The 144,179-nt window shown below is 39.7% G+C and overlaps 1 protein-coding gene across 1 annotated transcript; it reads left to right on the plus strand.

Annotated features, from left to right (window-relative positions):
* Positions 1-8,481: 8,481 nt before the first annotated feature.
* Positions 8,482-90,679, plus strand: MINDY4 (MINDY lysine 48 deubiquitinase 4). Its single transcript, XM_050891948.1, has 18 exons — positions 8,482-8,610; positions 10,652-10,771; positions 11,939-12,147; positions 15,787-16,045; positions 17,104-17,522; positions 33,951-34,009; positions 34,363-34,472; positions 35,606-35,722; positions 39,239-39,327; positions 43,921-44,022; positions 45,021-45,084; positions 46,464-46,529; positions 46,792-46,859; positions 64,484-64,547; positions 66,479-66,640; positions 80,576-80,756; positions 85,605-85,677; positions 90,604-90,679. Exons 1-18 carry the CDS (start codon positions 8,548-8,550, stop codon positions 90,650-90,652), a joined length of 2,274 nt encoding a protein of 757 aa, XP_050747905.1. The 5' UTR covers positions 8,482-8,547; the 3' UTR covers positions 90,653-90,679.
* Positions 90,680-144,179: the final 53,500 nt, after the last annotated feature.

Below are 144,179 nucleotides of genomic sequence, written 5' to 3' on the forward strand. Positions count from 1 at the left end.
CAGGGAAGAGCTTTACAGGATTGTTCAGAACCTACTAGAGATGTTTAGGGAAGGAACCAAAGGCAGGGGAAGGTAGGGATCAAGGTGATTCAGGAAAGATTAGATGCATGAAAATAGAAAGGTACGGAGTTAGAAGGGGCTGGATGTGTGTTAGCCAGGGCTGGTCAGTACGTTTGTCTTTCTGCACCTGGTCAGCACAGTCTGTCCTGTTTCCTCATTAAACTTTATTTCTAACTACTGTCCTGGCTAAGTGTCTCTCTATTCTATGGCTATGTGTGTATACGGAGGTCTGAGTCATCTGTTTCTTTCTCATGCTTTTAACTCATATTTTCCCCACACCTCTGATTGAGCTAAGGGCTGAAAAAAAGACAGGCAACAGAAAAAGAAAAAACAATGGACCTAAAAAATGCTTTGGCAACAAGGAGCTCAACCAGCTTCCTTGTTTAGCACCCCAAATACCAGTCAAGTCCTTTCCTGTACAAATCAGTCACTCTCCAAAACCCTTATTTATAAAAATGCCTTTTGTTCACAAGAAGTTTATGCATTTCACATTTAGAAAATCTTCATACATTTCACTTTCTCCTTTAACATGCAATGAAATGTTCTGCATTTTTCCAAAAAACACAGGAACATTAACTAGACAAATTCAGGTAATTTTAAACAGCATATAAAACATCAGGCTTAAGTGAAATTATGTTCTTCACAGCAGAGCAGAGAACAAGGGGAGTCAACAAACTGCAGCACATACATAATTTTGTGCAATTATACAAGCAATACATAACTTGTTCTAATTACTCTGCATTGACATCAGACTATTGTATTCCAAATTCTGTATCAAAAAGATGTCAGCCAACTCCAGGTGCCTTTTAAAAGCCAGATCTATTCTACTCATTGTGCATTACTCACTCTGGAAAATAACAGTACTTACAGACACCACAATGTTCAACGAATATTTTAAGAAGTCTTTCCAGATCTCACATTTGCTGGATTGCTGGAACTGTCACTCACATTACTGACAGTATTTCCCTCAACCCCTGACCAGAAGAATGTTTCTAGATCGCATACATTCAGTCGATAGCGGTGCTGAACTAGCCAAGTTAAACTACACGCCATGCTACCCAGCTGCTATGTGAACAGGCGGTGAGATCAAAGTGTCTACCATGATTGTCACCGACTGGGATCCTGAAGCTGAGATAGTGATATTTGTGAGTTCGATGACTAATTAAAAACAGAAGCCTGTCAGGCAGCCCCAGTTACTGTTGATTAACAGACCTACGCAGACAGGAGTGCCATTTCCCCAGAGTGTGGCCACTCAGCAGCCCTTTGCTCAGACAGAGATTAAGGATATGCGGGAAATTTGCAGTTAACAGCCTCAGGAATCCCTCTGCAGCAGCTGTGGAGAGGCCAGGAAACTGGAGCACGTGGGATGCACCTGATGGCTTAAGAAAGAAGTAGTTAAGTGCACAGGGGGAAAGGTCAGAGCCAGTTAAACCACGGGTTACACAGCATCCTGCTGCCAAATTGCACTTCCATTAGGCGGGGCTGCCACTGACCTGGCAGCTGATGATGATAATCAAGTTTATGGGACTACACGGATGAGGTGGCCAGGCACCCCTGTGCCTCAACAGCATCATACCTTGGCAGACATGGTCGCTCAATGCAACCAAAAATCATTCTGAAGACCTTGGGGAAAGGGAGTCTCAAGGAACAGGAATCTCAGCTCCAAGAAGCCATGCAGTTAGTTAACACAAAGCCTGTAGTCCACCATAGTAGCTCTGCAGAAAATCAAACACCCCAGATTCAACTAGGTCATACACTACCAGCCAGCCCTGGGTGTGCTTGGACCAAGAGCTGAGGCTGCATCTCTCCATCTGCAGCAGCAGAAACCCCTAAGGAGGGAGTCCCTACAACCTGAGGACCAAGATTTACCTACTGCGTGGCACATGACGACAATCAAATTAATACCTTTACAGGTAACAAATAGAATGGAGTACCAATAAAGTTATGCTGATACAGAAGGGAAAATGCTGGTGGTGAAATGCCTACACTGTAATGAATTGACATTGTTTACCACCCCCTTTGGTTTCACATGTAGCCTCAGAGCTGCCGGGCTTATCAACCTAGGGATATATCCCATAATGGTGTTGCTCTTTGCCTGTATATAGCTTACTTTCCTGCACTTTGCTAGCATAGCCCTTTGGTTGCACAAGTTACGGCAAATGATTCAAACTGTTAGGATGATAATCTCCACAATCTAGTCTTCAGTACGTAGTTCACAGGGGGAGGGATGGAGTTTGTAATGTTGTAGGCTGTAAGAAACGGTGGGCCACAACAGTGACCTGTGGGGGAGGACAGCACAAACCACCTTGTGTCAGGCAAAATCACTTCCAGGCTGCCCTAAGACAAATGAAACAACAGTGGAAAAAACCCACTGTGTGCCAAAACTTAATCAAATCAGAGAAGTACTTGAGCTTAAATATATTTAACAAAACATCTGGAACTGTTTAGGGAACTCTCAAGGGGAAAGAATACACCATGCCAGGTCAGGTATGCTAGTGAGAGGACTCCAGCCTATGGCGGACACCATGCTGGAGCAGGAACCACCATGCTTATTGCCTCAGACTCCCACACTGCCCATCTATTCATCAGAGGAATTTTTATGGACTCCATGTATCATTTGATGAAAATGAGAGAATATGAGACTGGGAAAGGGGAAGCCAGAAGTGTTTCTCTACTTGTTTTCTCTTTTTTTGTTCCCCTCAGTGCTCAAATCATGGTCAAAGAGTCGTGGAAAATTAACTAGCTCAAGTAAAGCACCCCAGCTATAGACTGCTTCTCCTGCAACACTGTTTCTCAAACCTGAGGAGCACTGGCCATGCAGAGCTCCAAACTCTGTTTTCTGATCAAACTGGACTGTAGAGCACACCATGAGTAGGGGTGACACAAGATACTACACTGGTAACACTAGGGATGACTCAGCTTGTCTTGCTGTTGCAGAGAAACATCTTGGCATTATTACTACTACTGACCATAACCAGAATATGCAGTTACGGAGATCCAGAAGACTGTGGCTACTGTACCGCAGACTTGGCAGTAAGTCTGGAGAAACACAGTAAAAATAGTCTAGCCAATGCTTCTAAGTAATTCTTCTTTGTTAATATAGCATTTGGTAACAGGACTTCCCAATGTCTGGACTACCTGTCTATAAATAGTACATTTTCCAGATAGATCTGCCCTGCTCGGGCAATGTGGGACTGCACTCTTGCTGGTGATGTCACCACCCCTTACCTGTGCTGTGGTAAGCCGTGACACCCAGCTCACCTTCCTCTGCAGAGCAGATCTGCTCTTGCTGCTCTCTGACATTGGGAAAATGGGTGACATCATCAGAGGCACGTTCTCTCAACTGTGCTCATGCTGAGCATAAGAGAGACATCCCCAGCAGGTGCCCTCCAACTCCTATCGCTGCTGATCAAGAGGAAGCCAAAAGACAGAGTGAGGGCTTGACAGCCAGCGTCCCTTGTCCCTCCATGCTGCACAGAAGTGATCCTGCCCAGACAACTTGAACATACAGGTTTTGGTGCTTCTGAGTATGTGGGTAACAAGGTTACTAGCAGAAAAAGAATGTACAGCAAGAAAGATTTTGCATAATAAAAAAATCCCCTTCCATAGGATTCCACATCAAATTTTCTTACATTAATTTTCTACAGAAATAGCACATCCCCTTTCCCACTGCCTGACGCAAGCTTATTCAGCTGAGGGACCCCAGGGGTGCTTGCCTTGGCCTGCAGGGAGGTGGAGCATGTCATTGGCACCTAATTTTGCAGTGGGGCTATGTTGGGAGATACGTCACATGCCAATGAGGCAAATACTTTAGACCTAACTTAGCCTGCTGAGTAATTCTTAATACAGGTGGATACTGGAGAGACACTGTCCCATGCGCTCAAGAACTAGCCAGTCTGTGTAACAGTTATATGTTCACTGTATACTATAATCACTGCAGTGGACACACTAAGAATGAGACACTTCACGTAAATTAGTTAGTGATAAAACTCATAAAATCAGTATTATAAGAAGGTTGTTACAGAAACTCTGTTTCAGAAGCCCACTATTCTTTGGCATAGCTTAATAGTAAACCTTCACCAGCTTTGAAATGCAGTTTCCTGATTTCTTTCTCTTTGTATCCCATCTGAGATTGCTCTTTTTGTCTTTGCAAGACCTTGCATCACAGCGCATGTGAATACCCACTGTTAGGAGTACCCTAAGAGCTACTTCAGGGAAAATCAATCCCTGCATCACCACTTCATGTAATCTCTTTGTCAGATTATAATCAACCTACTTTTAATAGTAAGCGTTAAATGAAACCTTGAGAACACTATCACTGCAATGGACAGTAACAGCAACAACCAGATGGTACAGAGGGTACCAAAGTCACCCTCTCTGTACTGAAGTCGGTAGCTGCATCAAGAGCTTTTCTCGGGGCTGCAATACTGACCTATGGGCGCCAGAGGGAATTCCTGGCACTTACATTTCAGCCTGGGAAAATGAACTTCTAAGAGCCGTTACCTCTGTTGTAAGGAAACAGAGGTATCAAAAGCTGGCTACAGGTAAACAGTGCTGTACTTTTTGTAAATGCATAACAGCATCCATCTTTTCTAAGGGAAATGGAGGGTAAAAGACTGGAAGACGTTCAGAAGTAAAAGCTCTTAAGACCTGAGCTTTGTCATTGTATTTTATTACACTATCTTTGCATTTCACTATCCGCAATAGATTCTCCCCCCCCCGCCACGCCACCTAGGCTCTTGATATAACTTTCTCCACACGCCTCCTGTGGCTTCCCACTGCACTAACACCTGCAGGACCTCCTTCTGCGCTCTGTTACTCTCATCTGATCAATACTGCCTTCCTACTCCTCCTTCCCCCCCCCCCAGGAATTAGGGCGTTCTTCCTGCTCTACAAAACCAGGTCCATGTGGAATCAGCCTGTGAGCAGAAATTCTGCCATTTTTGCAGAAAACATTTAATTCCAAGTAGCTGAAAATACTGTGCACTATGTCTTTAAACAGTGCTACGCTCTTCACAGCCAGAGCCGTGCTGCAGTCACTGAGCAGTGGTTACATTACACTATTGCCATTCCTTCAGACATTTCAGTGATCAGTGTATTGGGTTTCCGTGGCAAGGTGTTGGTAGCAGGAGGGCAGAGAGCGGCTGCAGGGGTGGCCTCTGGGAGAAGAGATCAGGGGCTGCCCCCATGCTGGACAGTGCTGGTTCCAGACGGCTCCACAACGGGCTGACTGCAGGACACAGCCGAGCCCATCAGCGAAGCTGGTGGTGCCTCTGTGAAAGCATATTTAAGAAAGGGAAAATTGTGGTGCAGCAGAGTGCGAGGGGTAAGGAAAAAAAGTGTGAGAAACAACCTTCCAGACACCAAGGTCAGTGAAGAAGGAGGGGTAGGAGGTGCTCCAGGCACCAGAGTAGAGGTTCCCCTCCAGCCCATGGAGGAGAGCACAGTGAAGCAGGCATTCCCTGCAGTCCATGGAGAGGACCACACCAGAGCAGATACCCACACTGTTGCCCACGGAGGACCCCATGCCGGAGCAGGGGAAAAGTGGGAAGAGGAAGGAGCAGCAGAGAGAAGCTGTTATGGACTGACTGCAATCCCCATTCCCCATCCCCGCTGCGTCACTCGGTGGAGGGGTCTTAGAAGAGTCAGAACTTCAATGAAGAAGTGAAGTTGAGCCTCGGAAGATGGAGGGTCGGGGAGAACGTTTTCATGTTTCATGTCCGATTAACTGAATGGATGGCAAATTACCTCCCCTGATATCCTAAAGGTGATAGTTCAGTTCCACCGCAAGGCAATCTTCTTTTCCCTAGATGTCCCCCAAAAATATACGGAGAAACTAACCAAAACTTTTGCAAAATGCCATTTCCTCAAGCTCTCCAAGAGCCTGTCAGAGTCCAATACCTTCTGACCAGGTTCTTTTAGATATTCCACACATGGAGGGTATAATGTTTAATATCAGATTTACTTATTTGAAGATATTTCATGTTACATGGGATTTCTGATTTAGCAGAGTGGCATAAAATATACCAACACCACAATACAAATGTATTAGCAAAATATTGCAATTGCAATTGCAATATATAATTCAATCACAATACCAGTATGATCCCCATTACTGGTCTCTATAATATATTCATTGTTACGATGCTGGGCAACCCTGGTAACTGGGAAGAAATATGTGAGTTGAAGCCAGGTCAAGCCCATTGCTCTCTTCAAAATGCTTTTGCTCGTTTTTTTTAGCTTTTATACTCTCTGTTTGGCTGAGCCATGCATACACTCCCCCCATGCTGGTCTGGCTAACTCAGGGAGACACTCACACTCTTTTAACCAACTCAGGGAGAAACATTTACACCACCAGCTGATCCACTCAACTGTTGATAGCTGTTTATCTGAAACAAAGTCCACCCTCCAGTCCCCTTTGTGTTGAGATAAAGACTGCTTCTTTGCATTATTCTCTGAGCTTCATGGGCACATCACCCTTGCCCATCTCCACTGACCATTATTCCATTGTAGGGGTTTATTCAGCGAGTCACATTCCACCCTTTGTCAGTCACAGAGCTGACATGCATGGGTGGCAGACTTAAGGCTGAGAGTTCAGCCGATGTCCTACCAAGCAATATTATAGAAAACCAGCGACCTGTTCTTGCAGATATACCATTTGATACCTCTGGACACAAAGCTAACCCGTAAGTAAGCAAAACACCAGGTCTGGAAGCAGCTAAAAATAGCTCACCTGTCTGGACGGATATAGGATTTCAAGAAAAGAGAAGTGGGGAAGAGCGGGGAGAACTGCGCTGTATGCAAAGCAGCAGCCTGAATGCAGAGATCTACTAGGCAACAAATGGTGGGCCAGTCAACAGCTTAAGGGTCAGGACCAAAAGGAAGGTCAACAAAAGAGCCATTGCTGTGGGGATCTGCCACAGTCTGTTCCATCGAGAAAAAATGATGACTTCTTCAGAGAACTGGAAGAAGCTTCACCATCACCAGGTCCTGCTTCTCATGGAGGATTTTAAGCACCTCAATGCCTCATGGAAGAGAAACGTGGCCTGGCACAACCAACCCAAGAGACTTCTGGAGTGTGTTGACAATAACGTTTGATGTTGTGCTGGACAGACAAGTTGATGAAGAGGGGTGCTCTGCTTGATCTGCCACACATGCATATGGAAAAACTGTTGGGTGATGTGAAGGTCAAAGGCAAAGTCCTGCAATATGAATGAAATAAACCCACTCAAAAATATAGCCTGAGCGTTAGTTATGCAAGAAAGCAACTTTGCAGAAAAGGATCTTGGAGAGCAGGCAGACAAGCTGAAAATGAGTCAGTAGGATGCACCTGCAGCAAAGGCACCTAACCACATACTGGAATGCACCAGTAAAAGCACAAATGCCCCTCTGTGAAGCACTACTGAGGTCACATAGGGAATACCATGTTTTATTTTCCTTCCCCCACTACTCAGTTTAGAATAGTGATGAATGAAGTGAACCAAGTACAGCAAGGCTTCAGTAAGGCAATTAAGGGGCTGAAGCACACAAGACGCAAGGGGCAACTGAGAGGGCAGTGTGTGCTCAGCCTAAAGAGAAAAAGACCGGGTGAGGGTCTAGATGCTATATACAACTATTGAATGCGGGTTAAAGAAAAGCTAGAGCCAGACTCGTCTCAGAGGGCATGGTTAAAGGGGTAAGACAAAACAGTCAGAAGCTGTAGCAAGGGAAATTTTAACTAGCCAAGGAATATAGTTTACCCACCCAAGAGTGGTCAAATTCTGGAAGAGGTTGCCCAGGCTGCGGAAACTCCATCCTGGGGCAATACCCTGCTTTGAGCAGGGTACCCTGCTATATAACCTCTCCAACCTAAATCAGACCCCCAAGCCCAGAGTGTTACTCTCCACAATCCCTCTCGTTAGCACGTTGCATTACTGGCTAACGTAGGTGCAATCTGAAAGGAAAGATTCAGTTGATGAATGCTCCCACCCTACATGCTGCCAGTATGAGAGATTAAGCTTAATTTAGCAGCTGCATTTTTTGTTTGTTTTATACAAGATTGCAATTTTACTAAAGAAACATATATGGTTAAAAGTTGCATTAGCACAGCAGGAATAGGTTGCAAATAACTATGTATGCTTCTTAAAAAAAAAAATCAGAAAACTGTCCCCTCTCTCAGATTTGAACATTCCTTTCTCAATTTTATTATTTAAAGCAATGACTGAGATGCCTGCTGCAGTGTTACACCATGAGCTCTTTCAATTTTAAGTCTATCATTGGCTTCCTTCCCAGGGGGAGGAGTTCTCCCTGCTTCCGATGACATGGTCGCCACAGCAACATACCTCCAGCAACTGGACTGCACACAGCCCTGCCGCTGCCATCCAGCCCGCCGCTGCTTCAGGACTGCAGTGGTTAAAAGCCGCACCGAAGAGCTGCAATGCCGGCAGACTTGAATGATTTGTTAGATGAAGTAAAGAATACGCCCCCTAAGCACACTTTGGGCTAAAAATGGACAACTCCTTTGTGGAAGAAGTGGCTGCATCACTGGTGAGAGAGTTTCTCAGTAGAAAGGTAACTTGTCTCGATTTTCTCCACCTAGTACAAATGAGAATGACACATGAAAAATGTTAAGTGCTAAAAGATTAAGGAATACTGGGAGGGGGGACTTCTTCCAGCCTTAAAGCAGCTAAAGCTGAACGGTAACAAGCCTGTCGGGTAAGTATCTGCACTACATTTCCCACAATGCCTTTTTATTGCTGAATATGGAAGCCAGCTTCCTCCTTGTTTGAAAAAGCCCGATTCTTACCCACACGCGCCTGCAAAACCCAAGATTAAATCAAGAAACCCAGTTTTAGGTTTTTTTCTTGTTAATTACCTATCTTGCTATTGTCCTTGCATTTACAAGAGGCATACACAACTTCCCAGGACAAATAACTTAAAAAAAAAAAAAAGGCAAAAGGTGGCGGTGCTAGAGGAACCGGTAACATGTTTTCTTTCCAGTTTTCAGTAATAGCTTGGCAGACAGCAGATTTATCTGGGGGGAAAGGGACAGGGAGAAGGGGAGGAAAGAGGCCATTGTACTTTTCAAAAACTTAATGCTGTAAAGGAAACTTTGTACTGAACGTAGGTGTGGCGAGTGTGGGATCAAGCAGAAGGCACCTTCACATTTCCAGGTGAAAGTACCGACCACCTTGTATTTATGTTCAATCCTAAGGAAATATTGCTGATGTCCAGCCCAGACAGTCCCTCAGTGTCAGGAATGAGTTAGCTTGTATCAGAAATTAAACAGCCACTGTCTTATTAAGTGCTACACAAACCTCAATTTTCTTCATCTGGTTTGCATCCTGTCTCCAAACGCACATTTTCAATGTCTGTGAACAAAGCTGAAACATTCCCCAGCAGAATTTCAGATGCAGAATTCATTATTTGCCATCTACTGCCAGAAGTATGAGAGGCTCAAGTCTGTCTGTTCAATTGACTGCTAAGATTTTTCAAATGAAAGACATTTATATTTGAGTTCGCTGTCTTTAAAGGTAGAATTGAATAAAAGCATAAAAGGAAAGGGAATGCCCTGCTGGTAAAACTGGCCATACAGCTTACAATAGTTACTTATACTTGAATTGCCACAACTATTTCATACTATATATTCTGGAGTCAAAAACAAGGGGCACTGATAATCCTTTATGCTTCTGCACACGTGTTCCCCTGCTTCCCCCAAATCTTTAATACACATCAGAGCCAACTTTGCGAACCATCCTCTATTTGGCACAACTTGTCCATAGTTCCCTAAATCTGAACCAGACAAACCATCTGCAGAAAAAGAAATCCTTTCTTGTAACAACAGCCCTTCAGAGAAGAAATCAGCATTTTCTCTCTCAAAATGGTGGTCTCCTGTTGTACCACTTAATTAGTTCGGGATCTGACTTGAACATTTCACAATAAATCAGTCTCTCCCTCCAGAAAGTGAGATGCCCATACATTTTGTCTCTGAAGTAGCCATGTATGCTGACAACAGACACAAAGTAGTTGAGGAAGTTTGAAGACCCCAAACCAGCTGATGCCATGGAGATGTGACTGATTTCCAACCCGAGACTGATCGGAATAACCTCAAGTCATGGCAAAGGTTCTGAAACCTGTTCTGAACCCACCAAGAGACAGCGTACACCTGATGTTCAGACTTTGTAACTATCTGAGTCAGAATCACATTTATGAAAAGCTGTATCGCATCTTGATGGAAAAAGCAAACTCAGTATTTCTGGAACTGTTTGTACCAGAAGCCCAGGTACTAGCAGGGGCCTTCATACAGACCAGTCAGTCTTATGAGGCTGTTCAGCAGCTGAAGTCACCTGCATGGAGGTCTTTTTTTTTTTCATGTTCAATAATTTCCACCTCACAGACAATACTGCCAACTTAAATTACTTTCACATCTGTGGCCTGCAGTAATGCAATATTGTACCATTAAAGTACAGGTTCTAAGTGTTAGCTTGTTATCAATTACTGCCGTTTTAATGTATCCAGAAGTTTCATATCACATCCAAAAAAATCAAGAATAAAAGCTTCGGTAAGTTGTACTGTCTCAAGCACTCTGAAATCTGACACTTCTCCTTCTCAGGGTTTGAAGAAAACCATCACTACCATGGACCAAGAGCTTCCACGTTCTGCCCTTAGCATCAATAACAGGAATGAACTTCGAAATGTCCTACATCTGCACTCCTTATACAAACAGAACAAGGTAAGGAAACAGATCGTGCTCCCCAAAATGCGGTATCAGGTACCATGAAAGTAGGCCAACCAGATCAAGGCCGTAGTGTATGTCCAAACTGCAGAGAACTCAAGCTCGTGTCTGGTACTGCATTGCTGTAGACACACTGACAGTTCTCTGAGGAATGGAGAGCTTAACATCTACGTGAGATCGCAGCTCACGGGACAAAGCTGGGAACCTGGCAGTTCATGAACCCTCATTACAAACTGCAACCTCCAATAAACCAGGAGCAGTTATTCACTTTTACATCTTTTCCATCATTATGGCTAGATTATTCAGTTTTGGAAGTACCCTTACATGCTCATTTCTATTTGCAACTTTATATAAGACCTGACAGATAAAATTACACTTCTAGCACTTACTATTCTTTGAAATGTAATACAGACAGCAATACTTGATGACAGGGACATCAATGGATAATCTCAATTTGCAGTTCACTCATGACTTAAGGCACCATGATGCATGAAGCTATCCTTTAATAAGTCACTTCAAAAAAAATCTCCCAGTGTAGTTGCATCACTATAGCAGACATTGTAGCATATTTTACTTAAACCCTAAACTTCTGTTGTTTTTTTTTTTTTTTTTAAATGAAATACTCATGTACACAGGACACATTTTCCAGAGCACTGTTGAGAAACAGTATAACAAGTGGGGCAGGGTGTTGCCCCATACTTAAGTTGTCCCAAGCACATGAATAGAGTTCTAGAGCCCATGCTTCTCACCAAGTTCCGATCAAATAAACCACAAATACTGAGTCAGGTACTAAAAGTACTTGCAGTTCATTCTACATTCTTCTGAAGTTGACCAGGTAACATTAGAAAAAGTGTATTCTAGCACAGTTACCATACTTTGCAATGTTCAGCTAAAATGAGAATAAGGAATGACCGTTAACAGCTTGTTTGTTCAGTATCATGCTAACTTCATTTAACACAGCAACACCTTCCCTAGCTGACATCTTCGACCTTCCTGTATTGTTTCCAGTCACATCTAGGGTGAACCCACAAGCAGCTACCTCTAGAAACCAGTTAACATGTTCAGCTACTGTACAGTGTAAAAAGAATATGCTATCTTAGGCTGCAGCAAGACTAACAAAGAGTTTCAATAGTCACCAAGAACGTTATTTTTCTTTTTGGATAGGCAAAGGAGAACCCACTGAAAACACTTCTTGAAATTATTACTAATTACTTCCTTGAGCACCGTGGGACTTCCAGAAGCATCAGTTCAAGTTCTGCTCTGTCAGCTCCTCAAAGTAAGAGCTCAAAATCTCATCCACCCGACTTCTCAGATGAAGATCATGTGCGTGGGAGTGCCACTATGCTCGGCGAAAGCAAAACTCAAGCCTACAGGTACAGTCTTCCTCCTCTTTGTCCTGTCTAGTCACTGGTTTTTAATTAAATACGGGAAATTGTGTTAAAAGTTTTATCATTTATACCTTCAGCTACACTACCTTTTATTAGTTATCCTGATAATACAAAGTTTAAAATTTCCAGATTAAAATGTCCTATGCAAGCCACCCTTCATAAATGCTTTTATGTTCCCTATCAATTATGAAGATTGATAATCTCGGTTACATCTTTCAGTCACTGAAGCATATAGAAATCTGAGCTTTTATGCCTTGTAAATTGGAAATCCTCAACTTGAAGCATATTCTGATGAGAAACTAACCACCTGCACTCAAACTACAGGTATAGTCATGCCTTACATAGTCAAAAGCAAGGCCTACTGTCTTAAATTCAGTATTGTTACAAGCAGTATACGTTATTTCCATCTTGCAAAATACCTTAGAACAGCATGTAACCAAGTCTTTCAATTGCATTTATTAGTGCCTCAAGGTGGAGTAACAGCCTTGTGCTTCAATAGAAAGCCTTTAAAATGGGCACAAAAGAGTAATTCACCTTCCCAGCCTTGACTCTCTGAGAATTAATCTTATTCCTCATCCTAAACACAGCATGCTCAAGTAGCTAAGTCTGAGCATCAGTGCCTGCAAAACCGCAGCAAGTCATTCCACACAGGGTAAGAAAGCCAACATTTTTCAAGTTGATGCTACCAGCTGAGAAGCAACACTGGAAAAGGAGGCAGCACAGAAGAATTAGCTGCTTCTCTTTTTCAGATACACGAGCTTTTAGCATGTTGTCAGTGATCTTCTCTCCCTCTGTCTGATACTATCCCACCTCACGCTGCCTCGGAGCTCGTATCTGCCTCATTTTCTCCCCTTGCCCTAGGCACTGCAAGTTCTCCCATTGCCCCTGTGAGCCTCTCCTGTGCCTGCAGACCTTTCTTACTACAGCAAAAAAGCTTTCTCCTACAGAGGAATCCACTTACACCCCCCGATGGCACCGAATAGCGGCACCCAGCACAGTTAGCCGACCACAACCACTGCCCACACACCGCAACAAAATGGCGACCCCCGCGCCCCCCTCCCGCAGCTACTTATAGCCCGCTGTGCGCATGCGTATTGCCAGCCGAGCGCCTCCCTCCCCCGCCCGCCGCGCGAGGCAGGGGCGGGGGGGGGGTGACGGCAAAGCGAGTGCTCGGCTGCTGGCCCAGAGTGGCCATCATTGCTCAGGAAGTGGTGCGTTACGGGGCCGCTCTGCTTTATGCTGGAGGGCACTCTATGGTTTTATTCCTCCATTGGCGGGAAAGACATGCGCGGTGTGGTGGTTGAGTGAAACGCCCCCCCCCCCCCCCCCGCCCCCCCATCCCCACACATACACCGGCACACACGTACACGCTCGTTATACACACATACATGAACATGCAAATGCAAAGAGGCAATGTAAAGCTACACACGCAGAAGCAACATGTTCAGCGATGTGGGGGGGGGGGGTGTATTGCTGTGAGAAAGGGCCCAGCATGGCGCGGGCACCGTCCCTCAAAGGGTGAATTATTCCCCTTTGCTGCCCCAGCCAGCAGGGCAGGGGGGAGCCAAAAATAGCAGATTAAAGGAAAATCGGAAAGCAAAAACCAGAAATGCCCAACCTTCTGTGTGTACAAGCTTGGAAACGCTACCCAGCCGCACACTGAAAGCTACCAGCTCCGGAGAGGGCAAAATTCTGTATGGACTTGCAGGTTTCCGTCTAAATCCTGTGTGATTTTGTGCCGATTTTCATGCCTTCCTACGCACCAACCTCATCGGTTATGCCTTCCTGAGGTGGGGAGGCCGAAGTTGGCTGGAGGTGCGAGGAAGTAAAAACGAGCCGAGCGGCTGTGACAGGGGAATGTGGGTTTCGGGGCCTGTCCTGATACCAATCAGTATTTATAACTGATTTTTCTTTCGAAACCAGCTGAGAATCTGACCCTCGGTCACCCGTAGGCACTCCTGGACAGGTGGCTCCATTTTTCCCTCGGATCAGGTCTTGTCCCAGCCATGCAGCTCGGCTGCGTTTCCGCGGCATGGCCGTAGGAGGAGGCTGTAAAGCTGCCATAACGAGGACTGTCGTGGGCAGGTTGGCGGGTTGGCTCAGCCACGTCCTATTTCAGCCCACAAAACGAACCGGTGAGAGAAACACCATGGCAAAGCACAGCTCTGTGATCCTCCTGGCCATTTCCATCCCCTCCGGCCGAGGAAAAATCAGGCATTACCAGGTCAACCAGCCAGTGCCTGAAATTAGTTTTAATTTCAACTACCTGGATAATTTTTAACAATGCTTTCAGGAGTGGAGAGTACAATTAGACAGGTACTCTTCACTGGTTCCTTATTAAAGAGTCTTCTTTCCTTTTAACTTAACTCTTGAAGTTTTTTTGAATGTCTGTAACTGTTAAAACAGTCTCTAAGCTGACACACTGTGCCCTTCAGCAATGAAGGGTTACGTGGTCCTAGGGCAGGAGTAACAGTCCTCAGATTTTCTACTGCTCCCAGAGACTGATCATGCTCCCTTCAGTTTACACATGCAGCATGTCTTCACAACACAAGACATACTACTTCAAAAACCAATTTGAATGAAAACAAGGAATGTTTTTGTGGTACAAGATGCTTCAACTCATGGAATTGCTTTACTATGAAATAGGATGGAGAAAAAAATCCTAGAGTGAAAAACAAGTTCAAGGACAGTTATCGTAAAGAAGGCTAGCATTTTCAGGTTACACAGCATATTAATTTATCAACTGACACAAAAGAAGTCTCAGTGAAGTAGGAACTACTCAATAAAAGAACTTCCATTTAACAGTGATCTAATATTATGCAGACAGTGAAACTGATCCTGATGAAGAAAATCAGACTTGTCATGATAGACTCAAATGATGACTTTTTTTTTAGTGAGAACATGATTTGTTAAAAGATATTTTTAAGCAAGAAATGCATATAGTGTTGTACAAAAGGAGTCACAGATCCAGGTGAATCTCGCTTGCATTTCAGAAGAGTTTGTTTATAGCATTATATATGTGTACGAAACAGTGAACTACACCTTGTGTTGCTACCTGGAGGACCAGGCTGAAGAATATGGAAGAAGTCAAATGACAGCAGTGTAGCAACCTATTATCAAGGAGAAGCCCAAATACTAAAGTACCTTTCTTTTTCAACTAAAATAAGCGTTCTACATTTGAATAAAGAGTGAAAGGGGTCAGTAGAGTCAGTCTAAGTTATATGATAACAGAGGATGTTAGCAAAAGTGTTAACAAATTTTCAAACTGCCAACCAAGCAGATGGAGAAGAAATGGGAACTGCTGGTGGTAGCTTAGGACCTGTCTGGTATGATATGTATAGTTTGCTTTCTGTTATGATGTGGTACATATCAGAATAAGTAAGGGTAAGATTAAAGTGTTACACATATTGTAACCAGTTGTGACACATAATAATGATATTGAAATAATCTCCTGAAGGCCTACATATAAATGTTTAAGTGAAAAGTGGTAATATTTGAGTACTGTTCCTAGATAATAAGTAACTTAATTTGACAGCAGTGCTTTAATTAGCCAAGCAGATGTTTTCATTGACTTCATTGTGCATTATTTTGCTGTTTGAAGTTTTGCCTTTTTCTTCCATGTAGATATGATGTTGAGAATCCACTAGATAAAATCCTTCCATCCAGAAAACATCAGCACAAAGGTGAAAAATGCCACGCAGGGACAATACACAACAGCCACTTACCCTCTGATGGGGATAAGAAGTTAAAAGATAGTCGAGAAGATTTAAAAGCAGCAACGATTTCTGAGGAGCTGAAACCCACAGTGAAGGAGAAGCCAAGGCCCAGGTCTGGTCTCATTGTCAGAGGAATGATGGCTGGACCAGTAGCAAGTTCACCAGAGGTGATTTCCAACACTTACAAAACTTTTGGCTTGGCCACGGATTTTATATCTAACCTTCTGCAATATAGTCATTTGCAAATAATATTAAAATGACTTCTGCATGCTAATCCATTAAATCTGCAGTCTGAAAATATGTGGTAAGTTAGGCAAGTGGTTCTGGTTAATTCAGAAATTCAACTCTTTCAGATATAACCACTAGATGCAACTACCCCCTGCATGTCTGTGATCTTAGGTTACAGAGTATCTTTGTAAATCTTTTCCATTCTTGATAACTCTTGACAGATGGGATTTTCCATTTGCCTAGGAAAAGTGCTTTTTTACCTTAGCAGTATCTACAGCTTTCAAAGTTTTCTTAGCCATGGGTATCTGTTTTACTGCAGGTTTTTCCGAAATTCCACATTTAATCGGTAGCAGTTTGGAATTGAAAATTACTTTCAGTTAGAAATATGTTTCTAAATTGGTCCAATCACACCATATTCCATCAGTAAGTGTTTTCAAAACACAGGTCTAAAATTCTTGCCTCTTTTTTTTCCTTCATGCTGCTTTTATATAGACAGGAACTTTCCCTGTGTAAAATTAGGCTTGTAATAATACGAAATTGAAATATTTTAAACATATCATTTAGATAATACTGAAGAGAATATGGAAGTTAAATGAATTAGTTGGATTTTTCTAAATATCTCTGATTTGGAAATAAAGACTAGATACCTGTAGTGGGCAGTCTTTCCAGTAAAATATCTTATATGTCTTGGTTTCTTCTGAGTTGGGTACAACCCCAAAATCAAGCTTTTAGGAGGTATTTTGTTGATGATCTTGGGTAAAAGAAAGCAGTTTTTTAAAGGTATACAGCATCTTTAATACTGTTCAAATTTTAAGTAAAAGTGTATGTTCTTATTTATTATCAATTTTTTAAAAATCTGATTTACTGTTAAATCTGATTCCTGATAATGAAGCCATTGCTTAGCCCAGAAATTAGTGATAGACCATTCCTTTGCTTTTCAGGTTTATTTAAAGATGCTCAAATTTTAATCTATAGTTTTAATGGCACTTATTTCTAGGATCTGCAGAAAATGAGGCTTTCAAAACGATCCACTAGCATAAGCAGCACAGCACAGTTCAAGGGTGAAGAACATGAAGAAAATGATCTGAGTTTCCCAAGTGCTGGTTTTCAAGAAAGTAAACGATCTTCAGCACAAGTAAATACGGAGTTTGCATCAAAGACTATGTCAAGCTCACACACAAGTTCAGCCTCTGAAAAACTAAGAAACGTCCCCAAAGATACAGATGACTCTTTTGCCAAACTGCTGTCTGAAAGAGAGAGGACCAAGACAGAAGAAAGAAAATCAGTTCCAAGCTTTGGTACAGACAGCAATGAAAAAAGCCTTAAAGTGAGTGCCCCTCACAGACATTCAGGGGCTGGAAGAGAGAAGAGAGAAAGATCCCTCAAGAAAAATGAGAGTCGGTTGTCAGGCCACAGGTAAGAATATCTGTAAGAATGTTATACTAAAACGTTGGGGAAATCTGATGGAGGACTAGGAGTGACTGAGATACGCCTGCTGATTTCATTGAGGGGAAGTAGCTGGAAGAGGTGAAGACACTGAAAGGCAGAGCAGTTTTAAACTTACTAACTTTTGACATCCTAAACCGCTCAAGACTCCTTTCTTGGTCACTGGAGAGACCCTAGAGGTGCTGGTTTCTCTTTACTGCTTCAAAAGGGAGCTAGTTACTAGTTCAGACTTAGACATCTACGCAGTACAGGTGACTCCCACCTGTGGAGGTCATCTACAGCAGATGGAGACGTTGCTTGCTCCTTAGGAAATAGTGTTGATTGCCTCTAAATATTGCAGTAGTACATCCAGAAAACCTTAGTGGATAAAATTAAGGAATACCAGCCAAATGCATACATATGTCCACATGGTTCAGTGCAGTGCTGTGTTGAGATATCCCAGCCATGCCCAAACAGGCTGGTTTAGCTACCAGCACGGTACAGTGCTGTACCGTGTAGAGACACTGCGGTGTGTCTTTGAACCCCCACGCACCATGATGCTGCAGCCACACAACTTCTGTGTCTCAAAGTATTTTACTCAAAAGTTAGCTCAGATTTTCTTTTTTATTGTGCTGCATTGCTTCACATTGATATAAAAGGTTTAGAAGAGCCTCCTTCTGTGAGCTCCAAATATGTATTGTTGGCCTTTCCCTGTCTTATACTCTTAATTGATCTTTTTTTTGATGTTTTTTTTTCCTATGCAGAATTTGAGAAAAGTGGGAGGCATGGATTTTGTGTATTTGGGGGTTACTAAAGTAGTAGGACCCAGACTGCCACATCTCAAAGCTGGCTTCGTAGTAGGGCTGTGACTTGGGTTGGATTTTGAAATGCTTCAGGTTGAGTCATCCATCAGAGTTTAACCAGTCTGGAATTCTGAACCGCTGAACATGCTCTAGGTTTGAGCAGTGCAGGGCAACTGTTCCCTGTCTGTGAATATATAAAAACTGCATAATAAAAACTGCTGCCCCATTATCTAGCACTTCTTGTCAGCAGCTCTTGAACAAATTTAAGCAGGGGGTGAATATCACTCTGCCCATACTACAGATGGGAAAACTGAAGCAGGTAGAGGGAAACCTGCATGCTACAGGTCGCACAGCATGGTAATAGTGAAGTCATGCGTAGCGCTCAGACACCCTGAGTGTTGGTCTTGTGGTGCACTCCCAGTGCTAGAGGTGAGTGTGTGTTATAATTGGTAGAAATATTTTCGAGTTTATATCACCTGCTGCTCCATAAACTAAGGCACATTCCATTATCCCCTTCTGTGGGCCATAAAGTAGTATTTGTGTTTTACTAATTTTAACAACAGCCAGGTTTGTTGCTTTTTTTTAAGTGCTGAAAAAACTCATTAATATGCTAAAACTGCAACCACAGTTTTTTTTAAATTATTATTACTATTTTGTTGTCCTATTTAATTTCTTACAAATCTTGAGACACAGTGTGTTGAGGCCCTGTTGAGATCATGAGGAAGCAATGATATATTAGGTCTCTCCACATTTATATAAAGGGCTGTGGGAGTTAAGAAACTGGGGATCTACTGGAGCTGCAGATGGGCCAGGAGTGGCACTTGCTTCCTGTCTGGAACCGAAAAGCAACTGAAAATAGCCACCAGCATTACGCAGTTATTTACCTGTGTTAGCTAACTTCATTTGTAAAAGGTTATTGAGTAACAGGCCAAAGTACTACAGTCTTAAGTCTTAAAATCCACAAGAGGTTAGTTCTCCATTATGTACTGTACTGGAAAGCTGAGCTATGTCAGATAAAGGCTGAACCCAGGCAATATAAGTCCAACTGTTGCTGAACTGGAACTGGTGCCTGCAGATCCACCTTTGATATTCTGCTTCCAGAAGGATTTATTAAGTCTTGCATGAATCCGTGTGAATGCAGAGAGCCAGCTCGTAAGTCACTGTGGAAGCAGAAGCAACGGGGTCTGACTCCAGACAGCTCTTGTTTCATATAGCTTGACAGAGTATATAAGGTTGGGCTGACCCATCACTTGAACAGGTTGCCCAGAGAAGTTGTGGATGCCCCCTCCCTGGAAGTGTTCAAGGCCAGGTTGGATGGGGCTTTGAGCAACCTGGTCTAGTAGAAGGTGTCCCTGCCCATGGCAGGGGGGTTGGAACTAGATGATCTTGAAGGTCCTTTCCAGCCCAAACTGTTCTATGATTCTATGATCCTTTCCGGTTTCAGGATGGTTTATTACTTCATGCTCAGCATTAATTGAGGTAGAGAATACAGCTTCAGTGGGCTTTTGACAGCTCCCCAACAAAGCTGAGAATAGTAAGTGTACTCCTGGTATTTGATAATCAATGAATATATAGTACATTATTTATGAGTGTCAGAGGCATATTGGACTGGATAAAATTCTTTGGGAAGACTGTCTGACCAAGAAATCTCTTGTACTAACTTCACTCAGCTGTAGTTGGACGTGCTGACACTTCCTAACCTTATGCAGTAATTGTGGGGTGAGCAGAAAAGGAGAAGCTGGACTGAAAGGGGACTGCCCCAGTGCACCATTTTGTGCAGTGTACTGCGGTACTGTGCTCCATTGCTGTATTAAGTGGTTTGAAATAGTTTGCTTCCTTCAGAGGACTGGTTTGGTTTCAGGAAGAACAGAAGAGGGAGCTATTTCCTAAGCAGAGTCCGTATAATCTGTTTCCAAAGCAAAACGGGGACATTCCTGCCAGATGATTTGAGTTAAAGCCAGTAAAGCATTTGAATTCATGCTGAGCTCTGAGCTCCTGAAAACTCTCGCTGAAATCAGCAGGACTGCTGATACTCCTGAAGTTAAGTGGAAGTAACAGAGAGTGGAAGTGAGACTCCAAATAAACATCGACCATTACAATATAAGGCCTGGCTCTTGCAAGACTTTTATATCCCTTTGGCCAAACCCTGCGATGTTTGAGAGCCTTTCAGGATTTGGCCAGAGTGCTTGAACATTTTGAGGCATGAAAAATTACAATGTAGGAGCAGATGTTTGTCTGGATCCTCTTCCATTCTCTGTTACTGCTACCTGATGCCTGACATAAATGCTAATCTAAGTATTTAGATGTCTAGCTGAAAATCTATATAGGATTAACCACAGCTAGTTCATTCACAGGCATCTGCAATTCTGTTTTTGTTTCCCGTAGAAAACTAAAGACATACAAATCTTTTTTTTCCTTCCATTTGGTGTACTTTTTCATTCTCTTTTCTCATATGCAAAAAATGCTGTTGCTGCATACAGGCTGCAGGCATCCATTGTCTACATATGAGAAAAAAATGAAGCAAAACCACTGCCATGCTTCAAAAGACAAGCTGAATGTTATCGAATAAATGCTTACAAACTGAGTGGGCAGAAATACCTAGCTATAAAAATATCCTGGGGAAATGCAGATCCACAGTATTTTGACTCATATGTTTTAATGAAAGAAATGATCGTGCTTTTTTTCATCAACTATCTAATTCTTAGCTACTGCATGAAGTCTGTGCAGCGGGGTAACTGTGTCAAGAGGCCAGATTTGTGACTTGATATTTCAATCTTATAGTATCAACATGAAGTTAGACCTCTGAGTACCATATTTCACATAAAATTTGTCCTCATTAAGAATAGGAGGTTCTGTCTTTGTTCAAATAGATACCATTCTGCTATCTTGACAGTGAGGAGACATTTGGATTTCTGTGATGACCCAAATTAAATGCTTACCTGCAGAGGGCTGTATAATTCAAGAGTGAGCACTAAGTTTTCCAAAATGACAGACCAACACACCCACCACAGATGGGAAAGAAAAATGCAAATTCATTTATTTGCATTGCTATTGCTGCAATTCCTTGTTTCTTTTTAGGAAAATGGAATCAAGTTAGTGAATCAATCAAATGGAGACTAATGATACAGATGTAGTCTTTGCTTGTTTGTTGAACTGCTACTGCTGAGAGCATCTACTTTCAAATTCAGGTAACTCCAGTGATGGTTTAAAAGGCCAGTGCTTAACTGCAGTTATTACCTAATTGCTCATAACTGTAATAAAATACTGACTTTTAATACAAAACTGCTTGTTATTTTTTCAATATACTCCAGACCTAGTGTTGATCCCCTTGCAGACATATTGTCATTACTTAATGAGTGCACTGCATTCCTTTAATCACAAAAAGATAGAGGTGAAGAACAATTTGTTCACCTGCATCTTCATTTATCTACATAGTACCTGGCAATACGATGTCTGAATTCTTCCCTAGAAAAGGGAGTACAATGATTGCAAAGAATTAGAACAAAAGGATTATTTTCTTCCTTGTGTTACAGGGGGAACAGAAATTTTTGTTCTCTTGGGTCAATGATAGCTCTCTATGTCATGATGATATTCTCTTCCATGTCACTAGGAGTTATTCCATAAAGAAAGTATAATATGCTGTAGAGTTCACATACCTACTCAGATGTAATTGTGAATGCAATCTATATGCCTTTTTTTTTAGAATTCCTTTATTTTTAATTAATCCAGAAAAAAAGCAATATATAGGTGGTAACAGATCTTCATGTATCCTCAGCTGTAAACAAACAGCAGCTAATTTAATTTCTCGGTTCATAGAATCATAGAATGCCAGGTTGGAAGGGACCTCAAGGATCATCTGGTCCAACCTTTCTTGGCAAAAGCACAGTCTAGACAAGATGGCCCAGCACCCTGTCCAGCTGAATCTTAAAAGTGTCCAGTGTTGAGGAATCCACCACTTCCCTGGGGAGATTATTCCAATGGCTGATTGTTCTCATTGTGAAAAATTTTCCTCTTGTGTCCAATTGGAATCTCCCCAGGATTAACTTGTACTCATTACTCCTCGTCTTTACTGTGTGACTCCTTGTAAAAAGGGAGTCTCCATCTTCTTTGTAGCCACCCTTTAAATACTGGAACATGGTGACAAGGTCTCCCCGAAGCCTTCTTTCTCAAGGCTGAAGCAACTCAGTTCTCTCAGCCTTTCCTCATATGGCAGGTTTCCCAGTCCTTTGATCACCTTTGTGGCCCTTCTCTGGACCCTCTCCAGCCTGTCCACATCTTTTTTGTATAGCAGGGACCATGCAGTATTCCAGGTGTTGACAAGCGCTGAGTAGAGTGGGATAATGACTTCTTTATCTCTGCTGGCGATGCCCTTGCTGATGCAACCCCCCATCCTGTTGGCTTTCTTTGCCGCAGCAGCACACTGCTCACTCATATTGAGCTTGTTGTCCACCAGGACCCCCAGGTCCTTTTCCACAGAGCTGCTCCCAAGCCAGGTAGATCCCAGCCTGTGCTGCACTCCTGGGTTATGTTTTCCCAGGTGCAAGACCTTACATTTGTCTTTGTTGAACTTCTTAAGGTTCTTGTTAGCCCAGTCATCCAGCCTATCCAGGTCTTCCTGCAGGATGGCTCTCCCTTCCAAAGTGCCTGCTTCCCCACTCAGTTTGGTATATCAGCAAACTTCATCAGGATACGCTTGATCCCATCCTCCAGATCACTTAAGAAGATATTAAACAGTGTTGGACCCAATATCGATCCCTGGGGGACCCCATTTGTGACAGATGGCCAGTTTGAAAAGGAGCTATTTACCACCACCCTCTATATGTGGCATCTTGTTTTGTTTATTGTGCTGTATATGTTGTGGTGTTGGTAATGGTAACCGTGCTGGTCCCTGGAAGCTGTAGGTACAGGAGGTTATTATAAGGACAGTTTTTCAATCTGAGTTTTAAACTTACTTTTCTCAGGAGTTAGATGTCTGACTTTTCATATTCCATGGCTTTAGCTTTTAATAGTTTACATATAATGCTTCAGTGGCCACAGTACATTTCTTTTCTGCCTAAACTATGTAATAGCAGTACAATCGTGAATATATGAAGTAAATAAGAAGTAAATATTGCTTTGACAGAGCAATTATGCAGCAGAAGTGATTAACAGTGAATCAGCTTGTGATACTTTCCTACGTGACTTTATCATGCAAAGGTAGATTGTTGATGGGTTTTCTTGTTGTATAATCTAATACAATGTATACAGCACTCCTATTATTTTTCTGCAGAATCTTCCGTTTTAAGGAAATGAAAAATGTTTCTCCAAGAACATACGGAGACAAATACATAATCCAGTATTTGTATATTGATACCAAACTACACACACACGTGTATACAGAATTATGTCAGTAATTCCTCCATGCTCCTTCATAGTAATTTTCTTTAACTTAAATTAAAAATTACATTTATGACTCAGTGCCACTTCAGTGGAGAATTTGAAACCTTATCTATCCTTTCAGGTGATTTTGATGCTGTTGTTTATCGTTCATTCTCAAAGGAGTATTTCTCACTGTTCTCCTTTTTTGTTGAGTCCTTGTTCCTCTCAGTAGTGTTAGTTGTGTGCAAGGCACAAGCAAAATGTGGATGACTCACTACTTTTAATTTTTTTTTATTTTGACATTTTCAAGGGAATAAAAAATTATGTTTAAAAATACACAATTCAAGTGAACGATCCAAGATTCCAACTAAAAAGTTGCTGTATCTGTAGTTACAATTTTGTTAAAATGCTGGAAGTTCCAGAGGAACTTTGGAGAGATGATGTTGAAGGAACATATTCAGATCAAAGGTAGCAAACTATTAAAGACTTTCCCGAGTCTTTTAACCTAGGCAGAGCCTTGAATGGCAGTGAGGAAAGGTTCTCTGCCACCTTTAATATCTTGAGGTGGGGTCAACCCTCCCTTGAGCAAGGGGGTTGGACCAGATGACCTCCAGAGGTCCCTTCCAACCTCAACCATTCTGTGATTCTCCTTAATGCTGAATCCCCTACAAGAAGGAAGTATTTATCACTAAACTGAGCACACAGAATAAAGAATGAGGGTCTAGAGTGGAATGGAATTCATGATCTTTAGGAACTGTAAAAAAATAAATAGCTGTTGAAGTTGATGCCTGACCTTGGATTAAAATCTTTCTATTGCTTTTCCAGAAAAACCATAATAATGGTGAATAATGAGTTATTTGGGAAGGCTAAATGGTGTTAGAAAGTCACGATTTCCCCATGTTTCACGGCTTGAGGAAACAAAATTGGGGAAAAGCAAGAAAAACCACTTCACAGCAGTTGTGAAACAGTTCTTTTGTCTCAGCTACAGAGACATGCTACAGTTGTTGCTTATGCAGCCTCTGAAGTTGAAGTGCTTTCCTAATTTTCCATGCCCCTTAATTCTATCAATATAAGGTGTGGTAGTGATGTGGAAACCCTCCAGTTCTCAACTGAATAGTTTCTAAATGAGTAAATCTGAACTGGCCAGCTGCATTCTGACTGGGCAGTTCTGCAGTGTAGTGGAACCACCTTATGCTGAGTTATATGGGCAAATATTATCTGTAGACCTCAGTTTCATTTCTGGTAGTTAAGAAGAAGAACATATTGCGGTGTTTGAACTTCTAGTTTTCATGTATAAAGCCAACCATCCTCCCTCCCCCAATTCCAAGGAAAAAAGCATAGAAACTAAAATCAGGGCAATGAAAGAAGAAAAAAGTGTAAAACTGGAATCAAAGACCCAAGGGAACAAAAGGACTTAGCAATCAGGACCTGAAGTTAAGGATACCTTGCCAATTTCATAGAAACTAGAAGGGAATGGCTATCAGAAAGGCAAAAAGAAATGGGAATATTGTTACATCAGAACAAAAATTTCCTCCTGCCATTAGTGAGCAAAAGGATACAGCGCTGGACCCCATTGCCCAAAGGAGAGATCTATAATACAGTTTCAGGAGCAAGGAAGATAACTGATTCTCCACTCATCCTTTCATTGTGAACAATCACCCTACTTATCCGGTTCTTGTAATTGTGTCTGCCATACCCTCCTTTGCCTTGCCATCAGTCTTGGCTACAAACTGAATGTGAGCTAGTGGTTTCCTTTCAGAAGTCTGCCAGTACAGATGGATATTTCAGACAGTAGGGACTGTTTTATGACTGTGTAGCTTGGCTTCATATGCCTTTTCCAACCAAAACCTAAGTATCTCTGATGCACTTCATCTCCACCACCAGGAAAGCAAGTGCCAGTGAGTTCAGAGCCAAAATTTCTCTTCCTGCAATAGTCTCTCAAGTGAGTTCGCCTTAACTGGGCACTCTTTAGTGGTTCCCAAAATATCACTCATTATTTGGTAATAAGCCTTTTTCTAGCAGTGCTCTGTATTCTAACACAAATAGGGTAGGGTTAGTGAATTGCCATAGATACCAGGTTCCTTAGTGGAACATTACTCATATTTCATAGAATCTTAGAAATTACAGATGGAAAAGACCTTTTAAGGTCATTTGTTTCTGTGGCAGATTATTCATTACTCTATATATATTTGCTGTAATACTTTTTCCAGGTTTTTTTCTAGTCCAGTCTTAAATGACTCAAGTGACACCTCTCCCCTGAGGTTATATTCCAGTGTCTAGCAGTCCTTAGTCTTAGGAATTTTTCCCTTATATTCATCTTGCATTTGCTTTTTTCTGCCCTGTTATCCATAGCTGAAGTTGATTTTTGGCTGATCTTTCTGTTCCTTGCTACATACTCGCCTCTGTTAAAATACTTCTAAATACTTTTCATGTTCCTTTAGGCATTTTTTGTCTAAAGCTTGTATTATCTGCTTGTATTTTTATCTTTCCTGTTCTGAAATTTTGCTGCTGTTTTTCTGTTAGGTTTTATTGATTCGTTTTATATTTCTTCCATGTATTTAAGGACTGCTCTAACTTTGTCCCACTGTGACTCTCACTAATACAGGGTAAGAACAGTCACCTGCTGCTCATGGCATAATTCTCAGCATGATAAAATGACATTAGCACATTTGTCACTGCGGTTGATCACAGGCATATGCCTTCTTACTTTCAGTTTCAAGCACATTGACTGCAAAATATCTCCTCAGCGTTTTAGTGTGTTTTCCTCCAAAATGGCCTTTATAGTATAATTATGAAGTCAGTCTAATCTTTTATGGTAAGGCAATGTGTGTTCCTATAGAAAAGATACCTCCCCTTCAACTCCCTGCATTTCTATGTAAGACTGACGAGAAGTGAATGGCTTTGCTTTCTGAACCATCTATGGCTTTCTTCATCCTGAATGGAGACCAGTATAGATGAACCCATTGTGTTACTGAAAATTCCTGCCTTTTCCCTTTCATATGTTCCAACAAAAAGTGCCTGAAAATTCCCTTTTATGGAGCTAGGAGATCCTTAGATGAAAACAAAATACTGATGTTCTTCAAAGAAATCCTTTAAGTTCCTTAAAAATATATGCAGGTTTTTTGTATTCTTTTAGATATCTGGGACTTTCAAAATAATATTTTAAAAGTGTTACGGTCCTTAAAGGATTAATATTCATGCTTTCTATTATTAACAGGAATAAATGAGCTTATTTTCTATGTGAGGACCAAGCTTATACCTGTCAGTTATACATGTTTGAATACCTAAAACTGCCAAGATCCTCTCACACGTTTTTATCCTGCATCATTCCTGGACACAAGCTGTGCCGATTTGCATTAGAACATTGGCAGAGAACGTTGGCCATGAGTTTCTGAGCAAGTCCAGAGCAGGATTTGACATTCTCTCCATCAGCATAAGCAACAAAGCAGAGAACAAGCAATCCAGGGGGTTTCTGGACTGCACTGATGATAACTTCCTGACGCAGGTGATCGAGGAATTTTTTCCTGTGACGGTAGATGGAACAGGTTGCTTAGAGAGTTTGCGGTGTCTCCATCCTTGGAGATACTCAAAACATGACTGGACATGGCCTTGAGCAACTTGCTCTAGTTGAACCTGCTCTGAGCAGGGGGTTGGACTAGGTGAGCTCCAGAGGTCCCTTCCAACCTCAGCTATTCTGTGATTCTGAACTCATGACAGAAATAAGAGAGCTGAAGCAGCTGCCCTCTTTTAAATATGGGCTATCACTGAAACAGGAAAATACAGTGCCTAATGAAGGTTATATGAATGTCAGATTTCATAAAGAGTACTAATCAACATTCCAGTTTTAATTGTATTTTTTAAATAAAATTGGATTTCCAACTCAAAGAAAAAATAGTTCCAGCAAAGTTATGTAATGTACATTATTTACCCAACAGTTATGACTGGCCCCAGTCTTTTCTACTATGCATTTTGGTGTGAAAATAGGTTTTCTAGGAATAGTGAATTCTGTACTGTTTGCCCAGTGGGCTGTAATATTTCACTGTTATGTACAAAATGGGTATGTCAGATGAGCTTGCTTTGTCTAAAATAATATCTGGCATTTTGGTAAGTAATGAAGTTTGGACCCTGTGAGATGTGGAGCAGTTCCTAAAAGTACTCATCACCTTGATAGCCTATTCTGTGAAATGAGGTCTGAGCTCAGATGGCCATATTGTTATGAACTAGACCCTGTTTAAAATCAGTCAGAAAACCCCAACTGATTTCAGTATATGCCAGCATACTCAGTGACATGCAGTGTGTATGAGCAATGTGTGAGGAATTCATTAAATTTTTCCCACTATGAGAGGAAGAGGATGTGCTGGGCAATGATGGCATTTCTAGGAAACAGGCGTTTAGTCAGAGTGCAACATTTCAGATAAAAGAACGGAAAGGAATGCAGAGTTGGAGCAGCCTAATAGTAAATTACCTTTGCATGTTTCCTTCCATCTTTGTCCGTTTGCGATCTGTGTGTAGCACCATGCATTGTCCTTAAGCCGCATGAAGAAGCACGTGGCATCATATCAAGCTTTCGTCAATGCTTCGGTGTGGCTTTGTAGACAGGAAGCACAGTAAGAATAGTGCAGTCGTCACCTTCCCTGAGAGACTAACCAAACTGTCCTGGAGTGTGCTCAGCTGCCGGCCAGGGAATAAGTCTTTATTTGACACTTGCAATTGGCAATTAGAAGAATGGCTGTCAAACAAAACGAGGTCATCTTTGGGGAATATGGATTTAACTAGACCATATACAAAAAGAGAGAGAGACTGTAATTGCCAAATCACTCAGCAGTGAAAACCTTTAAGTATCTGGAGTTGCGTAACACCTTTTATAACATAATGCTTGGACCGGAAAAAAGAACCTAAAATAAAAGTAACTATTGTGACTTTTGTTTTGTGCCAATGGATTTATGGCATCAGAGCCTTTGACATAACATCTGTGTGTGCTGCCATTTGCCCTTTTAGTATTTTTCCAGCACTCCATAGGAAGAAGCACTTTGCAATTACTGGAAATGGCAAATGGCTTCTGTATCATTTCTTTATTTTTGGAAAGGATGTAAAACTGGAAAGGTCCAGCCCATTGCCTAAAATGCATTCAGTCAATTGAGAATTTGCCTTGTTCATGCAAACACAGAGGGACTCTAGATCTTCTCAAATGTAAAGCAAGGTCAGACAGTATATATCCTATTTTGCTGGTAGAGCTTCACACCATTTTCTTTCACTGTGTCTACATACGAGCATTGGGGGGAGCACAGTAGGAAGCAGCATAAGAAATTACCTGCTCCTTAAAAACAATCAGTTGTTTGCAGGTAGCACAAGGAATTTTTGTCCCCCTATGTGTTACTTTCCCTAAGATTACTTTACCAGGAGGTAAAATCTCTCTCTGCAGTACGTGTGCTCACCAATAGGCTGTTATCTGTATTCACCTTTTTTTATAATAAAACGAAATAAGAGAATGTCGTGGTTCAACCCCAGCCGGCAGCTAAGCACCACACAGCTGCTCGCTCACTGCCCCCCACCCCTGGGATGGGGGAGAGAATGAGGAAAAAAACCTCGTGAGTTGAGATAAAGACAGTTTAATAGGACAGAAAGGAATGAAAAACAATGATAATGATAATGATAATGTTAATAATAATATGACAATAGTAATACTAAAAGAATTAAACTATACAAAGCAAGTGGTGCACAATGCAATTGCTCACCACTCGTTGACCGATGCCCAGTCAGTTCCCGAGCCGCGATACCCCCTCCCAGCCAGCTCCCCCAGTTTATATACTGGGCATGACGTCGTATGGTATGGAATAGCTCTTTGGCCAGTTTGGGTCAGCTGTCCTGGCTGTGTCCCCTCCCAGCTTCTTGTGCCCCTCCAGCCTTCTTGCTGGCTGGGCATGAGAAGCTGAAAAATCCTTGACTTAGTATAGACACTAATTAGCTACAACTAAAAACATCAGTGTGTTATCAACATTATTTTCCTACTAAATCCAAAACACAGCACTATACCAGCTACTAGGAAGAAAATTAACTCTGTCCTAGCTGAAACCAGGACAGAGAACTACCCCACTCCTCAGTGTAAGCTTTTGTCTTCTTCCAATTTAACACTTGATATAAACTTACAGGAAGATAATTTATTTTGCTAAATTCTGTCAGGTTACAGTGGTTTGGAATGTTAAAAATCTGAGGTTTCTGACAGGAAATGTAAGGCCACGAAAATTCCACATCCTTAAAAATAAATGGCCTGAAAGTTGAAGGCCAAAACCAGACAGAGTGGGTACTTTATGTATGACAAACAGAACGGAGGGTTGTATATACCTCCACTGATGTGAATTGATTGAGTGTTGAAGTCTGGGAACTCTTCTCAATGCTTTATGTAGAGTCTCTTAGCTGGTGTCTTTTAAGCATCTTTATTTAATGGAATTTTAGCTCTCATTTATTTTACTGATACTTGTTTATTTTGCTGGCAGCTGTTTTGAGTTGCTGAATGTAATGGTCAGTTCACACAAGTGCTACTGTGCTCCTTGAAAATTCCAGTGTGGGGGTGTTGCACCGAAAAATCTTTGATAGAGTACAGTATGAATAAAGGAGCTACACTTTTATTATAGTAGGTCTGGTTTTATAGCTGGGGATGAATATTCATTGCCTATGAGAGAGCATTCTGTTCAGGTAAGCCCAACTCATCATGCAGTTCAAACCATCTTGTAGCTCAACCTGTGATTATCATCATATTTTCTTCATATACAAACCTCAGCAAAGATGTAGTTTTCTCCTGAATTGTCACTACAGTTAATAAAATTCAGCAGAACAAATGCAGATTTTTGTGTGAGCTTAATAGAAATGACTCTTTCAATGACAAGTTTTTCATTTACTTCTTTTATATCTGTCAATGAACCATCTGTTCATGAATTAATTTTTCATACTGCTAATGCGCCAGTCAAATCAGATACAGGTCTTAACTAAAAAGGAAGTTTGGAGAAATAAAGTGTATGAGCTGTTACCTTTGTCAACCAGACTTGCAAGCATGGCAGAATTTATATTAAATCTTCTTGACAAGGTCTTTTCCCATAGAAATATATTGCCTGGTATTGATTATGATCATTTCCTTTGCATCTTTACAATTGCTTTTAATAATTCTTTTTGTATAATTTTGCCCCAAAGCAGCAAGCTGCATCACGTGTAATGGCCTTGTTTACCCTTTTGCAAATAGTAACAGAGTCTAATTTTTTTCTTACCTACTCTCCAGATCTTACTCACTCTACTGAGAATGTCGTGTATGTCTGTATATGGCATAACAGCACAAGACCAGAGGATTGCATTGTGACTTCTAGGCATCCTTCTGACACTAAATTATTATGCAGAAAAGATATATATCCAGTAGAAAAGCTGTTGTAATCAGGCAGTGAAAATAAGTTTTACCAACACAGTCATGTTAAAGCCACTGATGACCAGTGTTTATTTTTTAAGCCCCTTTGTTTATTTGACCTCTTGTGTATGGTAGTATAAATAGGAAATAGTGCAATGTACATGAATTATTGTGCCAAGAAGTGCTTTCTCTGTGAGTTCAGCTATTCTGCATAAATTCAGTTGTCTGCAATGCATGAAGATCAGATAGGAATGTTCAAATATTTAGAGAAAGTACTGTATAGTATGTTTATAATGAAACATATTTTCTTCCTGTCCCATTTTTCTGCCATGATGGACGACTTCCCCCTTCCTAAGTATTCTAACTGTATGGTTTTACGTGGACAATAATTTTCCTGGAACAGTAACCATCTGCTGAAATGGAAATTGCAATAAATGTCCTGACAGTGTTTTGAGAAACACAAGTTCCCCTTAAGGAGGGAACCTACACCTGCAAACCACCCCACTTAACCAGAAAACACCCTACATCAATCTTTGATGTCAGAACTTTCCTCAGTTTGATGGGAATTCTCAGCCTTGAGAATTCAAAGCACTTTGCATCCCGGGCTTGGTTCTTCCTGGAATGGGTGTAGAACCAAAATCTTTCAGAGTTTCCAGAAAGCAATAATGTTACAAAAACTGGTGCCAGGTGAGCTATATATGAATTGTACCATAGTTGACTTTATTTTCATTTATAGCTCTTTTCAGATGAAATACTACTGAGGAGAAGTGTTTGGGACAACAATTAATCAAGAGTGCTAATTTTATGTAGGGAGTGATCTACGTGCCTAAACATAGGCATATAGTGCTATTTGAGACTCTAAGGTATCCAAGACATCTAATGAAGCTAGGAGATATGATACAGTACCTATAGGAGTCCCAAGCCCTTCTGAAGCAGCAACTGAGGCTGAATAGGATGCTGTAACCTGTAGTGCTGCATTCTTAAGTGTTAAGAGCTCTGTTTTTGCAAAACTAGATCAAAATGGGTTGACCTAGGAAAAAACACATTATTCTCAAGGAAACAAGAGGCAGTAGTGTGCAATCTCAGACAAAACAAAAATGTGGATTGTGGTTATGTCTAAGTGCAGTTAAGTGACATGGGTACTTGGCTGAAAAATATTTTATCAGCAAATTTAGTGTCATTGAGACTTTTTCCCTGACCAGGAGAGATGAAAATACTAGCAAGTAGCCAGCAGAAAGAAATCTCAGCTGAAATTCAGTATTAGCAAAAAACAAGCGGAGATCTGATTGTATTTTAAAATATACCACAGTCAACTATATTAAACTCTATATCACATTAAAAGTACTGTTATATTCAGTGAGAGCTCAGTACTACTTATGCTACTATAGAAATCTGCTCTCAGTCTTCTTATTTATATTGACCTGCTGGGCATCCTATTTATTTTTACCTCAAGTCCCTAGTAACATGGGTGATTCATTTCCATTCTATCTTTTCTGAATTGTGGCCATCCACATTTCATTGCATAAATCCTTTAACTTGTTTATAGAGAAAGAAAGAAGTGTTTCTTTTCTTATAGTATCAAAGACTATCAGTGAGAAACATGCCAGAATGCTTTTAATCTGGAAAAGTCCTGAGTGTGCTATGTCTGTGTATTGTTTTTATTCATCTTTCACACACTGAAAAAGGAAATTAACTTAATGGAAAGTATGTAATATGACAGCAGTTGTTGCTATAATAATATCGTGCATACAAAGAATGTTGCTGAGGAAATTATTCCATACTATTTTTGAAAAGACTGTCAGTGCAATACCTTTTTTCCAAAGCAAAGGCCAATGATGCCATATTGCTCTTTTGGGGGAAAAAAAAAAAAAAAACACCATCTTTTTACAGTAGTTATTTGAAACTTTTCCTTGGTTTTGAATTAATTTTGGTACAAATTCAACAGGAACAATAAACCCATCTCATCTCCAAAAATCTAACATTCTGTTTAAGTTCTGACTTCACAACCAAGTTCAAATGCTTAGTCCTTTTAGTAGTTGTTTATATAATTTTTTAACCTGTTATTTATGTAATATACAATTAAATCACAAGGGCAGTTGAACAACTGCTACCTATTAGTGGATTAAAAAATTACCCTGGTAAAGGAAGCCAGTCTAACACCTATTCCCACTTATATTATTTGGATAGTTCAAGTAGTTTAATGACTAACTTGAATCTCATCCTGTTGCCTGTCAGGGATGTAAATTTTATTTTATGTCCTGATCCTTCGAACTCCCGATCCTGCCGACTCAGAGGCAGTCACATATATGTGAATATCTGCACTTGAAATTCAGGGCAGTATAAAATCTGCCCCTGTATATGAGCTTGCAGGACCTGACATATGCTGAAATCACACAGATGAAATGAAACTGATGTTGAAAAAGGACTGAAATCCTGAATCAATTGCAGTGTATTGCTCTGCTGCTTTTCCTGATGCTGGCTGCTTTTCCTGATGAACTCCTGAAGTTCAGCTTTCTTCCATTGAAAAAGTTTTTGCTCTAACTCCATTTATTTCTTTGGACAAAAATGTTAGTGAGACTGAGCTCCTTTGTATAGAACATTTTAAAAGCCAAAGGTGAAAGCCATTGAATATGTTTTTATCTATCTGCATCTTTTATTTTCTCTCTCTCTCTCAAAACATACATCCACACCCACACCCACACCCCCCTCTGTACATATATATACACACACACACATATATATATACACACATAAAAAATTATATCTTTGTGTGGGCATAGTCCATATTTCTTCTTGTTTATTCAAACAACTTTTCTCATTAAAAGTGAACATTTGGTCATTCATTTTTTTTGATTAATTTTAATTTAGGAAGCCTCCAACATCCACTTGCTATAAAGAAGACCAGATGAAAGATGTCCTAGAGTTAGGTAAGTTATGTCAAGCTTCAGTTTGGCTTTTGCCATCGTATTCTGCAGAGCAGCTGTAACCAAATACATATGAGTCACTTCTTTTGTAACTCTTAGTTGATTCAGAGTAACTGCATTTGCTGTTAACTTCTTGGGTAAGACTGTGTAAAGAAGTCATTAAGAAGTAATCAAACAAAGGCTTGGCTCACGTATTTTTTATCTGTCCTTTTTGGCTAAAACTGTATATTCTTTTTTATAAAGACAGATGACAAGAAATTGTTAATTGTCATATTGATGACCCCCTGGCACTGAGTCTGCTGGGGGAAGCAATTTTTTTCATCCAACACATTATATGACTTTTTTTTTTCTTTCAGTTGATGTTGAGGATGAAGAAACAATGGGAGAAGTTAGTAAGAACCCGGATCTTTCAACACTGTATATGCTTCAAGTAGTATCAAAGGCAATTGATATTTCTCTTGCAAAAGTAAGACTAACTATGATGGTAAATACAAATAGATGTGTGAGAATGTTATTTCACTTAAGTTAGACAAAGCTGCAATGGATTGCTCTGTGTTGCCTGTTTGTGTGTGATTTAACACATGCTGTATTCATTCCTGAGTATATTCCTTATTTGGTATTCAGGTGAAAAAGTAATGTAGAGATGCCTGTCCAAAATTCAGAAAAATACCAGAAGAGCATGCCAGAATGCATCAGCCCACTTGAAGCACAGATAATAGCTTTAATTAATGAAGCTTGTATTATTTTATTAATGCCTCTAGTCAGTTATTCATGTGCTTATTCTCCAGTCCTTTAAATTGACAGTGGTTCAGAACAAGTTTATTACTCCCCTATCACTGTTTCTCCCTTGCTTATCTTTCTTATTTTGAGCAGAGATGGAACCATTAAATACTTTTAATATTTTCCTTCCTATTCAGATAGAAGGAAAAAAAAAAAACCAGAGACAAGATAATGAGGGTGTCTTCCAAATTCATTTCTAGATCAGAGGTCCGAGTAACTATACAAACACTGAGCAGTCTGTTCTTATTTACTCAGCTTTACTTTAGCATGAATGCAATTTCTTCAGTTTAGCTATTCCTGAATAGTAGTAGTCTGCAGTTGTTCAGGGCTAAGATCTGAATTCGGCATACGCTGATATACCATCCGACATACAGCAGTCAAACATTTGAGTAATGTTTCTCTCATACCAGCAACTTTGACAGGCAAAACAGGCTGCCTTTTCTCCATACTGTGTCCAGCAGGGTCCTTTTCTCCCTAATGTAACCATTAGTAGGTGTTGCTCTTCTAGCTGTTAAGGCAATATTCTGTAATGCTTTCATGGGAAACTCTGCCCCAGACGATCTGCATAACAGTTTCCTATGCTGAGCAGCACACAGCATTATGAGTTGAAGGAATATAGCAGGAAAAGGAAAAAATTGCTCCTTTTCATTTGAGTGTTGCTATTTACAGTATGTATAAAACAGAAAAGGGTGGTTATAGTGAGTTAGTCATTACCCTTCCACACTCCTCCTTTCTTTTCTACAAATTACTGCAAGAAAACGTACCCGTGTTTTGGATTTGTTTTTAAAATGAGAACTTTTTCTTTTTTTTTTTTAATAGGAATTAAAAAATCTTTTGTTTGGCTCTAGTCTTTGTTGCTTCAGTGAAGAATGGAAAATACAGAGTTTTACATTTAATAACATACCACAGTTAAAATACGGCATTGTGCAAAAAAAGGTACAGTAAATTACTTCCTTAAAGTGATCTTTGCTTTTTACACTGAGTTTACAAAGGCTATGTGTTTCAACAGTAAAAAAAAGTCTTCTAAAGACTCTTCTCTTTCTTTAACTTCTCTGGTTACCACTGGATGATGTCACCTTGTCAAGCCTTGTTAGGAGACTTGAGATGGATGGAATATTTCTGAGGGAAACAAAGTAGCTACAGAAAGTGTGCATATGTGTGTGTGTGATGGGGAGTTATTTGTAGGGAGGAAGACAAGCCACTTCAACTGAAAGCTAGTGGTGGTAAAAGAATAAAAGAGCATAAATCAAGGGTGGAGTTTAAGAGAAAAAGGAATTGTGGGGGCTGAGTTTAACAAGTTTAAGATGGAGCTTGATCTGTCTCAAAATGCGACTACATAGCAAGAATTGCCTGCAGTGCCTGGGAAATCACAAGGAGATTTTTGCCTTTTAAAGAAATGGGGGTCACATGATGAGTCTTGTTCCTAAAGTAAAGGGGAACAAATGCCCCTGCAGTGTCACTGGAACTGGGATACTGGGACGGCTGGTGGGACCACCTCTTTTGCAGCCGTGTTTCTGTAGTTCTGGACTGCAGCCACAAGATGCCAGCTCCTCCCTAAACCAAGGTTTTCATCAATTCCTAGGCATCATCTACCAAGTGGCCGTTTCTAAAATCCCCAGCAGGTCCCTGTGGTGACCAGAGCTGGTAAAACCACCATCCCATGACTCGGGTCAGCCTGGAAAGCATGTACCCAATCCGTAGAAATTTTTGGTGCTAACAAAGATCTCTCTGGTCTAGGGCATTCAGTGGGAGACTCACTCATCTGGTATCTATCTTGTCAGCCTTGCCTGGGCACCTGACTCTTACAGACTGAGACTGCAATGCTTCAGACTGTCCTGCTCTGTATGCTGGATGCAGTTGGTCAGCCTGGTTTCTCAGCTGGCCAATGCATAGACTCAGACCAGGGACCACGCGCAGGGCACAGGATATGTAGCTGCCTCCAAAATCAAACAGATCCATTGTAAAAATGCATCCTCCTCAGCTGCAGCTTAATGCTTTTGTCTCTGCCCTGTGACTCTGCAGATATGCTTCTGGGATATCCATGCACCAGGTCTCTTCTCTTAAGAGCAAGGATATGAGGACTTCAGTAAAGACTAGGGAAGGAGTAGACTCCTCTTTACAAAACACTCATCAAGCTTCTGCGCTGATGCAGAAAATCTTTATCTGGCCTGAGAGAAGTAGACCATTATGTACTATACAGAAATGAGAGGAAGAGAGGCTTTGGGGCAAGGACAATGGCTAATAAACATGTCATTAAGATGTTTAATTAACTTACCTTGTGTAGTTAAATATTTCATTAGGCTGATGATCTCAGAAGAAAGCTGCTTATGTTTAAATAAAACCTAGCGGAAAAAAAGATATTAAATGTTAATTTAAACTCCAAAAGGAACCATGCCAGTAATGTTCACTGGTCCACAGTAAATGTTACTTTGGTGTTTCCAGACCCTGCTGCTCGATGTCTTATCACTTCTAGCAACTCACTGGCCATTAAATTCCCTACCGTAAATTCCACAACAGGAACAGTAAACCAGAGTGTTTTGCTTAGATGTGTTTATTTCAGATAGTTAATATATTCCTCCTCACTTCCAAATTCATTTCAGCTGAACAATTGTTTGATTCTCTCCTACATTAAGTTTCTGTGGTGCTATAAGAAGATATTTAGAATGGTTCTATAATTTTTTTGACTGGGAGACTTTTCGTGGTGGACTGAAACAAACCTTGCTTTTTTCCTTAATATATTTCAGACAATTCACTCATTAGTTATGTAAGTAATTATAGAGAGGTAGCGTGTGTGTAATATAAATGGGAAAATGGAAGCTATGAATATCTAAGCTATTTTCTGGTTACAGGACCTTCCTTTTCTAGGTTGCGTACTGTGCATACTGCATGTACCTGCAGGTCCCGTTCCCTTACACTTGATGCTGTACTTAGGACAATCTGAGAATTAAAATGATCACTTTGATCACATTGCTATTTGAAAATAGCAGTGCTGGCTGCACTTTTCATTCTCCTCCAGGGTTTTGAGAGGAGTTTGACAGATCCTAAACTGATTCATCACAGCCTGCTCGTGAGTTACAGAGATCAGAGGTGCAACTGTAGCATATGACAGCAGTGCGATCCTGGGTTAATCTCATGCTATGGAGAGTAACAACACTGTAGACTTTGGCATGAGTTAGAATCAGAACACAGACTCTCCAGAAAACCTGCTGGGTGGTCCATACTTTCTTACCCTCATTGTTTTTCTTACTTTACCTGGGTAGACAAAGCTAGCACTGATACGTCAGCCTATATGGGATGTTGGTTTAAGGAGGACCTGTGTTAAAGTAATGGACTTCCTAATGTTAAGAATGAACCCATTTCTGAGAATGGCAGCATGTGCTGGCAGACACATGGGACAACATCTGTGGGATTTAATATGCTGAATCCTCTGTTAAGTTGCAGTAATTCCCAGTACTACCAATGTGATGTGTCATATTGTGGTATCTGTGATGTTAGTCTTGTGTCCTGCATAGCCTGCTCTGTTCATGCGTAGATGTTCCAGACAAATGATGGCTTTTCTGTCTCTTCAGCAAACTACTTGAGTAAATAATATGATACAAGGCACCTGGAAGAGAATTGAGTGACAAGGGAAGGAGAGTTATGCTGGATGAGGTTTTCTAGACAAGAAGAGGGCATACCATTTGCTTCTCTGGACAACTTGTGCAGCTGTCTCTGCCATATAGTTAACCCATAGGAACAGGTCTTGGTCGTGTGATGGAGTCAAATGGGCTAGGTGGCAGGGAATAAGCAAGGAGAAGGAAATACATTGCTACCCCATCCCACAGTCTTTCAAAACAGCTATAAATCTATTTTCCATAAAGTTTAAAGTTAATATGGCATTTGTTGGTATTGTGTTTTTTTCCCAACATTAATAATTTGAAAGGTTCAAACTTCCTTCATTTTCTTTCTGTTCCCCAGTAAGATAGCTGCCTGGTGCAGAGGGCTATACATGAAACTGAAATCTTTGTTTAGTGATGTAAGTGGGAACTTGAGGGGAGGCATAGTGCTCAGAGGAGGTAAAAGAGCAAGGCTTATTTTCACCCTTTGGAAAACAGCCAGATTTGGTTTCTCTCTGGAAGTTAAGGTAGACTGTGGCTCAATAGGGATCAGGAGATCTTTCATTTGTTCGCATAATCACAGAACAGATTTTTAAAAAACTTTCCTTTGACATTATAGATGTCTAGGCATTTTCAGGAAAAATAGGTGGGAAACACAATACCAGTTAGTAAAACTGATTTTCATTGACTTGCAAAAAAAGTAGAGCAACAGAGAGCACTACAAAGTCATGGATGGAAAGAGGGAGATGAAAGAATGGCTTAATCCTGAATGGAAGCACATGGCTTGCAAAAGTTTTCACCAGCATCAAACAGCGTAAATTGTTTTGCTCATGGAGTGTCCCATTATTCCTCTCAGGGTGGCCCATGTGGAGTACTGGCTGCAGTTCAAGCTTGTGTCCTACAACAGCTTATCTTTGCAGACAGTAACAGGAATAAAGACACTCGGTAAGTCAGCAATTGACATCAGAAATATTTTCCATGCAGAAGTAAAACATCTTTTTGTCTGCTGCAGCCATTCAGGAGCCTTTTGAGTTTGAACTTACTGAACTTCTCTTTGTCTCTGAGAAAGAAAGTAGCATATGATTTACTTGTATTTACATCCCTTTCAACTGTAGGAATTTAAAGGTTGGTGTTTTATTTGTATAATTACTTGCTTGTGATTAACCCAAGAACCTCTAAAAAAATCCAACAGCTTGAATTAAGGCCAATGAAAATTATTTAACCTTGAGATTCCATGGAGATATGATTTCAAAGAAAATGTAATCAAGATTTCAAAGACCATGAAATTCATGCAATTTTTGACACTAAGAATCTCAAGGAGGGTGAAAAATTAAAGTTATAGCTATAATTTTTTTTCTTGCTACCGTGTTTGATCTCTTACAGTTAAACTCCTCAGTAGAATTTAAATTTAAATTCTGTGTGTGTATTTTCTACTTGAAAGGAATATTGTTAAGTATTGCTAGTGTCAAGGAAAATGGCTTGGACTGCTATAATATTAATGTACTTGTCACTTTGCTAAAGGAACAGAGCTTATTCAGTGAAATGCTGGAAAATAATGTCTAAAAAAATTACTTTATTACCAGACTTCTTGTATTCACCTTTTCTTTTCAATAAGAAATTAAATCCATTACAAAAGGAAAATTTCACGAAGCTTTCCTGTGCTTTATAAGTACAGTTCATTGAATAGGGACAGCAGTATTTTACTGGTTTACGCTGCCACCACCTTGTGTTATTTGTGGGTGATACACTCACCCCGATTTAGTCAGAAGAAAAGCTTTCATGCTGAGATTTTTCTTGAACTTCATTACCTTACAATGTAAAAATGTTCATCATGTCTAAAAATTTGGCCCTAAATATACACTTTTCTGCTTGGAACTTTTTAGGAAAGTGACAGGGTCTCTATTGATTTTCCTTAGTTTTATCTGACTGGCACTTAATGTAAATTCATTGTATGGGCTGTTTTCAGCAATAATGAAAAGAAACAGGCACCTGTAGAACATCATTATTTGTCTTCAGCACCCAGGATGGGAGGTGACAGTTAATCAAAGGGTTACCAGGTCCTAGGGGGTCCACACTGGTGCCCAGGTCCAGGAGTACTAGTGGGTAGGCAGTCCTGATACGAGACACCTAGTAAGCCATTAGAAATGTTGAAAACCAGGCTTAGAGTCTAAATGCAATACTGAAAGATCTACCGTTACTACTACTATTGATGCTAGTTATTATTGGCACTGATTGCTTGTGGACCCCAAGACAAGGGCCAAATAAACAAGATGCTATGAATTCATCACTTGAAAATTGCCTGTTCCTGGAAGTCACTTAAAGGCAATTAGCATGGACTGATAAAGAGATAGGGTCAGTGGTATAATATATGTGCAGACTGTAATGTCAAGTTGATTCTACATTATGCAGTTTAGTTTTTGTCTTCTTCTATTCAGTTCTTTCAGTACATCACATCTGTAATTCATATCAAGAGCCTGCTGTTCAGAGCACACTTTTTAAAAGTGCAAAAATTAGCTAGCAAAACTTTATTATTCTAATTCAGATCATAATGAGACTAGACTTTTCAAGGCAGAATGAGGCTCTCGTCCACATAAAAGAAAAAAACCAGAAAATTCCATCCAAGAAAATCAGTACATATTTAGATTTTATGACCAGGAATCTCCACAGAATTCACCGAAGAATTATTTCTGGTTGTGAAACCCAAGAATTTGTTACAGCTTGGAGGACAGCCTTTGATCATCTGCTCCTTGGTCCTTTTGAGTCTCAGGTCATCCTTAGTAAAAATAGACATGTTAACCTTTTCCTCTTTCAACATGGTTCAGTGATTGTAAATGTCATAAAACGATGTGGCACCCAAATAAGTGGATTGAGGCCAGATTGTTTAAACTATAAGTGTCCCAACTCATGCCAGCTACAACCTATCCTGTTTACTTGGCAATAATTGCCTCTCCTATATTTCCCCTCCTATTATCCACATGGTTTTAAAAGATTTTGTTTTTACATATTTTGTATATGAAAAATGCTGCTGAAGTATGCAGAAAGTCTCCAAGGAATTTCAGGTTAGCAGGTGAGCTCTTTGTCTTTATGCATAGAAATGCTAAAAGCCTCCAGGCTCCTAAAAATGAATAGCAAGATGGACTGTTTTATTTATGAGATAAACATATTTTTCTTATGTTGTGTTTGCCATGGGCAGAAGCTCTTAGTCAGACAGAAAGAAAGGGAAGTCTCAGAGCTTGAAATTTTCAAATTATTAGCCATTTCACAGTAAGTGTTTGACTTTAGGCTTCTTCGACGTTCAAGAAATAATCATCATGTCTCCTCCTTACTCTGCTACCTCTCTCAGACACATATATCAGTTGCTATGCTTCCCATAAATTCCTGAGTGTCTGTATTAGAACACAGGCAGAGATAAGAGAAAGTTGTGATTATACTTTTTTTACTTGAAAACTCTCACCAATTATTTCCCATATCTCACATCCTTCACAGAGGGAAACATTCTCTAAATGAACATTATATTCAAGGCAGACATTGACCTTGAAAATCTGTTTAATTTTTTCATGTTTGGTGTTTCTTGTTTAGTCTTTTGAATTATTAGATATTTTACTCAAATGCTGGGAACAGATTTTGACATCATCTCCCATGCTGGTAACACTCTTAAGACTGATAATATCTGAATTTCAAAGACTGCCATTCTTGAAGCCACGAGAGAAACTTCCCATTCTGTTCTTCCCAGGAGCATGGATCTGTTGTCCACTTCTTCAGGCTCATGGATGTTGGGTTTTATTCTTAAATTTGCCAGTTTTCCATTATGTGACTTTTGGCCTCCTGGTCCTTTATTTCTGCATTCACATCTTGGAAGTCAGAATAACAGGAGGTATTAGAAAACCTCACAAAACACAGTTTATAGGAAATGTGTTGACAGCGTTGCTTACATGTTTGGGATCAACAGACTACTGTAAACATTCTGTAGTTTTGCACATCATTGTGTAAGTTCTGAGCCAAGCATCTAAGTGAAAATATTTCAGAAACAGTGGGGCTCCACAGACCAATACTGGGTCAGTTACCATTATGTTTTAGGTCACCACTTTGGGGCATACCTTATTGAAAAAATGCAAGCAGAGAGTTTATTGCAGATGGTACTTTAGATAAAGTTTAGTAGTAGGTAAGAACATTATGGTGTAGATTTGTTGACAAGATTTAAGAAATAAAAACTTAAGAAAGAAATTAAGTATGAAGGCCTTTATAAACTAAGAATCATATTTCATATATAAAACAATCCTGTTACAGAATATTAAAACAATTTTATTACGGATTTAAAGAGGAATTAGCTTCTCTTGTCTATTATTTGCCAATACACTATTGTTCCCTAAAGCACATTTACCTGTTTTTTTGTCCAACCAATTATAAATATGTATTCTGAAAGAGTATCCATTATTTGTTTCAGAAGATTAGTTTTCAGGGTATGATTATAGTTCTGTGTGTAATCAGTTCCTGTTGTTGATCATACCTTATTTAGTCTTCTCTTGATTTTGGTCTATTGCTCTTAATAATAGTTTTGTTTTAATCATTCCTTATAAATCAGACACCATCTTTAGTATTAATCTCCTAGAAGTAGAGATTGTGCATTTCATCTCTTAGATTCACCTGTATTACAAGGGTATTGTCATAGCATATATAGACATAGGCTAGCAAGCTTACAATTGCTTATCTTAAGCACCCATAACAGCAGTCTAACCATCATTATGAGCAACATAAGCTCATCCAGATCCCCCAAATGCAACACCCTGCTGTTAACACTAGACCTAGGTGAATTAACTTCCCTCAAATTTCTGGTTTGCTTCTGACTTCAGAAAAGACCTACCCACTGTGCACATTTTTTTTTACTAGCAATCTAAAGAGGAAGTTGTTCTAGATACAGCTCTATTCACTGGTTGTGATTATCTTCAGTAAGATCCAAGGTACCTTCTTCAATGCCTAAAATGAGATTTAAGGTGGTTCACCTCAAAGAATGGTTCCAGAAAGCCCATATTCCAGTGGTGTCTTCAGTTGCATCTCCCTCTTTAGAGTTCTTTAGGTGCTGAACAGCAGCACCACATCCTCCTATTACCTGTTCAGTCCAGTGCTGAGAAGTCTTCATACTGTGTGCACAATGAGTGCTCTCATGGCATTTCATTCAGATGCTTAATCCTCAGAGAAAGGTTGGATTCAACTGTACCTTTACACCTGGTATGTCTTCTCAGTAACAATACTAGCTCCCTGTTCAACTCACAGGATTTTTTTGAGTTGACCATCCAAGTTGTCTCTTTCTTGATTATAGAAGGAACTGAGATACCTAAATGATAATTTTCTGAGGCAGCTAGCCTCATTATTAGGCATTACAACAGCTAAACAGTCTCCAAAAAAATACTTCTGTTCTTTTAGCTACAAACCTGCTATGAATCTGTATATATTGTGATTGGGGCAGTTTGCCCTCTAATGAGGAAGCTTCCCAATACACTTTTTGGTACTTGTCTGTTTCTTGCATTTCCTGGACTGCAGTTGTCTCCAGCCTTCAGAAGTTCACAGGACCAAATGCCTCACCGTAGCTATTGCAGACATATTGTGGCGTGCAGGAGGCAATGAAAAAGCAGTTGTGGCACTGTAAGTAGGAGAAGCAGTTTTAGTTATTGTACAATGCTCCTATACTTGTGTCTGTTATATGTGTACATAGGTTACAAAATGAAAGTTTTGTAAGATGTATTTATGCAGTCTAAAATGGCTTAGGGAGAAATGCAAAATGTCATTTCTGTTGTCCCAGTAGCTGGGACAGAATAGTCAAATTCTTTGAAATTGCTGTGAAAGATCCTGTGGATTTCATTGAGGCTAGGATTCCTCCAAAATCTTTACCAAGGGTTATTTTTTCAGATGCAGCATTTTACTCCAACAATTTTGTATTGCAGGATATTCTATTATGGCTGGGATTAATTTCCTTTTGCTGTAGCTGCCTACTAGTTACTTAGTTTATGCTATGCAATTAGGCTGCTTGTACACAAGACATCTAACTTTTAGATCGCTAGCTTTGGCTGTGCTGGATCCTACACGATATTTTTAAGTGAGCCAGGTTTTGTGAGAATAGGTCGTTTCTTTTATTAGATCAACTAAGATAGCTGAAAAATAACAGAGAAGCTTTTGAGCACAAAAGTCCTTCTTCAAACCTGAAATAGAAGCAGCAAATTCAAAGACATTTCAAATGATATTTTGCATATTTTACATCTATAAAATGCTTCCTCTGTGATGATATTGTACATATGTTCTTCTGCTTGTTTTAATGTCATTGCTCTAATATTCTTTTCCAATAAAAACTGTCATTAACATCTTAAACCTATATTTATCCTCTTTCTGTATAGAGAAACGTGTAATTCATATTAAATAGACTGAGAGAGCACAGCACAGCTAAAGTATATGCTTCATTGATAAAAGTTTGTTTAATATGTAATATGAACTTATTATGCAAGAGGTCCTTTTTTAAAAAAGTGGTTAAAAATAATAATACAAAATCTTTGGCTTATCATTCAGTTCATATAACATGTTGATTTCTCTTTAATGCCATTTTGTTCCTTTTAACATGAGCTTTGGTTTTGTCTGAATATCCTCTTCAGGCCATCAGGAAGACAGCAGTTCACTCCCATAGGAAAATACAAGGCAGATGGAATCTTAGAAACTGTAAGGCTCTGTGTAACTCACAGTAACATTCTCCATATATCCTCTTTCTAGCTTTTCTTATTTTAGTACAATCAATCTAAGTTCCATTGCTCTCTTAGTGTTTTAAAATCTTTTATGTCAAATTAGTTAGTTGTGATCCAAAAACCAATAGGAAATAACAAAATCCTGTAGTCTGTGTGGCTCTGAGTCATCCCAGTGTCTGTGGGCAGTTGGGCTCTCTGAAGTCCTTTTTGTTCCGTCTACCTTTCAAGCTTATAAACTGTGCCTACTTTTATTGATATTCAGTAAAAGTGAACGTGGATCCTTTCAAGTTGACCAGCATGGCTGTGAGCATCAAAAGGCAGTATTTTCTTCTTATTTTACACAGAATTCTTTGCCTTTTTTTTTCCTCCAGAAACTCCAAATGGCAAAATACTTTCCAGTTATGCCTTTATTTCCATCTGAAGCTTTCAATTGGCTTTGCAAACAGTGATGCCATAAACCAAGCTTTAGTGGTTTAAGGAAATATTACTGGCCTCCTAAATGGAGGAATGGATGTGTCAACAACTTTTCAGAACCAGACCGTTTTGGAACAACTGGAAGTGAAAACCTGTATAAATAGGGTGAATGCAGCAGAAAACCTTGGCTATAATATGCTCTTCCAAGAAACAAGATAGATTATTTAATTAATATGTTAACGTAATTCTGAGCTGCTGGCTGTTTCAGAGTGCGACTAACACCGTTATGCTGCCTCTAAGTACTGCTTATCAAAGGTCATGTGGACATAGCCACAGTGAAAATGTGAGGGAAAGGAATATAATCCAGACTGCGTGATCTTTCCTCACACACTATCCGCAAGACCATCATTTCTGTCAAAATCTGAAGATGGAAAAATAGACAAAGAATGTTGAAGTGAGGGCCTGGATCTGTGAACTCTCCTGAACTTCGTGTTAAATAAGAATATTCATGGGAGTATTCTCTGAGTATGATAAGAACTGCTCTGATACATGCCTGCTATAGATGGCTCACCACATAGGTACAAACTCCTGAGCTACTTGCCCATTCTATGTCTTCTAAAGCTGCAGTATTCCTATGTTTGCTCTAGGAATTGTTTTTCATTAAGCATAAACAATGCTTAAAATTGAATCAAACTGTCTGTTCAACGAACTTAAAAACAACAAGAAGCAGTATCTAAAAATTCAGAATATACAAAGTGCTGAGATACAATATTATACCAAGTAACAACAACAAGAGGTAGATTTCATTAGATCTTTATTCCATTTTGTTAGTTCAAATCTTTCCAGTCAGATTTAAAGTTTTGGCCACTTTAGCTCAGCTTTCAGGTTATAAAAATGAGTTGTTGTTTCAGTTACTTTTTTTCTTCTTACATTTCTTCCCAGCTAATACTACATAGTGCCACAAGATATGAAGATCTGATTGTATTTCTTCAGCAGAATATTCACCAGGTACTGTGTATAGAGAAGATACTAAACCTGTTGTAATTCAGCTACCAGTCTTTCTGTGTTTATCAGTCTCATATGATGTCTTCTGAACATTATTTCAAACACTATATGGAAATGTCTTGCATTTTAACAAACAGAGCAACAAATTTAGTTTTAGCATAAATGAGAACAATTCTTTCTGCTTTCAGTTTGATTTGCATTTCTTTAGGATTGGGCAAAAATTGTACACAACAAACAAAATAAAAACAGTCCTTTTCTTTTTCAGTTTGAAATTGGTCCCTGTGGGTGCATCCTTCTGACTGTGTCGGTCATCTTATCAAGATCTATCAATCTGTAAGTGTCTTTGTATCCTTGTTTCATAAACTGCAAAGCAAACAAGCTGTGCAAAGTGAGGAAACAACCATCATGTACTTAACTCTCTGGCCTTTTTAATCTATCTTGATGTTTACTCTGGTAAATATGGGGAAGTCATGCAGATTTACTCACCTGATCTTGGCTTTTTTTGTTGTATACACACACACTTGTGTGTATATATATATATATATGCGTTGTTAAAGTGGTAGTGATCAGTCCACTATATCTGATATAAATTACTCCATCTAAACGTTAGGCATCATGTCTAAGGTAGTTGCCTATGTTCCCTGTCTTGACAGTTGAAAGCAAGACTCATTTAGAAGGTTATTTATTTCACATACTTTAGGTATCTGTCTTAGGTAGGGATGAATAACTTGCTTGTGATGGCCCAATCTCTCTGTCAATGATAATGATAAAGAAAGGCTAGTATAAAATTGATTAGGCAGCTAATTTTTAGATGGTTATAAGTAAGGTATGACAAATCTGGTCTCGGTTTATTGGTGTAATAAATATGCCAGGCTCTAACTAAGGGGTAGTCATTACAGCCTCTTTTAAAAACTCATTGAGGCTTGCCCAAGCACAGTTACAGTTAATTGTGCTTTTATACAGATTAAACTTATTTCTGTGGTACTGTGAATATCAGAGTAGGTCAGAATATAAAAGCTTTCTTCATTTTGTCAAATTCCAGTTCTGTAAACATCTCCTAGAGTTATCTGCAAGTGAAAAGAACTGTTCCCTGACAACTTGCAATAACAGCTGACATGAGGAGAGTAGCTGCACTTGAAAGCAGCACAGGTTTGATTTATGTAAGCTTTTATTTCTTACATCTCTGCATAGTCTTGAAAATAAATAGCAGCTTAGTCCAGAGTTGTGATACGCATTCCGTTACTCACCTACTGAGATCCCTACAAGTGCTTACAGATTGGATTTTTGGTTTTGTTGTCATTTCTTCCTTTCTTTTGCTTGCAGTAACACTACAGGCCATTGGCTTAACTCCACTTTTGCACTCTAACACAAATGACGAGATAATTTTATAGCATATGTCATTTATTCTCATTTTTCTGAGCTAGTTACAGCAGAGAGATCCAGATTAGTAAAGGTATTTGAGCAAGTAACAATATATTTGGCATTTGGTAGGATGACCGAAAGTGGCAATGTTCCTAATTGCTATTGATTGCATTGCTTTACTTGCTATAAAATGGTAAACGTTCTTTAATAATATAAGCAAGGAGCTTATTTTTCCCGTCACCTCTCAATTCTTAACAGATGGATTACGACAAGGCCAATCAATCATCTGTGTTTGTATTTGGGGGAGCTAAGTGCCTAAAGTGAACATGAAAATTCTTTATGGTGTCTATTTGCATTTTTAGGTATCTAAATATTTTTACAGTTCTGGTCCACAGTGTCAGGATTGTTTATAAAATATAGCTCTATTTTGAGGAAAATTCATTACTTTCTCACAGAACTTAATTTTAAAGTACCATTACTCTTCTAGCTTGGTACTGTGTAATACATTGCGTTGGTACCTATCTTTTGTTTATAAGAAACAGGAATTTTTCTCTGTCACTAGATACAGTGGAATGTGTTTTCAGACTTCTGCATACATTTTTTTAGAAGTGCAAACTAAATTTCATTTATGTAATTTTCAGTAATAGATTTGAATGGCTATGTCATAGTACTTCTCTTAGGATATTACAAATATCAAGACAAATAACTCACTGCTCATATCATCAAGAAATATGTACCATTTAGTGAGTGTTACAAGCATTGTAAGTAATTATTTACATAACTGGCATAGTTCTGGATGAATAGTTGAAGATGAATAAGAGTTGTTTTAGGTAATGGAATTTTCATCCAGTAATAGATCTCCTTGGTATTTTTTTTGGTCCCAGTTTTTTAACAGAAAATCAGCGGGTTTTTAAAAAAAAAAAAAAAGAGAAGTCCATGCAAGTTTCAAATGTCCTGATTTTTGTGTGCATATTCTATTGAAAAAGCTAGATAGATTACTTAATTTTAGTTGAGAAGTTGACATATTTTAGTTTCTCAAATCATGTTGAAATGCTTCTGTTTGGGTCAGTTCTTCACCATGTGCCCACAATGCTGACTCTTTAGGGTCCCTTGGTAAATATCTCTTCTGTAAATAATTGGCATTTCTTGTAAGCAAGTTGAAGACTAAGGATGGAATAGTCTTGAACCATGGTTATCATAAAACAACATTGTCTAAGATGCGGAGATATGTCCAATGAAACCAAACCAAAGCATTTACGTTTAGTTCAACAAAGAGAAGGCTGGCATTTTGATTAATGAATATTGAAATGTTTCTTTCAATCAAAAATATTCTTCCCAATGTTTGCTGTTCCATGAATAATTCCAGTGTTTACTGAAGCTTTCACTTCAGGATATAATTAGAAGAAAATACTAATACGTATGGTGGGGAAGCATTAATTACAAGTTAAAAGGCAGAGCACTGAATGTGGAGTAAATGGTGAGCTTGATTAATTGAAGGATAAATACCACTGTACCAAGACCTGTGCAGTTCAACCCATCCAGAACTATCTAGAAGGAGTGAAGGATAATGAAACCACAAAGCTTACAGACTTTCTCAGAGCAGTCACATCTGTGGACAGATGTACAGATGGAAGATGGCATGCAGTTGTGACGATGCCACGTTACTCAGAAATGATAGCTGCAGTAGCTGGTGCGGTTCAGAATGATCAAGACCTGTTAGCACCTTCTTAAATCTGTGACTAAATTCTAGCAGTTCAGAAGGATCTCGTAGTGCCAACAATGGAGTAATCTCATCTAAGTTTAGCCTTCTAAAAATTATGTCAAGTCTCAGTCCTCCCAGCTCCCTCTAATCAGTGAAAAGAGAGAAGGTTCTTTAAGAGAGTCATCCCATCCAAAAATAAGTGTCAAGAAAGGTGAGGAGAATTGTTGTGGGCAGTGCCTATCTTTTTTTGATTTCGGAGGGACAACTACTAGCTAAGACTCCTATTTCTTAGATTTTTGCTATTTTGAGGGCAATGATCTATCTTACTTATCTGTATTTACTTTCTATGGAAATATTTGCATCTAGGCTTCCTTTATGCTCAAAACAGAGAAAAAGATCATGATTCATTTGACTTATTTTGAATGTTTAGCTTAGAATGAGATAAATCATCTCCTGAAATGCTTACTTATCTCCCGTATATAAAAAGAAAATCTAATGACCTACTCATATAGAGGCTTTACACTGTAAACATCAAGTGGTTAAATGAATTCTGTCTTATAGTGACTGGTCAATAAAATGGGAGATGAAATCCAGTGTTAATAATGCAAAGCATTATACATGATGAAAAAACAGTCTCAACTATACTTACCTAGTGACGGGCTTTAAATAGGCTGTTATAAAAAAAGAGAGAAATTCTGGCACCACTACTAGTAATTTAATTATCTGAACATATCAGTTCAATTTTCTATAACAGACAAAAAAAGAAATAATGTGTTGGGAGTTATGGTGATAAGAAATGAGAACAGAATAAAAATATGATAATGTTTTTGTATAAATATATGATCTTTTCATGTCTTTATCTTGCATGTAGTCTTGTTTCCCCAGGTCAGTAAAGACACATTAGAACTAGAACACACTGGAAGACAAAACTAAAGTTTCCCTTTAGTGTGGACTAGCTTCTGCGTGAGGACAGATGAAATCTTTCCTCTTCGGCATTGAAGAGGAGTAACTTGGATGTGATAAAATTTAGACATCCATGATAAGGTTGAATAAGGAGTGATTATACATTATTTCTCAGAGTCCAAAAACTTGGGGGCTGTCATGGAAATGCTCAGGCTTCGATTTTAAAACAAACCACAGTACTTTTTTTCCGGAGCATAAGTAACTTTCAGTACTGAGAGATGAGGAGGCCAGAAGTATGAAGAGGTTCAAAAAAATTTAGACAAATTACTGGAACGTACATGCTTCAGTAGCTTTAAACCCACCTGTCTAGATATAATCTCTGTGTACCATGATGTTTGCTACTGCTGCTGCTGCCTGGATGCTGGGATAGGCTGACTTTTGGTCTGACTCCATAATTTTTATATTGTTACTGATTTTTCCTGTAAACAGAAATTCCAGATTTCAGCTAGGTCTATCAGGCAGTTGTTCTAAATCACTGACAATCTAAGTAATTTTATTTAATGGGAATGCATGCCAGGAAATGCGTGGTTTTGCAGTGCTTTGTAAATTTTGGTAATGAGTTTATCATACTCCATGCACTAATGATCATCACTGGTCGAACTGATAACAAATAGCCAAAGAGGAGTGAGAATTCCTGAGGAAGTTGCTGAGAACGTGTTGTTGCTTCTGGTACAGGAAGGAATGCCAGTCACTAACAATTGTAGCCTCTTTTTTTTTTTTTACAACCAGTGAAAAATTAAAAAATAGTGGGCGTATTGTACTAGCTCAGGGGACTAATCTTCCTGAAGGTGCAAAATGTGTGCTAAAATCTTCATGTTGTTAAGAGCTACAAGATATTTTCCATGTACCTGGGAGAGACTGAGCTTAAAGGTGGGCTGCAAGCCCCGATGTGGGCCTCACCGTTGCATCCGAGAATGGCACATTGCATGTAAGAAAGTTATGAATACTCAGCAGTGCTTTACACTGACCCAGTAATGGCAGCTTCAGTAAAACCCACAGTCTTACTGAAGTTACAACATATACTGGAACTGCAGCACAAGTTTTCTCTGCTAGAAGCTGTCTCATCACCTCTAATACTTGGCACCTTCCTCACCGTGCTTACTCATGGAAAACCATTGCTATATTGGGATGTGGCTGATTCTGATCCATTCATTGAAAAGCCTTCTTTAAATTTCAGCTTCTTACCAACCAGTCACACTGTCTGTTTTCATTGCCATATTTTTGTTAATCAGTGCAATAACTTTATTGCATAAAACCATCATTACTGGAACCTATTATAGCAAACAACATATTGAATGAGAAAATTCCTTAGGTCAAATTCCTTTGTGGAAAAGCAGTGTATTGCTGTTTTCAAGCTATTTGGAGAAAATAAATAGAGCCTCATCTGAAACACAGACTCATTGTGTTACTCATAAATTTGCTGACCAATAGAATCAAAACACCAGTGTTTGCAATCTCTTTTGTCGACTTAGGGATACTTTATCACTTACTGATAGCAGATCACAAATGTAATTCTGCAGTCAGCATTGGGCATTTGGATATCTTTTCAATTTTTTCTCTGAAGTGTTTGTGTGAGAATAAAGAAAACAATGGCGTTATCTGTGGGAAAAAAAAAAGGAGAGTGATTTTGCAAATCAAGAGGAGGCTGTGTAGTTCATTAATGTTGGCCACTTATAAACCTAGGAAAATACACGTCAACACCTTTTTCCTTATTGTGATCCCACAACTCTAATGACTATCTTTCTGTAGTCTTTACTGCTCCAGAAATGTGTGCAGCCCTGTTTCAAAATTATTTGTGCTGTTTCCATTTCTGAGTTTGGGACTTTTGGTTGTTTGGGGTTTTTTTCTTTCTTTCTTTTTTTTTTTTCCAAAAGCCAATGCCTTTTTATTAAATGGAATAAATCACATTTTGATTCCTTATCAGTCTAGGACTTCTCACACCAAATAAGTCTGCCCCTAGTTATTAGTAATTTATCTAGTTCTCTGAAATCTTCTATCAATTAACAATTTTTTACTAAGGGTAATCATATGATTAAAACTATGTTGTTCTGTGCCCTTGAGCACTTATTCTTCATTCCTGTGCTACCATTTTACTGAACTAGGGAAGTTAAATTGCCTTCATCTTTCATTCTAATCCATCCTTGAAATAAACCCACACAAGCATTAAATCATGTTAATAGCTGTCCAGTATACCTATTCCATCTCAAAAAATGTCCTTCCCGTAATAAATGTAGCTGAGCTGCACATGGCATGTTAAAGGGGAGAGAAGTTTTGACTCGTTTGAACTTCATGTGAGAGGAAAGCCTGATCAGACAGGGTAAAGGACCAGTGGCTACAGTCCCTCTCTGGCTATGCAGAGCATCTAGCTTCCGCCTTTACAGAACTAGTATACCTTCCTGAACAAATACCTTGCTCATCTGAGGAATGTCATTTTTAAGTGCTCCGAGGATGTTGGGCGAACTCTGCATTGTTATCGTTATTATGACCCATATTATGCTCAAATATATCCGTTTGTCAACTTGGTTTTACTTCTGTAATTATTTGTCCGGTTGCAAGCCATATTCCAAGAATCTTCCTGCTTTGGTCCATTGGCAAACTGTTTTTATCAATTTTTTAAAAATGTAACAGTTCTGTCTTTACTCCTCTCCATAGCACTGCATTTCACTGTGAGACATACTGTTATATATGTACATTATATATTTATAGTACAGTAATACCTATGGGCTGTAATAACGATCAGAAGCTCTCCTTGCCAACGAGTCAGAAAGAGTAAAGCCACATCCAGAGTCACCTCAGCATGCCACCTACCACTCCCCAATAGCTCTGACCATATATACTCTAACTTATAGGGCAAACAGATGTGTTCATCCTTGTTTCACACAGGAGAAAGTTATCTCAGATTTGCTGCAGGGTATGAGCATGTATATATGCAATTATTACAGGTCACACTCCACCTGGCCTCAAGATCAGTTGTTTGCCTATAGCCACACAATTCCTGCTCTACAGAGTTTTCATTAGGGACATGTGACAAATGGGAAGCAGAAGCCTGTGGGAATTGATTTATCAAAGAGCTTCCAGATATGTATAATTTGTTGGGCATGTGCTATAAGCATGTGAGCACATTATTTTCCTGTGGCCAGAACAAGGTGCCACAAATCCGAGAAGAAACTGTAAATTGACTACTGAACTTTGGCATCTCTAGCCATGACGTTACCTGCCTTTCAGACATGATTTGCTCGTCCGTTTTCATCTGGATTATTTCATATTGCTGCAAGGACAGAATAAGCACTCTTAATTAACCGTGCACTTCATTACAATAAATAATCTTAAATAATCCTAAATAACCATATTAAAAATATAAAATATTAGTGCAATTAAAACATATCGAAAGCCAAGCTCTAGGAAGACTACCTTTACTCAATAAGACAAGTTTTTATTGAGATGTGTAACAGAAGATAATCATCATTGTAGTAACCTGTATCAAGCCATTTTTTTCTGTATCCTTTTCTATATCTTTTCTGTATCATTTACTGTGAAATAACCCTGATTCTGATATGTTACTTGACTTTTAAACTCTTTCAGTCACATAGGACATTGAAAAAGAAAGTGATGCTCTATTAGCGCATGAACTGTGAGTGGAACAATGGGTCCTCCACCCTCAATCCACTTTCCTTAACTGACACCTTTTCCTGTCTCAGAGCCAATCTTTAATTTAGAGTTCCTCTAAAATGCACCTACTCTTCTCATGCTATTTGGCTGGTGAAGAAAGGCTTTCTGTGAAATGACCATTTGGCTTGTCCAATGGTAAAAGCAATTACAGCTTCACATAAAACACCCAGTCACATGGGGCATACTCAGTTCTTGATGGAAATGTATTTTTCTATGAGCCAGTTTTCTGGGAAAACTTTTTCAGAGGTAGTTCTCCCCCCACTTGAGAATGCCTGAGAGACCAACAACAAGGGGAAATTACGTGTATGAGCAGTTTTCACTCAGTGTTTACGGTTATGTAATATAAATACATGTCATCATGTATTTTACAGCTTAGTCTTTTGGTGTTTGAAAAAGATAGGGAAGCAGCTATTTTTAAGGGGAAACAGCTGTCAATTACGTTACAGTGCTAAAAAACAAGCAGCTTGACCTAACTGAAAAATCCATATTTGAAAGTCTCAGACCTCTCCAAGACCCATTTGTGATTTTACAACATGGAGGAAGCATGAGATTAAATTTACCAAGAACAGTGGGAGGAGAGCAAATAGGAGAGTTTGTGTGGGATCCAGTCCTTGGTAGGGAAGAATAGAGTCCTTGTTTGTTTGGGTAAGTGAACTTCTGTGCCTCTTGCTTGGTAGGTTGCATGCAGTTCATAATCTTCAGGATCTTCCTTGTCTTTGAGGCTCTGTTGTGTGAATTAGACAGAGGCCCTTCTAGCTGGAGTGTTCACTGGGCAAGAATTGCTTGCTACTTTAATAAATATATTAATAAATGTAGAACCTTAATGAAGCGCAGGTTACAACTTCAGCTGCTAAGAGGCAACAAAGAAGGGAGTTTGCTTGAAAGAAATTGATGTTTTTTCTTCAAAGACAGACAAGAAGATAGGGTTCATAAGTGAGACAGCCTTAGTAATATTCGAAGGAGGATGTGAGACCAAGATTTGAAGCTATGAGATTTATATTCTTTCAAAAGTGGATATGCAGTGGAATATATTGATGTATGAAATGTCACCTTATAACATTTGAGAAAGAGGGGACCCAGGGACAAAAGAATAAAGCTAGAGATGATGGTAGAATGGGATTTTGAAGACAAGATACAGGAAAGGAGAGTAGGGTCTGACACAACACAAATATGTAGGCATTTGTCAAATAAGATCTGAAGATAAGGAAGCTATATAGCCTGCTAGATAAGGAATGTGACCCAGATGGAAACATGAAGAGAAAGGAAGAGTTGAATTAGGTTTGAAGAAGTTTGCTGCACTAAAGAATAAGGAACAAAGGTTAGTGGTAAAGGAAACCGAAAAAATGAAACCAAACTCAGCAAAAAAGGGAAGAATCAAGAAGACAAAGAGATTGTTGTACTGATTCTGTTTGACATCTTGTTAGGTAAGGAACTGGTATATTGGAAAATAATGCAAAAATAAAATGGGAAAAAAACTGGGATTTGCACAAATAACGGAGAGAGACATGTGATTCTTGTCTCCCTGTTAAGAAAAATCAGGAAGCTTGTCACCAGCATGGGTCCACAGAAGAGAGAAGTGGACTATATACTGGGTGACAGCAAATTTGGTGTGGATATGCAACAGAAAGATTTCTTACGGCAACAGAGGAAAAAATTCAGATTGTTCCCCTGACACATCCAGTTCCTTCTAGAACAGATCAGGATAAATCATAAAGCTGAGGAACATGCCTGAAGAGAAGGAAGCTTATTAGCTCACTCTCTGGAGAATTTTCTGATCTCTAAAGAAAGAGTGCAAAGGAATGAAAAAAGTGTGGTGAGCAACAAATAGCTCTAGCACTAGTGGTCTGAGTCTTGGTGTTGGAAAATACAGAAATAGTGTGATTCAGATGAGGTCAGACCCAGACCTTGACTCACGGGAATTAAACAACAAGCAATTTTCTTATCATATCAATAAAAAGATATCAGGAAAAGATGTGAAGTTTCTATGTGGAGTGGATGTGGCTGATATTAGGAATAATGTAAAGAATGCTCCAAATCTAAATTTATATTCTGCCTTACATTTCAGTAAGGAGAACAATGTGGTGCAAAGTCAGGATGGATAATTGGAATCCATGCATAGAAATTGAATTAATTTTGTGGGAGGTACAACTGAACCTGAAAAAGTGATGGCTACACGACATGAAGGAAAAAATAAACCAGGTATCTTTTTGCCTATATCTCATTCCTAAACTTATGCAAGACTTTCTGAGCTCTCTCTTGCTTTGTCAGACTTTATGAATGGACTTGATCCTAAAAGCTTACATGCTCTGTCGTACTATACCACTTGCCCCATTAAAACATACAGTAACCTTGCATCTCTGGTGCAGTAAGTCTGGAGAAGTGGATGCTCTCCATCTCCAAATACTGAAATAACTAGCATCTAAAATCACAAATACAATGACAGTGACGCTTAATACTTTTTCACAATAGAGGTCACCATATAACTGTGTAATAGCAAACAATACTTACATTTAAGAAAGATGGAAAAGCAGACCAAGCAACTTAGCCTTTATCTCAGCAGGTTGAAAAGCTGTAGGCAAAATTCTGAAAAGAGAATAACTAACTACAGAGATAAATGGAAAATGGCAGGGAATGCAGTCTGATTTTACAGAAGATACGTTATGCAAGACTGAACTAATATTCTACTTTGATAAAAGAGCTGCTTTTTTTAAAGTGGGAAATGAAATAGATGAATTCTAGCTGAACTTCAGTAAAGCATGCAATTATAGTGCCAAATGGAGAACTGTTAGTTAAACTGAAAAAAAAAAAAAAAAAGAATAAAATTAGTTAATGGAGAGGTAATAAGAGGTTTTTGTATTTGATATCATGCCAAATGAGAAGTCATTTGCTGATGTGAAAATAAGAGATCTTTTAAGAATTGTAAAGGTGATAAAGGAAAGGGACTCAGAAAAGAGTTATCAGAGTGGGGAAGGTTACTGATAGAGTTCCTCAGTGATCAGTCCAGGATTAAACTTAGTTTTTATTCCCTACAGTAATGTTGGAAAAAGGGAGTGGTGTGCTAATGAAATGTGCTGATGACTCAAGAGTTGAAAGGCACTGTCAATACAGAGAACAAATCTTGTTGTACAAAAGAGTTGGCTCAGCTTCATGATGAGGATAATAAAAAAAGAATTTAACTACAGAAACTACAAGGTCATGCAAACAGAGAGTACTCACTGCTGTACCTTGGGGGTTCATAAGTTGTAAATGGCAGGATGAGGCGTTGAGAAGAGTAGTGGAGCACACAGTGACTTTGAGCCAGCATTATAAAATAGCATTGGATCTACTCTTAGGGTGTATCAGCGTAAATTGTTTTAGGAGGTGAAGAAATATTAATAGAATGTGCAAGGCACTGATGTGTCCTTATTGAAATACTATGTCAAATTGGGTTCACCCATTAAACCTGGGGGAAGTGTAGGGAAAGGGAAGACCAGGGGAATAAGAAATCTGTCTTATAAAAGAAGAACAAATTTTTTTATCTTTGCTAGCATAAAAAAACAAATTTTGAGAGGGTACATAACTATTGTCTAAAAAATGGGAGAGTAGCAGTTGTAAGTAAATAAGAAGGGCTGAGAAGAGTTATTTAATTTAAAGAACAATATTAGTACAAAATGAAAGTGTATCAGTAAACTTAGCCTGTGACTCAATAAACCTAGTCAAAGTGTGACTAGATTTCAAGTTCCTAAGCTACCACTGAGAAAAGTATGGAAAGCCAAAAAGGCAACTAAGAAATGTGTTTTTTTGTCAAAAAGAGTAACTGGGATGGCTGGATTTTATCTACCAGATGCAGAGAACATCATCTTCCTTTCTTCCCCCTCTCTGCAACTGTGCTTTGTCCCAGCATGGGATATGGCTGTAGTCCACACCATGGCTAATATAAACACAGAGTACTGTTCTGAGAAGTATCTGAGGTATGTGGATTTAGTTGCCACTCAGTTCCGTAAGACTGTCCGTATAGGATCAAAGCAAAGGTCCATCTAGCCTAGTAGTCTGTTTTTGATAGTGGAAACCTGTGGCTGCTGAAGGAAACTGAGTAAGAAAGGGGTGAATATAGAGCAATTATTCTGCTGGTATGTTCTCCATGTTTCCGATAGTCAGTAATTCAGAGACTTCCTAAGCTGGCAGTTGTATCCGGACCAATGAGTTTATTAGCCTTTGATGAACCTATCCTCCATCAATTTTTCTAAAACCTGTTTGAACCCTTTAATTCTTTTGGCCTTCGCAACATCCTGTGGCAATGAGTTCCCCAATGAAGTTACGTGCTTTGTGAAAGAGTTTTTCCTTTTGTTTGCTTGAACTAGTTGCCCAATAAGTCTACAGAGTGTTGCCTAGTTCATGTTAAAAGTAGTGAGTAAATGTTCCTTAATCATCTCCTTACCATTGAGGAGTTTTTGAACTTCTGTTGCAGTCCATCAGTTGTGTCCTTTTGTAGTGAAATGGTCCTCATTCTATGTAGTCGCTTCTCATAGGAAAGCTGCTCCGTATCTTGACAGTGGTTTCTTCTGACCATCTGAACTTCCTCTGATTCTACTGTATCTAAATGCTCAAATTCTGTTACTGTTGAGCTAAAATTTATAACAAAGTGACTATTTGAAACCAAGTGTTCATACATTGCTTTTAATTGGGTTGTCCAGTTGAAGAGTCTTTTTTCAAGGCTGGCTACAGGGTGTTATCATTTCTATAGCAACCTTATTTTTCCGCTTGTAATCTAAAAAAAAAATACTCAGCCTGTCTGCAGTGCTGGCATATTTGAGAGTATAATTTCTGTGTCCAGTCCCTGGTATATAGCAATTAGATGGCCATGCCCAAGTCACGGCAGGCTCCCTTTACTTTATGTTCATCAGATGGAGAAAAGGCATTTTCCAGTAGAGTTTCTTCCTCTACTCTGCCAGTTGTCTAAGCAGGGTCACATAAATTACCTTCAGGATGTACCAGTTTCTCTCCATGTACAAAAATGTAAAGAAGCCCAGAGTGATTAGCTGATGTTTATGTGTCCATCTTTAGATATAAAAAAACTAGTGATAAGAAGTCCATCCCTAAGTGATTGATTAGCTTTGTCAGCTTACCAATCTTGTTTTTTCCCTTTCCTTCAGGAAATCAAAGCATTTCAGAAATGAACTCTTTTGATTTTAGGGGCATAAAGTATATTTGTTAAAAAGGCTCCAAAGATGTGAAAGAATGAGTGTGATTCTACTACAAAATAGAGCAGTAACAAAAACACTGTCATATTTTTGCCGAATGTCAGGCAGTGTACTGTCATACTGTGTACTATTCAGCTGTTTGCCAAATGTAAGGTCAACATGGTTAAGCAGATCCGGGTTTAGTGTCTGTGTTTAATGTGTTGCCCTCAGGAAGACATACTGCATTCAATAAGAAAGATAATATATTTTAAAAAATGAAATAGTGGGTTGAATGTGCCAATAGATTAATCACTTTTCACATCAGATCTATCCCTCTGAAATATAAATACTTCCTATAGTATGTTAGCACCCTGTAGCAGCAGAGCTGATGAATTAAATGTGCATGATTACCTCAGTACATGTACATTTTAAGAACTGTGTGAAATTAGCAGGTACATGAAAAAAGTGATAAATAAAGAATGAAGCCACTTCCTTGCTTTCACTGGTTTGAATCCCAAACAGCAATCTTTTTTTTTTTCCTTTTTTTTTTTTTTTCCAGAGGGGCTCTTCCCTTCTTTTTTGAACATTCATTTGAAACATTTGCAGTGTGCCAGTATGAAAAAAAATATTATGGAACATTTACACAATAAGCCAGTCACCCATCCTGTCATTTTCCACATCCCCATTGTAATTATTTGAAATCCTTATGCTTGAAGACAAGTTTTTCTCCCTCCCAACCCAAATTCTATTTTCGGAGTAGACTTGTAATTGTGTGTTTGTTAATATAGCTGTCTGTTGCCATGAACAAAGTGAGGTCACCAATTTTCTATTACAGCTTTGCCACAGAGTTAAGGACTGTAAAACAGCTAGCACTTACTTGAATGCACCATTTTTTGTTGTATATTGTTTTATTTTGTTCTGCTATCAATCCAGACGATATCTAGGGTAAATAACTGACATGAACTAACTCATATTTTGATGGTCTGGAGTTACTCCTAGTGTTACAGTTTGTATGTGACTTTTGTATTTAATATTCAATGCTCAGATGTTCTCCATTTAAGACCTGGCAAGAATTTTCCTGGAAGTAAATTGAGAATTAATGTGTGTGAAGCATTTTAAAAATGTCTTATTTATCTAACTCAGTGTTATTTGCTAAGAAAAAGTTCATCTGATTACAGATTATGTTATTGTAGCATTCAGTGCTCAAAATATTTGTATTTTGGATTTGTATTTATGCACTTTTAAAACTTTAGTAGAGACCATACAGATCACTGTAATTTATTTTATCAATGCACCATCAGTGCTAAGGTTTATACTGCCATTACGGTTTCTTCTAACTCTGATATTTTTGTCCATCTGTCTTAAACTCTTAGAATATTTTTTTATAATTAGTATATCCCAGAATGGATGAATGAATTGAAAACATGAGACAGATTCCTAATAAGAACTGTCACGGTTACCTTGAAGTCAGCAAGTTATGTCAGTATGGCTGTGATGATTCAGAGCAGTCAAAGGTTTGGCTCAGAACATCTATACATCTTCAGTACTTTGCATCCTTAATAAACACATTATTTGTAACTTGAAACTAACAGTTTCAACAAGGCTAAAGATTAACACAGAATCACCAACAGGAGCATGGAGAGAAAATGAGATTTATAATATGTAATGATATTTTTTGGAAAGGCTATTTCAGGCATTCCTGCCCTAAAACCAGCAGCATTAGAAAACATGAAAAAATGATTTCTGTCATGACGAGATTTCTCCAGTTGCTATGAAGTAGATACTTGCTCTGAAGCCTCCTTATACATCTTTTGATTTTGTCACATAATGACATTCATTTTATGCGATAATAATGTGAGAAAAAAATGTTTGGTTGCATGCTGAATGAAAAGACAGTTAAGCCCCAGGATATAGGTACCTCACCCTGATCACCCTGTTATGGAAAAAAAAAAAACAAAAAGATTTAAATAGAAATATTTTTAAAAAGAACAGTACAAAATTAATGAACTATGTGGAGATGAGTTTTGCCATGTTATTTAGGTTCTGTGAGTGTATAAAAATATGTCCACATTTCGTCAAGATGTCAGAAAAGCTGGACTAAGCAATTCCAGCACTGCTGAATGGAGAATTCAGCAATTCAGGGGTCCCAGGGCAAAAACTGAAACACAGCAAAAGTTGAAACTATGACTTTACGCACATTAGGAAGTCTGTTAATCTGAGTGTATTTGCTTCTGTCTGTCTCTTGTCTCGACAGGCTGCTTCTGCCTTAGCAGAAGCCACAGCTTCACTTGCTCCAGAGAGTATTCAAACTCTCTCCTCCCTGGTTTCAGTACAGATGTAAGCCACATTACTTTACACACAGTACAACTACAAATAAAAATCAAGCTGGGAGATCTTACAGAGTGATCTGAAATTTAGCAGATCTCATTGTCAACTTTCTGATTATGTATCAACTCAGGAAATGATTCCTGCTGAAGATTGCACTTAAGCATATTTGAACACATGCTTAATTTTAAGTATTTGTCCAGGAGATTTTAACAACCAGTATCTTGCTCTCTGATTGAATGTTTTTTTTCACAGACTTTATGATGTTACCACCAGGTGAGGCAAACACCACCATTCTGCACCAACAGTCAACATACTCCTAGCTCACTCTGCAGTTAGACTTATGTACTACCATGACACTGGAAAGTACTGATAATATTGCACGAGGAAGAAATGTTTACCATTAACACTGTTCTCTTTGGTAGTATCTTTTTACTGACCTGTGATTCTGTCAAAGCAGCATGCAGAGCATTGAATTGTAAATTAAGAAGGAGCGATTCAGTAGAGTCAAGCTGATCAGGATTCTTAAAAGTCTCCTGGCTTAAAATTAATGAGGTTTTCTGTTTTAAAGTGATTTAAAAATTATGAATGGAAAATTCCATGCAGGGACAAAGTAGTATTAGTAGTAATGATTTATTCATTACGTCTGTTTTGACATCTGATAGCCAAGACACCAGAATGAACAAATGCTTCAGATTTGCTTGTCATCAATGAATGTCTTCACAGCCCGGCAGGAAACAAAACACATTGTTATCGTTATCTGATACTTTTACAATGCATGAAGTGTACTTGCACTTAAAAGCTGACACCTTTTATTATAACACAATAAATACACCTGCACAGAAGCTGCTAAGTCTTTGGCAGGTATGAATAATAATCCTAAAACCATTTAGAATAGGTGTAGATCTCATAGCTATATGTCTGATGTTTGTTTCCTCATTAGCAGAGATGATTTGAAAGACAGATGTTGTTCTTCTTGAAAATCTGAGATACACCTCTAAACTCCCATATTGTTTGTACCTACAGATGAAATTAGAACTTCCTCCTATTGTCTTTGTCGTATGTCCCATCGTCCCTAACTGACGCATATTGTATAGTCTACTCATTTCAAACAAGGCTATGGCGTTTTCAAGATGAAACTGTTTCTAAAACTAAAAAATGGCCAAAATCCAAAGATTATTATCGCCTCATCCATTCCTTGCAGTGTTGCATGAGAGAATTTTCCATATCACAGGCACACTTTCTGTGGTCTTTTCTTTGATTTCACACTAGCAAGAGATGTTATTATGGCACTTTGTTATGATTGAGACTAACTTGTAAATTTTCTTTAAAATAAATTTTTAAACAAGGGAATTGTGATTCAATGGCTGTGGCTTGATTTGAATGATTTAAATGTCATTAGGGCTGGAAATCTTATAAATTATATATTACATTCTGATCTTTGGGATGAAGACAGGGGTTGTCCCAGCTCTTTACTTAAGAAATCAATTTTTTAACAGAGCATGTATAGCAATGTTGAAGGGAAATTTCTAGCTAGCTCTGCTCTAACCACATCAATTCACCTCTTACTTTATCACAAACAAAATATTTTCTTTTTTTTAAGTAATTGTGCTAATTGCCAGGAAACATGAATAATTGGGTGCATAGAAGATTTTACAAGTCAAATGAGAGTGAGAAGGCCAGATGTATGTAGAGTAATTAAGTTTTAATTGATGATGATTCAGGTATTCTCTCTACCTTTGTAACAATATCAAAATAAGGATGTAGCCAAAACAATTGAGATTGACATATTTTATACTGAAGAGAAATAGCTTTTTTATGAACCATAGAATTAACCTGTGGACTTTATTGCCATAGCTGTCCCAGAATATAGTACACTGTTTTTTCTCAAAACTAGATTAGACATTTATTTATGTATAAAATAATGTTTGCAGTTACATTATATCTGCAGGATAAAAATTATCACAGTTACAGCCTTTATTTTTTAGGTCATCGACCAATCACTAATTGAATAATTCCAGGAGTTATGGGAGAGGGAACTTGGTTTGAGGAGATATTACTCCATAATTATCAATAATGCAATTTCACAGACTTTTCTCTTCAATGTCATAAAATAGAAGAAGGGACCACACAGCAGTATTATAAATGTGTGCACCTAGAGTCTTTTTGGTTTTTTTTTTCCTTTTCTTCTTCTTTTCATGGACAATATAGTGTATAGATTATGTCATCTTCAGTTTGTGGGTATATTCCAAGTATTGATGATAGGAATAACAAATACATGCATTTGTGAGAACCTCTTATCTGAGTACTAGAATAGGTTGCCCAGGTAGGTTGTGGAGTCTACTTCCTTAGAGACATTCAAAAACCATCTAGACATGGTCCTGGGCAATTGGCTCTAGGTGGCCCTGCTTGAGCGGGGGGGTGGGACAAGGTGACCTCCAGAGGTTCCTTCCAACCTCAACCATTCTATGATTCTGTAATTCTGTAAGGCAAGTGGTCCAGCAGTTTTAATTTCTAAAGTTCTAACTAGTGGTGACAATGGCTTCTTTTCTCCTCTACAGCTATTTTCTTAGTCTAGCTCTAACAAACTTTTGCTTACCACAGGTTTAGTTGATATATACGCTTTTTTTTTGCCATGCAAAAAATCACCTTGAAAGAAATCCAAAATGTAGAGCTATATTTACGAAACAGTTTGGGTTTTTTTTCCCCAAGATTTAGGGACATTAAGTCTAATGAAAAGAAGCAATTGTATTTAAATATTCTCCACTCCTTTTCAGGGTGCGCAATGATTTTGATGTGCTTACAAACCGATTGATTGGCAGCCACGGCTATTGTACTCAGGTAAGTTAAGCGTGTGGTCTTGGGGATGTCATATGCCTCTGCATGCAGAGCTATGAACTGACCTCTAGGAAGAGAAGGCATTTCTTAAAGTTCCTTATGTTTTTCCTTTTTTCCCGTAATGTCAAGCACCTTCATCCTTTATTATTTTCTCCTTCTGTTTTGGCATATTGTTGTCTTTGCTTTCAGATCCTCTGGGTTTTGGCCTTGTTTTCTGGTCCGCATGTGTCTGTACTTGTGTGTGCATGTGTTCATACTCCTCTCATCTGCCTCTTTTGAACTCCTTAGTTGATTTTAGTGCTGAGATGCCACTGAGACTGCAAGCTGAGTTTCCTCTCTGCCATTTCAGTAGGGTGACTGAGGCTGCATGTCCAATTGTACAGCTCCTCTGTAAACAGTCGCTACCCAGCTAACTGAGCTGACGCTGACTGAAGCTAACTGGTGCTTCAAACTGGAGACACTGACTTATTATATATGTGTCTAAAAGACATGTGGTGCTTGAAAATAAGCAGTCTGAGTTGCTGTCTGACACTTAGGACCACAACTGTATGTATGTATGTATAATCCAAGTTATGTTGCATACCAAATGTCTCCCACGGGCTGGCTCTAGGCCTGCAGAGGCATCCGCTTAGTTGGAAATGCTTTGCCTGGGACACGTAGGTGGAATGTAGATCCCAAAATTCTGGGACACGGATTCCCCCAAAGCTGGGACATACATAGGCAGTTGTGTGGTCTGAATATGGTCCACAGCCATTAAATGTACTTCCATTTTGGCTGCAAAAGGCAAGCTTCATGTTCTTCTCTTGTACTGTTGCTAGAAGATTTTTATACTGTGGTTACATGGTGATTCCTCAAGAAGGTGGTGAAACATCACTGGTGAATTAGAAGTCCTAAAACCATGAGGAAGAACCTATAAACTTTGGAGAGTCCTTCAGGAGAAACACGGGGCTATAACCATGTGCAGTGTTTTTAAAATCATATGTCAAGTCCAAACTGGCAATACCAGTGTTATTCATGTCTTTGGGCATAGTAATTTGGACTATTTTTTCTGGAAACCTTCTTCTTGTTATTTCCCCTCATGTTTCTTGACATATGTTATTTATTAATAGTTAGCCCATTCGTTGCTGTAGCACAGTCTGCTGCTAGATATTGTTACGTGCTGTTACATCCTAGCTGGCCCTTGTGGGATCTTATGCTAAGCAAAATGTCTAGTGTCTCTGTTCCTTGAACTTTAGGCACACTCGCATGCGCCCATGCACCCACACACCCCCTCTCACATGTATTTAGCCTCTGACACATCCATACTTCTAGTCCAATTGGAGAGGAAATAATCAACAATCATCTGCTATAGTAAGTATGAGTATATTAGTGATATGGACCAGATGTGAAGCCATATGGGTGAATGTCTTACTGAGTGAGACTTAAGTTCATCTAGAAGTAATCAGTGAGAAAAAACAATCTTTTAACAAATGTTGTCCAACATACAAAATACATCACTAAGCACATGCAGAAATATCAGATAGTACTGTACAGGCTTTTAATTTATATCATTCATGCCGTAGCTTTCATTGTAGAGAAAAAGGGACACCAAAATTTTTTAATTTTAAAAAAAGACGACACTAATATGAAAAGGTTGAGAGCTGGATTAAGAGTAAATTGATTATGAGCAGTTTGCCTCTGGAAAGATGAATATTGAAAACTCCGCTAGTATTTCCTCATTTTACTTTGGGAGTAGACGTTCCGCAAAATATCTGGAAAAAATTTTATAAGCAATCCTAATCCTAACCCTAAACTTAAAGCCACCACATATATTAAGAGTCTAGTACATGTGTAACTTTTTATCAATCCTGAATCAATCTTGTGCCGATGTCTGGTAGAGACAAGATGTTTAACTACTGGTTTTGTGTTTTTTTTTTAAAACATGTCACAAACAGGAATTGGTGAACTTGCTTTTGACTGGCAAAGCTGTGTCCAATGTTTTCAACAATGTGATAGAGCTGGATTCTGGAAATGGCAATATCACGATTTTGAAAGGTATCACAAGCCGCAGTGATATTGGTTTGCTGTCTCTCTTCGAGCATTATGATGTTTGTCAGGTATGCTTTCCATTCTTCTGATTTTAATTAAAAAGGAAACAAATTTAAAATTGGCTTGGAATGAGTATAGCAGCTAAGAAATTATGGGCTTGATGCAGTTGCTCCATCAGAGGCATCTGGCGCTGTTTTAGATGCCCCAAGGCTGAGCGTGGTCCCCCTTCTGGATGGAGGTTCTGTGTCACAACTGCCACCCCTTGGTAAATAACTTGGGTAGTCTACAGCATCTCAAATCTTACATGTCTGTGTCGTTTTCTAACTGATCTCCTGAAGCAGGAGTCAGCTTACAGACTGACACACTTCTATTTAAGTGGCTACTGTATAGCTCTGTATACAGGAACTAGGACCTGCTCAGTGCAGTCTGTGGATTTGAAAGCTGTTCAGCTGACTAAATATAATTGTTTACTCTAGGCTGAGCTGAACAAGTTCTCCTCGCTGTATTCACCAGGTCTCCACTGATTATAGTGGAGTTGAGACACCCAGCTCACATGTGGACACCTATATCTTAGTCACGTATATGTAAGCAACTGAACCTGGAGCTGAAACTCACCCTGAGTATTCAGTTTTCCACAAATTCCTATGTGATGGGGAGCCAGATTGATTGAATCCTCTACTCCATGCTGTAATGGTGGTCATATTATATTAGCAGTAAAAAAAAACCCCAAAATTAGAATAGCTGTCAACATAATGGGAATGTTCCCTTTAGCATGTCTTTGTATTTGTCTTTAGTATTTTAATTGTAGTCATCATGAAAATTAAAAAATAGATTAAAAATTTCAAAGAAGTGACAGCCATTAATTTACCTCTGGAAAAAACTTTTATAAGGATTTCACTGGTTCTCCATCAACAGACATTGTTGTCAAGATGGGCATCTTTCCTAAAAACATGTTTTATCTTAAACAGAGAATCTTGTGTTTGATGCAAGGATATTATCTGAAATTCTCTTGCTTGTGTTAGATGTTAGATTAGATAATTGTAACAGTCCCATCTGGATTTGCAGTCAGTGCCTCTATAAAAATTTGAAAGTGATTAGCAAAGAATTTGTTTGTACTGATTTAATATATATGTGTGACTGAAAACAAAGCTTGATTTTAACTGTTTCCCATATGGCTAAAGTCAGTTACATTTTCCTACTACTAACAAATTATAATTTTTGTTATTTTTAATTAACACAATCTTTACATTACTCACAAGATTATATTAAGGCTTAAATTCAGTCAAGACAACATATCCATGTATCCAAATCAGATTAATTCAGAACAAACTGGACTAAAAATAAATTAGCTTCTGTGTCTAGTTCAAGCTCCTTGTCCTTTTCTATAAACAATGTAACATTTAAAACCTCAAAAAATGGTTATGCACCACTGTAGCATTTTTTCCATTCTCTAGTGAGGAAAATGACTTCTAAGTAGCAAAATGGTAAGTGAGGTCAGTGCAGGTAAGAGCTATTTCTTTCCCATCTGCCCTCTAAAAATAAAATAAAAAGTTACCCAGAGAATCAGACACTGTCTTCCACTTATTCTGCAAATTATACAGGGGAGGGGATCTGTTTCTTCTACTACTGTGCTCTTGCATGGGAGCTGGACTCATGAGCAGTGATCTGTTTTCCAAGCCAGCGACTCTTAATCAGTTACAGAAACTCCAGTAAATGTTGTTTCCTTTTTTGTCAGTCTACACTACTTAGGCGTCTGATGCAAATTGTCTTGGTTTTTATTAAGAACATCTGTGAGTGCTCTGCATTTCAGTTCGTACGTCTCAGCGCATGCTGCAATGCCTGCCTTAGGACTAGGACAGAAGTCAGATTCTGGTGGACTTTGGCCTCAAGTCTGGGGAGTCTCCACTGTGGCTTCAGCATGAGGGGCCAGATTCTGCTTTCTGTTACAAAGATATAAGTTTCGAACAATTTAGAAAAAATAAGTGTCACTGATAGTTTGCAGTAGTGGAACTGAGAATAACATTTGCCTGTAAGTCTTTCAAACTGACTCTTTTCTTCCTCTCAGTGTTTCGGTAAGTGGATTCAGCATCCAATTACATTGTGGCTGTGAGGATGGTAACTGAAACCAGTAATGGAAAAGGACTGTCATTTTTGGTTGTTGGGGTTTTTTTTTGTTTTGTTTCCAGGAGTAAGAAAATCCTGAGCGTGATATACGGTGAATCATAGACATTAGAGTTAGAAAACTCCCTTTAGGTCATATCCAGCCAATCTCTCAGGGGATAATTCAGGATAATTTTTATGTCCTGTTTTATAGTAGGCTTTCTTTTAAAAATCTGTATCCATGAAGTTCCTGCCTTTTTCATTCAGATGGCCATTTATTAGTTGATTGTAGTGCATATAACTGTGATCTTACCTTTTTTCTCACACGTCTCTACTTTAAAATACGAGGGAAGTGCAAATACAGATTTGCAGGTACCTGCGAATGTGGAGATTTTAATATCTACTACAGAGCTCATGCTTTGGATATACTAATATTAAATCTGGCTGTTCATTTACTTAGTTTCCTGTGATTATCATTCTTACTTCTAATCCAACCTGCCCCCTAAACAATTAATCCCCATCCGTGAGACATTTGCAAGCTGATGTAACAGTTCCTCCCTTTTTCATCAGTACATCCTGTCCAAAGCTTATTTTTATTGCTCTACTAATTCTCTAATTCCAATTTACCAACGTGTTTAGGAAGAGATATGCAAAATTCCAGGCTAGATGCAGTAAATCCACATGGAGAAAGATTTCTATACCGTTTTATCTCCCTTGTCTAATATGTGGAGTATCTGTATATAATCTACAATTTCCTTAGCATGTCTTCTGAGTTGAAAATATCATGAGGGCATGAGAACTGAATTAATCCTTCTGTCAAACTTCAACAGTAGCAAATCAAAACAAAATGATCAGTCCCTTTTTCTCCAGTGATTGCCTGAGGAATCCCTCTGTTACTGATCCATTAATCTCTTTCAGTGGATCATGCTGAATGTGTTATCATTGCTGATTAGAAAAATGTGTGCTTCATGTAATTTGTCTGGAATTGTTAATGTGTAATCATCACTCTTAGTCCTAACATATCACCATACTCAGTATATTTTTTGTAATGTTGCAAATTGTTTCACAATGACAGATGGATTCATTCAATCTATTTCATATGCAAACATTTAGTTTCATAGTGAGATTCTGTATCTTAATGCAAAAAAGCTAAAAGTCCAATTCTGTTACTTTTTTGGTAGGCAAGTTACACATCTTTGGATTTCTTTTCTTTGTGCTAAGCCCCTGTTTAAGCTGTATTAATTTCATCTGATCTTACACATTTAATTAAGAAGCCTAAATTCAGATTTTAGGTTTCCTGGATTTCTTTAGAGCTCTTAAAGCACTAGAAACATTTCCAAAAGCTGGTCAGTCCACATAAAATTGGCACAGGTTTTCCTCTGTTTGCTGGGCTGCAGCATCCAGCAGTTCAGCAGTAGTCTCAGGGAAGCTGAGCCGTTTCTGCAGCAGGGACAAGACCTCAGAGAAGGGGGTGAGGGACAGAAGTGGGCTGGGCCAGTTATAGCAGTTGTGAGTGAGAAAGTCCCTGCATTTGGGTCAGAGTCTTTGGCCTAAATGCCACATTAAAATTGCAGATGAAAAAACTTTGAATGATGAAATGCTCTTTTCAAAACTTATTGTGATGTTAAAAGTAGAAACAGATTGAAACAGATGCTCCTCATATTTATACCAGATCATTTAAGAGACTATCAGCGACAAAAGGGAAAAATAATCTGCATTCTCGTCTGAAAGATTTAAAAGATACTACTATTATCATTATTATCCTTAATAATGATAATAATAATAACAGTAACAATAATAATATCTAGCATTTATGTGTCATTTCCTATGAATAGATCTGTGCTTTGCAAAAGAGGCAAGTATCATATTACCATTTTACAACAAAAGTCAGAGTGCTTATCCCAATAAGTCATCCAGTAAGCTGGTGGCTGAACCGGGAAGAGAGTACAGGTCTTCTGAATCTCTCATTCTAAAGTTAGTATGATACCGGCTGATGAATTTGGCCATCCTTCTGAAATGCTTTTTGAAACCACTTTAGGTGTGTGCTGTTGTACACGAAGTAATGGAAGTATTCAAGGTTACTTGTCTCTTTTGAACCTTGACTCTGATTCTTCTCTCCTGCTTTTAACCTGTTCTGCTATAGTAGTTAAATCTCCTATCATCTGACCTCCCAAACTCACCCTACTCTGATTCTTGACGATGTCCAAGTCTCTGCCTGAGCTGTCAGCATTTCAAGAGACTGATGCTTTTTAGTTTTTGCATCTCTGAAAATGAAGAGAGAACGTGGCACTGACAAAGAAGTTATGCTAATTTTTCCGATTTCTTCTCAAAAAGAGAGAAATATAAATAAATGGAATTTATTCATTAAAATTCCACAGATGGGAAATATTATCTTTGGTCCTTTTGATGAAACCAGCACACTCTGTCATATAAGACCTACTTGAATTATTAAATTCAGCACACATGCTCTGTCTTCTGGCACCTCACCTGTTTATTTGCCCTGTGGAACATCCTTCCTATAACATTCTTCACTGGGAAATATGTCTGCTAAACAGGCGCCTTTCTCAGTCAGATGGACTGGATTCAAGTCAGGTCATCGGTGGTGTTGCGGAGGGGGAGGTTTAGAAAGAGGTTTTTAACCATCTCTTTTAAGAAACCAACAACAAAAATATGCATGTGCAAAATGGAAACTGATGGTTTTAATTTTCCACTTATTTTTCAGTAATGGGTATGTGGTAGATACTGTACTGCGTAGATGCATTTGGCAAGGGACCCTGCTATTGATGTAAGACATTTGGGAGCGCCACTGTGGGCAAAAACATGTGATACATGCAAGTTTGACTGAAATAAGGGTGACAAAGCATTGTCCATTTAAAAAGTCTGTTCTTCATTCCTTGTTTTTACATTTCTCTTTCTAGCCTGGAACTGAAATTTTCTTTAATGAAGTCCTATTGTCCTCCTACTTATCCATGGACAGTTATTTTCCCAGAGGCCAGTTACTGTTGCTGGGATATTGGCACTGATTTCTTGTCAACGACCTTCCAAATAAAATAGAATCACAGAGTTTTTATTCAAGACAGTAAGAATAACAAACCCCACATGTTTAAAAGAGTTCTGCATGCTTTGCAAACAGACAAAACAGAAAATGATAAGTCAAATATTTTCCACATGTCTCTCTAGATTATAAATACCTGCATTTGGATCTGGATTTATCCCATCTAGCTTCAGGTCCTCTACAGGCTGAAAATGCTTCAAGTAAGAGTCCAACCAACACTCTTTATAGCTGGTGAACAAGAGGGGTCTATATTTCTGACAATACCCATCTCTTCCGTGTTTGATTTTACAGACAGCCAAAGCCTAGGGGCCAACCTAAGTTAGAGGGCCTAGAAATAGATGCTGAAGAGATAAGTGGACTGAATCTTGACCTATCTTTGTCATTGCAGTGAAATAACTTACTGAAATGAATTATAAACTCCTTCATGTGTATTGAGGGAATGGCAAAGTGCTGAAGTCTGAGTGAGGGTCTGAATCTCCCTCAACATTTCTTCACTTGATGGGACATACCAGAAAAGCAGCAGAATGGGACAAATAGATAGAAAAGATCCCGAGCCTACCTGGCGCCCTGACGTCTATTTGCCTTGCCGCAACTATCTTCTTCCATGTTGTGGCAGCATAAGAGAACTTTAGTCAAAAGCCAGTGCTTTCCAGGAGTCTTTGGTTTGGTAGTCCTGGGATTGAACACACATCTCTTTCTATTCTTCTTCGTTAATGTTGCCCTTTTTTCCCCCCAATTCAGTATCAGAAGGATTTCCTTTTCTACAACAAAATGGATTCAAAGCTGCAGAGAAATTACCTAGGGCTCCCACAGTAGTATTTTCTACTACAATTTATAAATATCTGGCTAAAACCTCTTCAATTTCTGCCTAACTTGACATAGTAATTAAATTATGCATACTCTGAATGTCAGATCTTGTGAACATTAATTTTATTTTTCTTAATCTGATTGAAATCAAGTACATATCAATGGAAATAACTTTACCCCCACCGTGTCCCTTAACTATATGCAAATATAATAGTGATGTGGCTGACCTGGTGTTTTAATAGTACTGGTGGAATAGGTGAACCGAGTCGGTGGTGTTCTTGATCACCCAAAGGCTATTGCAAGGGTATCTGTTTTTACACCATTGACACTTCAGTCTTAACACTGTGGGAACATTGTTTAATATTAATTCAGTAAAGGTCATTGCAATTGTGGGGGGAAAATGTTGACAGAACAAAGAATAGGCAGTGGTCTGTAGCTGTGAAACCTTTGTGTAATTATCCTTCGTCTATCAATCCTATTGGATTCAGTACAACTAGCAATTACTCAGTTTGACAGAACCCAGACCTTTGTGGAATCACATGGGTCTCAGTACTGCACTGTATGATTAGTTTGGAAAATAAGCATCTATAACAGTTGTATTTAGGCAAACAAGCATAAAGCAAGAAATGACTGAATATAATTTTAATTAAAAAAAAAAAAAAGTGAAGTCCAACAAGCAAGGAAGTGAAATTATATTAAGTGATAACAAAACTCCTGGAAAAAAATGCCATCACATTAGCCATATCCAGTGATCCCCCTTGGTTTTGATATCATCTTTTCTTCTTTGAATCGTGGCCACTGCACAGGAGTGATAACCTAATGTTTGTTTTTGTTCAAGGTAAATTGTGTAATGGAGTCCAAGAAACACAGAACCTAGGTTACATTTCTTGTTTGTTTCTTTTGGTATACACATGACAAAAGATAGCCTTGTTCAATGAGCAAATAAAATCTGAATGGTGAAGTACCATACACTCATTCCGGCAGATATATTGGAATAATTCTCCGTAATAAATATTTGTCTGTAGATTTAATTTCACCATTGTGTAAATACACACTAAAGTCAGATGTGGAAAAAGAGCAGCCGTAGTGTTGAAAATGAGCCCTTTGAAGGTGCTTGCTTTTGAAAGGTTGACATTTTCCAAAGATGAGAATTGTGTCCCTGAAATTTATGAGCATTCTTAAGGGATTTGTAAGGGAGAGGATTAGGGTTAGTGAAGTCTCCATAGGAATTGAAAACATGCAGCATGAAAAGACACCTAATTCATTCCCCCTCTTACTTTTTTTGCCTGAAGAAGATTAATGAACATGTTTGAAAACAAATATTTGAATAGCAATGCATTATTACTTTTTAATGCATTATGATACTGCAAGCAGCAAAAAAAAAGGATTCTTTTTATGTTCTGCAAAGTAGAAATACAGCCGTTGAGCCCTTAACAAAAATAATAATATTTAATAAAATAGATTCAAGTCACATATCCCTGATTTGCTTTTGGAAGTCAGAGCCAGCATTATACTCATAGGGCAGCATACAACAGCTGGAAAGAAGGGCCCCATTCTCTGGCAAGCACTTGTTGGATGACACACATTCTGACTGGATTTAAAGAGTTTCCTGAGGAGTCAGAACACTGGGTGTTCATACTTGTTCTTCCCTGTGCTGCTTCAAGATCCTGTTATATTCCAGGATCACTACCACCAACCAATCTGGCCAGGCAATTGAAGAAGCACTCACCAGTCACCAGCTGGACCAGTTAAATGAAGGCATACTTTTAGTCCACTCAACAATTGATGCTTGGAGAAGAGGGTAAAGGAATCCACACAGTGAGGATTGTCCTTTTTCAATAGCATGGTTCCATATTATATTTTGTAGAAAAAATCTAGACATGTTTTGGGGAATGCTATGGGAGAGGGAAGTTCCTTATAGAAAGTCTAGACAAAGTAACGTGTTTGGGGAGAGGAAGGAATTTTAGCCTTATGGACAAAAAACATTCCATGCTGCTTGACCTTAAAGCTGGAGTGTAGGAATAACCTGAGGTATCTGGAGAGCCAGAAGCTCCTGGAAGGTGATGATAGTGGGACAGAGTGGCCAGTGGTTTTGGGGAGAAGCAAACCTGCAGTGACCAGCCAACAGCTGGAACGCAACTTGATGTTAAAGGCAGCAGCTAATCCTCAACTAGTATAATTGATGTAACTGAAAAGAAGACTTCTCTCTTTTTATGGGAGATGAGGATTGACCTGCAATGTTTTTATACTCTCCTTATTGTCTTAAAGTTCATCCTCTCGCCTTCTTCTGTAAGCATTGTAATTGAAAACTATACATATTTGGAAAACATTCCTGCAGACCTTACTCATCTGAACAATTTGTCCTGATTTCAATAGGACTGTTCATGTGAGTAAGAATTGGAGTGGATATGTGCTTTGAAACAGTTCTGTATCTCTCTAATCATGTTTTGTCAAATGCTGTTTGATGAAGCTTGGAAGTTACTTTAGCAGACATATGTAGGAAGAAAACATTTTTAGGAGAAGACTGGCTGTTCCTTTCTGGCTTTGATTTATCTGCCTATTAAAATACGCATGTTTGTGAGACTGAATCTTTTCATCTATGTCCCTCTAATTTGCTATCTTTTGTTGCATCTGCGTATTTCCGTTCTTGGTAACTCCTGTTATGAGTATTTTTGTAAGCTTGTAAAAAAATTTCTTTACTTTTAAGCCAAGAATTTACATAAAACCCAAAACTGTTGTATAAAAGACTGTTTTAAATAGATATTAGCAAAGGAATGAGTCAGGGAACAGTTACTTAATTAGCTAGAGACTTGTTATCTGACATCAGAAAAAATTCTCATTGGTGAAGATAATTGATTTTGTACTCATATAACACTTGAGATATAAATTCTAAATCTCAGTAATACCCCCCCCTTGTCACTTAGGATGCTGTTTAGATTTTTAATTACAACAGCATATATGTTGGCTTCTGCCTTTTAGCAGTATATTAGATGACGTTTGCACCTGTGTGCCCAACCAAGGTGAAGAACTGGAGGCGATACTGTAGAAGCTGTATCCGCAAATCTACATCTAGAAAACATGTGTGAGAATTTTTCTGTTAAAAGTCTTCTGGTTTCCACTAGCACCCACTTCATATGCTGAAGCATGATTTAAATCCCATAGTGGTAAAGGTAAAGGTAGCAATAGGCAGAGGTGATTTCTGTAGATTATATCACTTACTGTATTACTATGCAAACCTCTTCAAAACTACCTGAGCCTCTAAACTAGCAAAGTTTCTTTGATCCATGTGTCTGTATTACGGAGACAGAAACTGATCTTATATTTCTATGCACATATATTTGCACACTTGGCTGCCATTCCTTGTTTTGCAGATTGGTAGCATACCAGCACTGCAACGTCTGTATTATGTATGTTTATGTATCCTAGCAAAGGATACATAAAACTGGGGATAAAATAAAGATGGTTATTCACAGTGTCCTGCACAGTAGTGATTCTGTCTACTATAAGAATAATAAGCAGAGCTGTATTCAGAAACATTCCACTGAAAGCAAAAAGTTTTATTTTGGTTTTTAGTTTCCCTGAGTGATTTATCAACGATACAAAACCCGACAATTCAATGGGGGAAAAAACAGTATTATTTTGAACTTAGAATACAGCTTTCAATGACAGGAATATAACTAATAATAAATATCTGTTGTGGCTGAATATTAAAATCCTAGCTGGAAGAAATAAGGTTTCTTTGCTACATTAAGCAATCTAATCACTATTATTACTCTATTATTTACTACTGAAGGGGATAATATCATTAACTGATACTGCAGCTTTAAAGCAGCAGCATGCAATAGGAGGATGGTATCTGTCTCAGAACACATTAGTGTGAGGTGAAGAAAATACTACAAGATATTCACTGACCTCAGGGGATGCAGGAAACTTCCATGACTCATTTTATATAAGCATATATTAAGTTTCAAAACCACAGATACACTCCCCCAGGTATTAAAGTATATATATGTCTGTCTTAAAACATAAATTGCATGCGAAATAATAGATATGAGTCTAAATATACATAAAACTAGGCTCAATCCATTGCTGGACTTGAACCTTAAAGACTATAGGGTGAAGCAGCAGAAAAAAACTAATTAAACTGATAAATGAATACTTATATAGATAAAAGCAATTACTCACAAATCCAAAGAATTGCTGTAGTAGCCCACATTTTAAATAGCTGGTAGATTTAAGAATAGTACTTCAAATCAGTAGAATAGAATAGAATAGACTATTTCAGTTGGAAGGGACTTACAACGATCATCTAGTCCAACTGCCAGATCAAATCAGGGCTGATCAAAAATTAAAGCACGTTATTAAGGGCATTGTCCAAATGCCTCTTAAATACTGACAGGCTTGGGGCATCGACCACCTCTCTAGGAAGCCCGTTCCAGTGTTTGACCCCCCTCTCAGTAAAGAAATGCTTCCTAATGTCCAGTCTAAACCTCCCCTGGAGCAGCTTTGAACCATTCCCATGCGTCCTATCACTGGATCCCAGGGAGAAGAGCTCAGCACCTCCCTCTCCACGTCCCCTCCTCAGGAAGCTGTACAGAGCAATGAAGTCACCCCTCAGCCTCCTTTTCTCCAAACTAGACAAACCCAAAGTCCTCAGCCGCTCCTCATAGGACATGCCTTCCAGCCCTTTCACCAGCTTTGTTGCCCTCCTCTGGACGCACTCAAGGACCTTTGCATCCTTCTTAAATTGTGGGGCCCAGAACTGCACACAGTATTCAAGGTGAGACCGCACCAATTCTGAATACAGCGGGATAAACACCTCTTTTGTCTGGCTGGTTATGCTGTATTTAATGCACCCCAGGATGCGGTTTGCCTTCTTGGCTGCCAGGGCACACTGCTGACTCATATTGAACCTGCTGCCGACCAGCACCCCCAGATCCCTTTCTGCAGGGCTGCTCTCCAGCCACTCCTCTCCCAGTTTATACTTGTGCCCAGTGTTACTCTGTCCTAGGTGCAGAATCCAGCATTTTGACTTGTTAAATTTCATCCCATTAATCATAGCCCGATGCTCCAATCTATCTAGATCCCTATGCAAGGCCTCCTGTCCCTCAAGAGAGTCAACATCACCTCCCAGTTTGGTATCATCAGCAAACTTGCTAATGGTGCATTCAACTTGTGCATGCAGATCATTGATAAATATATTGAACACAACTGGCCCTAGAATTGAGCCCTGAGGAACACCACTGGTGACCGGTTGCCAGCCAGATGTAGCCCCATTCACTACAACCCTTTGAGCTCTGCTCACCAGCCAGTTCTTCACCCAGCGCACTGTAAACCCACTCATCCCACAGTTCGACAACTTATCCAGAAGGATGCTGTGAGGGACAGTATCAAAAGCCTTTCTAAAATCCAGAAAAACTGCATCCACTGCCTTCCCTTCATCCACTAGGCAAGTGACCTTATCATAGAAGGATATCGAATTAGTTAAGGAGTCAACTTAAGAAAAGAGGAGTTTCCTTTTGTGAACCCATGTTGACTGTGCCTGATGATTGCATTATTCTTTAAATGCCTTTCAATAGTACCCACTATAATTTTCTCCATAATTTTTCCAGGAACTGAGGTTAGATTAACAGGTCTGTAGTTCCCTGGGTCTTCCCTCACGTCCTTTTTGTAGATTGGAATAACATTGGCTAGCTTCCAGTCAGCAGGGACCTCTCCAGACTCCCAAGACCTTTGGTAGATGATAGAGAGGGGTCCTGCCATGACATCCGCTAGCTCCTTCAGTACTCTGGGGTGAATCCCATCAGGCCCCATGGACTTGTGAACATTCAGCTGATACCACTCGTCCCTTACAATTTCAGTGTCCACAAATGGAAAGTTACTGTTCCCACACTCGTGGTCCTCTGACTCAGGGGACTGGGCAGCCCAGGGTCTATCAGTATTGTTAAAGACTGAGGCAAAAAACACATTGAATGCCTCCTCTTCTTCTTCATCCCTATAAGTCAGATGACCATCTTCAACGTTGTCCATCGGTCCAACGTTTTCTTTAGACCTCCTCTTGCTATTAACATACTTAAAAAAGCCCTTGTTGTCTGAAACAACTCTGGCCAGTTTCAACTCTAATTGAGCTTTGGCCTTTCATGTCTTCTCCCGGCATAAATGAACCACAGGTCTGTACTTTTCTTCTGAAACCTGACCTTGCTTCCAGAGATCATACAGTTTCTTTTTCCTCTTGAGCTCTACAAGGAGTTCCCTATTCAGCCAAGCTGGTCTTCTGCCCCAGTTGCTTGACTTACAACACAGTGGAATTGCCTGCTCCTGTGCTTCTAAAAGGTGGTTCTTAAGGACTGACCAGCAGTCGTGGACTCCTAAGCCCTCAAAAGCAGATTCCCAGGATACTCTGCTAAATAACTCCCTGAATAGCTTAAGGTTTGCTCTCCTGAAGTCCAGGGTAGCAACTCTGCTGTCGTTTTTTCTCATTACCCTGAAAATTTTAAACTCAACCATTTCATGATCACTGTGGCCAAGACAGCCGCCTACCATGACATCCCCCATGAGTCCTTCTCTATTCACAAATAACAAGTCTAGGAGGGCATCTTTCCTAATTGGCTCACTGAGTACCTGTGACAAGAAGTTATCATCTCCTACAAACTTCAAGAATTTCCAAGACCTGCCTGTCACAGCAGCATGATATTCCCAGTTGATGTCTGGGAAGCTGAAATCTCCATAAGGACAAGGAGTACTGTTCCAGAAATTTGTCCTAATTGCCTATAGAATAACTCATCAGTGCTTACATCCTGGCTGGGCAATTGGTAGTAGACACCCACTACAACATCTCCTTTGTTTTCTATCCCCCTAATCCTTACCCAGAGGCTCTCCACCACATCATCACTAACTGTAAGGGCTGTGCAATCAAACCTCTCCCCTATGCACAGTGCGACACCACCTCGCCTGCCCTACCTATCCCTCCTGAACAGCCTGTAGCCCTCCATCCCAGCACTCCAATCATGGGACTCATTCCACCAAGTCTCACTAATACGAATGATATCGTAGCTCTGGGAGCTGACCGAAGCTTCCAGTTCATCCTGTTTGTTTCTCGTACTGCGTGAGTTGGTGGACAAGCATTTCAGATACGCTCCTGAGCCCTCCCTGCTCCCAGGAGCACTGTGAATGTTCCCACTAGGATTGCCACCCTCAGGTGATGCCATGCCAACCCTTGGCTTACCAACTGCAATCCTGTTGATATCCCCTTCCCCCACTGATTCTAGTTTAAAGCTCTTGAGTATTCTAGTTTAAAGCATCTTGAGTATGAAAATCATTTATATGCAATTTCATACAGACTATTTAGAATATTTATAAATAAGTATACTTTCAGACTTTCAAAAGGAGGGCAAAGGCTGAGAAAAGGCAAAGAAATAATTGGTTTTTTTCAGCTGAGACTATTTCATTTTTAAGAATAATGAATCAAAAGAAGTGCTTCTGTTACTGCTTTATTCTAGTAGCTGAAAATATTTTACATATCTGGACTGTGAAGCTAGAAGAAGATGCTAAACTGAAGGGAAAGTATTATATTCTTAATCCAAGAAAAGATTTTGCGCTCAGTTTAGTTGCCCACACAGGTGTGTCTCATGTCGTCTGAGATCCTATGAATTCTCTTGCCTGGCTTCCAGGTACTGTTGCATAAGAGCATGGTCTCCCATTGATCTCCTGTGGTATTCCTGACCTAAACTCACCGAGGTTTTATAGCTATTGCAGAGGACAGGCTTCCTTTTGGTTCTGATCATCTGGGATATGATCTTTTTGCTGTAAGGATACTACAACTGGATTTCATTAGCTGCCTATAACTCAAGGCCAGATACTTGCTTTATATGTTCCATGATTTACCAGAGCTATCCTGGTCTGCTTCATCAGCAGTGTATGATGAGCCTTCATTAATGTTTGTAGACTATAATAAATAAGTGATCTTATACATCTCATGTTTTCCACAATGAATGGTTTCTCCCCCTGCCCCCCATTCTAATGTTTTCTATCTTTCTTTTAGGTTGGTTGTTACTTGAAGACCCCTAAATACCCAATTTGGTTGGTATGCAGTGAAAGCCACTTCAGTGTGCTTTTTTGTTTGGAAAAGGATTTACTAGGTGACTGGAAAACAGAGCGGAGATTTGATCTATATTATTATGATGGGTTGGCCAATCAGGAAGAAGAAATACGGTTAACGGTTGGTATGTACAACTCAGTAACCCTGCATTTCATCTCTGGTGGTGGCAACAGGATCACATCAGAAAGAAGAATCCAATAATACAAACAATGATGGTCTCAGGCATTAAAGATTATTTGTGTGCCTGTTTCCTAGTTTTCATAATTAGTTTTGGTGCTTAATTGGAAATTAGATTTCACAAGGAAATTTTGAGGATAAGCTCTTGAAAGGGTTAAAAATGAGCATGTGCTGCTTTATACAGACTGGTAAATCTTTCAGTGACACTGATGTCCAAGGAACAGATCGTGATCTGGCCTATTCATGCTCCCGGGACTATAAACCATGTTTAGCTACTCCCATTCTCCTTCACATCTTCTCACATCGTTTCTACAGGCAGAAAGTGCATGTCTCCTGTTCCTCAACCCTACATGCCTGTAGTAAAATGAGCAGAGAGGGTGAGGAAGCATGAAATCCTTGCCTCCAAAACCAGCTACTTCAGAAGATGGCAATAATCTGCTAACAAAATCTAGTCTCTTACCTGCTTGTAAGCATACCTGGAAACACAAGCATGCAAAAGATCTTCTGACTTGTTACACTCATTCTTTCGGGAAACCATGCCAAATTATGCAGCTGCTTTTACAGTAATTATGTATTTCTCCAACTGAAAGATGTTTGGACAAGAAGTATTCTGATGCTTAGAAACCTCCTACTTATTGCCATATTAAGACATTCTTGACCACTAAATTCCTATTTGCTAATAATATCCTACTTATCTTTTGTTTTCTTTCCTTCAATATATTTATACAATCTTATCAAATTCCTTCTCAATCTTAAGGAGCCACTCTATTGTAGTCCACTCTTTAAAAATAAGCTGTCTGTATTCCTTGTTTGCACCTACATTCTGGTTCTTGGGCAGGATGAGTTATACACGGGTGTTGTATGTTCTAATTGAGTCCATGTGGCAAAGCTGTTTGTATGGTGGGAGTGCTGGGGGCTTTAGCACCTCACAAGATTTGGTAGTGAATTCAATTGTCTTTCTCCCTGTTATTTATCCTCTATTTTAATTAAAATCCCTGTCATTCTATTGTAGTGATCACATCATATATTATCTCAAAAAAATGCTTAACCTTTACAGGACTATAGTTGCCAACTGGTTCCCACATGGTCTGTCCCAGATGAAAGATTCTTTGCAAGTGACACAGATGATATAGTTCAGTGTAGGACTAGAGAGATCAAGACACATTTTTTCTATTGTGTTGTACCATGTAACATACAGTCCAAAACAGGTGTCCTCATCTGTCTTTTCATCATTAATAAGTCAGGAACGTTTCCAAAATCCAGAGCTACCAAGCACTCTGAGATCCCTGGATGAGAAAGTGCTCAGAGTATGTATAAATTTTTCTCTTTACTGTTCAACCTGTCATGGCATATCTGTACATTTCTCCTCAAAGACTAAACTTGCATTGAGAAGTAGATGTCTTTTTGTTGTGGCTACAGTGTCTTCCAGGGATGTGTCCTAATAAATCTTCTGTTATCTGTGAAATTCTGCAAAAGGCTGTAAAATGCAAATAATTTCTTCATTCCAGGGAAACGCTTTCCTCGTTCTGGCTGTACAGTAATCCTTTGTTAGGTCTGGAGAAAAACTGAAATTACTTTACATCCAAAAGGTAACATTGATCATACATCTAAACCATGCACAAAGTACCAGATGGAAATACCAGAATTCTAAGTATTACTGGTATTTCCATTGTGGAAATATCAACAAGCTATGATGGTTAGGCAGTGTTACCTAGAGATACAACATGAGGTCCTGGGTGCTGCACAGCCACATCTCACTGGTGCTGGTTAGCAAAGTTGTTTGCTTTTCACTAGCAAGAAGGTGAATTCTGTGAAACGGGAATCTTTTCTATAATTAGGAAGATTACAATCAAGGTCACATTTCAGGAAATCTTGAAGAAATTACACTGGGTAAGAAAGGCAAAAAAGCCAGAAAGAAAGAGTAGAATTACATTTTGGGGGTAATAGCAATTGCCACATTATATTGAGAATTTACCCTGCTTCTCATACCCATAACCATTTGCCAAAATGTAGACAAGAAATACAAAGTTCCTTCCTAAAAGCAGGCAATGCCTGCTAGTGAATTCAACATGCTATCCTAAATAGATGAAGGTTCTTCAATCCTTTCCATTGGAGTAGAAATTTCTGATAGGCAGAGAAGTAAAACAAGCTGGTGTATCTAAATTAATAACCCTCTGCATTTTGCTCATCTTCTTTTGTCAGCTGTTTAGGGACTGAGTGGAGATTCTGAGATTTTTGTTATATGTCACAGAGACCGCTTGTATGAAAGAGTGTGTTGTACTACTCAGAGAGATACTGCTCCACCTTTCTAATGTATACAGTTAACACCTACCTATGTTAACATTTACAATATGTTGTCTCCAAGTGAAGATACAGGGAATTTTTGTACAGTCTGTTTTAATAAATCATTCTTATATCTCATTGGTGCATACCTTCAACTCAGTATCCTTTTAAAAGTGTTTTCAAAAAGTAGCTGAATAATTGCTAAGAAGAATACAACTGAATTTCTCAGAAGATTCTTCCAGAGTCATAGACACCATCCTCAGCCCCTTTGCAGATACCACAGAAGGTAGCACAAGCAGTGAAGTTAGCAGAGGTTCAGATGCTGGAGGCAGCTTGTAGGGAAGGCTGGTATATTGATTATGACACTTTCTTTCAGAACAGTTTTCTTGCGCAGGTGAGATTGTTCCAATGTGCAAAAGTTTTCTGGAAGGGTAAGTAATAAAACATCACTTCCTAAGGTTGCTGTTTAAATTGTGAGCAGTATTTCTTCTCTCAGCGATTGTCTGTTCAGATTCCACTCTTCTGAACCTGTGCTCATCATATCTCCTGAATAGCAAGTTTGTCTGTAACTGTGCTGGCACTCAGTTTCTCACCACCCTTAGCTTAGAATACAAGTGAAGATATAAGAGATCATATTCATATCCTTCTTGCTGTTGGTGACTCCAAGATGGAAGAGTGTAACTTCAATATTGCTTGCTCCAAATGAGTTGTATAAAACACTTCAACACGGTTTGTTAGTTAATTAACTTAGCTAAATGTTCCTTGCCTACTCCTGTAAGATACACCTTTAGTGAGACTTGTTTTCCTATTCCTTTGTATGAAAAACCTCCATTCAAACCTCCCGGTTGGAAGAACTCAAGTCTAAAAATGACAAAATTCAGCAAGTTGGCAATGAGTGGGAAAGGCAGCCATGCCATATGCCTATCCTGCTACCAGTACTATGGTCAGGACAGTGGCTGTTGCTTCTCACTATGCGAAGATCCAGAACATCAGTATCAGGAATTCCTAGGGGGAATACTATGGGAGACCTCTAATGAACTGTTATAAACTCTTCAATATTAGGATAAAAGAGGCCCTTTGAAACTTAAAATTCCTGTGTACCTCTAAGTTCCTGAGGATCAAGGAGAAAACTGCCAGTACTTTATGTACTTTTAAATATTGTCCGTTTTCTACTACTCCAGCCCTTACTGTCATTCAGAGTTTTCTGCATGTATTTATACCGACAAGATCAACAAGCAAGGGAGAGCCAGGTTCTCTCTCTGACGTGAGGAAGCCAGATATATCTGAGACTGGCAGCTGTGAATGTAAGAGCAATTGCCTCCCATGCTGTCTACATCAGTCTCACTGAAGGAGACCCATATCCTACACGCTGTCTTGGCATCGTTTGTTGCTCGCAACCTACCCATTGGCTAGGTGATGGACAGAAAAGAAGAAGAAAAAAGCCTAGTCTGCTGCAGTTTTAAATGTTTTATTCCAAAACAGGAAACAGCTGAGCAGACTGACATCCAAGCTGGTCAGAGGATGTTTTCTCCCTGGGAAGTTCAGCAACTACTTTCACTGTTGACAGATCCAGTGTCTGAGACACTGACCTCTCTGTTTTCCCCGGAACACTGCAATTGCCTCTGTGTCCCAAAGGAATGCTCACAGCCTGTGGTAGCTCTCTTATATCCAGCACAACATCGTCTTCTCCTGTCTGTGCATTGCTTTCTCAACAGTCAAGGGACAATCTTCTTTTCCAGGGTGAAAGAATCTTAACCCAGTTTGGACTGGACTTGCGGTTTCCTGTTCAGCTACCACTGTCCTTAGTATTTGAGTAACGAATATTGCTTTCTTAATAATTACAACATCAACTGCAAAATAAAAACCACATGACAGCTCTCCAGCATGTTCTTTCACCTTCTAATCCATGTTTTTTCTTGAAACCATTTCTATATTAGTAAACTAGCCCGGGTCAGGGCAAGAGTCTGAACACTGTGACACGATCATCCTTACTGTTAAGTAGTCAGCACAATTCTGGGCAAGTTTCTGGCCCAGAACAACTAATACTGGGCACAATCTGGGGATCATTCCCAACAGCGTTTGCATTCAGTCACCCCCTTTCAGCCTTTAGCCTGCCATCGCATGAACAGGCAGTAGACCACTAGCTGAAAGGGTTCAAGAGATGACAAAGCAGTGAGTGCCAGACTGTCCACTCTAAGCTGAGCTATAAAGCCCGTGCTATTTGCAAAGAGCCATAGTCGTGGTATCTACTCTGAGCGTTCCTGGCCCTGTCTGTGGCCACTCTGTTCAGATGGTGTGGACGAGGGTATGAGATGGTATTCAAGTGCCAGCAGTGCTCACCTTCCAGGATATTTCAATCCAAAGTGGATATGTGCCTATTGTGGGCTAGGAGATTTACAGTGTGAGTGGTAGTCCGTCGCTTCCATGGGTGGAGTTCCTAGAAGGTACTGCGGTATTCCGTGTGAATAGAAATATACTCCAGCCACTAATAATGTCTGATATGTCTCTGCAGACACAACTCGGATGTGCGCTGAAGATAAAGAAAATGATCTTACTCCTCCGCTTGAGCACTGTATTAGGACAAAGTAAGTGAAACTACAGTTTTTCATACAGATAAGTTCAGTTATTGATATAAATAATATATGTAATGGTGGAGTGTGGTAAAAAATACTGCAGCAAGTAATCTTGCAAAATTACTGCTTAAAAATCAGAAATTATCTGAATAGGCCAGGCTGTGATAATATGTATTACGCATTTAATTGTGTGTTATTGTAGTTAACGTCAAACTGGCTAAGACGTTCACTTCATTCTTAGAGGAATCTTCATTACATCACCAAGAAATGACTGAGCCAAATTCAGTTTGAGAGCACAACTTGATTTCAATAGATCTAAATTTAGATTCCCAAAAGTGGTTGATTCCTATTGTAGAAGTATAATGAGAAAAGGAGAAAATTTCTTCCATCTTCATCAGTCTTTTCTGAAAAATGTAATTGCACTGGGGGACTTGGGTACCGTTCTCGATGCATGAAGCCCTGTACTCAACGGTCTCAGTTTTCTCAAACTTTCCATGTGTCTATGGGCAGCACAGAGTTTCTCAAGATCACAAAACACTGTGTTTTGTGAAGTCATTCTTGACAGTTCTTAGGTCATATTCTCTCCTTAAATACAGGGCTAGTTCCTGTCATGTTAGGATTTTCGTGGCCGTTTTGAGGTCTAGATGATATTAAATGATGGACTTCTAAGCAATTTATCCAAGTCATACTGAAGTTAATGAGAACGTTTTCAGTTTAGTGAGATATGAAAGAAGGAAAATGGAGAAATTTAACTGGGTAGAAAAATCAGCTTTATATCAACTCCATCAGCATGACTTTGAAAGCTGCTATCTGAATATCTTTGGAGCAAGAAGTAAAAGCCTCATTGTCAAAGACCGTAACATTTGTTTAATCAGCAAGCCAAGTGGCTTCAGATTTCTCTTGTAATTTCCCTCCTCTCCTTGCCACAATTTGTCCTGTAAAGAAACACCAAAAAAAAAAAAGGGACAATGGCTGCCAAACAGTGTGTTCATGCAGGGCTGCCATTATAAAATTACAGAAAAGCAGAAGAGGCATCCTGTAACATGACAGCAGTGACATTAGTCCAGGCTCCCTGCATGTGTAGATTGTATTGATTCCTCTGTTCCAGTGACACATAAGCATGACTACAAACTAAAATAAGTAATATATAGCCTCCGAAACCCACACAGCGGGGGTGAATAATACATGCAGCTACTTAAAGTTGCTCTTAGAACACCTTCCATTCCTGGCATTGTATCAAAGTTATACAGTTTTTGTAATGGTGATGTTTGTTTATTTTAAATTCCCTGCTTTAATCTACTGGAGAAGTAAATTACCAGCAAATTCCAGTGTCAATTTATTTTGTTTGTACCATTCTCAGGACTGTCTGATTTACCCTGATCAGTCTGGCTCCTTGTTTTCAGTATTCTCCATTTGCTTTGAGCGTATTTATTTAAGCATGGCCTTGCTGCTAAAGGTTTTTCATGTTATATTTTTCCTTTTTGTTTTAAGAACTTTTTCTTCCAACTGTGAAACAGTATATAAGGAAAAGTAAAAACAAACCAAACTAACCAGTATTTTAACAAATTGGGAGATAAAAAAGAAATGTTTTCTATCATACAACCACGGAAAACACTCCTAAACTAACTTTTAGTAAAGCAAGCAAGCAAGCAAAGAGCTGTTACTTATTTTGATCAAGCATTCATGAAGAAGCTCCTTATCAAACCTTTCTCATAAAAAAATGCAGGATAATTTCTCGGCAGTGTGGAGAATTTCACAGTCTGAACAATCAGAACTGAGAAGATTAACTGTTGTTTCCAAGTGTTGATTGGGGTTTTTCCTTTCATTCACATGACTCAGTTCTGTTTTAATCCATGAAAAGCCTTACCCATTGTTTACCCCAATACCCGAACACCACCGTCCTGTAATGCATTGAGTTATATGCCTAACATCTGTCTGCTGTTTGTTCTCTTATCCTCTCCCAAAGGGAAAACTGCATATATAATAGACTGTGTCTGTATTTAGGTTTTTTTGTTGTTATTATCATTGTCAGAGGAGAAGGGCTGTTTTGCTTCTGCAGGAGGAGGAGGCTCATGTTTTTAGTCCCTATTCTATAAAATGTCAGAAGAGCGAGATTTGAGTTTAAGGCAGGTAACACTTCAGATGGCTAGAACGGCTAGTCACCAACAGGTATCACTTTAACCTGCAGGCTCCCAACCAAAGAGTCAGCACAAGCACATGTGCTTTTATTGTGGCTTTCAGCCCTAGACATCCGTAGAAGCAGTCAGATTCTGACCAAGAGATGTCTGGAATGTGCATCCCTGGGTTGTTTGGGAGATGCCGTGCAGACGTCTTATCCCGTTCTTCCCTGAAGAAAACTCTTACATCACAGTCATGATCCTCAGCATCTCTCTGCACTGGCGGAAATAACATCTGTTAGCTCTGCCTGAGGGGAGTAAAACTTTGATCTGATATTATAATCTGAATTCAGCGGTATATTTTGTTAACCCTCTAGCATAAGCTTTCCTGTATGGTAGTGGGGCTGTATGATACATTAGTTCATCTGTTTGGCTTTGAAGTGACACATGCAGTGGAAATTTAGAGGATAAGAGGAGAGGAGAGCATGGGCATTTCATCCTGAATTATTGATGTGCTCTAAAACAATACCAAATGATTAGTACAGGAGATATACTCTCTGAATGTTATTCCAGACTGAGCATTGTTCAGGGCCTGAACCAGTTCCTCTTGGGTTCCAGTTAACTCCATGACCTTTGGGTGAGGTTGTAGTTGAACCAGATGAGTCGAATGTGGTTTTCATGTTGCTAATCTGATAAATTATAATTGAATCAGCAGCTAGAATCTGGGTTCCATTTGAATTACATTGTGGCAGGATAGTTTGGGGAAATGATCACGCTGAATTGTCCAGACAGTTTTGTTTCTATCTGTAAAGAAAAGACTTGTTCAGCACCTGTGAGTGAGGTTCCTCACTATTTGACACCTTTTCTTGTGGTGATTCAATAGGTGGAAAAAGTTTTGAATCTGTCTCCATAGGAGCAAACAGCCAAAGACTTCTTTTCAGTCTACAAACAGCTCAGCAAAAATGGTTTGAAAATAAACACAGGAGATAAGGCTTGCTATGAAAGTTACCTTGAGTCTTGCTTCAAAATATCATTTTCTGTTTAAGCTCTTTATTGAAAGCCTGTTTTAAAAAAGGCCAGTTCCTCACTGCATAGCGATTAGCAACATCTTAAGCCATAACAGCAAAAATGGTATCAGCACATGTTAGTATTTTCAGAGAGTACGGTGTCGTCTCAGAGCAGATTTCATTCGGTGTCTTTTGGCCTCCGTGGGGTCTCTGTAGATCCTTCTCAAAGCCTTAATCACCCTGGTGAGATAGAAAGTAGTGCCTTGGGAAGATTGTATACAAAGATAAGGGATGATTTGATGGCATTACCAGAAAAATCCAATGGGCACAGAAGGTGGCGATTGCACTTCCCACTTGCATTTGTTTGTTCTGGGGGTAATATTCTGAACTTCTGGCAGGGACAGCCCTCACCACTGGCGAATGCCAGACTAGGTCGAATATCCCCAGCTAGAACATATTCTGCTTTTAGCTTAAGATGTGAGGCATCACTGTTGTGTATTCCTACTAAGCCTGGGATGAGGACGGTCTTTCTGCAAATTTTTTATTTTTATTTTCTCAGCAAAATAAAAAAAGAAGGAAAAATTTCACAACAGCCCTCAGATGGTCACTTCCTTTGAGACTTTGCACTGAATACTGCATGAATTCAGCTTTTGGTTTTGTTTTACACCTAATTGACTTGCTCAGCGAAAGGACTGAGCTGCCATACCCTTGCTGACACATTCTTTCCTCGGTGACAGAAAGAATGTGGCATTCTGGCAACTCACTGTTGTTTCCACCCCCTCACCAATGTCTTACTACTGTGCACATGCACTCTGAGACAGATTTTCAAAACAGATATAAACACTTGACACTGGGAATGCAATAGTTTAGTTCTCAGAAGATGTGGACCATGAACTTGCAAACATGCGAAATGCCACGGACAGGGTGCAATTCTTGCAGCGGATGACTCTGACTGTACAGTTAGTTGACTCACTTCAACCCAGTGAGGTCACTGGACAGCATCATCCTGCTTTCACCCGGTTGTGGTTCAGATCTTTGTCTTCTGCCGTCATTTGAAGACACATTTGGTGACAAATGCAGGATCAATACCTTCTTTGCATTCAGTGTTGGTCACATTCCTGGAGTGGGCAGCTGAGCAGTAGCCACCAGTACAGAGCCAGGAATTAAAGACATGGAAGGTTTTTGTGCACATGTGTGTGGACTCATTTGGAAATGCTGTTCTCAGTATACATCTTTAGTGTTATTCTGAAGAAGGAATGAGGGCAGAGAAAAAGCAAAACCTCAGCACAGGCAAAGCAAAACATTGCCATTAAAGTGAGCCATTGAATACTTCAAAGGAACCACGGTCAGGAGCAGAGATTGCTGCTAAATGAAATGATCCGATCTCAGGGTCTCAGAGTCACAGAGTCCCCAATCAGAGGCCTGCCTGTATAGGAGTGTGCAAATTGCCTAATAACAGCTGAGACTGAGCATTCTGGTTGTATAGGGTTAATTCTTGTACCCATCTTGGGGATTCCCTACAGTCTTTGCAACACGAAGGTACTTGTTCTGAATCAGCTGCTGCTGAGGACTCTCTATTGCCTAGAAGAGACTGGAGGAAGGGTAAGGAGACTGTACTCCAAACTTGGGCACCTAAAATTAGGGGGCACAAGTACCTCACTTCTGTTCCTTTCCCTTTGAGAAGATGTGATTAGTTACCCCACATGAGGCCATCCTAATCTCTCTAAGGTTCATTGGGTGGTTGAGGGGTGTTGCGTTACCTTTCCAGTGACCTGATTAACCGATGGATGTAAAACAATTGCTTTCATTTCTAGGTGGCAAGGAGCTGTTATTGACTGGAATGGCACAGAACCAATCTTGTGACTGACCTGACCTGCACTTTATTTGTAAAGACAAAAAGGAAATGACTGAATTAGCACATCCCTATTCCCACCAATACAGGAAATAGGACAAGATTTGTGCAGTTTATGATGAGGAAGAATGACATGGTTTGCAGGCTGGAAGAGTTTCACCTCAATCACCTCGTGCTTCAGATATTTTGCTTATAATATAAACAACACTTACGTAAAATCCTTATCACTGCCTTTAACATACAGCTTCCGAGAGTAGACTGAGTTTCCACCACCAAATCAAAGTTACAGATGAAGCAGTGAAGTTGTCAACGTCCCCTTGAGGTCTCTTTCTGGATCCAGTCTGTATCCTGCAATTGTTTCAAAGCATCTGATGAAAGATGCTGAACCCAGATTTCTGTCACTGTACATGCCTTCTCTGTACTGCCTAGTTCTTCACCTACAAAACTCCAGTGCAAGTATAAAATATCACTCAAGAAATATATATTCACTTCTTTACCTGATATTAGTAAGCCTCATTTTGCACTAAACAGATTGGTAATCATATGGGCTTTTCAGATAAAGCCTGACCTATACGAAGTTCTTGTTGTGTCATAAAATTTTGCAGTAAGGATTGTGGTTTTGTGTTACCAGAATAATAACACTAGCACATTCCTTATACTGGGTGTAACTGGTGTGTAACAGTGCTTCACACTGCTGTAACTCATTTTTCTTTCTGGATGAGAGATAGCTGTATCAGTATCTTTACATTTATACCATGGTAACTACTTATACACTAGGGTTTATTTACACCAAAGTGGTAGATAAGATCTGTGGTTTGCTTCTTCATGATTACAAGAAAACAGAACAGCTATTAGGTTTGAAATTTAAATGATGCCTATCTGTGATAGATACCTTTCTTCATGATTAAATAAAGTGCATGTACTGAAATGATGTACTGTGGAGATGCATCACGAGGTACCAAAACAGCAGTTTGTATTCTGAAATGAATTCTTTAAGTGACATGTTTTGGCAACATTTTACCAAAACTGGAACAAGTTACTGAACTGAAGATTGGAAAAAATGCCTTGGAAAAAAGGCAGATAAATGGTGTTTCTAGAATTATTCCTCTCTCTTGAGAGTGAATATTTCATGAGAGTTTAATAAAGAACATTTACTTTCTGGTATTTATCATAGCACTTTCTTCCTAGTCAGTATGCAAGCTCCTCTGAGTCCTGATAAACTAGTTGCTCTTTCCAAAATCAATTTCCAACAAAAATTCAATGTCCTTCTGTGTGTAGTGTGGAGATACCAAACTGACTATGCAAATACAAATCTCGGGGAATTAGCACTTGAGCTAGATTCGGAAACCAACCTGAATATAAGCCATAACGGAGTACCAGAAAGGTTTAGATAGTCTTTGAATGAACATCTGTCTCCCCCTTTGCTTCCCATTCGCATCAAACTATCTATATGCAGTAAAGCATCTCAGAGTTTCAGTTATTTTAATTTTATTTAATTCAGTGTATTCTCAGCTCATTCTCAGTGAATGAGCTCATTCCTGACTCTACTACAGGGATGTTACATGGCCTTTGGCAAACCCTTTCATCTTTGTGTATATGGGGATATGTTTGTACTGTCAGCTATAGGTGGACTCAATACTGCCTTTAAGGTACACTCATCATCCATGCTTCAAGCACTCCAGTTTCCCAGGAAGAGCTTGCCTCGGTGTGAGCTTCAGTGTTTCTGGGAGTGGGAGATCCCAAACAGTCAAAGATCACAGATCCAAAGCCTTTGTTCCTCTTGAAATTTCCGTGAACTGTAGTCCACACTTTGCTTCATGAAGCAAATATAGTTTGATTTTCCCACCTACCTCACAGGGCATCTGTAATGTAAAATAAGGTTTTTTGCAGAATGCATTTGAACAGAAAATAGTGTAGAGATGAAAAATGGTGGAAGATTTTTGGAACCAGGTTTAACAAAAAATTCCTTTCTGGATTTTCCAGCTTAGTAAACCTACACCATTTACTTTAAAGCGCTGCTTAAAAGTATGTCAGTTTGGAGATAACCTTCCACTCCCTGATAGAAGAGAAGCAAAGATAAGTGTTCATCTGTGGAAGGAGGGAGCTGCCTTGTGACAGGCCAGATTTCATCTGACTGAAATATGGATGTCTGCAGTGCAGACATGTTCAGAGGAGCTGTTCTCCTCTGTTCAGAGAAGGGGAGATATCAAGGTGTGATGTGTCTTTGCTTTAGGATGAGAAGAACTGTGCTCCAGACTATAGGATGATAAGATGAGTACAAAGGGAGCCCAGGAGGATTGCCTCAAATGGATTTCACCCATGAAGACATAAGGATTTTTCAGGGTATAAGACAGAGTATAGATGAGTGAATAGGGCTTGGAAAGAGATTGTGGTTTATGGTTTATCTTGGAGGGTAAACGAAGATGAGGAGAGGCCCTGAACTCTGACCCTCTTTCTAAAACAGGCTGCAAAGAACTTTGAGGCTCCTTCATCACTGGTTATGGAGAGTATTTTTGTTGAAACTTAATTTCTATGACAGCAGAACCTCAGTGAGACAGATTTTTCTTACCGATTATCTGTCATTGTGTCCATGTGTATTTGTTCTGCAAAGTCCACTGTCCACCTCTCATCTATTTGAGACGAACTAACTCCAGATTCACCTGTGCCCTCACTCACAAAGGCAAAAATAAAGCTCTTGGACCGCTTCACCAAACCGCCACCTCTGTAGGGTAATTCCACCAAGCTGGAGCACTAAGAACCTCAGCATTGCTATGCTCCTTCCACCATCCTTGCTCCTGGAGCCTAAAAGCAGTATCTTCCTTCACCAGGGTTCAGTGCCAGTGTCCTCACTAGGCAAGAGAGATGGCTTTTGAGATTTGCTAGGGCATCTTTCCAGAAGGAAGAAATGTGCAACCAGAACGTTAATTTAGATCTAGTTCTTCTCAGAAAAATGCCAGAGCATTACCTTGATCACTGTCTGCATCAGCAAGCTGACTTGCATTTTTATATTCAATATGAAGCACCAGAAGTTATTTCCCTTAAGACGTTACAGGGCTTTTTGAGTCAATCAGACAAGGCAATGCAAAATGTTATACGGCAATGCAAAAACCTTTGCACAGATCTGTGTAGAATCATATCCTGTTCCAGCAGCATGCATATACTTTTTTAAATTATGTTTTCCTCTTCATTGTTTCTCATTTTCTTTTTCATTGCCCAATGAATGTGACTTCCTGAAATGAACAAAACAGCAACCGTTTGACAATTGAGCATTAAAAGATACCAGTGATATTGGCACTTGGTCTGCATGATGTCTGAATTTCATTCTCTTTTCTTCTGTGGCATAAAAAAATACACCCTCTGCCGAAAATTGACCCCTTAGCTAACAACAGACATGGCATATTGTGTATATAGATGAATATGTAAGCAGAGGTACTATTTTGGTAAGGTGTCATATATGTCACCTTTGTACGAGCTGTATATTTAACTTTGTCTTGTACAGAATGTCCTATACAAATAAAACATTTAAAGCAATGGTAATAGTAAAAGCCCAGATTTCCTGCTCATTTTTTTAATAATTCATTTGCTAGTGGAAATTAATCTGGGAGATTAGATTATTAATGTTTCGTGGGTCTCATCAGGTCAGTGGAATAATAACGAGAAGTTAGGCCTCCTCTTCTGTGAGAGGAACCGTAGCGCAGTCAAAGTGGGATAAAGTAGCCCACGCTGACCTCAGTGGTGTTACACCTAGGCAGCTACAGATGCTTAAACCAACTAGTCTGAAGCTAGTTTAAAGTGTGAGGTACTATCTCACTCCATGTACACGCGTCCACCATGTTCTGTTTGAAACCTACCCACTCAGTAGTGAAAACTGCAAAGATCTCATTACTTGTTGTTGTTTAGTCTGATAGGAGTCGCATCATCCTTATCAAAATCAGAGCAGAGGCAGTCACGTTGCAGAGTTTTATTGCCAGTCTGGACAGGATGGGTATGTGCACACACGGAGTGGGTTTCTTATCCATCTGCAGGTCTACTCTACGGCAGGAAAAAAGTTTTATTATTATAGCAGCAAACACTTGTGAAAAAATCATCATTGTGGGTAAAATTCAGACTTAATTTGATGAACCTGCTGGTGTTTGTTTTTCTACATATCTGCCCTTATACTGGTCAAATCTGGGAAAACTTTGAGATATGATGCCTGACTATCATGAATGAATCTCTACTGTCACTATGTGTTTTGTTCCCAGGTAGAGCAAAAATGACAACTTGAGTCTGTTGTTTTCGAGTCTTCACTTTTCTGAGGCAGAATTCTTTTTGTTTTTCTTCCTAATGTATCTAACGGGCTAATTTGAAATGACAGGAAACGGTCACTTTAGAAATCAGAGGAAAGCTGAAGAGCTTGGAAAAATGGCACAGCCATAAGCCAAGTTTTTCAGAAGTGGTAAGTGGCTGAGGGGCTCTAAAGATTCAGTTGCTGAAACTGAAGTACTGGAAGAAGGCACGATTTTCTGGTGGTGGCTGGGAGCTCCATTAAACCACAAGGACCTCAAGTCACTGGTTGTTTCTGAAAATGCTGGTACCAATTTTTTGAACGAGTGAAATAGTCAGTTCTTCAGAGTGCCTACATGATCTGGGGTATGATTACAAAAACATAATGTGATACAAAATATAGAGTTACATGATTTTGGTAACACTGTTTCATTTTCCTGTCCCAGGGTAAGTTTACTATGGAGGAAACTGCCCTGAATTATTTCACATTGGCCACACGTGGTATATGGACAGTTATTGTGGAGTAGGTGAGAAAAAGTTAACCCACACCAAAGTTTGTCTTGTAATTTGTCTCTTCAGTTCACGTTTGTTGAAACGTAAAACTTCAGAATCAAGCACCAAAGCCTTTATGACTGATGTGCATTATTTTATTCTTCTGTTCATCAGTAAGATCATGTAGGAAACAGAGAGGTTTCTTCATGGAAAGAAAATGATTGCTCCTGCATGTCCGTATGATCCAGGGCCCAGTCTGCTGCATAACCTAAGGAAAACTCATCCCATTAAGAACACTTTGTATATACTAGCACTCTTCATTTATTTGTTTTCATTGGCTAGAAGATAATAAATCCAGCATTAGGTCTGAAATAAGGAAGCAGTTTCTCCTTAGCAGCTTTGTTTATAAAACTAGAGAAGGAAAAAGGGCATTTTCAATCAGATATTTTATTTGTCATTTCAACCAGGGTGGGGAGGAATTGTTGTTATGGTGGAAAACAACCTATTTTTGTGATGTCCCTCATTAACAATAGTTGTTCACTATATCAACATGGAAACAAACACCGATTTTAAAAAGAAAAACCCTCTCAAGTATGCAAAGTGACTTTTTTCTAAGATAAATATTTATCAGTAGTCCAAGTCCAAGTTTCATCTGCTGTGGGTTTTTTTTATTTTTCTTTTGCTTGAAGGAATTATGCTAAACTACAACAGCTGACACTTCATGGAAGTTGTGCTTAAAGGCACAACTCTTAGATATTCATCAGAACGATAGCATTGAGACTTTTGCTAGACCCTCGAACTAGAGCACTATTTCTTTTATCTCTGGCTCTTGGCATCAAGGTGAGTTTCAGCTAGTGTGTGGTTTCCATGGCACCGTACACATTACATGCTATTCACAGCATGCTTTACGTAGCACATTCTTGGTCTGCATGGATTAAAATGTCTTATAGCAACTCATGCATCTGGGTGCCTCAATTTTCAAGGCCCGTTGGAGAAACCTGAGCTCATTTATGAAAAAAGAGAGTCTAATGAGTTGGCTGTAGACAGCTTGAGATGAGGTGGTCCTGCACAGAGACTAGATTCAGATACTCAGGGACAGTAAATCTGGAAGTAGCCGTGTGACATTAATACGGCTCTGAAGCTGAACTTACACACGCTCATCCTTTTATGGAGGCTAATTGGCTGAGATGCAACAAGGCTAATGGGTTCAGATGCAACACATTTCATTTTCACAGCTGGTCCACGCGTTGCTTACTAGGAGATGTTTGTGAAACGATCTGTTTGCTTGATGTACCAATGCCTATAAAGGCACTGGAAAGTAGTAAGCATCCACAATCTCAAAATAAAGGTCTTTCGTGTGTCTGAAAGCGGTCATCCCAACCCAAAAGCTTCCAACATTGTCAACTAGTCTTGGCAATAGTTATTCTGCTCAGGTGGCTTCCTGCTGTAGGACGTTTAGTCTCATCTGTGACTCTCAGGCAGGATCCATCTAATCTAGTCAGAGGTGTCTACAGGGTAGATATCTCCATGTAAACCAGTGACCCAGGACTATCTTTAAAGCCACTGGTGAGAAATAGGCACAATATGAGCAGGAGCCACCTGACCTGTTTTAGGTGCCTGCTAAGTGAATTGCATTTTTTGCTTCCCTGCCTGCTGTTGGCTGGGTCTCCGCTGACTATACTGACTATCGGAAGGCTAGGATGGCTAGTTCGAGTGAATCCCACTGTGTGTGAATGATAAAGTCAGAAAAGAAGAAGAATGAGTTTATAGACCCATATACTTGACAAAACAAGTGATTGATGGGTTAGAGATTCCTCCTGGCTCCTGCACCATTTTTACCTCTGTCTTCCACTTCATAGCTTTTAGCTGTGAGATACAGAAACATCTCTTTGTGAAAGAAATCACAGGATTGAGCAGCAGGAATTTGCCAGCAGTTGGAGAAGGAGCTGCTGATAAAATCTGGTTGCTCACATGGGCACACTTGAGGCATATCAGAGTTGGGAACTGGAAGGTGTCCTGGACATGAGATTTTGTAAGCATGGTTTTCTTGTATAACAGCACTAGGACTGTGTCACAATCCTAAATCCTGATAAAACACCCAAGATGTCTGTACCTTGTGTGGGTTTTCTGCTTATTCTCTTATCGTTATCTTATCATTTGGCAAGGACTTCCCAATTAATCTAAGAAATATTCTGGGCATTTGTAAAAATGCTCTGTGCACTGGAATCCAGCAAATATTTATTAATTGACAAAACACTAGCAAAGAATGTGTAACCAAAAAAAAGAATAAAACTGTCCAGTTCCTCTCTGTACAATACACAAAGAACATGAGGTTAAAAGTTACATTCCGCAAACATACCTTTTGCTAAGATGTACTTGGTTTGGTAAGTGTTCTGGATATCAGCCAAGGTCTCCAGGCCTTGACTTCTGGATCACTGCTGCAGGGTGCAGGGAAAAATATAGCTTCTGGCTAAAGGAAGGGAGCGGTCCATGGTCTCCACCTGTGCAGATCTGTGTGGCACAGTTCCCCTGAGGACGTCCGGGTTTCTGCAAGGTTATTTCCAAAGAGAAGTTAAAACCCCAACTGAAGATCACAGTTACTGAGTAGCCGCTCAGTCAGCTGTGCGTATGACTTGGGTCACGTTACTGAAGTTTTGGTAGGGATTAAATCCTAAACATTAAAAAGGCATCGGCATAAGTGGGAGTGGAAGGTGCAACAGTAAATTATTTGTAGTAACCCAAGTAAAAAGAAAAAATCCACCTTAAACATTGAACATGGAAGAGGCTACAAATCATTTTACTCTAGAGGTACAGGGCGTCATGAATCACTGATTTTTGTGTTACTCAGATTTTTTTCTTCTTTGTGATGCCGTTTTAGGCCTGCAGCTCATTTACTTTATTGACCATTAAATTCAGGAGAAAAACATACTAAGGGCCAAACTCATGCCAGGTGCAAATCAGCTTAATACTGTTTTTGGTGTGCTCCATATTTTTATTTATCTCACATGGAAGATAACTGTCTTGCACGCTATTACATTTTGGCTGAGAAAAAGTTTCACAGTTTGTGTCTTTATGTCTTATTGTCTATGATACATCTCTGTATTCTTGTTCTTAAATGTCTGTAATACGTTGTTGATATGATTTCAAGTCTGCTGTCATGTGTTGTTTGCATTTGGTTAATAGAAGTAAAAGGGAAAAATGTCACAACAGCAAATTGCGGCTGGTAAATGTCAGTGCTAGACAGTGTGACGAATGAGTAATGCTTTGCAATGGCATGTGAAGAAAGCCGGTCTTTTACGAGCACTTCAATACAGAACACTTTTATTATGACTGACGTCCTTCTCAGGGCTGAATTCCTATCACTCACAATATCCTTCCTGAGTCGCTCTTGGTCAAGTCAGTACTGTAAGAAACAATCCAGTTTTATTAAAGTTATGGTTCCGTTTTGCAAGCCTGACAAATACAACACACACGTTGTTAGAATCTGCTCTGCTTTTATTGGTATTATTTTTCAGGAGGTTTCAATGTCAGTAGCAGATGAACATAGTAGGTGAAAATCTGAAAATCAGCCTTTTTTTTTACAGTATGAAACATAGCTGTGGATACCCAACTGTTTAGTCATCTAAGAGAGAAAATAGGTGTCTAATGGCTGCATGCCATATGCTTTGAGAAATACATATGTGTATGAGCAGCAGAGGGCACAGAAAGAGGAATTGGAATAATAATTATTATATTTCTTTTAATTTTGAGCGGAATTTGTTGGGTTTTATGCACCAGTGCTAAGGCATCCACTAATTTTTAATAGAACAATGAATTAAATCTACAGGGAAGCATCCTGAAGAGTGAGAGACTGAACAGCCACGAGACCATGTTAGGAGCTGTTACAGTCTCCTCTAATTGTACCAGCCTAGATTTAAATTCTTCTAACAACTTGTGCTCTCCAAATACACATTGCTCCTGTGCTTCCTCCTTTTGAGTTTTCTCAACTGCTAAGAGCAATGAAAGGCACTCCATAACTTACAGTATAAAGACAGTATTAATTTTTACTCTCTCCTTGCTTGTTTTGTCCACTTGACATAACCTATGTCTAATGTATAACTGAATTAGGAAGCCTCTTTCTTTTGTGGACTCTTGACAGCAAAATGTCAGTATGGTCTGAGAGGAGAAGCGTGATTTATGAGGTCTCTGGGATGCAGGGAACAGGTGACTTTTGCTTACAGGAAAAATTATGTTCCTTGCTTAAAAAAATAATCAAGTAAAAGTAAAGCCATACGGAGAATATGTGTTATCTACAATCGTTCCAGAAAGAGTTTCCTACAGAACAACCATTACAAGTCATTGTAAGTCTCTTGGGAACAGCAGTCAAAAACATCAGCAGTTAATTACTAGAACTTCCTAAATCAACCTTCTTTGGCATGACATGAAGTGAATGAAAGCAATAAAAGCAAGGAAGTGCATTGTGCTTTGTCCTGTCCAACTCCTGTTCGGACAGGCGTAGGTCGCAAGCAGAAATGTAACCAGGCATGAATTGTTGTTTTTTATTTTAATTCCTGGCCTTGGGTTAAATTAAATCAGCATGCTGGAAAGGCCAAGGTGAAACGTAGGGCCAGGTCTTCAGACTGCGTAAATCCTCTCACTCCAGTTGAGTTGTACCATTGCCACACCTTCACAGCATAGTTGCTGCTCTAGTGAAACATCAGTTTGGAAAAAGTGTACCCTACAATGGCTGGTAAAATAAAGAGAGAAACTGAACAATCTGTTCTTATTGGGGTCTTCAAAGTATTAGCTTTGGAGAATGTATGTTGAGGTGCTGCTAAATTTTATGATACACAACTCTGGGAGGTGGAAGTTTTTCTTTGCCTTGCCCCGATTGTGGTCGGTCCTGGGGGCAGCAGAAGGGTTGTGCAGGTTCTGTGGCTGCTGGAATGAGTCTGGAAGGAAGAGATTATGTACCCTCATGTTTGTTACCAGGTTTGGGAAAGGGAGAATGTTTCATATGGACCCTGCTTCGAAATGGATTTCTTTGCTTTAAAACCAATCTGCAAAATCTAGAATATCTGCTTGATAAAGCAGAGTTACTGCTGTTTTTCCCTGGTGTCTTCATTCTTGCCCTTATATCTCACAGTGGGGTGGAGAAGATGTTTCACTAGCTGATTTGGTGAGTCTTCCAGGGAAAAGGAGTTTTGAGTAGGGACGTGAACGGAGCAGAGTTGCAGGCATCGCACATCTTTGACTCAGAGTGAATGAGAAAGAAACCCAGAGGAAAGACTAGTGTCTGAATTGGAGGGAAGGAGCCAGAGGGGAAGGCACACAATAACAAAAGAGACAGAAGTTGTATATCAGGAAGAGTTTTATAGGATCTCAAAACCCTCACAGATGTGGGTGAGGAGAAGCTGGTGATTGATATAGGGTGGCTGAAAGGAAGAGAACACAATGAGATGTTGGCCAGACAGGGTTCCCCAGACCTTGGGAGCTTAATGCAGCCTGGGCAATGGGAAGCAGCAGAGCATGATATTTTTGGATCAGCAAGTGAGCAAATCGTGCTAGGTGCCATGCAAGGGCTGGGCAGAAGAGCAATAAACTAGGCAGCAGGCAGGAATGTTTCCCTAATCTGTTAGCATATGTGATTAAGAGCTAATCACCATAAACACAAAGGCTCGTCAAGGAGTTGAAGAACTACAATAGGTGGAGGAACCCCAACAACATAATTAGTGCCAATGGAGTACTCTGAATCAGTCCCTCCTGGGGCTACCCAGGGAGGGTGATCAGCCCATGGTCAGGGCTGAGACCCACTGAGATGGCTTGGCTCGGCCAAAGAAATGCTTCCCAGGTGGCCTTGAAAGCCGCAAGGTTTACTGCCTTCACAGGAACAGGACTCATAGGGGGATGCAAGGGAAGAGCATTTGAGGATTGTGTAAAACTTATTGTGGGATGTTTTTATGGAAATCGTGAGAGTCTGTGAGACTTACTATAGGATGTTTGGGGGAAGGACCAATCAATGTGGCTTGGGGAGGAGCAAGTGTGGGAAAACAGAGGGATAAGGGGATAAAAGCAGTCAAACATGTATAAACCAGGGCTGGCCCTGCTCTGCGCTTGCTCAGCTCGGTCTGTCCTGTCTCCTTATTAAACTCCATTTCCAAATATGTTCCTGGGCAAGGGGCTCCCTACGCTGCATGCACGTGTGTGTATGGGGTCTGAGTGCCAGCAGCTGGAGAAGGGGCCGTGGCTCACAGGGCTCATGTGTCTGTGGGGCCAGGAGCCGGAGATACCAGGATGGGTGAGTGTTTCCCTAAGGAACTGCAGTCCTCTGTGTGCGTGCACGTGGGCATGCCTAATTTGATAGCGAACTTCAAACCAGAGTAGGTGGCAAAAAAGGTAAGAGGTCTGGGAGCCAGGCATGGGAGAGACCATGGCCCTGGGGCCAAACACTCGAGGGACCGGAGGGTTGGCGAGTTGGCTACTGGAGGGTCTGTAGGTCTGAAGCGGCTACTGGAAAGATTGTGAGCGTGTGTGTGCATGCCTGTTGGGAATACATGCTGAACCTCACAGCTGGCTGAGCCAAGGGACGTGGAGCTGTGGCAGCCTTGCATCCACTGGGCTCTTGGATCCAACTGCCTCTAACGTTCGTCGTCCTGACCTGTCGTGCGTCTGATCCTCACCGAACCTTGGTGTTTTGTGGTGATTAGCTTTTAATCACATAATGTGATGTAAGCCACTAAGGGAGAGACCAAGCTTTTGTATCCATATTTAAGCTATTAAAACAAGGAAATAAATTTGACGTTAATACTTTTGGGGGCTTTTAACAGCGCTACTGGACAATTGCACCCCCTGAGGCCTTTCTGTGCTCTGAATCTATGGGATGGGAACTTGTTCCTCCATCAGCAAAAGTTCCTGAAAGGGGTTGTAGGACCTGGTGTGTTGAGTTCAGCAACTCGGGGAAATCTTCTCTGGTCCTTCATTCCACTGTAGGCGTATGTGAAAGTCACGTCACCACCGCTCTTGGTCTGAAGAGGTTTCAAATTACCACCTCCATGAGATAATCTCTCTGACTTCTTGCTTACTAAACAATTCAGATGATTTTTTTCTCCATGTCTCTACAGATCTGACTTCTGTGCGATGGACCAATGGGTTTCTGATTTAAGATTTCCTAGCATCTTTTCTATAATACAGGTGAACAGTTATGAAATGCCATACCAGTATGTTGTGCCTCACATCCAATATTAATCACAATCCAAAATTAAATGTCATGTGCCTGAATTAGAATTTTATTATTGATTCTTAACTCCACGGCACCCCAGTGAAACTCTGACTAATACCAGGTTCTGCTTTGCTGTGCTTTTTAAAGGCATGTAATATAAGAAGATTCTCCTTACCAGAAAACATTCAATGTCTAGACAGATTCAAGCAAAGAGAATTTATATCGTGGATAACTTTAGTCTGTGATCAAAATTCAAAGTGAAGCCGCTGCCCATGGTCTTACAGTAAATGCACATCTACTCTCTTCTTCTGTTCTTCATGTTCAGAAATATTTTATGCTTAGATATGCTTACCTGCTGTTTACCAGTGCATGTCCTTTATTTTCATCTGTGGTTTGTGCTTTTCAGTTTATTGTTAAGGATTTTGAAAATAAAGGACTTTTTTTGAATGAACAAGCTAATAAACACATCTCAACCATGGTTTCCTAGGAAGGCTCTTATACTCATGGCCAGTTATTGTGCTGTATAAGTCTGCAAATCATACACAAATTTTAAGTGTGAAAACAGAGAACAACTGGAGAAACAAAGCATGCAGATAGGGAAAGTGATAGTCATCCAGAAGATTTTATCAGTTTCTGTGCCAAAACCAAGGCTATCATATTTCTTGTAATCACTGCTATGTTTAAAAACAAGTGTCCCTTCAGGTTAAAGTAAAATTCCATTTTGTTTACTGCAGCACTAGTCTGTTTTCCATTGTATACCAAAAATGGAGCGAAATGAGGGAAAGAGCTTTGCTTTTTCGTCCCCTCATGAAAGACATACGGGTATCTTGGGCTGCGAGTGTGTGTGTGAAGTGATGGTCTGGTCTGGAGCACCCGTAACACAGACTGATACCTGAACAACATGATTTTGTTAAATGCTGTTTTCCTCTTGAGGTAGAAGCTATCAATTTTAATTTTATTCTTGAAATGTTATGTCTGAACTCATCACCCTACACATCTTTTACGGTCAGATGAACAGATGCCTCCTCCTGACCTGCCTTTTACAGCTACTTTAGGAAAACACAAATACACTTCTGAAAGTGGAGCCCAGCATACAAGACAAATCATGACTTCAGAGAAAGCTTCAAGGGACCCTCTGCTTGCAACGGTAACAGTACAGATTTTTTTTTTAATCATCCCCCTTTCTATACATGGATGATAGCCAGTGGCATCTGTGTGTAGACCATAGGCTGGTGGAAAAAAAATAAAATAAAGTTACAAATCAAGTGTAATTTTCTGGGCTTTTTCTCCGTGCTCTTTTCTGAGCTTGCAGAGGGTTTAACTACTTGTACCAGTATGAGGATCAGTGTTATTTACGCACGAGAAGCCCTTTATAATCTCAGGCCTCAGCAGGCTGTTTTCCAGCCGAGATTTTTGAGCAGTTCCAATGCAGTGTGTAGGAAACGGCCTCTGGTGACATTATTCTGCTTTCAGTGCCAGTGCCAGCATGTGCCAAAATGATTGCTACTATAACAAATAAACTAAGCCGTGCTGCAGTTGCCCTTTGTGTAAATTAGGAGGGAGAGCTGTGAATGCCCCTAACATTCTCCAGAGCTGAAGCATAAAACTGCTGCTTTATGCAAAATTAGCAGCATGTGGCATCCCCACTTAAGATTGTGCATGTCTTTCTGAATGCACCTATGTTGTAAATGACACTACAATTTATTATTAACTTGTTAATATTTGATGAAAAGGCTCAGTTTATTAAGCTTGGGGAAGTAAGCAAGAGAAAAGACATCTGAAATTAATAAAGTCCCAATATAAAGATGTAAGTAGACGACAGCAAGCAGTTGTGCTAGGATAGAGCCACAGCACACAAAATCAATCATTTTGTTCATCGAGCCCTCTGTACCTGAGAAGTTCAGGGAGGACAAACTCTTTTAATGATCCCTGAGCACGGCAAGTTACAAAGCAGAACAGCTCCAAGCAAACTTCATTTGTTTAGAGCACTGGAGCTCTAAGCTGATGGTGAGAAGAAGAATAAATCTCAGAAGTTTTTAAGCAGTTCCATACTACCGATTCAGAATCCCATTTAAAATAAACAGATGAACAAATTGTGATGTTCTAATTGTTTTCTACTCTGAAACACAGTAAATATGCAAAAGGAGAGCCATGTCTGTGTTGAATATTTAGGAAAACACTGCTATATGTAAAAAGAAAAAACTAAAATTGAAAGTGAATAACCAAAACTTCCTGGTTGCACTTCTGTAATTTGAAAATGAAAGAAAAAATATGGCAACAGCAATACACATGATTGCAGTAAGGTGAAGGGAAATTCAGAGAAGAAAGAACATAACTTCAAGTCAAGGACATATAGAGTACCACTGTCCAATTCTCTTTATTTCTGTCCTGATATACTTAAGGATATTCGCAAAAATCTTTGTTGACTGAGTTTTTCCTTTCTTATTTCTTAACAACATGGAGTTTGAGAATAAAACTGACACCTTCGTACTCTAACATGAAGGATCTCATTGCAAAATCAAAAAAATGTCCCGTGTGAATTTGAGTGGATATTGTAAAATTAGAAATGGAACATTTCTATGAGAATTAATCAGAGAACTTCTGACTTGCCTTTAAATACTTCTCAGTATTCATCAGTATCATGATGTCTTAAATACCACCTGTCAATATTGGCGTAAGATGTGTAGAGTAATTCATAGGAGAGCCTTACAGGCCTACACATTTCTAGATGCGGCTGACTGCATCTCTACCCATATGCTTCTTTGAGAAAAAAACAGTTATGACAAGGAATGAAGGAAACTAACTCCATTTAAAAGTTCAGTATCCCATTAAAAGGCTTTAAAGGTGAAATTCCATTCCTGATTTGATTTTAAAATGAATAGGATTTCACAAAAAAAAAAAAAAATCAGCTTTGAGGTATATGGAATCAAATAGAACTCCATAATTGAGAATACATTCTTAATTTGGTAGCTCCCAAAGCATAAAATAAATAAAATAGTATGTAAGCCAACTGAAGTCAAAGATCTGTGTGTTAGTCCGTTGGGCTAGCCTAGTTCGGCTGCATTCAGTTTTATAGCCATGGTGCACTGTCAGTGCTAAGTTGAGGATCATGGTCAACGATGTATGGTTCCCCACACAAATGATCATATAGCGGCTTTCAGATGGATTAATTGGGTGAGCAGTTACAGATTCCTAGACAAAATATAGCCTTGATTTAAACAGAAAAATACCGTTCATTTGATGTAAAAATCTATGGCCATTTAACTAAAGAATAAGCTGCACCAAAATGTTCTTTTTATCAGTTAATTAGAGTGAAAACTTTTGCAACAGGGAATAAATTGCTACATCCATGCAGTTTTTACCAAAGAAGGAAAAATGTGGAGTCATCAGCCAGGTGAAAATAATCAGTCAGGACCTAAAAAATGAAGGACTGTTTACCGAGGTTCATAGGAAAAAAAGAAAAGAAAACATTAAGAAAACTTGGAACTGAAACAATCAAATCACTGATGCACCAGAAAATAGGGATATGAAAAAAGCAGTGCTCCTACCAAGGCAAACGTGCTGAAAAATTAGTCTGGGCCAGAGCAAAGGGGACCTTTCCCTGCCCAAGGAGGCACGAGAGAATCATTACTGCCTAAACGCTCACTTAACATTCCCTGGGAAGCAATTTATAGAGAGCACCGCATGCTCTCCTCCTCTCCTTTTAGGGAAGCCGTGTGGAGTGGATAATCCTGGAGCCTTCTCATGCCAAGGAGCAATAAGATTTATTACTCCGTATCTGCTGCATTTAATCAACCTCTCCCTAGGCTTATTCTGTAAGAATAAGAAGAACTGAGAAGAGAACAGAAATCTGCCACACACTGTTCACTTCAATACCAGAATCCCCAAGGCATCGCAGCTCCCCCCTTTTTAAAGACATTTCTGGAAAATTAATGACATTTTTTAATGGTTTTCACAATTTTAGAGCTGTCAAGATAATGAGAGCTATAGGGACTGTTGTTATAATGACAGGACTCCCTCACTTTCTACCTTTGTACTTAGAAACAATGGACCAGATTGATCCAATTTCCATTTAAACATCTGATTGAGATGTCTAAGTTATGGTATAGTTGCCTTATGCTTCCAATAATATCCAGAGAGATATTATTTCCAAAAAATGATTCAGATTTCACATTCTCCTCTAATGATTTGGTCACGTAAGCAATAAGAGCTTCTTGCCAGATAATGGAGTCCAAGTTGTTGGCTTCCATGCTTTGAATCCCAATGGCCCAGGTTTTCCTCTACTAACAACCTAGGTGAGCAAAACATTTCACAGAATTTGCTTATTTCTGCCACCTACAGCAAATTATGCCAGTGCTGTCTGAACAATTTTCTTAAAGCACGCCAATATCTGAGGAAATCCCGCAAGCTAAATTGTAAACGTTCATTTACAAACTGTAAGGGAAAACATGTTTCTGCTGCATGACAGATATCAGAAAAGCATCCATGCCAGTGTTAGATCACCAGCAGGAAAAAACCACCACCAAAATTGGGCTTCTTGAGTTTAATGTTTTATTCCAAACTCAAACCTCTCAAGAAAAGTGATCTGATTTTCAGCAGTGTTTTTCTTCCTGAACATTTACCTACCCATATATATAAGCATCTCACTTGAGATATATGATAATGAAAATACGGAACCCTGCTTTGTAATTTTGAAGAATTAAGGGTTAGTAGGTAAATAATGGTTCAATTCATAATGGATACAAAAAATCTTCTGGCAACTCAGGGTACAGCAAGCCTAGAAGATGCCTTGTAATTATTCCTTTTCCATGTCTTTCTGCTGATATTATATAATAACCAATACTGAGTAACCACAGTCTAAACCAATACTGAGTAAACACAGTACGTCATAGTATCTGGCATGTATCATTCTTATCCCTTACTGGCTCTACAACAGTTTGGAAATGAAATAAAAATAATATTCTTCTTTCTCTTCTCATAAATCTATCGTAACTTCTCATTAGGTTTTATTTTACATGTCAGAATAAAACATGGATGAGACTCAAGGGTGCATATAGTCCCAGGCAACAGTTTAATTGTATTAAAATGATTTGCATCTGTTAAGATGCATATGAAGCTTACTTGATTTTTTTTTTTTCTTCTTTCCAAAATCCCTGGCACTACACCAAAGCGATGGAATTTAGAGTTCTGACCCTTAAGACTCCTGTCAGCAAACTGAGGATGTAATTTGCTTTGGGGTTATTATAGCTCTGAAAAGGCTGAGTTAGATTTAACCTGATATTGTTTGAATGAATTTACAATCGAATAGAAAAACAAAGATAGAGTAATGGCTCATATTTTTTAATGTAAGCGTCTGAGATTTTTTTACATCAGCATAGATCAGCACTGTTGGGACATCAGAGGGCTTTTTAGATTATTTTATTTTTAATTTGCCTAACAAGCTTGGTCTCAGTTGTTGAAGCTTTTTGCTCTATTTTTTCTCGTAGAGAGGCTAGATACTACTGAAAATATTAATTTTGCAGTGACAGAAGAAGATCTTACAGGGACGCCTGAAGCTAATCAGAACTCTGTGTGTGGAGAACATGTGTCTGTTCTCAACAGGTAAGTCTTGTCAAGGACCTGGAGGTTCAGCTCAGATGATTCCTCAGAAGTTCTTATTCGGGTTTGAAACTTAAATGTTCTGGAAATCAGCCTGGAACTAGCATGGTTTAAGAACAAAACAGAACAAAACAAAACAAAACAAAACAAAACTTTCTGGAAGTTACTTCTAAGGTGATTGATGTGTTCTGTGAATTTAAAATAGAACAAAGCTTGCTTAATTGTGTTGACTGGGTCTGAAATACCACGAATCCTACGCCTTCCGCATAATTCTGGCAGATTGACGTTCTGTCCTGGCCAAATCTCAGTTGTATGAAAGAAAGAAAACATGTAAGAGAAAACATTATTTCATGGAATTAGTCAATTTTTCACTTGTCAGGAAAGGTACGGATGAAAAACTAAGTGGGTTTTCATTTGTTCAAAAACAGTTTATCATCAAAAGGATAGAGCAGAAAGAAAAGTAAATTTTTCTCTGGGACTGAATCTATAACTTGTGAATAAACCTTTGACAATGTTTCAGTTTATGTTAAAGTGATTCAGATTCTACATTCAAATTCTATGCAATATTTGGCTTCCAGAAAGAGAGAGAGAGACAGTGAAAGTGGGAGATACGTTGACAGACAAACCACAGACGGTACCTAGAAGTGCAGAAGGTTTCTTGTGATTTCTGTCAAAGGAGTTTATGAAATTTCCTGCTATCTTCAAGACCGTGTTACCTGTGGGTAATTGCAAGAATTTGCTGCTGAATGACTAAATTAAGAATTTTGAAAATTTCGTCTGGGTTTGGGGAAGAGTGCTCTTTTAGATAGATTAGAAATAATAATTAAAGAAAACAAAACAGCAAAAGCAGAGCAGATTGTAAATGAGAAACGCAGCCCAACAGAACTCTAGCAAACAGTGTTGTAAGCAAGCCTTCAGCCAGACTGTCTCTGACAAAACACTTTCCCAACTGTTCAGCAACTATGTGCTTTGCTGCCAAGGCACATGAAATAGTTCGTTATAAATAAATGCCTTTATCTATTGGCAAAGCTATTGAGAATGTAGGTGGGGTTACGGCAGTATGTCCTACAAGTCAGAAGGGTCCAAGCCCCCACAAGAGGTGAGGCTGAGGTTGTGTGGATGCCCCTTCTTGTTCCTTGGTGAGCCCTCCATTTTCAAACCTACCACCTTGACCTCTCCTTTTTCCCTTTGGGAGTCACCTCCAGCTATGTCTCTCCTGTAACCTAATCTGCTTTTCTGGTTACACGCCTCACACTACATAACAACATTTCATCAAAACACATTTCTAATTAATATGTTCCGGATTTGATCCCACCTTAGAGAAAAAGTCCAACTGATTTAAGTGGGAGGAGGATCAATCTTTGTTGTGTTCTTTTCCATTAAGAATGTACTAAGATCTTGTGAAGCATAATCAAATAAAGCGATTTGTCTCTGACAGTCTCTCTGTCTCTCATGAGCCTTTAAGAGGTTGTTCAGTTCATTAAAAGTGCCTTGGAAAACGTTGATCTTGGAGACAACGAAAGGCGCAAACATGATTAGCTGCAGATGAGCAATTTCTTTTTAAAAATCAGGAAATTAGAATTAAACTTTGGAAATCTTTTTTGCTCTGTGGCACCAGCAGTTCCTTCTCACTACACTTGGGAAGGATTATCTGAGTGACGTTGCTTTCACAGTTGCGTGTTTCAAAGACGCCAATGGAGTGCACCATAGCCAAGCCAAGCAATACACACCTCCACCGCTCTGTCAAGAGACTCATGTTCTTTAATGGCATTTTCCTCTCATGCACTGGTGTAACATATTGTGCTGTTTTTCCAGAGCTGGAAAACCAGCAGAGAACAGCTGGGAATGCAGAAGAACATCTGCTGGAGGAGTGATTGTATAGAGACTGCATGCCGCCTTCGAATTGGTGTTTTCCTTCAGGGAGGTGCTCATAACTAGTGATTTGAATTAATACAAGCCAAATCAAAAAGTGAATTGGAAAAATACAGGGGTTTTTCGTTTCATAGTAAAACCTACAGCCCCCAATCAACCTTGTGGCCCTTTGTCTTGGGCATTGTACACTTAAATTGGGTCTATGCTGTTAAAGTAAAGAAGACCAGGGCTGGACCTGCAATCCTCCATAATGATCAACTGTTAGCACTCTCCCTGAAACAGTTCTGCTCCATGTAATTTTTCTCTTTCCCAGACAATGCTCAGAGATGGCTCAAGTAATATCACAAGTCAGAGACTGTTCCCAGTAGGCAGTATGGGTGAGGCCATGCTTTTTTTCACATGGAAGAAAGTTTAGCCATATGGCCATGAGATGAATCACACCACTTGCTTTCAGGGCCAAGGAACAGGTCCTGGCCTGGTTTTCATACTTGTGTTCATGTATCCTTGTGTAATAAGAGACAGGGCTTGCCTTTTAATACTTGTAATCTCAACAGAAAAGAAAATCAAAACGGAAAAATCAAAGAAATATTATTATTTTCCAGATGGTACGGAGAGATTAAAGACATGTTTACTTAGTGCAACGGAGCATTACACAGACATCCTCAAGCTAGTGCTGACCTGTGGTTGATACATGTTCACCACAATAATGGATAGAATATCCTTGTTGGCCCATCAAACTTTAGAAGTTGGCTCAAATTCCATATAACCCAAAGACCACTGAGAAAACAGTCAATAAGAGTAACAAAAGGACAGTTGACAAGAGACATAAAAGGAGGGGGCTTTACCATAATCCTTGTATTAAATCTGGAGTGTGACTATATGAGGTTTGGTTCCATGGAAAACCTCTACTTCTACTGAGTAGTTGCCAGTGTAATTTTCTGATGGTATCTCCCTGCCTCAGAGCTACAAGTCCCTTCAAGTTTTGACAGAAGAACCATCAGACTGTGACAATGCCTGCGAAATTCATTCACCATCTTCAGTTTTTATCTCCTTGAATAACTAATTTCTTCACCTTTTTAAAGATTTGAAAGAGTTTGAGTCTTGATAGAACTGTAACATTAACTCTTTAATATGATAGAGGACATCTCCTCTTAGGCTTTCTGAACATTACACATTTATGCCCATCATGTGCCAGTCCACCCCTTCTACAGAAGGACACCTCCAGTCAAAGTATATCAAGGCATCCCTATTCAGCTTCCCTTTTCTGTGGGTGGATGAGTTGTCTTCCAGCTTTCCATGGCTTCCTGGCTTCATATGCTCAGGAAGCAAATCTCATCATCTACAGGACCGGTTTGCAGGGCTCACATGTTTTAGTCTTTACCAATTAGTTAGAAAATTGGACCATGAATTGGAAAGTAACAGGAGTATCTGAGCTCCCCAATGAAATGCCCCAGCCTTGTTTTTTGCAGGGTACAATAGGCCTCTTTAGATCTGGGTGCAACTTCTTGTTAATATAATCATAATTTCAGCAAAGGTCATAGTCTTTCATGCGTTGGTCCTAGCATCTTCATGTTAATATCATTATGTTATGAGTGGAGATCCGAGACACAGAAAAGCTGCAGTGACTGTCAAAGTTAGAGAGGAAGCCTAGACTGGACCAGGAGACCTGGGTGGAATGCATAAGTTGAAGTCCGTTGTGTTAACTACTGGACCATCTTTCCTCTAAAGGGGTTCATGACCTGGTCCTATGATAGTTTTAATAGGAACAGTATTTCCTTGATTTTTGCCCCTTTGCCTTGACCACTGGTAGTTCTTCCTAAAAACCTTCTGGCTGAAGACTTGTTCTATATCTCGATTGTCCACCCAGTGGAATACTTGTGACTAAATTTATCTGCCTTTTAAGTTGTTTTTAAATTGCCTTTAGTGTGTGATGTTTCCTTATCTTGGACAAGAGAAAGGAAAAAGGAAGGAGTCTATTTCTGCCATCTCTTTCCTCCTGCAAGAAATCCCCCTCCCCCTTCCCTTCTCCCTGCCTTCCAAAGCTTTTGTTAATTTAAAATTAGCCCTTTGAGATGTTCTTGGGAAAATCAGGCTCCACACAGTGAGCAAGTCCCTGTGGAGAGGGCTGTTGCAGTAAACACAGGGCAGAATCTCAATGAGTCACCTGGCTGGCGTTCCCCCGCTGCGTGAGGGAGAGCAGCGTAGGAAGCCCATAAAGAAACATGCCACCACCACCAGGGAATCCACGCGGGATACTTCAGCAAAATCGTTTCCCATCCTATCCGGGCCTCCTACCAGCTATTCACTGCAAGCGTCAGTCCAGATAGTAATTAGCGGGCACTAGATGCCTGGCTCTGATCTCATTGCCATTGTTTGACCAAAGACAGGATTCAAAACAAGGCTTGGGGCCAAAAATAAGTTCTGAAATGCTTTTTTAATATTCAGGTTCTCTTGCCCCCATGCTTTTTTCTTTTTTTTTCTCTTTTTTTTAAATGTCCCTTACAGCTAATTGTTAGTGACACCCACTGGCCAAGACTCAATTGTAATAAAACCCTGGTAGCCCTGGTTGGCTTGTAGAGAAGGCATTGGCTTGCAGTGCACCAGAAGAGTCTCATAGATCTATCTGCACACACATGCTGTTCAGGCCAGCCACCCAGAAATGCTTGGGAGCACTGTTGCTTCCAAAAATGCCTTTGTCTCAGCCTGTCCCAGTAAAGACATTGCAAGAGGGATGCAACAGAGAAGCCGTTCTTTGTCAGCCTTTTGATGAAAAAAAGAAAGCACGTAGGATCTTTTATTCAAACCACCTGTCATGTTTTTTCACAGAAGCTGTGTGAAACAGGAGGAAAAAAAATACAGAAAATAACCTTTCTTGGCATCTTTATTATCTGTTTTGTTGATGTACAGTGGAACACATGGATGGAGGGTTTGTTTTGCAGGAGGAGGAGGATGATAAACGATAGCAGCCTGTTTCAGGGGCTTTGCTAGGTGGAAGGTTTATAGGAGCTTCTGAGATCTCTTTGAGGACGGAGGGAAAAGACTATGCACCCATGAACAGGGAGGACAAGTATATTTGTCAGGGGTGATATGTGGGCAGCTTGGAAGATAAACTTCTTTCCCATTCTCTTTCTTTTCCCACTTTCCACTATACGTAGATGAAACTTCAGATTTTGGGAATCCCAAACCTCACCTTTCTAACGCTGCAGTCATGTAGATCTTCAGTGCTTGCTGTGAAATGCTGATTGCTTAAATCTTCTTCCAAACAAACAGCTTCCTTACATTAGTAAACCCCTGTTTGCAATGAGTAAATGGAAATTTAACTCTAAAGTCCTGCTGTGCACTGTAAATGAGACACATCTGGCGTCACGGCACGTATTTACACCTTATAGTAGCTCGTGTAAGTGTAGCTCGTACCTTCAACCAAGCCAGCTCTCATTCTGGAGGTGAAGCAGCCATGGTAGCACAGATCTCAGCACAGGGTAATCATTCTCCCAAGAGATGTTTGGTCTGGTAATTCAGACACCAACGCTGCTGCGCTGGCATTCACTGCTCACAGCAAACAAGGGATGGGAACAGGACATTGCTTTTATAGGCTGTAATAAATGTGTGGACCGTTTCTGAGCAAGTGCCCATTACTGTGACACTTGAAGTTCACTGCTCATGGTGGAAATAGATGTGTTTTCTACTCCCCCTCTACCCCACCAAACAGAAAGCTTTTCTTCAGCTAAGGTTGGATATTTTCTTGGTGTTGTAGAATTGTGTGCTTTTATGGCCTGGACACAGGTATCATGAAGTAAAAGAAACACAAAATCAATGGTAAGTCTGATATTTCATCCAGAATAGGGCAATGGCACAGAACCAGGACATTTCATATTACATTTTCATCTTATGTTTTCATAGACGTCTTTTACATTTACATTTTTAAAGCATCCATAAGTTCATTTTCAAAAAACTACCCCAAAACAAAAAAAAAGCAGATGTCACCTGTCAGAAATATAATGATAAAGTCTTTTCAAATCAAAGATTTTATCAAAATGAATAAATAACAGTGCTCAGAAGTGGAGCATATGTACACCATCAGGACAGTATTTTCTGATTTTTTTTTTAATGCCTTCATTTCTAAAGAATTTTTCATTAAAAAATAAATTTTGCAACTTTAACATTTCAGAACATCAATAAAGAAGAGAAATGAATAGAAAACCATGCCTGAAATGAAAGAATAATGAAGAAATAAAGGACAGCGAATCGTCACTGTGAAGTAACCAAACAGGTGAATGAACATAAAGAAGAAAACCAAAAGGCTTCATAGGCTGAGACCTTGCAGTGATGAGGATATACTAATGTATCACTCCTGCTTGGTTTTTAGTGACCTTTATAGACTTCTATATTTATGTGAATAACAAAGGACTCAAATTCAGGCAGAGTAAAGAAATGCAGAACTCAACTGACTATGGCTGATTTACACCATATTTCCATTATGATGACTAACAGAAGGTGGACTTTTATCCAAAAAAAAAAAATTAACTCTACCCTAAAATAATTCTCCTTCTCCTTCCCATATCTGGTGGAAAAAGGACAAGTAATATCTTGGTGTTTCTTTTCCCTCAAAAGATTTTACATGGAAGACCAGTTTGCAGCTATTCTTCTGATGATCTGGATATTGTGCATGGTAAATGTTAAGACTCTTTAGGAATTTATAGGGAAGTTTTCTCAGCTTTCTAAAGATACGGTTTGCTGAGCACTGAAGTTTAGTGTCACTAGCTTTTGCTGCCCAGAACTTATACAGCCATGTATAAGGCAACAGGGAATTCCCTTCATTTTCTATTTGGAAACAAACAAACAAACAAACAAACAAACAACAACTTTCCCCCCCTTTCACATTTTGCTTAGGGTACAGTTTTCATAATCTTTTCCTTTAGGATGCCAAGGCCCAAGACTGACCAGTAGATAATACTTTTTCCTCGAAGTCGCTTAGAAGCTGTGTTCTGGTCTCTCTAAGAGTCACAGCCCTGTATTGGGTAATTTAATGTGATGAACGTTGTGCTTTTGAGGTTTAAGACAAAACACAGACAGGTCGCTGTTGTTATCTGCATAGGAAAGATGAAGTTGTGAGCCATGATTGGATTCCCAATGGCGTCACCAAATGTTGGCAAAAGTCCTTGGAGGCTTTTAAAGCTGCTGTTCATAGCTGGCCTCTGGCCTTAGCTCATTGATCTCAATGTGAGCGCTTTTCTCAGGTCACTCTCTTGCCTTTGGTCATGCCTGGGTCTTGACAACAATATAAGCAGTCCCACTGATCTCTCTAACACCTTCTTGCTCAGTCCTGCCTCACTGGTTTGTATCTTTTGGAAATCTTTCCAGGCTATGGGAGCAGTGAATGTGTGATAGTTCAATGAACTGTAAGCCACCCACTTAGATTACCTTCAGTATGCTCTGAAATGTATTCAGCACTTGTCTTTAATAACTTAATTTCAGTGTTTTTCTAAGGAGAATAAAGAGTTTAACCAGCTTTTAGAGGATAACACCTTATCCAGCAATGTCCAGCACAGACTTCATTTTGGAGTTAAGTAAACACAGGTGCATGCTGGAAGCTGGTTGCAACGATACATCATCTTGGTCTCCTTCCAGAAACACTTAGGCAAGAGGAACTCAACGTTTTAGAGGGACCCTAGATATACCATCCCCATGCACGACTGATGTTATGTATAACGTGCTGTGAGCACACTGTCTTTGCTAAAGTGAACAAGCAGGTGACACCTCCATTCCCCGTCTGTCATGATTCCTCAGAACGCTTTGCTATACATGAACGAAGGGGTGGGGAGAAAAAAAAGAAAACAAGATCAGGGCATTCCTAGGAGCATCTTGAGGACTGTCAGGAAAAATCAGATGGGGCATGAAATCAAGCCCTCTAGCTACAAACAATAGTTATTGCTTTCTTTTTGGAAAATCATTACAGATGTTCAACCAAATTGAAGAAACCTCGGCAATAGCTTGTGGAATGAAATCACGTATTCCATTAGTGAAGATTGTTTGCTTTTTTTTAAGCCCCAGAGAGCATTTTAAAATGCTTTAAATTGTTTACCTTGACTTAAGTCAAGATTAATTACGTTTTCCTTGGCTACAACTGGGCATGTCCAGAAACTATGGGAAGAGCATGAGATAAAAGTGTACATGGTAGGTAAGTAGGCTAACTTTTCATATAACTCATAAATCCTGAGGCAGATTCCTCCAGATTGTAATATTGACTTGAAAATTATTAAAGGAAAAGGGAATCTTTTGTTCTCTTGATGCTTTTAAATTTTTCTTTGCAAACACTTTTCTGAAAAGGTGGTATGAACTGATATTTTCACATGAATTCCAGAGGACTTAGCAAGTTCAATAGCTGCAAGGATAAGTGGATTTTAAAGCTAAAAGAGACTGTTTTACTCATGTGGCTTGAATGCTTCCTAACACAGGCCAGCATATCTAAGCCAGTAATTCCTGTGGTGAGTTTAATAACATCTGGTTGAGATAACCCAAGTGTTTCTTAACTGGGTTTCATAAGAGGCCTCTTCATCTCAGCTTTCATGTCTTATCAGTATATGTTATTATATGAAATATTCTTGTTCTAACACTAGAATAATGGAATTTTCAGGGATGTCTCAGAGAGGGAAGCCCCTGAATTTCAGCAGAGAGATTGATCTCCGACTTAAGCAACACAAAGAGCTTTAATGTTTGTTTATCAAAGGGTGTCTCCACAGTCATAGAGATGAGGAGGTGGATAACGAGAAAGATCTCCTCTCAAGCCTTTCAAACTTGCCTGGGGTGCTCATTTTCCATCCCTTGGAAAACCTAATGCGTGGTGAGAATATCAGCCTGGCTTGCAAAGCAGGAACAGTTTGTTCCGAGCTGTTCAACGCGCTGCTCCCTCTGTTTGCTTCATGTTATCAGCACACTGGCTTTGGTTTCAAGATGCTCAAAATTAATCCCTTTGCAGGCAAACAGGCTGGCTGTAGAGGTTTGCAGTGTTTTCTTCAGAGGGTGCGTTTACTTTGGAGGCCAAGTAAAGAGTTGCCAAGCAGCTGCCAGAGCTGATGGATAAAAGGCAATTGCAGGAATGTCCAGAAATGTTTCATTGTTCTTTAGTTGTTTAAACAAATGGATACAGGATGAACTCCAGGTTGTGCTGGGTGTGGTCATTGGCCAAAAGGGGGGAGTTTGCAAATGTATGTGCTTTTTTTTAAAGTAATTCTGTTATTATTTCCTGTGTTTCTGCATTACTGATTGTTGGAGAATCCCAAGAATATAATAACTTTACTTTGTTGTTGTTGTTGTTGTTGTTGTAAGAAATGATTCAAATTCAGAAATTAGTGTGAGAAAGGATTTGTATGAAATTGAGAACTAGTGCGTAGAAATTACTTCACTGTTATAGTGATTGCTGAAAGTGCTGCTGATACCACAAAAAAAGACTATTTCTATCACAATACAGTAACTACACGTGTGGTGGTGTCTTCTGCATTTGAAGATTAAAATGATTCAACACATAAGGACACACCATGTAAGCATGTCATATAGATACCAGCATTTTCCATTCACAGCCTATGGGTTGAATAGGTTTAATACCAGACTGGTTTCTGGAACAAATGCCCCTTCCAGTAGGTTGATTGAATTGGAAAAGAAGTGGAAGGAAAAGTTGTAAACCTGGATTTTCTCACATGCATAAACTGCATGTGAAACACAAGTAGTTTATCCCTCCATTGTGCCCTGGGAATTAATTATTTCACGAATATTCATTTACAGAATGAAGAAAAATAATGATGACCAAGGATCATCAGAGTGCCAGGTATTTAAACATTACAGATATTACAAAAAAATGTTGTCAGCTCAGAAATTAGGCTTCTAAATCTGTTTAGAAACCAGCTAGCTGGCTGTGCTGTTGAAACGACTGATGTTACGCATCTGGAAAATCAGACAGTGTTCAAATGCCTAAAAATGGCAATTGGGTTATGTTTTAGCTCTAAATAAATGGCAAAGCATTCCTTTACCTCACTGAGGCAGCACCAGGCCTTTAGGCAGATGAATTAAATGTTGGCAGTGGTACTGGCAGATTAAGGGATAACTTGCCTATAGAGTGTTTCTTACTAATAGTGATAGCTGGTATCAGTTATTACAATTTTAGCTAGGCCAAGTATTACCTAAATAGGACAATGAGGTCCTGTGTAAGGTGACTCATTCCCTGCTATCTTAAATGGTATTTGCAAACTTTCTCATGTGGTTCTGGTGTTGTTGAAAAGGAATGCAACGGCTCCACAACCTGCAGTATGAAATGTTATTCTTCATTCTGGCCTTTTGAGAAGGTTTTGGGTTTTGGGAGGTTTTTTTTTTTGTTCTGGCTTATTCTGTGGGAAAAAAAGAGATTAAAAAATCAAAGAAGGAAACAGTGAGTATAAAAAATGAGGTTCTCTGGAATATTTGCTGTGTTAGAGACAAGAGTGTCTTCTTCATCTCATATTTTGTGATTCTGGGCCAGCTTGTTTTCTTGCATTGTCTTGTTCTGAAGATGTTTTGGTCACATTAAGCAGGCACAGAAAAATCACCCAAATAAGGCAGAATCAAGTCTTGCCATGGGGAAAAAGCTTCTTTGAGTGTCTTGCTTTTCTGTCATCATGTTTGTAGAACAACATGCATCCCTCAGTAGCCTACATAATAGAGGGGAAGAGAATTTGTACTCCTTGAAGTCTGGGTTGGAAATTTCTATCTTCTATCAGTATTAGAATGTGCTGCCAATGTTTCAAGTATTCCATACAACTGTGTCACCTGGATCACTATTTTCTTGATGGAAACACCCTCTTCCACCTCTGTGGCTAAGAACCTCAAATTTCCTGGATCCTTATGAAAGTTGATTTTAGCAGAGACACTGTGGGGAGGGAGATATTCATGTCACCTAATTTTAGGCATCAAAGTTTAACACAAAAGTCAGCAGTTTAAGCTCCATGTACTTCTTCCTATCCAAAGGAGAGGGATGAGTGTTTGGTGACAGCCTCTGGAGGAGCCTTTCTTTACACCGACATCTAGGAGACAAATCACATAACTATTATCCTCTTCCCATAATAATCAGTCCCTAGGAACTACGGTATAGAGATTTGCAGCCCAGCAAAGGCAAATCCTGAGGAACAGATTTAGTCTTTGCAAAGATGATAACATCCCAGAGAGGACTATTTATCCTGCTGGCATTGGATTGGACCCAGTCTCACTGAATCAAGCATTTGATAGATCAGGGAATTGCAGCTCAAAGGTGCTTTTGAACAAGTTTTCTCCTACATTACAGGAGCAGAGGGAATCAGTACAGTCTTACAGAGGATTTCTGACCTAAGTCAAGGATGTTACTTCTTACAAGGGCTGAAGAAAGAAACGCCAGACCTCTCTGTGTCTGGAGTAAATCCTTGTGGTTAATAATACACGAGGGCTGGTTATTCAAGTTGTGGTGCTGGGAGTAGATTGTATGCACTGTGAAACCTGGATATTTGGTTGTATAGAGTGAAGGAATTTTCGGTGAGCAAAAACTTTCCTTCCTCTGGCCTATGCTTAATGCAGCTGATCCTGTGCCTGTGATGATGTCCTAAGAGCCCCAATACTTTCCCTTCTTTCTCCTTCCTCTGGCAAAAATATTTTGTCTCTCAAGTAACTCGTCTGTCTTTAGTTATCCAATAGGTGTGGCTGCCTTTGAGATTTATCTCCCTCCACATCTGCCTCAGTGACCATTGCAGTCCCACCTGGCCAGGAGCCTTGTCTAACTTTCAGTGAAGCCAGCAGGATCCATTTAGTGGCCTTCAGCAGCCAGCTTTGATTAGCCTCTGAAGACCAAAAGACAAACACGAATAAAAATGCTAAGCTACCACCCTGTTAGCAACACAGAGTGAAGCATCAGGAAGACATTTATTTCACGTTAAGGATAAAACTGTCAGAGAAGCCAGAATCATTAAATCTGACAGGACATTAACAGCTAGAAATGATTTGGAGGGGGTTGTCAGGGAAATCCCAAGACTGAAATATAAATTATGTTGAAACAGTGCCTATTCAGTGATATGTTAATGCTTAGAAATACAACATCTGTGCAGTTTCCTCAGATTGATAAATCCTGAAGCAATTCCATATGAAATTACAACTTCTACCAAGCCATCTTTTGTCTGATGTCCGTCCCACTCTTGGAATGGTTTTTAATAAATGCACAGAAAAGAACTGGAACAACATCAGAAGGTGATTCATAGGCAAAACCCACATGCAGTGGGTACACAAGCTTGTTTGTTGAGCAAAGCCACTGCCCTTGGCTATCTGGTTGCAGACCAGGGCCTGGAGATAGGTGGGTCAAGAGGGGTGCACTGGAAGGAAAGCTTGGAAAAAAAGAAAAATGTTGTTCCCCTGCCTCATCAGTTTTGATTGTCTTCATCCTTGTTTTTCTGAATTTGCCTCATGAAATTAGTAAGGAATTTATGAACAATGTCTTTGTTGATGACAGCACATAGGTCTTTACAGCAGATCAGTATGGTGTATTGGGTTGGCGTGGCAAGGTTTTGGTAGCGGGGGGGCTACAGGGGTGGCTTCTGTGAGAAGCTGCCAGAAGCTTCCCCTATGTCCGATAAAGTTAATACCAACGGGTTCCAAGACGGACCCGCTGCTGGCCAAGGCCGAGCCCATCAGCGACAGTGGTAGCGCCTCTGGGATAACAGATTTAAGAAAGGGAAAAGAAGTTACAGGGGAGTTGCAGTTGCAGCCAGAGAGAGCAGAGTGAGAAGATGTGAGGGAAACAGCTCTGCAGACACCAAGGTCAGTGGAGAAGGAGGGGGAGGAGGTGCTCCAGGCGCCGGAGCAGAGATTCCCCTGCAGCCTGTGGGGAAGACCATGGTGAGGCAGGCTGTCCCCCTGCAGCCCATGGAGGTCCACGGTGGAGCAGATATCCACCTGCAGCCCGTGGAGGATCCCACGCCGGAGCAGGTGGATGCCCAAAGGAGGCTGTGACCCCGTGGGAAGCCCGCGCTGGAGCAGGCTCCTGGCAGGACCTGTGGACTCATGGAGAGAGGAGCCCAGGCTGGAGCAGGTTTGCTGGCAGGGCTTGTGGCCCCGTGGGGGACCCACACTGGAGCAGTCTGTTCCTGAAGGACTGCACCCCGTGGAAGGGACCCACACTGGAGCAGTTTGTGAAGAACTGCAGCCCGTGGGAAGGACTCACGTTGGAGAAGTTTGTGGAGGACTGTGTCCCGTGGGAGGGACCCCACATTGGAGCAGGGGCAGAGTGTGAGGAGTCCTCCCCCTGAGGAGGAAGGAGCAGCAGAAACAGCGTGTGATGAACTGACCACAACCCCCATTCCCCGTCCCCCTGCGCTGCTCGGGGGGGGAGGAGGTAGAGAAAATCAGGAGTAAAGTTAAGCCTGGGAAGAAGGGAGGGGTGGGGGGAAGGTGTTTTAAGATTTGGTTTTATTTCTCATTATCCTGCTCTGATTTGTCTAGTAATAAATTAAACTAATTTTTCCCCAAGTTGAGTCTGTTTTGCCCGTGACAGTAATTGCTGAGTGATCTCCCTGTCCTTATCTCGACCCATGAGCCTTTCGTTTTATTTTCTCTCCCCCTGTCCAGCTGAGGAGGGGGAGTGATAGAGCGGCTTTGGTGGGCACCTGGCATCCCAGCACATATGGGTAGCATAGTCAGATGTTACATGGTATTAATCACTTCCACTCTTGGATCTGTCATGTTCTAAGGTGACAGGTTGCTTAGTCTGACCTTGTTTGCGAAATTGCATGAACTACTCTAGTAACTCCCCGGCTGTTTTCTCACTTGTGACTGATAACAAACTACTGGAAAGCATTGTCAAAATCTCCGTGGCTTGTTTAGCCCCTAGAGATCTTCACAGAATCACAAACTGTAGAGATAGGAAAGGAGTATTAAATGGTCCGATTCCTCGCCAGTAGAGGTTTTCTCTCCAGTTCACACTTGTTGGTTTTGAAAAAGCTCATGTTCAATATTTCAAGAAATTATGTGCTCAACACTTCCCCAGGGGTCCTATTATATAATAGATCTTATTGGGAAGGTTTCCCCTCCACCTTGATAATTTATCCTAGATTTTTTCTTCTTGAGGGTGTATATATGTAGAGGAGTTATTTATTTATTTATTTATATACATGTGTATATATACATTTTGCTAGTTCTGTTGCTGTGTTTGTTGGGTTATTTTAAGTGCAGGTCTATGTTTCAGTGGCACTATTAATAGAAAATGCCCAAGATGGATAAATGAAATACTGTTTTCCAGTTTCTAAGTTTGAATAGTAGAAAGCTGTCAGCAAATTACAAATAAATTCTATAAAATTATGGCGATAGCAGAAAAGGAGGCCTAAAACACCCTGAATGCTAATGACACAGTTTATTTCTCATGTATATAACACAGTTAGAGATTGGCTTCATATTCCTCACAGATTTCACTTCAATATAAATGTCAGGAACAGTGTCATGGCTGGGAATCTTAGATTAATGTACTTTCCTGTGTGAAGATTTGCATGAAATACCAAAAGGCTAAAGATGCAATAAGACTTAAATTTAAAGCAAAAAAGTACTTGTTCTATGAGCAGTGGAATAAATGAAGACTGATTTGCACTGGTCATGTTTGTGTATATTTCCCCTCTCTTATTTATTTTCCCTAATGAGTAGGTTTCATTATGTCTAGAAAGGTAGTTAAAGTTCACTAAGGGGACTTTTCTACTCAGCTGCCTATTTTAATACGTGTTTTAGAAATTTACCATCTCTGAGTTTTCCACCCTTCTTTTAAATTTGGTTGAAATCAGCCAAAGTCTGTTCACATGAACAAAAACACATGTACAGAAATTTATATACACTCTCATATGGCATCAAAACCACCCAAAGAAGAAACGAGTGAAATGGGCTTAAAGGCTCTGTTTTGTCCATCTTGCGGCACAGCATAGTGCACAGAGCTGAAAAACAAGATTAACTGAAAAAGTGGTTTCAAAGACTAATCCTGTAATTAATCTTGTCTCATAGCAGTGGTGAAGGCCATGAAAAAACCCAAACCTAGCAAGTGACTCACAGGTAAGAGAAAAGTTGTGTTCAAGCTTGTACATCTTCCAACATCCTCTATTCACTCAGCGTGCTCCTCATACTTTGTCTGTTCAGCAAAAGACATGCCCATAAGGACTACAGCTGCTTATGATGACTTACTTCAGTGTCACCTTTATCCATGTATATGCTGGTGCCCTTCAGTTTGGCACAGCCGGCTGTGTACCCCATAAGCTACGCCTACACCATTAAGGTGCAGAGGGCCAGGAGAGGGACTCAATAACCCGCTGACAGTTGTCCACACTGTGTAATTTGCCAGCACAATCCCTAATTGTTTTTTTTGTCTGGGATGAGCAGCACCTTCCCAGAAAGGGCCTGGATATGCTTTGGGTGGGTAACACAGACCACAGGTTCACAATGGGTGGCATAGATAAGGCCACCTGGGGAGCAGAAGGGCGATGAAGGTTTTAGCTGGGTGGCTTAAGAGTTTGGCCATATCATGTCCTCAGAATGGTCTCGAACCTCTCTGCTATACACTAGCGTGGATGTGGCCAATGATGACTTGCAGGATTCTGTGATCCAGATAAATTCATGGGTTGAGTCCATGTTTGCAGATTAGAGGGGCATACTGAGAAAGGTTTAAAATAATGTGAATGATTCAAATAAGTTCCTGATTGTGTTTTTTTAACACATCATTAAGTGATATGATACCGCAAAGCCCTGCATAGCCTACAGCTTGGATAAACAATTCACTCGTATGTGTCCCTTATTAATATTCATTAATTTCTCCAGCTTGCTTCTAGTAAGTCACCACAGCCCCATGGCTACAGTAATAACCAGGCCTGGGAAGACCTAAATTCAGTTTCTTGCTCTGCCATATTCTTTCCATTAGACTCTGATTATTCATCTTTAGTTCTCTTCGTTCCTTGTCAGTGCAAATGTTTTGGATGCTTTTCTTTTCCCTAGCTGTCTCAGCTTTATCAAGATTGAATCTCACTGTGTTATTTTCCTGTCTCTTTTCTTGTCCCTGTGTAGAGTAGGTCCTTCTTGAATTTACTTTTTTTGTGTTGGTAGCCTTTCCCGGATTAGTCTCCCCCATACCTATAACTGCATTTAAAGGCTCCCATTTGCTTTTACCTCTCTGACTTTCAGGACTGAAGTTTTTGCTCAGCAAACGTTGACAGTTCTGGCCAACAATTGCTCCTCTAGAGGGGAGCAAAACTTTCTTGTCTTTATTTGTAGCATGTTTTTGGTACAGGAAATACCCCACTCCCTTGCTCCTGATCTGATTCATCTAGTGGTTTCAAAGAAAATAACAGCAGATGATTTGAAAGGAATGATGGCAATTTCTGACTGGCGCGCTTGAGAAATTTTGCAGCACCTTTCCTATACTTTTGATGAAAACTCCGAAGGTTTCTGTGTGGGGAGAGATTGGCAGGTTGTTTTTGTTGTTAAGCTGAGATAGCAATGTGTGGGTGGAAGAAGGTTTTATTTGATTCAGTGCTGGGAGATGGAGGGGACTTAATCTTGACGCCAATATCCTGCTTCTCTGCTCAGTGGAAAACACTTGCTCCAAGTGAACAGCTAAAAGTCTCTGAGAGCAGCGAATTGCTTGACAGTCTTGGTTAGCATCCAAGGACAATGCCCAGAGCGTATCTAAAAATTACATTCTACATCTGAAAGCCAAGGAGAAAAAAGGTCTGAAAGCTGTAACTGCAGAAGTAAGTTTTGCAATTCCATTATTAAGCTATCTAAACCACATGTAAATGGGGATATTTTAACCAGGGGAGCATTAATGGGTCATCACCTTCCACTTTATCCTGCCCAGTATACCTAGACTGTGCAGGTCCCAAATCCAGCAGCTGGCTCAAACCAGCCAGGGGGAATCTGCTCCTGCATCCCCTTGTCTCATTTGTATTAGACACATGGAAGTAAATTGAATTATTCATCTCAATAAGCAGTACAAGGTTAGGCCTGATACAAGCCACCTAGTTTTCTTAGTTTAGGGCCAGAAAAGACATTGATGATAATTTAGTTCAACTGTCGAAAAAGCAAGAGAGAGAAATACATCTTTAATCTGCCAGGAAGGAGGGGCTTGGCTGGACACAGTGACCCCCTAATATAACCAGGAGCATGGGCAGCAGAAGGAAAAAAGGAAGAAAATGCTTCCTGGTAAGCATATTAACCAAGGAAAGAGATCTTTTTTTCCCAAGCATGATTTTATTTCATATGAAGTGTAATCCAAACTGTATAAGGACAGTGTCAGGCCCTTCACATGGTACCAAAGGGTGCCCTGTATGGAAGCAGTCCAGATTAGCCTGAGAAACCAGGCTGGCTGCTTAAGTTCAGTGCTGGAATACTTGATAACCATAGGACTTCTAGAAATTATAGACAATTTGAATGGATATGTGAGCAGACGAGATGAACTTTAATAGAAAGACAATTTAATTTGAGTCAAAGCTCACCTTTATAAACTTTTAAAATCTTGTAAATTTACAAGACTCCTCTCTGGAGTGTTTCTATGCCTGTTTTAAATTGGTCATCTTGGCTTCAGAGCAGAGAGTGTAAGAAGCTGGCTAGAAGCAATGACTGAGAAAGGCTTTGCCTGTTCTTTGTAATTACTTTGAGGGAAGATGAAAGAGAGAAAGAGAAGAATTGTTTAAGGTAAAGCATGGCGCAGGAATAGTGGGGATTATCTGAAAAGTAATATGTATGTATTTGAAATTAGACGTTCCTAGCCATGCTTCCACTGAAGTTCGGGAACGGCATTGTAATGGGAGAAACAGAGGAAGGCAAGAAAGGGCTAACTGCTTGTAAGACAGAGCTTTATGTTTTTCCTGAAGCAAGAATATGGTATGGATTCTTTTTAACAGTGATGAATTGAATCTGATGATGGAAGAGTTCATGCAGCTCACTTCACTTCCAAGAAACAGATGCTGACAAAACCACGTCCTCTTTGCACATGGGCTAGCTAAGATGTTGTGAACGCCGCTCACATCCAAGCAGAGGAAGCACATGGAAAGAAAATGTGTCTCCCTGTTTTTCTTTAATATTTGTGCTCCAGGGTTGAGATGGCTTTGGAGATTAGGGGCAGGATATGGAAGATTTCAGCAGAGGACAGCATTTGAAATCAGGCTGTAGTTCTCAGCAAATGAAGAGGCTGGTTTATGTTCAGTAAAATTATGTAGTTAGTCTAATTTATGGGGATGCATACCTAAGACTGTTCCTTCATGGCCCAATTTATTGCATCCAGCGATATCAGAGCCCTTTTTTCAATCAGCTCATGAATTTGAAATAGTGGAGTCAAAACTGGAAGCAGGTTATAATTTATCCCATTGGAAAATCACACTGCTTATCTCTGTGCTAGAGACTACTGGCCAGTGCCAAGGATGGTGGCTTTTAAGTCCAATTTAATACAGCTGTTCCTCTTCGGGTCTTTGTTTGGTGTGCCTGAGGGATTTCAAGCTGCATTAGACTTCACTGGCTTTCAAAGCCAGAAAAGACTCTAAGATCGTTTATTCCTATCTCCTGTATTGTACAAACCCTTTGCTGTCATCACGGGAATTTTTCTAGTGCTGACTGATTCTATTTCTACTGTTTACTAGTAGACTACTACTAGTATACTGCTAGTATACTACTACTGCTATATTAATCCAGTATTTGAGAAAAGTCAAAAGTAGTGAAATTTTGTCTGCATTTTATGGTGTGGAGAGACTCTGGTGTTTGTTACTTTTGAACACTGAACACAATAGGAAGATAAAGAATCCAGAAATAACATCTCCTGCCCATCCCACCCCCTCTCTACCCATCTCCCTCTAATGCTCCACACTGACTATCTTAGTTAATAAACCTAAGTAAGTGATGAATCAGCCAGGCATCAAGCCACTTGATCTTACTACCTGATATTCTTGTTACATAAAAGTAAACGAAAAAATGCAGAAGCCCTGTGGCCAAGCCAACTAACGGAAATGGAAAAAACACAGCAGTCTACTAGGAAAGATGAGAGATTATTACGGTGCAGTATAGCATAGCTTCTTCCCTAGAGTAGTTAGGAGCAAGCCTCTGAGGCAGGAACCATGTAATCTACCCTCAACTGCAGAAGTAACAAGAATCCTCCAAATCAAATGTCTGCCCTGAAGATGTTCATCCATCATTTCTTTTGCTGCTGATGCCATCTTGGTCTTCTCGCTGTGGCACAAATGCTAGAATGGGGGATATTTCATGTCATCCTAATGCCTGCCCAGGTGAACTAAAAGCAGTCCTGCTGAAAGTACACAGAGGAGTTCCAGCTACAGATTGTACCACCTCATCGCCGGTAACAGCACCTTGTGGATCCTGGTGACTGAAATTGCCTGTTTGCTAGTTATACTAGCAAACTGAAAGGGTCCAGGGCCCAGGGTATGTCTCCAGCAGACAACCATTTATATCATTAAGTTGCTACCATCATCTCTAGCTTGGTGTGACCGGATCCCCAGACTTTCCGCTGCAAGAGGTAAGCTAACAACTCTTCAGAAACACCAGAGAAGGATTTCAACCCACCGAACTTCTTGGCTGAAACCCTGAAGCTGAGAACCTCATTGTTGCAGGCCCTATTCATAGTTGTGAGAATGGGATACTGTAGTTCACTGGTTTCTCACCTGTGTTGGTGGAAGGCATCTAGCTAAATTTCTAATGATATCTTGGTCTTGGTTTCCCCACTGAATGTATAAAGAAGTTGAGCCTACGTGGTCGTGGTTCATGTATTATTCTCTTGAACAGCACATGCTGTTCAAATGCTGTAGACACTTGTATAGGCACTTGATTTTAGTGTGGCCCTATAGTCTCAAAGTCGCTTTTGAATATGGAGGAGAAGGCAGAAACGTATGGAGCAGAAGGTTAAAAACATACTTTCTGTCATCACGTGGGGTCACGCTCAGTTGAACACTCGCTACTACTGATGGATAGTACAGCCCCAATAATACATGTTTCCCAGCAGCACTGAATGAAATTAATAGAAAATGACAATAGATTATCTATCATGTTTTTCTTTTCATGTTGACAATTAGTGTACTAAAAGCGGATCTGTATGATTATTAGCATGCGTCAGTGCATGCCATCTGTCCCTTGGCACCGATAACTCAACCAAAACTGATATCTGCATCATCTACCTTCATGTCCTTTTTTTTTTTAAATTACTTTAAGTGATTTTCTTTTTAAGAACAGTTTTATGCTTTAATTCTCTATACTGAATAAATGTATTTATAAATCCTAGAAAACAGCATTTGAATTCTTATTCATTTAAGCACGTCTGTCTTGTGCATTTGTTACTTAGCATGCTCAAAATGTAAACAGAATTTCTGAATGCTTTTACAGAAAAGGTGGGTGTGCAGAGCAGCGAACATTGAGGCCCTGGCTATTGGATCACCCAGGAAATGCTCTGAGAGCTGTGGCCCCTATGTCCTTTACATCCCCAGACTTGCTTTTACAAGAAATCCTTGACACAAGACAAGGACTAGTGCACTCTAACATCCCATCCAGACAAGAGTTAGGAATGTGCCTCTGCCCGCCCTCCCCCGCCACTTCTTTTCCTTGGCTACACAAATTCCCAGTGGTTTGTTGAGCCATTGGTATTTTATTTTAAAGCACAAGGTTCAATCAGTCAGTGACCACTGGAAGTCTTCCAAATACCAGTTAAACCCCAGCCTGAAATATGCTTTTTTTTCTTTCTTTGAAAACTTCAAAACAATGCAAGAAATCTGCTTCCACTCTGTATCCTCAACAAGGTCATGTATCACTGATTAATTTCTGTTTCTCATTTTCTAGGACTTTTTTTTTGCCTCTTTTCTCATATTCTATTTCTATGCATTGTCATCACAGAAATTGCTATTGAGACTATTTTGCTGTAACTTTTAACTTTTTATGGGTACTTCGTAAGAAGCGCAGCAAAATCAAAGAGTGTTTTTCAACCTGTATCACTTGTTATAGTAATAATTTAAAAAAATGATGTGGCCCCTGAAAATCAAAGGTTGTCTTCCTAGGTCCATTTTCTTGTGACCCTACACAAGAAGAGTTCTTCTATGCTAGGACACATAAAGCAGAGGGTGGGCTTGCCCCAGAGCAAGGAAGGCCTTAGTATGTTATTTGCATGGTGTGGTGTTGCCCTAAAGAAAGCTTATCTGTTATTTAATCTCTCTGAATATAGGCTTTGCTGTAGACCATGGCCTGCTGCGGTCAGTGGCAGAATAACTAACCATGAATCTGCAATTCGTAGTGTATGGGAGAATTGCACTGGGAAGAAGTATCTTTGAAGAGTACTTTTAGGCTTGAATCAAAAGCCCAGGGCCAACATATTCACACTGCAGGCAGGGTGAAGCTGACAATCGCTTGGAAAAGAACCAGGCCTTGGAGTAAGTTGCTGTATAATAGCCCATTCATTAATGCTCTGGTTTTTAGAGAATTGATTACAGCATCACAAATACGTTGCAAGAAGGGCAGCTTTACAACTCCAGCTGCTTTCTCCAACAACAATGCTTTTTCTCTGTTATTCTTTCCCAGTACACCACCATAGATAGCTTCATTGTTTTCTTCTCTTGGATCATTTCCATTTATTGTACTGGGAAAATCTGTGCTGGCAAATAATATCACCTAGGGGTCCCAACTTACTATTCTTACGTTCTATATGTTCTCAGTTTCAATAGAGTTATTACTTATTTACATTTGGGTAAACAGGTTCAAAACTGGACCCAGGGCAGTTAGCTTCACATTTGCAGGTCGTAAAGGAAAAATGCAGCTGGAAACTGTAAGTTCACCAAGTTTATATCTAGCCGATTATTTCATTCTAATTTTAACCTGTGGTAAGAAAAAAAAATAGACTGGATATTTTGAGTTCACTGTGTTTTTGTTCTTATGAATAACTGGCATATTACTTTGCCAAACGGCACTGTAAATCCATGATGGAAACCATTATGCAGAACCTCTCATTTCTCTTCAGAATAGATACAGCTCCTTACAGGAGAGAACACTTGATTTAAAACCGATGCAACGCAGAACTTGGGCACTTAGACTTATCATGTTTGTCAAATAACGAAAGATGCTAAGTGTGCAGGAAATAGCAACATCATAATGCTAAAATACAAAAAGACAATCCACAGAAAGATTTTTTTTAATACTCATTACTTTCATATGACATTTTGTGGCTGGAAAAACTGTTGTGAACTACATTATTCTAAATGTAAAACATCTAGATGGAGACAGACTGGAATCAATTCAGAGAAACAGCAAAGGCTATGAAAGGGCTAAGATTTGTGGGGGGGGGGGGGGAAAAGAAGTTTTATAAATAACCTAGTCCAACAATGGTTGAAGGGCCTAAGAGCAATCTTAAAGTAATGAGAGGGATAAATGCAACAGAGAAAAAGGGATTCAGTGCTATTAATGCAGTGCAATATAACCAGGAGGATGGAACAAAATGGAAGACAAATGTAATTGAAATGTAATGCAATAAGCAGCTTTATAATAGTGAGATCTGTCAGGTCCTGGAACAGTTTTCCAAGGGTAGTAAATAACTCTTCACAATTAAGACATCTAAATTCAGATTGGATAGAGGAGTATAAAAATACTGTAGTAAGCAAACATACAATTGATATATAAACATTACAGTTAAAAGAGACTTATAATGGTCTGAAGTGAATGTATTTACTTTCTCAATGTTTGCATCCAGGTATTATTTTTGAGAAGTTTCTTGGAACAAGAAATAAACTGACTCTTTCAATATGACTCTTTCAGTTTCATAAATAATTGGAATTGTCCGTAACATTTGGCTGTTGAACAAAACCTAATATATACAGATTACACTGAATATGTGACAAATATTTGGTATTTTTCTTCTGCATATGTTTTTTTCCAGCTGTTACTTGAAACTGTGCATTCTCAAGAAATATAATGGGACACAGAGAGCATACTATGAAGCAGGTTGTCTAGGAATATGTGCTGGGTTTCACCTCAGAGATTAAGACACTTATATTTAGATGTTTACATTTAGATGTCTACATGGAACTGTGTCCCATGTCCCATTGCAATCTGTGGATGCCCAATCAATATAATCAGTGGAGTCTAGAGAATAATTCAACTGGTCAAATATATGCATTTTCTACAACATAAGCTTCAAAAGTCCCTAGGCTCCATTGGTTTTACTAATTGATTCAGTTGCCTAAAGATAGGGTCTAGTGCCATTTGGGATGAATCTACATGGAAATGGTGGTCAGTACAGAGGATCTACAAATTTATGGACTAGCAACTGGTTATCAGATGGGAGAAGGAATCTCAAATGCCCTTGACACAAAAATATGCCACCTTGATGTCTATAATAAGGTAACTGAATTAAATCCCAGATCTCAACTAAATATAAGGGCATCATAGGCACCTAGTTTACATGTAGACACGAACACTGAGTTTCTGATTTTTTGAGCTGAATGCCACCAGAAGCTGCCATTAATAAAATAATAAAGATAAAAATCATGGTGTTCCTAACAAGTGCATAGATTTTGACATAGGGAATATGTTTTTCAAGACATAGGTTTGTTTCTTTTGGCAGACTTTTTGGGGTGTTCAGTCTAAGATGTGTACATCTCATGATTTCTTAGCTGGTCTTGGGAGAGTTTATATAGAGTTTCTGTTATACAATAACAGAACAATGTATTCCTAGAGGAAAAAAAGAGAATCTATGGAGACATATTTCAATCACAATACTCCGCTGTTAGGTCTTTCCCCAAAATCCTAGCTTGTGAGGTATCTGAGGTGTATATCACATGAAATGAGATTGTGAGAGATCATATTACCTGGGCTTCTGGCAGTTACTGACCCTTTGAAATGTGTAGCCAAATCAAATACTGAGACACATGTTGTTGATGTTGTTACTATCACAGAGATTTGAACCATCATCCCTCATGGAGCAGGTTATAGCTGTGAAAATGACAAGATGGCTTCTCTCTTACAGAGCTGCACTGGAAGGCCGTCTCACAACTCAGCGCAAGCTGTCTGTTCTCATGCACTTTGCAGGCTTCACAGTGAAAGCTGGTTTCAAAGATAGAGGTTGTGGAGTCTCCATCCTTGGAGATATTCAAAAGCCATCTGGACGTGGTCCTGAGCAACCAGCTGTAGGTGGCCCTGGTTGAGCAGGGGGGTTGGACCAGATGACCTCCAGCGGTCCCTTCCAACCTCAACCATTCCAAGATTCTGTGAAGAGGTGAGTAAAGAACAACAAAAATGTTTTGAACGTATATACAAATAATTTTTTGGTGTGTAAAACATAACCTGGAAAAAAGCCTAAGATGAGATCACTTGAAAATGAAACAAATATATAAAGAGGTTTGTCATCAATGTCTGCTTAGAGGTTTGTATCAGCTCATTAATACTGAATGAAAAGAAGATAAATATCCTCCATGAAAGGCTCTGAGATTGAAAACAAGCAGTTTGTTCCATATGATAGAAAAGGAGTGAGGCAAGGGATCAGAGGAGAAAGATGACATACCAATAACTCCCAGTTAAGGAAAGGTGGAGGAAAATTCAGGATATGTAGTAGCAAGGTAAGGTTGTGTAGGTTAAGATCTGAGACAAAAGATAGAAGATGATAAGAGCCCAAATGAGATCTGCCCTTCTGTGGATGGACAGAAAAAGTAATTTCCAATAATACATTAACTGGAGTAAGGTGAGATGGCTAATGACATGACTGTCTTTCCTGATAACATGGAAACTTTGAAATCTATGAAACTTTGCAGCTTATCTCTAGTTCCTCAAAGGGAAGTGAAGAGAAGAAGCCACACTGAGCAGGATGAGAATTCAGAGTGGACAGGTCTGTATGCCACCTGCACAGAGGTGGCAGCTGGAAAATGAGACTATGCAGAGTTAAGATGTAGAAGGGGAAACATGAGGTAAGTGGTGATGTGAGTCATTCTGACACACCATTAATTATGTTTCCAACCCTGGAATGAGATTGTGTCAGTCCTGTATGTTTGTCAAGATGGAAAGTGCTAGCACAAGCCTGCGTGTGTGTCAGAGAGGCTTCCAAAGGGAATTAGGTGAGGCTGAAGTGATTCCTTATGGCTGAGTTACTTTTCGTCCTCTCCTGGTAAGAGAAACAATATTGGACAAATGTTCAGTGAGTGTGATGTAAAGCTTGGGATCCACCTCACCTTTAGCCGTCTGAAAATGAAGGAGCATGTTCCTCTTTACGGAGAAGCTGGTACTTCCAGGGAACGGTTTGTGTCACCTCTTTTGGACACTGTACCGGGACAGGGTGCATTACCATCTGACCGTGCTGATCTTTATCTATCGTCAATAAAGGGGGCCCACACAACTTTCCTACACCTGGGCATTGATTTTAAATTCTCACACATCATTAGTTAGCCATTTAAGCTAGGAAACTCTTTACCATTGGGTAGTTGAGATATCCGCATAAGGCTGGCAGATATGACAGAGAGACAGGACAAGGAGACCCCATATTTCTGGCATAGCTGCCAGAGGCCAGGCAAGAGACTGCAATGCATAAAATAGTGCCAGATACTTATGTTTAGGCAGAATTGCACCATGAACTGGTCTGCTGACTGACTCCCCAGAGTCCACTGACTGCTGTCTAAATTCTTTGGGCAATATGAAGTTTCTGTCCAGTGTGTTCCTGATATAAACCTGCTAATCCACCAGCATTTTTCTACCCCCACGTCCACTTAAGCTGGGATTACCTCACAGTGACTGATGTAGAGGGGTTCTTTGTTTTCTTTTATGATATTGCAATGATAACTGTGTTTAATATTTTTCTTCACTCCTAACCTACAGAATTATCTAATTCTCAGAGATTACAAGTGTGGGAAGTGGTCCTAAAGCATTAAAAGTCTTGCACAGGCTTCATGTCCTTTAATGCATACACAACTGTAAAGAAGCATGAGGCAGATCAGAAAGTTTTCAAACCAGAATCAAAGATAGTGTTAGAAATCTTTCGGTTTTCTCCTTTTTACCTCTCTAAACTTGATATACCAGTGCTCTTGAGTAAGACTTCCCCGCCTGCTACTGATGGGAAACATATGTGCAGAAAATACGCTGGAGAAACAGTTCAAGAACATGTTATTCTAGGAGAAACATTATTTATGCGATCCTGCCAAAGATATCAAGACTTTAGGTAATTGGCAGTGTATGTGGTCTCTGGGCAATTCAGTACCCACCACTGTGCAAGCAAAAGTTCCTGTAAGTATAAAAGATCTTTACCATTTAGGACTCAGCATTATGTGTTATTCTCCCCTTCTTTCATAGATTTTATGGTTAGAGTGAGCCACTCTGAGTATTTATCCTGGAAAAGTCAATGCAAATGAACGTTTAGAAGATCAACAGTTTCAGCTGGGCCTCAACTACATTGCGAGACCCTGAGCCCCCACCTCTCAAGTGCCCTGATTCCTGTCCTTACCATGAGTGAAACCCATGACATTGGAATTGCTGGAGAGTTTTGGAGTATTGCTGAGCGCATGGAAGGACAGGAATGTGAGCCTTGAAACCCAGCCATTCCTCACCCACTCTCCAGACCATGTGGACGCAGTGCAGTGAACCAGAGAAGTAATTTAATCGGTTTCTTGTTCTGCAAGTCTGATTTGTAACTATAGCTTTGGCATAAAGATTCATAAAGAAAATTTTGGAAACTTCTGTGTGAGTCAAAGTGTTTCTCTTCACGTTGAAAATCCTGAAGGAACCAAAGAGTCCAGGTGCCCATGAACTGCTGGCCACCTTGCAAAAAGTATGAAGGGATGATGTGGAGGTTTTTTGGATTTTCCCAATACTGCTGCAGATTGCACATGAGTGCAAAAGAGTCAAGAGATAAGGGTAGGCTATGGAACATAGAAACATTAGGAACTTGAGAGTTGGAAAAAACAAAGTATATCTTCAAAACCTGAAGCAATAAATAAAACATTTGAAGAGAACAGACTGCAAGAACCTGCCACAGGAAAAGTTACAGACATAGATACAAAGGAGAGAACTGAGAAATTGTTTAGCTTGAACTCAGGTAGACATCAGACAGAACTAAAAAGGCCTCCAGAACTGGGTGGGAAAGCCAGATTATTGTTGTACTAAAATAATAAAGATTATGTATTAAAAAATGGAAAGACAAGCCAGAATGTTGTTCAATGAGCCAACAGCAGTACAGTTATCTGTTCCCCTGATAAGAAAATGAAGGACCCTGCATCAAGAATAAACAAGATCATGTGGTCAGCAGAAGAGACCCTTTTGGAAGTGATTTATCATGTCAACCAATGACTTTATGTCATTCAGTTTTCCAGAGATCTTTCAAGTTCTCAGGACTTCAGGAAATCACCTAAGAGAGAAAAAGCTGAAGATAATCTTGGTCCAATGCTATCTAATGCTTAGGAACCACCCCATGAGAATATAATATTTTTGTGCATTCAATTTTCTGGTATCACAACACAGGTAGAGTAGTAAGTAAGCAATAGGACAAGAATGACTAAATATTTACAGTCCAATCAAATTTGTTTTAATAAAGTCAAACTGAGGGTAAAATGTCTGGGAGACAAGACTGCAGGTTCTATGTGTGGGAGGGGAGAAATTTATCTGGCAAGTGGCAAACGAAGCATCAATAACTGTCTCAACGTGAACTATTACAAAAAAAAAAAAGACCAGTGCAACTTTTGGATGTACATGGAGAACATTCAGTAGAAGTCAGGAAGTGACCTTGCCTCTATAAACAACACCATTTAAAAATTTTGTTAAATGATGTATCGAGCTCTGGACTACACATTTCAGAAAAGACATCTAAACAATGGAGAGAGTTCAAAGGACAACTGCAAATACAATCCAGGGCAGGAAAACAAATCTTTCACTATGAAGCCTAAGCAGCTTAATTTTTTCAGTTTGTTGCAAGGAAGGCTAAGGCACAATGCCATCTGATGAAACTAACTCTTGATTCACAACCTTAAGCTGTCCCAATGGCTCTACCTGGAACTATCATCCCCATCTCTTTGAGAAGTCTGGAGAAATCTTGTAGCAGGCTTCATATGTGGGTCTCCGGTAGATGAAAACAGAAAATGAAAATAAACACTAGCATGCTAACACCTTGAAGTATTTGAGTTCAACTATGTTTTGGGATAGGATGAGGCACCAGAAATTTCTATCCAAATCTTACATCTTATTGGATGTTCAGGCTGTCCAGATGGCAGGAGATATTCTAGAGATAACCACCTACTTTACTTCTTTCTGTGCCCACAATACATTCCTAACATCCCTTGCTTTTTAGGAGTAGAAGACATCAAATGTAAACAAAATAATGCAAACTGCCAATCCTTTGGAAAACATAGCATCTGAAATATTATTGAAGAACGTTCATTTAATTAGAGTGAAATTGTTCAATTTGCGTATTTATTGCTCATCTCAGTCCCATTTCAGGGTCCTCACATTGCACAGAGAGAGAGGAAGAAAGAGTGAGGGTTACATTTGGTATAACTATTGTTGTAAATAACTTGAATCACAGTCTGTGTCAGTCCCAGTCCCTGTCATGGTGTGTCAGCTGGGCAAGGAGGAACTGCTCTTTTCAGCCATTGCAATTCATTGTCCCTAAAAGCCAAAATGATTATAACAATTTGATGACCTCTACATGATTACAGAATGATGGAGACCCAAGCCATGGCTGGTCTTATATCAATATGGCACTAAAAGGACTGTAGTCTGGAAGGTGTGCTTGGTATTCCCGGAGGGCCAGTGCCCTCTTGATTTTGGGAGCAGCTATTTAGCAAGACCTGCTCAGCTTTAGCTAATGTTTGTATCATCTCAGACAATTTGTGCAACAACATTACCAGCCAAAACTGCTTGCATATGCAAGAAACAAAGTCCAGCTGTTCCTTTTTTATTTCCCTTGAGGTTCCCTCTCTCATATAAACTGACATCTTTCCTTCCACCATATTCAATCCTAGCATAATTCTAATATGAAACATACACAATTGAGCCAAACTTTGCAATGATCATTTGCTTGATTATTAGCTTTCCCTTCCTAGCTCTTAATTTGTCTGGATCTATGGTGGTCTTTGGTCTGGATAACCGAAGAAAACAGGGTCACACCCTAACCCAGATCTGCAGCTGCTTTGCTAATAGAAATGCCACTGCTGTGTAGCAGTGGCAACTGTCCCTGACTTTTAAGGAGTCCAGCTGTGCCTTAAGAAGCTTGGGAGGCTTCGAATTCCAGAACAGTCGATATAAGAAGCCCCCATAGCTACTATTTACATTCATGCTGTTGACCCACTAGTCCAAGCTACGTGCTTACTCAAACCTACCAAATTCTATTATTTATGTCGTCTTTCAGAACACAGAAAATCACCCAGTCTCACTCTTCTTTTCTTCCAACCATTGATCCAGTCATTATGAGAAAGTGAATTAGTTGCTGGGGCAGACTTAATTTATGGAACATTGTTTAGCCTCTGTTGCTCGCCTGTGTTGCAAATGACTAGCTGAGCAGAGACACATCCTTTCAGGACACACATCTTTCTCAGCGCAAATTCTGAAATCCCTGGTCTTTATACATATTTCCATCCCAGATGGCTCCTTCTTCCACAGACTGGAGCAGATTAGGGAGCAGGGAGCTAAATGTTTGCCTTGGAAATCCCTTGGAAACTGGAAGTCAAACCCTGAGTAGTTCTGCTGGATGCCACCAGACTAGGGGGCTTCTCCCCTTTCTCTTAGGCCAACCGAAGGGACTTAGTAGGAGAATCCCATCTCCCCTCCTGCCCAGCAAAGGCAAAAAGGAGATGCAGAGCTACTACATGTGAAGAAAGTCAACCTCCATCCAATTCCATGATGGTCTGATGCAACTCTCACGCAAGTCAACTGTTCCTCTCTTAAGTCGATGGGAGATGAATGTTGACAGAGTCTTCTCCCTTTTCTCCTTGTCCTGGAGCTAGGGGATACACTATGCCACATTATGGCAGAAATCTTGTTGGAGTGAGACTTGTTGTGTGAGGGAAAGGACTGCTATTTGATTTTTCAAGGACAGCTGTATGGTTTTTCCTTTCTTCCTTGTTCAGAAGGAACACTCCTTAGCCACTGAGTGTCATCCTTCCTCCCATTTTTCTGCCCTCTCTGAAGACGTAGAAGTCTTCCTGTTGTGTAATCCACGTGGCAAAGTGGGAATGCAGAGCAGGGATGAATCTCTAAAGCCGATGAACTCCTGCAATTCACTCAAAAGCAGCTCATTTAAGCCACTCTCCCTATTAACAGGTATTCAGATTTTATTTTACATGTCTACTGCCGACTTGATTTTACTTAGGTTTTGCCTTACGAGCCTTGTTTCTTGGAATCTCTTCTTTCCTTTAAAGCAATCTTGCGGCACATGGCAATGTTTTTGTTTTTCTTTTTAATTCACTTTCTGTTTAACAGATCAATGTAATACTTATGTGGCTATATGCTGTAATTGGCTAAACAGTAATGAGCGCATACAAAGACAGCGTTTGAACTCCTCACAGGTATTCTGATAGTCCCACTGGAAGAAAAAGCTTGGAAAACTGCATGATATAAAAACACACACACACTCTCACAGCAGAATATAAATACTTAGTCTGGAATTACTGAGAGCTCTGCAAACCCTGGTGGGGGGTATAATTATCCCAGCCTTCATTGAATGAAGGGAATGAATACACAAATTAAGGGTGTGGCCCAGCTCTCTTTATGCCACATTAGCCATAGTGGGTTCCTCTCCGGCTGTCTTTTACCATCCTTTAAAGGAAAGTTTCTACCCAGCTAGCTGAGACACATCACCACACGATGTGCACATTCATAATCTATTTCTGTCCAAGCCAAAGGGTTTATTTTAAGTCACTGCTTTGTGAGCACGTTTGAGTCTCCTCTGAACATAGACCCTAACCCCAAATTACCTGTGGGATGAGGACTATCCAGTGCAGGGATGGCACTAGATACAGGCATGTCTTAAACCACTACAGCAAGCTCTAGAAAAGCTCATTTTATGCCAGGATCACTGTTTTATGTCCTGATGCAACATCAATGAATCAGTGTGAACGCACTCGGTGTCAAACAGTGAGGTGCTAGCATGCCCTTACAGAGTACAAATCTGCATGCACTTAACACTCAAGTCTTATTTCCTTATAACAGGAAGAAATGGAAAAACAGGAGGGAATATGATAGGCACCATTCGTTACTGGTGAGATGAGAATGGAGTCACACAACCACAAAACTGAGAGGTGACTTTGGGAAAGGTCAAAACTTTTAATGCTTCCTAGATCTCAGGTTTGCTTCTCTGAAGGAAAGCTGGGACCTAATATAATTTATAGACTTTTTTTTTTTTCAGTTGTGCATCTCAAGCTACTTCTGCAGCAATTTAGCTCATCTGTTTTTGGCAAACTTTCTAGACAGACTCCATGGTTCTGCACATTGATGTTTTTCTGCAAGGAAGGAAAATGGTGGTCCCTATAAATATTCACATAATGAGTGTGAACTTATTTAGAATTACTGCTGCAAGGAATAATTACTCTCTCCCAATCTGTTTTTATTTCATTTTATTTTTTTTTACATTCAGATGAGATCCCAAGTTGTAATGATGGTAAGATGTTTGCAATGATTGTTTTCATGTAGGGAGATAGTTGAAGGTTACTCACAATATTTATTTCACTTTTAATTAATTGGCTCCAATGCTGATGTCTTCGCTGGTGTCTTCATGTTCTTGTTTAGAGATAAAACAAGCCGCAATGAAGGGCAACTCTTGCATGTGATGCTGGCTTCTAACGAACAGGATTTTCAAACCTGGAAAAAAAGAGGATCTGTTTGATAAAAATGAGGAAGAAAGAAGAAAAGGACAAAAGGTGAAAGAGAAAGGGACATGTGCTCAACCAATGAAATTGCCACACACAGACTCACATTGCAAGATGTTGGTGATCCCAAGGAAGACCAAGTGCTCAGAAAAAGGCTGAACTATGTTTACAGCAAGTTACAGTACTCATAGAGGCACAGGGGTGAAACTGTGCATTCAAAGGTGCACAAATGCCTGTGGTTATTATTCCTGAGTATTCAGAAATGGGAAGACAGGTGGTACCTTCAATAAAAAGAGAGAGAAGACAGTTGATAGGAGAGCTTTATCACCAAAGATGCTTTAAGAGATTGCATCAGTGAACACAGAGAAGGAGTAGCGTGTGCAGTGCTGTGTTTTGGCTATGCTAGAGACAACCCCATCTCCACTCACTTGAGTATAAAGAAATACTTGAGCTTAAGAATATGGACAACTCGAGGCTTGGATGAAGTTTCTCTGTCTGAGATCTTCACTGAGAGCGAGATTAATTTCACCTAGCTTAAGCCATCTAGAAGTTAAGCACTGAGTTTAAGCTGATCATCTGAGGTCCCTCTACAGCTATTGGAGGAAGACAGACACTTTCTGGAAGTGATTCGTGTCATCTTGATGTATGGCAGAGGAAAGGTAGATCTTCTTCAGGGTGGAGGTCATTGCATTTCCTTTAAATCCACCCTCCTGATGAAAAGTAGCATTTAGAGTCTTCAGTTCTTTCATATGCAGATCACAAGGGGATTTGCAGGATGCCAGATATGTGACAAATGGCCATGCCTTCTTCTGCCATGGCTGTGGAAGCCCAAATGCTACTGAAGGCAATCAGTAGCAGTGACTCAGTGTGAAAAAGGACAAATCTTAGCTAAAGGCCTTGCAGATATTTTGCCTACATGTGCTTGTATACCTGGGCCACATAGGTCTTCAGTCTGTAAAGTAACTGCAGAACGAGGTTGCTGAAGTTCAGTAGATTTACTGGTGTGTGTGCTGGTTAATCATGTGGCTAAATATAGTGTTTCCTGCTGAAATACAACCACCAGGAAACTGATTCAGTCCGTAATAGTTCGTGTCCACAAGACTATAATCCATTGCCACTTGTAACTTACATTTTTGTTACAACTAGAGTAGACAATGTTGACAGATCTTCTTACTGCTTCCCCAGTGCCAACCTGCTCTACGCTTGTTCCTGGAGAAATATGGTAGGTCTTGCTAATAATATGTGTCACAAACAAGCACAGTAGTTTTACATATCAAAGTTTACTTTGAAGTAAAGATCTGGTCAACATGGTCAGTGGTGTCTCTGGTGTCATGCATCCAAAGTGGATGTAGAAACAGATTCAATGAGTCAAGTGCCAAAAGTGCCTGTTTCTTTCCACTGACTGTAAGGGAAACAAGTGCAACTAACATAATGGTAGCTCTCTGAAGTCAGATGAGATGAATGCCACTATTGCTAAGGATTTTCTTTTGTTTTAAGGGTTACACGTAGGTGAGTTGCAACAGATGATATGTTATCTCTTGACCTTAGTCAAGCTTTGAGCTTTCTGTTCCTGTAAGCAAGGGAGGACAATACCAGCCAGAATTATGAAACTACAGTGAGTGCATGACTGTTGGAAAACTACACCTGAAAGACAGTTAGCAATGGTTCGTTGTCAAAATTGAGGATGTTATTGAGATAGTGGCTCTGCTAGGATCTTGTTCTGGTGTGTTAGTTTCAATTGTTTCATGTCTTGCGTGATGGAGTAGTGAACAGGAGCTGAAGTTGCAAATATTATTGAGTTAGAAGGGGCAGCAGTACTCTGGAGGTGCAAGATTAGAATTTAAGATCAACCTTGTGAATTGTAAAACTGGTCTGAAGTACAAAGGAGGTTATTGTGTAGAGAAAATTCACAGTGTTGTAATCATACAAACACCAGATAAAGAACTACATTTACAGAAATCAAGAAGACCAAAAGAGGAAAGTTTGTAAGAAAATGAGTTGATTAGTCTAGAAAAAATAAGACTAATAATCTTTAAAAATCTCACACATTTTTGAGAGCAAGGGAATAAATTGTTTTCCAAGATGCATGTTGTTGAGCTTTAATTGCAACAAGAGAGATTTGGGAAGTTTGGCTGTTAGGAAACCTTTCTAATGGTAAGCACTGGAATTGATCATCATCTAAAGGGGTACAAGAATAACCATCCCTGAGGAAGGTCTTTAAGACAGCCTACATAAACTGCTGTCAGGAGGATTCTAAGCACAATTGGAGATGCAGGAAAGACTAAATAATCTCCCAAGGTGATCCATTTACTATGAAGTTCTGGCACAGCATTCTGTGAGGCATACAAGTGCTCTGCCTATGGTTACTTTGGTTTATTGCTTTATTTCTGCAGCCTGTATTAAGATGGTGAGTTACTTTGCTGCTGCAGTGTGATCTCATAGATTTGACAAGTCCAGCTGACACTTCACAGACTGTGGCTGTGTGATAAACCTGACAAAGTTCACCTCAAGGCTTTTTCCTGCTTGGGAAATAGGTCACAAGTTTCACCTCAAGGTCTCCCTTTTATTTTCATATCAGCTCAACATCCAGTGGCCTATAACACTTGGCAGTTAAAAGAAATTCACTATTATAAAGAAGTCTCTGATGTTGAATCAGCACTTCAGACTGTGCCAAAGACAAGCTGTGAGCCTGAGCAGTTGAGCCATGGTGAAACAGAGCATAGAGGATACGGCAATGATGAAATCTGGGTAACAAAACTCATGAAAATTACATAAAAAAGCCTCCCTCAAAACAACCAAATAATCAGCATTGCTCCGGTGGAGCTTTGCAGTTTATGGCCGTAGAAGATTGGACCTGATTTCTCCTGTGCATTAAAAAACCAAGCGAACTGTGATCTATACTGAAAACTTTCCTGTAACAATAACAATGGTTTATTCACCTCCTGTGTTTGTAATGAACTACCAAGGCTTTCATTAGCACAGTCACTGATGTGTCATGCCCAGTATTCCTGGCAGACTTGTTATTTTATGTAACACAGTATGCAGGGCAAAAAAAAAAGAAGAAAAAAAAAAATTGGTCAACCTCCCAGTGATGCACTGGGCACAGGAAACTCAAAAGGACAATTGTTGCTAAATATGTTCACTTAGAAAAAAAATAATAATTGGAATTTAACCCTCAATGTGGTGGCATTTTCTAGGATTACCAGAGAAACCAATCATTTCACAAGATGACTGTGTTTAGATAACACAGATATGAGAAGTTTTGTTTGGAGAAAGACGTAAGATTTTCTCCCATTTTATGGTAAGGGATTCATACCCCCTTTCTCACAAAAATGGCTTGCTCCTAAAGTACGTTGACATTTGGTTTTGGTTAACATCCATTGCTGCTATAAGAGGGACATTACTTGGTATATTAATGCTGCTGCGAGTTGCCTGCTGCTAAGCAGCAGAGCGTGTGGTTTCTCTCTCCAGCATAAGCTTGGAGACAGACAAAAGAAGATCCTGATGAAAGCCGACTTTTCTGTACCCTTTCTCTAGCACTACATGCTGTGTGTCAGGAGAGCAGGCAGTGGTAAAGACTTCAAGGTCCATAATGCTACCTCCTTGGGAGAGATGCTGCTGTCAACTTGGTGACAGGGTGAAAGAAAAATCTGGTTCCTGATGCAGGCTGATTTAGCTGTTGTCTGGGAAATTCCCCTTTGTGTCCCAGTTGGAAGACAGTTATCTTTATTATTTCGTGTCCCAGAAGTGTCAAAAAAAGGGTAATAACAGTCCTTTCACTGAGGCGGTTGGCAGCTGTACAGCTCTCATGGCTGTAGAATTGGGATTTCCAGAGAAAGGTAAGTGCTAACTCTGGAGCTAGGCAGCCTAGGCAGCCTAAATAATTGTGTAAATGGAGCCAATGGAGTGTAGATGTCTAAAATTGAGGGCTGCGATCACATTCTGAAAATGCACACACTATGCATTCACTAAGAGGGAGATAAAGGACATCAGCTTAGTTGGAACCATTTTCATGGTAGATACCTACAATTAGGGGAGACAAATGCCACCCGCATGGCTTTGTTGTACTTGTGATGAAAAATTGTGCTGTACTAAAACATTTATCACTGCATGATATATGTTTTCAGGAAGTGCAGTAGGGTCGTTTATTCTCAGAGGAGAGAACAACGTGAAATGAAATTTGAAGCAAACTCACCAAGGACATTCATGAGTGATTTTCTCCTCAGATGTCTTCGATACCTCCTTCAAGAGAAAACAATTTTGTAATCATCTTCCCTATCTATCTGGACTAAATTG

The sequence above is a fragment of the Gymnogyps californianus genome, chromosome 2 (genome assembly GCF_018139145.2).
Source record: "Gymnogyps californianus isolate 813 chromosome 2, ASM1813914v2, whole genome shotgun sequence".
Classification (NCBI taxonomy): domain Eukaryota; kingdom Metazoa; phylum Chordata; class Aves; order Accipitriformes; family Cathartidae; genus Gymnogyps; species Gymnogyps californianus.

Coding starts and splice junctions, on each gene's coding strand:
- MINDY4 (XM_050891948.1), top strand. CDS start 8,548: ATGGACAACTCCTTTGTGGAAGAAGTGGCTGCATCACTGGTGAGAGAG. Junction 8,611..10,651: donor GAGAGTTTCTCAGTAGAAAG/GTAACTTGTCTC, acceptor TCTCCTTCTCAG/GGTTTGAAGAAAACCATCAC. Junction 66,641..80,575: donor AGCATTATGATGTTTGTCAG/GTATGCTTTCCA, acceptor TCTTTCTTTTAG/GTTGGTTGTTACTTGAAGAC.